Source organism: Rana temporaria, chromosome 3 (assembly GCF_905171775.1).
Source record: "Rana temporaria chromosome 3, aRanTem1.1, whole genome shotgun sequence".
NCBI classification, from domain to species: Eukaryota; Metazoa; Chordata; class Amphibia; order Anura; family Ranidae; genus Rana; species Rana temporaria.
This window is the reverse complement of record NC_053491.1, coordinates 72,132,631-72,276,809: the sequence shown is the minus strand read 5'-3', so window position 1 is coordinate 72,276,809 and position 144,179 is coordinate 72,132,631. Positions and strand designations below refer to the sequence as shown.

The 144,179-nt window shown below is 41.7% G+C and overlaps 1 protein-coding gene across 1 annotated transcript; it reads left to right on the top strand.

Annotated features, from left to right (window-relative positions):
* Positions 1-54,809: 54,809 nt before the first annotated feature.
* Positions 54,810-143,970, top strand: ZNF280D (zinc finger protein 280D). The gene is made up of 21 exons (XM_040341549.1): positions 54,810-55,017; positions 78,654-78,801; positions 81,236-81,298; positions 81,391-81,761; positions 81,884-82,001; positions 86,720-86,929; positions 87,173-87,373; positions 88,632-88,750; positions 90,416-90,645; positions 97,089-97,246; positions 101,442-101,542; positions 102,727-102,873; positions 102,993-103,127; positions 104,636-105,300; positions 113,227-113,367; positions 113,613-113,675; positions 116,692-116,810; positions 116,944-116,983; positions 131,909-131,954; positions 137,334-137,377; positions 142,047-143,970. The coding sequence occupies exons 2-21, from the start codon at positions 78,660-78,662 to the stop codon at positions 142,672-142,674; spliced, it is 3,741 nt and encodes a 1,246-aa protein (XP_040197483.1). The 5' UTR covers positions 54,810-55,017; positions 78,654-78,659; the 3' UTR covers positions 142,675-143,970.
* Positions 143,971-144,179: the final 209 nt, after the last annotated feature.

Below are 144,179 nucleotides of genomic sequence, written 5' to 3'. Positions count from 1 at the left end.
AGTTCTGCACATATTTGGCTACCCTGGCTGGAAGCAGGTGCCATCTAGTCAGTACCTTGTAGTTGGCTTCACTAGCTATTATGTTGGGGGAAGCTGTTTTAGTTGTTGACCATATTTGGTTCCATTCTGAAATCTCTAGTGTACGTTCCAAGTCCTCCTCCCACTTCCCAACATAAGATGGTTTATCTCTACAGGAATTAATCAACATATGCGAATATATAGTGAATATTGCACCTCTGGCATGGGGGTCTTTTTGACATATGTCTTCGAAACTGGACAGTTGTGTCAGTGAAGTTGTAGTGTTCAATAGAGGTGTAAAAAAGTTTTTAATTTGTAAATATCTAAACAACTCTGATTGCAGAAGACCATATTTTTCACATAGAGATGGGAAGGTGATAAATTACGAGGCATGCAAAAATTTGTACATATATAAGACACCCCTGGATGCCCATTGTTTAAAGGATCTAGGGAATATCCATGCAGGATAGAAAGCTGTGTTTTTATAAAATGACAGTAAAGGGTTGTGTAGGGACTGAAGTGAATTATTTGTCTTGAATCTATCCCAAAGGGAAATGAAATGTTTAGTTATAGGGTTTCTTATTTTTTTACGGTCTTTTGGTGACATCCATAATAAGTTAGATATTGGAAAAGGATCGCACTCAACGGCTTCTATAGACACCCATAACGAGGTTTCTTGGTATGCCTGGTATTTAGTAAGACTAGCTACGTGTGCTGCTCTAAAGTAATAGGCAAAATTAGGGCATCCTAAACGGCCATTAATTTTGGGGAGATAGAGTGTATGTGTTTGTGTTTGGCTTGGAGGATACTAATCCAAATTTTCATTAGTGTAATGACACCGTGTGCCTTTTCTAAAAATTGCATGAATTGGTGTCAGTCCTGCTCAATTGTTCATTGTTAAAGCGGTAGTAAACTGCCCCTGGGTAGTTAAACCAGCCTAGCAGTATTCCCGAATGTGGCTTGGGGTGGAATTTCAGTGCCATTATCGGTAACCCCGAGCCACACTCGGAATTGCATCGCTGGATCCTGGAAGAGGTTACTTACCTTGTCCCCAGGATCCTGCGATGTATTTTCACAGTGTACAGCGGCCGCATCTTCCGCCCGATGCACTGTGTTCCCTTGATTCCCTTCCCTGTGAGCATCGCGGCACAGGGGGGCGGAACCGGCGGCAAATTCAAATGTATAAAAGTACAAACACACTGATACAATGTAATCCTATTGGATTTCAATACAAAATAAAATACATTGACCTTATATTGCCCCCCAGTGCTTTCTCCAGTGCTCTTGTCTGTAGCTTTACTGTACTTTGTGTCTGTAAACTGCACAGCGACAATGGCATCAAAAAAGCACGCCTCCACCTTTAAAAGCGGTATATGACCTGCTGGAAGACAGCGACAGTAATGCAGAATTAATTGTAGAGTTCAGTGACATTGACTCGTGGGGAAGTTCGTCATCAGATGCAGAAAGCGATTTTAGCGACGATCCTGCGACTGTGCCCAGCGATGTGTGGACTTGGTGCTCGATTGATTGCGGTATGGAGCACATAGCGCCCCCAAGATTCCTATTTACAAGAGCACCTGGTATCAAAGTGGATGTTGAGGAAGACAACCCCTTGGCATACCTCCAACTCTTTTTGACCCATGAGGTCATTTAAAAAAATTGTTCTGGAAGACAAATCGATACCAGGAGCAACAAGCTGCTACCCATCAGAGGTTTTCCAGGAGCAGAAAGTGGGAACCAGTGACCAGAGAGGACATCTGGAAGTTTCTAATAATTCTTCAGGGAATGGTGGGGAAACCCCTGCAGGAGTGGTATTGGATCACCAAGTTACTAGCCACTGCTTTTTTTGGCACAGTCATGTCGGAATACAAATTTTCTCTCATAATGAAATATTTGCACTTTGCAAATAATGAAGACTTTGAGGCCTCGTACACACGACCGAGGAACTCGGCGGGCGAAACACATCGTTTTCCTCATCGAGGAACTCGACGAGCCAATTTTCTCCATTCCCGTCGAAGAAAAAGAGAACATGCTCTCTTTTTGGCTCGACGAGTTCCTCGACAGTTTCCTCGATGAAAAATGTACACACGACCGGTTTCCTCTGCAAAAAATCTCTCCCACCAAGTTTCTTGATGGATTCTGCAGAGGAAAACGGTCGTGTGTACGAGGCCTGAGAGTTCTCATCCAGCTCCAAAACTGAAAAAAAATTGGGAGGTTTATCAAATAATTCTGAGGAATTTCCAGAAGACCTATGTTCCAGACAGAGACATAAGTATCGACGAAAGTCTTATGGCCTACAAAGGAAGACTTGGCTGGATGCAGTAAATCGCGTCAAAGAGAGCACGATTTGGCATAAAATCATTCATGCTGTGTGAATCCGGCACTGGTTACATATGGAATTCAGTCCTGTACACCGGGAAAGGGACCAAATTCAGCGAACGATTTATGGAATGGCAACTGCTTCAGTTCTTTCTTGAGCCATTGCTGAACCAGGGCTACTGTGTCACCACAGACAATTTTTATACTTCTCCAGAACTCTATGAGTTCCTTCTACTAAACAAGACGGATGCATATGGGACCGTTAGGGCTAACCGGTGTGACATGCCGCCAACCTTTGGCAATAAAAAGCTCAAGGCAGGACAAGTATTTGCCTGGCAGAAAGGAGAAATGATGGCACTGAGATGGCGGGACAAAAAGGATGTGTGCCTAATGAGTACTATTCACAACACTCTACTGTAATGGTACACACCAAAGATGGAAAAGACGAAATGAAGCCCCAAGTAGTGTTGGATTACAACAACACCGTGGGAGGTGTAGACAAAGCTAACCAGGCAATGACCTTTTATCCAGCGATGAGGAAGCAACAAAAAATTATTACAAAAAAATCTTCAGGCATCTTCTTGAACAGTGCCTGTGGAATGCATTCATTCTCTTGACAAAAAAGAGTGACAGGCCTATGATTCATGCGGACTTTATGTGGAAGGTTGCTGAACTTATATTTCTGAAGCACCAAACGCCAACGGCTGTAAACAGATCTGGACGCCGTGCTGCTGGCGTTATGAACCCGGAACGCCTGACTGGTCGTCACTTTATGGACAACATTCTACCAATGGAAAATAAGTCAGCACCCACAAGGATGTGTGTGGTTTGCTGCTCCAAGCGTGACGACACTGGCAGGAAAATCCGAAAAGAAACCCGGTTCTATTGTCCTGATTGTGATATTGGACTTTGTGCTGTACCATGTTTTAAAATGTTCCATACTCGAGACGTTTACTGAAGCAATATGACTACTAACATTGCACCCTTGTTTGACCAAAAAAAAAATCAGTGTTTTTGATTATATTATTTACTAAAATGTATTGAATAAAAAGTATTATTATTATTTGTTATTATTTATTATATTATAATTTATGATTTTGTGTTTCAAACTTTATCATACCCCCAGTGTCAACTAGACTCTGGTTTGGACAGATTTAAGTGAGTTATTCCTAAGAATTACAGACCTACAATGTAAATTGCCAAATTTCCATGCAAAATAATGGTACCTAAAATCTGAAATAATCATACCGCCAGGGAGGTTAAGTCATAATGTGCTAGTATGCATCGCATGCTAGCACATTATGTCAGATTTACCTGAAAACTAAGCCCTCCAGTGCCACGCTGTCACAGGTACCGGTGCTTCCACCTTCACCCAGCCTTCCTTCCGGGTTTGTGGACTTTGGCTGCAGGAATGGCCGAGCTGCGATGATGTCGCCGCATAGAGTTGCCACATATGTCACCACTTAGAATCACTACCGTGGCACAGAGTTCTGAATGGACAGCACAGTGCATTCAAATGCACAGGTCAGTCACTGGCTGCTGCTAAAAAAAAATGTATCTCCTAAACAATGCATATTTAGGGGCTATTTACTGTTCCTATAGGTAAGTCTTATTATAGGCTTACCTATAGGTAAAAATCAACATTGTGACTTCACTACCACTTTAAACTACCGAATCCCACCTATTATCCTCTTCTTCGCAGCAAAGGGACTATGGGGGTTATTTACTAAAGAAAAATCCACTTTGCACTACAAGTGCAAAGTGCACTTGAAATTGAACTGGAAGTGCACTTGGAAGTACAGTCGCTGTAGATCTGAGGGGGACATGCAAGGGAAAAAAAACAGCATTTTAGCTTGCACATGATTGCATAATAAAATCAGCAGAGCTTCTCCTCATTTCAGATCTACCCCTCAGATTTACAGCGACTGCACTTCCAAGTGTACTTTCAGTGCAATTTCAAGTGCCCTTTTCACTTGTAGTTTGCACTTGTAGAGTAAAGTGGATTTACCCATCGCAAATAACCCCCAATGAATAGGCATTTTTTGCACTTAATGAACAAATGTAACAAAATGTGTCTTATGTGCTTCCAAAAGGGAGCAAAAAAGATAAATTAATTTCTAGGATTTAAACACATGTTAACATTAGCTGGAGAACGTACGAGCATGCTTTGTGACAATTTTATGGTGCAGACGTTACACTTGCTAAGCTTTCCAAAAACTTTGTGTTGATATGTTTCTATATTAGTGCAAAATATGACTGAAATAGAAAAATAAGTCCTTTGGAAGGTAAAATAGTTCACATATACAGTATACGGTGGATTTAGCTGTTTGCCTGTAGTTCAGTTTTATTTCAAAATTTTTACAGAATGTTTCACAAGACTTCAGCCGTAAAAAAGACAAAATGAGTGGAGTGCTTATTAAAATACTGCAGCACACATTCAAATATTTTAATGCTGATGATTTAGCTTTTTCTCTGAGGAATCATTTCTAAGACAATTAAATAAATTAAAATTTGAGGGATAGCATTTTTGCTCTCCAAATGTTCTCTGGATCTGATTATATGGCAACACAAACATTTAAATACATTGAAAATTTTGTATTTCAGAACATTATGCAGTGCTTCAGTATGCATTCCCACTGACTGCATTAAAGCACTTTGGATGGAGTGATTATTTGCCTACATTTCAAGCATTGCAGCACTTTATTGTATTGCACTACACTACTGTATATGTTGCTATTTTAGTAGCACATTAGCACTTTATATTTTTGCACCAGTGTATGTATCAGTATGGTGAGTGAGTAAAAAGTGAGTGAAAAACTTGTATAGCGCAACACATGCGAACTGAATCGCCTCAGGGCGCTTGGTATCCATTTCCTACTTTATTTTGCCTTCAGAATAGATGGGTTTTGAGTTTTTTCTGAAGGCCTGGTGATTCCCCTTTCCGTTCGGATGCTGGTTGGTAAAGCATTCCATAGTCTAGGTCCTTGGACTGCAAATCTTCGTTCTCCTTTGGACTTGTATTTGGCCTTGGGTATGTGTGTTGTGACAGAGCGAGCATGTGCCATTGTTTAATATGGTGATTTACACCAGAATTTGTAAGAAGCAAGCACACTAATGGCACAGGTGTGTGCTGGCTTAATATGGGAGCCAGAGTTATATCTCAGAGCCCCACCCTCACCGAGGAGGTCAGTGTGTGAACTGATCAGTGAGAGGCGTTGGTATGCACCATGCTGTCCAGGATAGGACAGATCAAGGCCTGACCTGAGTCCATGAGGGACAGAGCAGCTGGGAAGCTACAAGGAAACATGCAGGGCTGAGGTACAAATGGTACTACTGGTCAGGAGGACCAAGAGGTACTAATCAGAGTAGTAAAACTGCAAGAGAGTCAGGAGGCTGAATGTTATGTTTGGTTTGTATTGATGGTGAGAACCCCCCCACCCCCCATGGGAAGCTATAACTGTATTACATTTTGATGTTCTTTTAACCTCCCTGGCGGTATGATTATGTCTGGAATTTTGTACCAAAAGCGGTACATTTTTTGCATGGAAATTTGGTGATATGTATTGTAGGCCAGCAATTCTTAGTAATTAAATACTTAAACCTGACAAAACAAGACTATAGTAGACATCCCAGATGTGATCAATTTGAAACACAAAATCATGAATTATAATCTAATAAATAATATAATTTTATTCAATAATGTAATAAAAAAATTATGAAATTTGTCAAACAAAGAAAATTCAATAAACATCCAGAGTGTCATAAATTTTGAAGCATGGAACTGGACAGAGTCCAACGTCACAATCATGACAATGGAACCTTGTTTATTTTCGGACTTTCTTTCCATTGCCATCTCTCTTTGAAAATGAACACAAGGAAAACCTGGAGTCAGGTGACGGTCGGCGAGAGTGCCGGTGATCTCGCTGGCGATCACAGCAATAGAATATCATCGCTGGATCGCCAGGAGAAGGTAAGGGGACTCCACTGCAGTCTCTGCAAAGCTACCCCAAGCGTGACTCAGGTTTACCTCTCCTAGCAGAAAAAATCAACCATGAGTCACGCTCAGGAATACCGCCAAGGAGGTTAAATAAAAGTAGGCAGGAAAGCCCTGGAAACTATTTCAGGTATGGAGTAAATTCACTGTTTTGACACTACCACTGTGCTACAAAACCCCAACAATTGTTTGCCTAAAGGGTGTCTATCACAAAGCAGTGCTGGCAGCTTAGACAGGAGTTATATACAGTGATCAGAAAAGGTATGTGAAACCTTTTTAATTTACTGGTTTTCTGCAGTAATATGCCAAAAAATGTGATCTGATTCTCATATGTCACAATAATAGACAAACACAATGGGGGTTATTTATTAAAGGCAAATCTACTTTGCACTACAAGTGCAAACTACAAGTGCAAAGTGCACTTGAAATTGTACCAAAAGTGCACTTGGAAGTGCATTCGCTGTAAATCTGAGGGGGACATGCAAGGAAAATAAAAAACAGCATTTTAGCTTGCACATGATTGGATAATAAAATCAGCAGAGCTTCCCCTCATTTCAGATCTACCCCTCAGATTTACAGTGACTGCACTTCCAAGTGCACTTTCAGTGCAATTTGAAGTGAACTTGTAGTGCAAAGTGTATTTGCCTTTCGTAAATAACCCCCAATGTGCTTAAAATATTCTATGCATGAAGGTAAAAAACCTTCTGTGTGAAGCAGCCTCCCTAATACTTACCTGAGCCCCCTCTCGATCCAGCAATGTCCAGGAGAGCCTTGCCTCTGCAGGGACTCGCACTTCTGATTGGCTTTTAACAGGAGCGGAAGCCATTGAATGGACACACAGAGCAGCAGCTCAGCTTGGATGCCCCCATAGCAATCTGCTTGTTGTGGGGGCACCCAGCAGGAGGGATGGGCCAGGAGCGCCAGCGAAGGACCCAAGAAGAGGAGGATCTGGGCTGCTGGAAAAAGTCAGACGGAATTCTTTCATCGGATATTCCGACCATTTGTGTGCCCCATCTGACTTTTTTCTGTTGGAATTTAGAAAGAGAACATGGAAAAATTTCTATCAGAAATTACATTCGTCTGTAGGGAACTCCGACGGAGAAAAAAACACGCACACAAGCATGCACACATTGCTCAGAAGCATTGAACTTCATTTTTCTCGGCTCGTCATAGTGTTGTACGTCACTGCGTTCGGAATTTGGTGTGACAGTGTGTATGCAAGACAGCTTGAACGGAATTCCGTTGGAAAAATCCGTCTGAGTTTATCCTGACGGAAAGTCTAATTGGTAGATTTTTGTACAAACATTCCTATGGACATTCAATAATGCCCACAGGGAAACTTGATGAGTGTCGTCTAAGGCCCCATACACACGACCAAACATGTATGCTGAAACTGGTCCGCGGAACAGTTTCAGCATACATGTTCGGTCGTGTGTAGGCGCGAGCGGGCAGAATTCCAGCAAACATTTGCCCGCCGGGCCTTTTCCCAGCGGGCAAATATTCCTGGACTTGTTTTAAAACCGTCCGCTGGAATCCTGCCCGCTCGGACATGAATGGTCGTCAGTACAGACCTACCGTACATGTCCGAGCGCCCGCCGTCCCTCGCATGCGTCGAATGACTTCGACGCATGCGTGGAAGCATTTAAAAGGCAGGCCCGCCCACGTCGCCGCGTCATCACCGCGGCGACGGCGCGGACACGCCCCGCGTATTGTTTACGCGCGGACTTCTGTACGATGGTTAGTACAGCCATCGTACAGAAGTCCCCGGGCAGACATGTACGGTGAAAACGGTCCGACGGACCGGTTTCATCGTACATGTTTGCCCGTGTGTACCCGGCCTAAAAGTACTTCAAACTTTTTTTTTTTCTATACGTAATTTTTTTTATAAAAAAATGTTAATCATGAACAAGAAAACAATGTAGCAGAACAATCAATGCACAAGTATAGGAACATTCATTATCAACGGGATTTCAATACAATTTATAAGGGTTGTTATTGGTAGACTACATCATACTGTATATGTCAGTTTTTTTTTCCATAGTTACATTATAGGCACTGGTACTGATCAACTTATTTCATTGATAGAATCATGATCAATTTAAACAGATTAGTGGATGTTTTTATTTCCTCCAATGTATCCAGTACAGTATGCACTGTGTGAATCCCCACTTCATCTATAATTGTAATTACCTGCATTTGCAACATTACAAAAAATGTGTACATACAAAAAACGTGTACATATAAAAAATTCACCAGCAGAAATTAGCCACATACCTATTTATAGCAGCCAAACGAACAATAACAAGGGCCTGGAAAAAGCCGTTTCATTTTCGGACGTAAAGAATACATTGACGACCCTTATGATTCATGAAAAAATGTCCAGTGTCCTCCATGACTCCCATGCCAAATTTCTTAAGGTGTGGGCCCTGTGGTGATCCTATGCATTCCCCACTTTACATCCGACTAGTCTAGGACTCAAAATTTAATTTGACCCATCTCCAGCCTGGGGGACCCTCCTTTCTTCCTTTTCCTACTTCCTCTCTGTCTCTCTTTCTGACTTGTCCCGTTTCTGGGCCTCTTGTCCGCCGCTCTGTTCTACACCAACCCCCCCCCCCCCCCAACTGTTGGCGTGTTTTGTGTTTTTTATTTATTTATTTTCCTCCCCCTTTTTCTACCTTAGCCCCTGGGTCTCAAGGCTCGGGCACAACGCACTGACCCCCGGCCTCGGCTTGTGGGTCGGTGTCAGTTAATAATCTATACCCTCATAATATGTTTTATTATGTACTTTTACGTGAACTTCTATCTTATATTTCGTGTCCATATCCCCTGTGTGGGAATTTGTTATCTGGTTTCCCCCTTTTCATATATCAATAAAAAACATTGTACCGGAAAAAATCTATAAAAAATCTATATAAAAATAAGTAAATCGTTTTACACAAGATTATAGCCATCAAAACAAAGACTCATGACATGCCTTTTCATATTCCACTTTACTTTCAGAACTCTTTCCTCTAGATTTCATTTTATCATCTTCCATTATAGCTGTCAGACCTTAGTGTGATACTGGACCAGCATGACTTATGACAATATAAAAATGTTCCTTGGGAAATGTGGCTAAATGTCTAAAATGAAGAGCATGGGAAGAAAAGAGGGAAGACCCCCCACTTCACAATGAGTTAAACTGACATGCAGTCCATTACATTCTTACTGGGACAAATAGAAAGATTATGCCAATTCACACGAGTCCTGCCGTCTGAATCGCACATTCCCAGCTAGAAAATCAGCTAGTTAAAGCTAATTTAATTCCAGCCATAGGAAAAGAAAGTCAGCAATTGCTACCACACTGTTAAATTTAAACTAGAACCATAGATCCTGAATGACGCACCGAACATGAATAATTATTGTCATCTGCGTTAAATGTCCGGTGAGATGTAATTATGAGTAGGATAAATGTAGACAATCTACAGAATCAGCTGCAATTTCAGTCAGATTTTCTCACCTAGAACAATATTTGCTGTTTGCCATTATATATAGATACCCTCCCATACAAAAGCTGAATGTACAAGGTAGATGTAGATGTTTTCACACGTACATTTGCGCAAACCATGTATTAAATTATTACAATTTGAGCACAGCATGAGGCTGATATAGTCAATTTTGAGTATTTTTTAACTATAAATCCATTTAGCTGTTAAAATAAATCATAAAAACATCCCAAAAAAATAGTGCAGGTGGACATTTGTATCTAATCTGCTTTTTATCTGTAAGCCTTGGTAACAGTGAAGGTACAAAGAACCAAAAACATTGATTCCCAGCTGACGATTGCTGTCATTTGGCAATACTAAAAATACAACCTTCCTTGTCTCACTGAATCTGAAAAAATTTGGGAGACCTAAATTTCAAGATCAACTTTGACTAATTGGATGCAGTCAGCATATCGCTTCACCCTAGAGAAACAGAGATGTTATTTGAAAAGGTCAAACCTTCAGGTAGATAGTTAAAGTAAAGCTCTGGTTTTGTTAAGAAAAACAATCAAGCCCAGGGTTATAAATGTACAAATGTTTTTTTATTTTGTTGAGTATCTACACAACAGAGCGGTTGCCATTTCATAAATGTATATAGCATGAGACTGTATACATGAAAATAAACACAACCGTTATATATAAAATAATTGCTGAGGATTACCTAAGGTAAGTCAAAATTTGCTAAAATAAAAGAGAAGTGACCTTAACCCTAATAAAATTCAAGTACCCCAGTCTGTCATCACTAGGCAGTTTTAGGTAGATTCAGGTAGGGGCGCGCAACTATAAGGCAAGTACTGTATTCTCAAAGTACTTGCCTCCTTACTTAGGGCGGCGTAGCTTAAATGCGGCGGGCGTAAGGGCGCCTAATTCAAATGTGTTTGAGGGGGGCGTGTTTTATGTTAATGGGGCTTGACCTCACGTTTTTTCCTTTTTTTTTAACTGCGCATGCGCCGGGCGCCTACATTTCCCAGTGTGCATTGCGGCTAAGTACGCCGCACGGGCCTATTGATTTCGACATGGACGTAAACGACATAAATCACGATTTGCGGATGACTTACGCAAACAACGTAAACAATTCGAATCTCGCGGCAGGAATAATAGATGGAATAACTTTAGGCCTGAAAATGCCTTACGGAAACGGCGTAAATCTACTGCGGCGGCCGGGCGTACGTTTGTGAATTGGCGTATCAACTCATTTACATATTCTACGCCGACCGCAATGGAAGCGCCACCTAGCGGCCATCCAAAAAATTGCAACCTAAGATAGGACGGCGCAAGCCGTCTTATCTTAGATATGTTTAAGCGTATCTCTGTTTGAGCATACGCTTAAACATACGTCGGTGTAGATTCTGAGTTAGGTCGGCTTATCTACTGATAAGCCGGCCTAACTCTACCTGAATCTACCTATTTGTCTTAGTTTGTGAGAACAATAAAGGCCCGTACACACAATCGGATTTTCCGACGGGAAAAGTATGATGGCAGGATGTTGTCGGATAATCCGACCATTTGTATGCTCCATCGGACAATTGACAAAAGTACAAACACGCATGCTCAGAAGCAATGCTAACCATAAGACAACATTAGCAGAATTTGCTCAAAGGGTGGTGCTAAAGAGCTGAAAAAACACATAGTTTCTGTTTGCTGGACAACAATTCTTTGCCAATTGTATGCAATCCAAGTTCACGGCCAATGCCCTTTAGACAAAAGTCCTACGCTTTGTCCGATGGAAATTCGATTGTAAGTACCAGGCTTAAGATTGTATATCTTTGTTACCTAGTTGCAGTAGAAATGAATGTTAGCTATGGAGTCTAAGACCACAGTACCATACAGATGTCATATGCTGTAGTGAAAAATACACCCTTCTAATAATGTGACAGTATAATTAACATAATAACAGGGAAATAAAAAGGGAAGAAAAAAGAGGAGCAAAAGGAGAGATATAAATGTAGTAAAGAGGGATGCTCGATAGTGTAGTATTTAAAACATTTATTGGAATCCAGCAGCAATAATAAAGACAGGTACTCACAATGTGAAGTATCAAACAAGCATATCAAAAACGAGTCGCAAACTTGTCCAATATCACTTCCGTTGCCCTGCGTTCCCGCACGTGTTCGTTACAGTCACGTAATTTCATCAGGGGATCCTGTATTAAATACTACACTATCGAGCATCCCTCTTTACATCCCCCCATGCCCCGATGGGAGGCTATCTGATACAGACACACCAGGGACACTTAAAGGGGACTTTGATGCCAAAGTAAAGATACATACCAGCGGAGCCTGAGACGCCAGGAGATTGAAAGACACACTCATACGCTGTTACCTTACAGCGGTAAGGTAAGGGGACACCTATACCCTAAGTTGCACGGAGAACCAGCAACCACCTATCAGGAGCACTCCATACCAGAGATTGACTACTAGCACCAGCACCTTCACCCTGATCAGCATGCACACACAGCCATTCATCCAGTTTGCACCTTATGGACATTATCTGCACTGCGTTTTTTTATTTTATTCATTTTTATTTTCCTTTTTTTTGGAATATAAGTGTGAATTTAACTATTTATGGTATCATATGTCACATGATGATGCTATTTTAAGGATTTTATGAGTTTTATTCTCACATTTATTTTGTGGTACACTTTTCACAGTATTTGGACACTTTATTAGTCTATCGTTTATACTGTCACAGCTGATTATTTATATTTTATTGTTACTATTTTGACAATTCATTTATTTCCTTTCAAGTGTACCTGTCACGTAAGCACATTTGTACTTTATCACCTATTTATGCACAGCGCAGCACTACTTCTACATTTATACTTACCTGGGTTTTGATACTACCTTCAGTGCTTGCTGCAGTACCCCACCTTTTAGACTTGGCCAGCGCGGGAATATCTTTTTTTTACTTCAAAAGGAGGAGAGAGAAGCACCAAGCCAATCCTTTAAACAGCTTTGGAATTTATTCAGTACATAGGTATAAAACAACACTAAAAACTTACGTGAAAAATGTTGGAGCACTTGCAGAATGCTAGAGCGGGTGGGAGCTTCCATGTGCAGTGTCACAGGAGCACAGGAGGACCGTCAGGAGGTCTCTATTGAGGGATCCACAAGCCCTGTGTTAGCTACAGCTGGAGCCTTGGTAAGCCTTATGGAGATGTCTGCTGTGCATCTCTGGGTGGGAGTGATCCAGGGTTATCAAACTGGGGAGCCATCCACACACTGTCTGGCCAATCAGAACGCGTTTGGAAGGCACGGCCTCATCTTCTTCATCAAAAGAATGAGGGAAGTAAAGAACAAATAATGTTATTCTTTGTATCTCAGAATACAGTGCCTTAAAAAAATATTCATACCCCTTGAAATTTTCCACATTTTGTCATGTTACAACCAAAAACGTAGATGTATTTTATTGGGATTTTATGTGACAGATCAACGCAAAGTGGCACATAATTGTGAAGTCGAAGGAAAATAATAAATTTTTTTAATTTTTTTTTATAAATAAATATCCGAAGATTGTGGCATGCGTTTGTATTCTGCCCCCTTTACTCTGATCAGAGCTTTTTTTCTCAGAAAATAGGTGCAGGAACTCAACCACGACCCCGTTTAGATTTCACAAACAGTAGAAGGGTCTTAAAAGGGCATTAAATACCAGGATTGCATTACATACAGAGAGCAGAGTTCAGGGAGGTTACACACAGAGTGCAGAGCTGTCACTTGTAAACACAGAAACCAGACATCTGTCTTTACAAGTCATTGTGGTGAGCAGGCACCAAAGGGTCTGAGCCAAAGGTGGTGGAACTGGGTTCCCCCAAGTTCCCCCTGAAAAAAAGCCCTGACTCTGATACCCCTAACTAAAATCTAGTGGAACCAATTGCCTTCAGAAGTCACCTAATTAGTAAATACAGTCGACCTGTGTGTAATGTAATCTCAGTATACTGTAAATACAGCTGTTCTGTGAAGCCATCAGAGGTTTGTTAGAGAACTGTAGTGAACAAACAGCCTTATAAAGGCCAAGTAACACCCCAGACAGGTCAGGTATAAAGTTTAAAGAAGGGTTAGGTTGTAAAAAAAATATCACAAGCTTTAAACATCTCTTGGAGCACTGTTCAATCCATCATCTAAAAATGGAAAGAGTATGGCTCAACTGCAAACCTACCAAGACATGGCCATCCACCTAAACTGACAGGCTGGGCAAGGAGAACATTAATCAGAGAAGTAGCAAAGGGGGCCACAGTAACTCTGGAGGAGCTGCAGAGATCCACAGCTCAGGTGGGAGAATCTGTCCAACTATTAGAGACCAAAATTGAACTTTTTGACCTAAAAGCAAAACGCCATATGTGATGGAAAACTAACACTGCACATCACCCTGGAAACACCATCCCCACTGTGAAACATGGTGGTGGAAGCATCATGTTGTGGGGATGCTTTTCTTCAGCAGGACCAGGGAAGCTGGTCAGAGTTGATGGGAAGATGGATGGAAGAAAACATGTTAAGCCCTGTACACACAATCGGATATCTGATGGAATCTAATCCGATGGATTTTTTCGTCGGATATCCGATGAAGCTGACTTTCATCAGTCTTGCCTACACACCATCAGTCAGAAATCCGATCGTGCCAAAACGCAGTGACGTACAACAGTAAGACAAGCCTAAAAAAATTAAGTTCAATGCTTCCAAGCATGCGTCAACTTGATTCTGAGCATGTGTGGATTTTTGACCGATGGAGTTCCATACAGACGATCGGATTTTTCTATTGTTTTTTTTATCCATAGAAAAATTTAAAACATGTTCTATTTTTTTACATCGATGGAAATAAAACCGATGGGGCCCACACACGATAGATTTGTCCGATGAAAACAGTCCATCGGTTTGTTTTCAACGGACAAACTGATCATGTGTACGCAGCTTTAGAGTCTGCGAAAGACTTGAGACTAGGGTGAAGGTTCACCTTTCAGCGGGACAACAACCCTAATCATACAGCCAGAGCTACAATGGAATGGTTTATATCAAAGCATATTCATGTGTTAGAATGGCCCAGTCAAAGTCCAGACTTAAATCCAATGGAAAATCTGTGACAAGACCTGAAAATTGCTGTTCACAGACGCTCTCCATCCAATCTGACAGAGGTTGAGCTATTTTGCAAAGTAGAATGGGCAAAAATGTCACTCTCTAGATGTGCAAAGCTGTTAGAGACATCCCCAAAAAGACTTTGCAGTGAAAGGTGGTTCGACAATGTATTGATTTAGGGGGCTGAATACAAATGCATGCCACACTTTTCACATATTTATTTGTAAAAAAAATCACAATTATGTGTCACTTTGTGTTGGTCAATCACCTAAAATCCCAATAAAATACATCTACGTTTTTGGTTGTAACATGACAAAATGTGGAAAAGTTAAGGGGTATGAATACTTTTTTCAAGGCACTGTACATATATATATACATAAACTTATTTAATTTTCTCCTTTTCCTTAAGACATAGTCTCTTCACAGATACACAAAATGTGTCTGTCTACTGAGGAAGTGGGTGCTGTCCCGCAAAATGCATTGAGACTGCCTTAAAGTGTTACTAAACCCACAACAGTAAAAATCAGTCTGTATATGCAGAATAGCATGCTTGTTATACTCACTGTGGAACTTAAGGGGTTAATCCTCAGCATTGTGTAAAAAGGCTGTTTGATCCTGTCTTCTCTGACCCCCCACCCCGTTCACAGTCCCCACTCTGCTGATAGAACAGAGCCATACTCCGTTTGGTGTGTATTGCTAGAGAATTTTTTTTTTCTTGGAAGAGTGCATGTGATTAGCACAGAGCCAATCAGCACTGTCCAGACAGAGGGTCATGAGGTTTGGAACCTCATAGGACAATCAGGGGAAAATGAAAACTCCTCCTGCAAGCTTTAACCAAACACTGATAGAAGTCACAAGACTGCTCTGACTGCTGATGAAAAAAGGTATTTAGCAGTTTATATTTACTAAAATAATTGCATTTCCATGTTCTCTTTACTGTGGGAGACCAGATATAGTAAATGCAGGGTCCTGTGTTTAGTAATACTTTAAGCACTTGTTCCCTCTTTTTCTTGTATTATGAATATTATTATATTATTCGTTTAACTTCTTGGAAACTATTATGGAAAAAAATAGAGCATACATTCTATTTTCACGAATACTGAAAGTTTTATTTCATATTTTTTTCTCAAACATTTATGTCCACAAGTTTTATTTTTCCACTTTTTTTTTTATATATATGTCTTATTTTGCCATATGCTCTGATATTGTATTCTTATAATGTGTCTGTGTATTTCTTAAATTACAATAAAAATTATTGAAACCCCCAAAACATTATAGCAGTTGAAGTGTAGGGTGAAGCAATTAAACATTAAAATATATATAAATAAATAAAAAACAGTATAACTCAACAGAACCATCACCAATATGGAGCACATTTTCCTACCTAATGTATAAGGTGGCAAGTCTCACTGGTCTTACTGGTCGAAGAATGGCGTGATCTTGGCGTGATCTTGCAACCACGAAAAATGTGTCAAGAAGTATGATGCCACAAAGTTGGCCCTTAGACTTCTCAGATTGTAAATAGCGATTCCAAGTATCAAAAAAAAATGTTTTAGTATGTAGATCTTTTACTCTCATGGGATTTGTTGTATCTATGATTAGAAGTCTAATCAGAGTTGCTCTAAGTTCTTCTAGTTCTAGTGAGTATGGCAGTAGACAAGTTGATATAGAAGAACATTGTCACCACAGATGAGTAAGATTGTGTGGTTCTTTTTTTTTCTTTTTTCTTTTTTAATGCTAATCCTTCTTTTTTTCTTTTTCTCTCTTTCACTCCCTAATCTATTTTTGTTGAGGAGAACTCAAGATACATATATATATAAGCAAAGACTAAGCTTAATTAATCTCCTTCTTTTTTTTGTGGGGGGGGGGGGGCAAGCAACTGTAACAAAGTCAATTTAGTTAGACAGTCAAGGATACCTGAAGGGAATTGTTTTGCCTTTTCTCTCCTTTTGTGTGTATATATATATATATATATATATATATATATATATATATATATATATATAAGAGAAGGAAAAGGAAAGAGAATTTTTTTATTTTTTTTAGAACAGATGACCTAGGGTATATACCAGATATAGACTATAAAACTTATATGTTTGATTATCAATTACTATTAATTATTATTATTAAGTCAAATAGATTTATGAGGGTGGGGATATGGGTGGGGGGGGAGGGTAGGGGGTCCCCTTTTTTTTTTGGTGGTATATATTAGTCACTTAGCCACTTGGTGGTTACACATGGGGTACAACACTTTAATTATGCTCACAAGGGGATGTAAATATAAAAGGAATGGATTGGGAAATTAAATAGAGATATCACTATCACAGGCCTTTTTTTTTTTAATGTTTGAGTGATAGAGTTTTTGGAGGGGAAGGGTAGTGGTGGATTTCCCCTTTTTGGAGGAATCACCTCATAATATGGGTAGGGGGAAAGAGGGGGGGTGGGGAGGGTTATTATATGAGGAAATGTAAGTAGATAAAGGAGGGAGGGAGAAGGGGGACAGAGGTACTAAAACACTAATTAGGGAATGCCTTAAGCTTCCCTTTTTTTGTTTGGGAGGGGGGGGTGAACTCACTTGTACACTTTTTTTTTTTTTGGGAACACATCCCCACCCAGTTAGGAAAAGGAAAAAAGTAGACTTAATTAGACCCCTTTGGGGAAAAAAAGCTTTAAAGCCCTGAAATTAAAGCTGGAAATTGACAGGGCACATAGACTACCTAAACCGCATTACATAGCAGAGAAAATACCTAGAGATGTCATTGCTAGGATCCACTTTTTCAATGTCAAGGAACAACTGATGCAATTCGCTCGGCGCCACTCGCCACTCCCAGATCCGTATTCTGGAATAATCCTTTACTCGGATTTCTCACAAGCGACAATCTTAGCTCGCAAAAATCTAAACTCGATCACTAAAGTGCTGAGAAACCATGGCATAATTTACAAATGGGGCTTCCCCACAAAAATTCTGGTAGATTTTAAAGGCACCTCATACACTATTAACGGAATGGAACAGGGTCTGAAAATCCTCCGCTCATGGGGTCTACTCCCAAACCAAGAAAATACCAAAATGGACACTACTACACCTGGTCCCATTTCTCAGGACTGGAAAACAGCTTAAAAATCCTCTCATGGCGATTAAAAAAAAAAAATCCTCTCATGACAAGTTTTAATGTCCAGGCACAAACTGAGGCCTCACAAATCTCTTATGCCCATGTTTAAGGGCCTTTTGCAGCTCAGGGAATCCAGATTTTGAATAATTCCTGACTGGACTTCTCTCCAAGTTTTTACCCCCAATCGATTGGAAGTACATAGTCATGTGCACAGGAGTTGGAGCACAACTATTCTTTTTTCACAGTTTTACTAAGCTTTTGTTGATTTTTCTTCCCTGGTTCGTTCACCATTTTCTGTTTTTTTTCTGCTGCCTGTACACTATTTCTAAAGCAACACCACCATCTACTGGCAAAACAATATTACTACGCTACAATGATATACCATCTACCCACAAAAAAACTATCTCCTACAAGACTGAATCTACAACAAAGCATCCTCAACTGATAAGATATGCTACTTAAACTCATGTCTTTCCATGTCAAAGGCTTGAACAGCCCTCATAAAAGAAAAGCATTGTGGACAGGTGCAATTAAATTCGGAAGTGATGTTGTTTGCATCCAGGAATCCCATTTTGCTAAGGATAAAACACCTACCTTCAAACATCATAATTTTCCCCACATTTTCCTCTCCAGCAACGAAAGAAAGAAAAAAAAAAGGGGTGGCTATAGCTATCAAAGACACTGTCTCGTTCCAACAAATAGATCTCAAAACTGACACCCAAGGAAGATACATAATTCTGGTTGCCACCTTAGACAACGTGACATACACTATTGTCAATATTTATGCCCCCAATAAAAATCCCCACCAATTCATCCAAAAAGTGATTGGGAAGACAAGAAAAATTCAGAAAAGCCACCTCTTGATCTGTGGAGACTTAAACGCACCGATGGATCCTGATATGGACACCTCCAAGAAAGGAAAAGCTCCCAGAAAGGGTCTTTCCAACATTTTCTCAGCAGAAGACCTGTACGATCCCTGGAGATGCCTTCATACCACAGAAAAAGACTTTACTTTCTTCTCCAATGTTCATAAGACGTACTCCAGAATAGACTATTTCATCACAGATAAAAATCTCCTCACAAAAGTAGCGAATGCTAGTATTCACAACCTAACATGGTCTGATCACGCTCCAATCACTCTTGATATTAATTCGAACCAAAATTGCCCCAACAATTATCTTTGGAGAAACAATACATATATCCTCTCCCAGGAGAAACATAGATCTGTGATGAAAAAAGGTCTAAAAGAATTTTTTGATGTAAATGATAATATGTCCGTTAACAACACTACTCTATGGTGTGCCTACAAAGCATATGCGAGAGGTCTCTTAATTCAAATCACCGCTAGAGAGAAAAAAAATAGAAACAACACGATCAACTCAATACTAGTAGAAATTTCCAACCTTGAAAAGTTACACAAAAAAACAAAACAAAACATAATCTTAGAACGCCAACTCAATAACCTTAGATCTGATCTTAGATCCTTATTAATTGCTGACCATGACAAATATCTTAAAAAACTAAATTTAAAATACTACTCCCAAGGTAACAGAGCAGGTAAGTTAATGGCCTCCCAAATAAAATGGCCTCCCAAATAAAACTTCGCCAACAAAAAACGTATCCGCAGATAAATCCTCTCGTGTGTATGGGGCTCTAGGGATCCAACTCACATTTCCTCCAACAAAAATGTATGATGCCAATTTCCCCACACTTTTAGGCCAAGTATCCCGTGACTTATCACATATTCAAAAAACCAACTTATCCTGGGTTGGTAAAATAGCCGCTTTCAAGATGCAAACTTTACCTAAAATTTTATATCTCTTTAGATGCCTCCCCATACCAATTCCTGCTAAGTTCTTTAAACAACTAGACAGCAAACTTAGACAATTTATCTGGAACAAAAAAAAACCCAGAGTTGCTTTCTCGATCCTTACTACTAAAAAAAATCCCAGACATTAGAAATTATTATTTTGCTTCTATCTTAGATCAGATGAAACATTGGTTTAACCCAACAAATGACAAATTATGGGTAAACATTGAACGTCTAGCCACACACAATTTTGACCTCCCTTCTCTCGCAATAGCTAGCGCCATTATCCCCAAGATAACAATCCCCAACCTAATAAGCATTAAAACTACTTTATTCGCTTGGAAACACATTCTCTCAAAAACCAGACATGTAGAGAAAAAGGCTAAATTACATCTTCCCACAAAAGTCATTAATTATTGCAGAATCAGATTCTCTGTAAACGAGTGGATCAGTAATGGATATAATCTATACCAGAACCTACCCCCTAATGTTAAGAACATCATCGAGACTAAGATTGGTAAGTGTGCCCGACTGAAAGATTTCTCTCCCAGTAATTTGATCGAAATCCCTATGAACCTTTGGGAGTTCCTCTCTCCTCAGAAAAATGATAAAAAGAAAGGTATATCTTTCTTCTACGATGTGTTATCCTCCCAACTCTTTACCAAAAACACAAATATGCTGAAATGGGAAAAGGATCTGGACCAAATTTTTTCCCCGACTCAGTGGATTAAAGCATTTCAAACAATAAGTAAGTCATCCTCTTGCATTGAACACTGGGATAATGCCCAAAAAATAATTAATAGATGGTACTTAACACCATACAAGTTATCCAAAATTTATCCAACAGCATCCGACATCTGTTGGAAATGTAACGAGCAAACGGGAAACCTCCTGCACACGCTTTGGAGTTGCAAGACTCTAAAAAGTTTTTGGAACTCTATCTCATCCTTTATTGCCAATCTTACGGGCAACCTTACCAAGCTTACTCCTACTAACGCATTATTAGGTATAGATCTAGACAAATACCCCACTTTGTATAGGACTATTGTCTTACATATTTTGATAGCCTCAAGAATTACAGTGGCCTCTCTATGGAAATCCGCAGACGCCCCAAACCTACCAATGGTCATCACCAGATTAAACACCCAAGCTCAATTAGAACTATTATTAGCCTATAAGAATGATTCTATAATCCCCTATCGTAGAAAATGGAAAATGTGGTTAACCCACCCGAAAGCTTCCAAATATTAAAAAGATTCCTTACTTTAATAATCTTCCTATAGTCTGAAGAATAACAATATAAAATACTGAATCTTTGGTATAGATAATGACTAACGGCAGCCTTTATTTCAGTTTTCTCCATCCCTTCCCCCCTCCTTTATTTGTCTTTACTTTAGCTGTATAGGTGTACCTCTGATCATCTTGGTGACCTCCCAGTCCTACAGTTTGTACCCAATTGGGGTAGACTGGCCTAGGTCGCTGAGTACCGTATTCTTTTTCTGTTAAATGTTTGCCTGTACATGGTGATTTATACTACTCAAGTTGTATATTGAATGCAACTATCTCAAGTGTTGTAAATTGATAAACCCAATAAAAATTTATTGATAAAGCCCTGAATTAAGGGGATATTTTTCTGGTTGGGAGTCTGGAGTTGTATAGTTAAATTATAGACACCTAGGCTTAGTGTATGAAGTCTGAAAAGTAGAAAAAGACCAACTCATATATGGCGGCATGTAGTTGCCATCATCCCATAATTGTTAAAACATTTGAAAATGGGAGGGGGGCAGTGTGTCAGGTGGGGGAGCAGTTTGTCAGGTGGGGGAGCCGTGTGTCAGGTGGGGGAGCAGTGTGTCAGGTGGGGGAGCAGTTTGTCAGGTGGGGGAGCAGTTTGTTAGGTGGGGGAGCAGTGTGTCAGGTGGGGGAGCAGTGTGTCAGGTGGGGGAGCAGTTTGTCAGGTGGGGGAGCAGTGTGTCAGGTGGGGGAGCAGTGTGTTAGGTGGGGGAGCAGTGTGTCAGGTGGGGGAGCAGTTTGTCAGGTGGGGGAGCAGTTTGTCAGGTGGGGGAGCAGTTTGTCAGGTGGGGGAGCAGTTTGTCAGGTGGGGGAGCAGTGTGTCAGGTGGGGGAGCAGTTTGTCAGGTGGGGGAGCAGTTTGTCAGGTGGGGGAGCAGTGTGTCAGGTGGGGGAGCAGTGTGTCAGGTGGGGGAGCAGTGTGTCAGGTGGGGGAGCAGTTTGTCAGGTGGGGGAACAGTGTGACCAGTAACATATAATGCAAAGCTGCACTCAGCTCACCCCACATCACACACACAGCTCTCTGTGCACCAGCCTCACCTTCCCCCCAGCAGCTGCAGCACTGCCTCGCACAGCTCTCCCTCCACCTCTTCACGGCTCGGCCTCCTGTTCTGTCATCTTGGGTGTCCCTCCCAGGTCCTGCAGCACCACCAGCAGATTCCTCCCTGCCGCCTCCTGCTCCAGCCAATCACAGTGTGAGGAAAGGAAACCCGGAAGTAGCCGCAGAGCTGGGCGCTGAGAGAGGAGGAGGAGGGTGTCGCATACCTCATGCCACCACCAGCAGATTCCTCCCTGCCGCCTCCTGCTCCAGCCAATCACAGTGTGAGGAAAGGAAACCCGGAAGTAGCTGCAGAGCTGGGCGCTGAGAGAGGAGGAGGAGGAGGAGGGTGTCGCATACCTCATGCCACCACCAGCAGATTCCTCCCTGCCGCCACCTGCTCCAGCCGACCACAGTGTGATGAAAGGAAACTTCCGGGTAGCCGCGGACCTGGGCGCTGAGAGAGGAGGAGGAGGTTGTCGCATACCTCATACCGGCCAGGCTAGACTCTGATCGGCTCGGGCGGCTCTTGTCCTGCAAAGGGAACGGCGTTCCTGCTGTAAAAAAGTGCAGGGACGCCGTTCCCGCGCGTTCCTGCAGGACTCGAGCCCTGCCTAAACCGAAAGGTATTTGGGTCCACACCACATGGTAAGAGTATCCAACTTATTCAATTAAGGATTGTCTGCATATCCATGTCTCCTTATATTCCAATCAATTTGAAGATCTACTAAACATCCACCACATGGTCCAATAGACTTTTTATGTTACTGTGTGCATTCTTCCATTAGACTTCCAGGAACAGCAGTTATTTACTTGGGACTAACCTCAGCTTCTCCTGAGTGCTCCTTTACCCAACAACTTATGTCATTGTGAAAGCTTATCAGTAGTTGCTGTATTATTGTTTTTTTCACTTCTGGTTGTTCACACATTCAGTATAGTAGCCATCACCTGGCATCATGTTTACTTTCATTTATTTTTTTGATTCATGACCTTTGTCATTAAAACCCATTCACCAGGTTTTACACACTTCCCAAGTGCTGCACATATCCCATCTCCAATTTTGTCACATATTCTCTGTATGTTTTAGTGCTGGCAGCTTCCTTACCCTCCCCCAGCAGCGCGGTAATTTTTTCCTTTTTTCCATCAGGTGATGATTGATTTCATAAGATGATGTGAGCTTCTAGCTGCTGAGTGACACCCACTGCTGAACACCAGAACTGCAGCCTATAGATCGGGGAGCCACAGTGCCACCAGCAGGTGAACCCTTTCCTGATACACCCTGTGCCATGTAATTAGCTGTAGCCAATCACTAGTAATCATACCTCCTATGAATGTAACCCATTGACCCATGACAGTTATAAACATTGCTGCTACAGTGATAATGACTGTAACAGCAATCAAAATGTAAAAATAAAATAAAATCCCTAATCATTTCTATCGAAGCGTGGGGAAGATCTCATATAACTTTTTAATACCCGATATTGAAAGCTAGGTATTGTCTCCCATGAAGGAAGGTAGGTGATGAGGTCAGAGGAATAAGGCGCCAAAGAAGTTCAGAATTGTTTTGCACTTCCCTCAGTGCAATCAATGCATCTTATAAACACACGTTCTGTTTAATTTAGGTAGGGAGGGTTCGAAAAAGGAGTGTGTAAAAACAATGAACAGGGACCATGGCTCCACCATCTGAGACTCAAAGGTCATAGTTGTATAGAAAGAAGTAATGTTGGCCCAGTGCCTAGCTTGTCATGCTTGATAGGCTAGATTATAGAGATCGAGATTGAGCAAATTGGTTCACTGGAAGATTTTTTTGTAAGCTATTTTACATTTTTATGTTCTTTAAATCTTGAATCAATCCTCGCCAGCATTTTTATGAAACTGACTGCATGGTTGGAGTCTGTTTTTCGGTTTAAGACCCCATGCACGCTGGATGTTTTTACGCTGCTGTTAGGGGCCTCTGGTGGTTTTTTCCTGACTCTAAATGCCCTTGCATGCTACCTATGTGTCCATGCACACATAGATGTTTAGAGAATTTTAGTGGCAGAACAAATTTTTTTATTCTTCCAGTGCATCCAGGAGCAGCAGCGTTTTGGCAGAAAAAAAACACTTGGCGTGTAAACGCTGGGAGCATTTATTGCTTGAGCTATAACTCATTTCAATGGCCAGAATAAATTATTATTCTGGCCAATGAAATTAATGAACACCCAAACGCTTGATGCGCCAATCACATTACACAAGTTAACCAGGGTCAAGTGTTTTTTTTTTGCCTAAATGCTGCTGTTTTGAAATAAAAAAACTAATAGTTATAATAACTCTGTTTATCAAAGACTCTCGTTTTACATAGTTGTACAATTTTAAATTTTTGGCACTTTTAGAGCCCTTTCACACTGGAAACGCCTATAGGGGAGCGTTAAGAGCCCTTTCACACTGGTGCGTTTTTGCGGCGTTTTGCTGCGTTTTCGCGGTAAAAATAGCGCTATTAAAACGCTCATAAACGCTCCCCATACATCTCAATGGACCCTTTCACACTGAGGCGTTGCGCTGGAGGAGCGTTGAGAAAAGTCCTGCAAGCAGCATCTTTGGAGCAGCTTTTGAGCGCTGAAAAAAACGCTCCAAAAACGCCCCTCTCCATTGAAATAAATTGAAAACGCTGTAAAAACGCGGTAAAATAGCAGTGTTTTACCGCTATTTGAACGCTCTGCTATAGGCGTTTCCAGTGTAAAAGGGCTCTAAAAATAGCGGTAAAACACCGCTATTTTACCGCGTTTTTACAGCATTTTCAATTCATTTCAATGGAGAGGGGCGTAATTGGAGTGTTTTTTTCAGCGCTCAAAAGCTGCTCCAAAGATGCTGCTTGCAGGACTTTTCTCAACGCTCCTCCAGAACAACGCCTCAGTGTGAAAGGGTCCATTGAGATGCATGGGGAGCATTTTATGAGCGTTTTAATAGCGCTATTTTTACCGCGAAAACGCGGCAAAAACGCTGCAAAAATGCACCAGTGTGAAATGGCTCTTAGAAAAACATTGCTGGTTGCAGATTTGTAAGGCAATTGTTAATAACATTAAATTACAAAATTAATTGTGCTACAATAATACATAGGTATATCAATGTTTTTAAGCAGTGGGGAGTTATTCTCTAAACTGAATTAGAGTAACTAAACTGATCCCATAACCCAGAGTTGCCTGCACCTACCTTAAATTATATTTTAGCACACTCCAGGAGCCCCAAAACCCTTTCGCATTCTATCAAAATGTTAAAAAAAGAATTGGGTTAAATTCCTTTATTGAAAAAATACAGGCTATGTTCACATTGACCCGACACGAAAGTCGTACAGCTTCCGATCCGACTTTGCCCTGCGACTTCATGTCAGACTTCCATGCAACTTCAATGAATGGGATCCAACCTTGATCCGACCATACCAGGGCCTTTAAGTCTGGTATGAATCTTAAGGAGGGAACCCCATGCCAATTGTTTTTTAAATGGCATGGGGTACCACCCCCAAGACCACACCAGACCCTTCCGTCTGGTATAGGTTTGAGGGGAAACCTCACACCAAAAAACAAAACAAAAAAAAAAAATGTTTTAATCCATATCAGACCCTTATCCGAGCATGCAGGAAAGGGGGTGGACAAGTGAGTGCCCCCCCCCCTCCTGGACCATACCAAGCCACATGCCCTTAACATGGGGGGTGGGTGCTTTGCAACCCCCACCCCAAACCACCTTGTCCCCATGTTGATGGGGACAAGGGCCTCTTCCGGACAGGTGGTTATGACTAAGGCTGAAACGCGTCAACCTTTCCAATTTGCGTTTGTCTACTGTGGCTTGTCAATAAATATGTCAATTTTTTAGGAGCAACAACCGGAGTAAGGATCATCTTTTCTTCATCATCTTCCCGACAACCCTGGGCGGTGGTTGCGGGGGTCTGCATTCACCCCTAAAAAAAAGCATTGTAGTGTAAATAAAAACACTACAATGCCTTTTGACAAGTCTTTTATTAAAATTGAAGAATGTCCCTCATCGTGGCTTCTTCCTCCGGTGTTTTCCCTCTGGTAATGTGTTCTTCCTCTGGTCTTCTCCCTCCGGTGCTGTCTTATTTTCCGCTGCTGTCTTTTCTGCCGCTACTGTCTTCTCTGTCACTGCTGTCTTCTCCGCCGCTGCTGTCTTCTCCACCACCGACCTGGTCCTCCTCCAACACTGGCTCCCCACAGTTGTGCTATCTCTGGTGCCTGCCAGTTCTTATATAGCCATGGGGTGTGTCCACCCGGAGATGTCGCCATGACACTCCACCCCTTGTGACTTCATGTGACGTAACAAGGAGTAAAATCTTACTGTGATGTCACCAGATGGCCACACCCCATGACTATATAAGAACTTGCAGACATCGGAAATGACACAGACATTAGAGATGACACAGCGTCGGAGGAGGACCAGGTCGGGGGGGGGGGGGAAGGAAATATCAGCGGTGGAAAAGATAGCAGCGGCAAAAAAGACAGCAGCGAATAAGAAGACAGCACTGGAAGAGAAGACAGCACACATCTGACTGAATCAGAGGAGAAACTCACACAGCACAGCAGCAGATGTTTCCTTTCAGATTCTCTCTCTGTAATTGAAAAGTTATATAAAGCTGTAAGGAGCATAGCAGGAGGGGGGATTACTCTGATCTGTATGGCATTTAAAGAGAGGTAGTCTGAAAGGAAACAGCTTCTGCTGTATTCTCTCTTAAGAAAACCTGCAATGCACTGCAAAACCATTCATATACCCTCTAATCAATTTCTGTTGGTAAAATACAAAATTTAAAGTGCATTTAAAGGGTTTTAGGGTCAAGAGTCTCATCAGGAGTTTCTATTGCCTAGGCAGCTTCACAAAACTTTATTGAATCTCCAGCAGAAGAACACAACATCACTTGGAGTAAATCTTTTTTGCATATCTTCTGGGATTGTTTCCATAGCAATTTCTTCTGGCATGTTCCTGCGATTACTTTGGCAAACAAGTGATGGTGCTTTAAGGCTCATCTTCCTCCTCCTACAGTTCACTGACATGAATTTCTGGGGAAAAAATACTTTCTCTTAAATTATTCTGTAAATGCTAGTTATACAGAATGAGTTATGCTATCCCTTTAAATGATAGTAACAAACACGCGATAATATATTAAAACTTCAAACATAAAAAAGTGCATGAAAGCTCATTGCCCAAAATATCATTAATAGTCAATGTAATATGGTATGTCCTTAGTCCTAGAAATGTTGTCAAGGTGATGGTTTCTACAGCGTAAATTCTTAACTTGCACCACTTCATCGTTTAGTTACTGAGTGACCAGTTAATATTTACTTTACATTTCTTTTTAAACTAAAGTATAGGTTTACAGGGTATTACTAAAGGCAAAACTTTTCTTTTTAGCTTTGGATAGAGTGGAGAGGGATTATAACACATGTCAGTTTGTATTGCTGTCTGTGCCCCGTGAGGGAGATCCACCCTCTCTATTTGTCCTGTGTACCATTATCACTGTAAGAGAAAGTAAAAGAAAAACCCAGGGATTCCTTCACTTAGGACAGATTTCTTCTCATTTCCTGTTTTGGCTATGGGACAGGAAGTGAAGGGAAATCTCACAAATGGGACAACACTGATGGTAAAAATAAAAGTCACAGGGGCTTTAATTCCTGCCCCCCCCCCCCTTCCCCATACTTTATCCAAAATGTATTTTTTTTTTTTTTACAGTAGTAGCTCATATTAAAACTTCTGTTCAAGGTTTCAATCAGAGACGGACTAACCCTTCCCACAGATTAATATTTATTTATTTTTCGTTCAGCCAGCAGGGCTCCTCCACTGTTAGAAGACACTGGTTAATTAAGGTTTTCCAACATTCCATTTGACAAAATCCAACATTAGATTGACTTCTGTTGAGTGGGAAGGACAATAGATGGACTGAAATGCTGAACCGTCTAAATTTCTATCTGCCTATTAAAAGTGACAGCTACACTGTTCATCCAACCATCCTCCCTTCTCTCTTCAACCCCCACCCCACCCCCCCCCCCCCCACACCCACATACTTGTCTCCTAATCTCAAATAGTGGATAAAAGTCTATGTTTCAGCAAGCCACAGTAAAATAAAGCCAACAAACACTGACTGAAGGAAGGATCATTTATTTGATGTCTCTTAATGGAATGTATGAATGTCATAATTTCTGTTTCAGAACCCTTGGTACAGTGGGGATCGAAAGTTTGGGCACCCCAGGTAAAAATTTGTATTAATGTGCATAACGAAGCCAAGGAAAGATGGAAAAATCTCCAAAAGGCATCAAATTACAGATTAGACATTCTTATAATATGTCAAAAAAAGTTAGATTTTATTTCCATCATTTACACTTTCAAAATTACAGAAAACAAAAAAATGGCGTCTGCAAAAGTTTTGGCACCCTGCAGAGTTAATATCTTGTACTGCCCTCTTTGGCAAGTATCACGGCTTGTAAACGCTTTTTGTAGCCAGCCAAGAGTCTTTCAATTCTTGTTTTAGGTATCTTTGCCCATTCTTCCTTACAAAAGTCTTCCAGTTCTTTGAGATTTCTGGCCTGTCTGTCACGCACTGCTCTTTTAAGGTCTATCCATAGATTTTCAATTATGTTGAGATCAGGAGATTGTGAAGGCCATGGCAAAACCTTCAGTTTATGCCTCTGGATGTAATCCCCCGTGGATTTTGAGGTGTGTTTAAGATCATTATCCATTTGTAGAAGCCATCCTCTCTTTAACTTCAGATTTTTCACAGATGGCATCAAGTTATCATCCAAAATTTGCTGAAATTTTATTGAATGCATTTTCCTTTTACTCGTGAAATGTTCCCTGTGCCACTGGCTGCAATACAACCCCGAAGCATGATTGATCCACCCCCATGCTTAACAGTTGGACAGAGGTTCTTTTCATTAAATTCTGTGCCCTTTCTTCTCCAAACGTACCTTTGCTGATTCCGGCCAAAAAGTTCTATTTTAACCTCATCGGTCCACAGAACTTGTTTCCAAAATGCATCAGGCTTGTCTATATGTTCATTTGCAAAGTTCAAACGCTGATTTTTGTGGTGAGGACGTAGAAGAGGTTTTCTTCTGATGACTCTTCCATGAAGACCATATTTGTACAAGTATCTCTTTATAGTGGAATAGTGTACCACAACTCCAGTGTCTGCCAGATCTTTCTGGAGGGATTGTGCAGTCAAACGTGGGTTTTGAATTGCTTTTCTCACAATCCTGCGAGCTGTTCTGTCTGATATTTTTCTTGGTCTTCCAGATCTTGCTTTAACTTCCACTGTTCCTGATGACTGCCATTTATAAATTACATTCCTAGCAGAGGATATTGACATCTGAAAACGCTTTGCTATCTTCTTATAGCCTTCTCCAGCTTTGTGAACGTCAACTATTTTCAGTTTCAGTTTTCTAGACAACTGCTTAGAAGAACCCATGGTGCTGATTGTTGGGACAAGGTCAGATGAGTCTGGGCATTTAAAACCTTTGAGATTGACATCACCTGGTCTTCCCAGACGATGATTGAGAACAATCCATGACACTGGCAGGTTTCAGCATTGGAAAGGGGGCAGCGCATGCTATAAATTCGGCAGGGTGCCCAAACTTTTGCAGACACCATTTTTTTGTTTTCTGTAATTTTGAAAGTGTAAATGATGGAAATAAAATCTAACTTTTTTTGACATATTATAAGAATGTCTAATCTGTAATTTGATGCCTTTTGGAGATTATTCCATCTTTCCTTGGCTTCGTTATGCACATTAATACAAATTTTTACCTGGGGTGCCCAAACTTTCGATCCCCACTGTATGTGATTTCAACACTTTTTGCGAAGTGACTTTACACCAAACCCTCGATAAGTAGCAGTTAAAGCTAAACTCTTGAAAAAATTCAACAAAATTCCCTTCCGGTGGTGCTCCCCCAACACTTCAAAGGTTATATTTTTTTTGTATCAATAACAATTTTATTGGTCAAAGGTTCAAGTTTACAAAATATACAACCATTCGGTGCAGTTAGCAAGCACAGATAAAACAGGAAGAAGTACATTAACCATGGAGCAAGGAGTGTTCATTATCCTTGCTAAACATATATCGCTTCGCCAGCTTGCTTAATAAAGATACAGGTGTCATCGTGTTAAAGTGCAAGCTGGCCTTAGTCTTCAAGAATCATCATGCATTCTGTTGTCAACTTGAACAACATTTCTAACTTCTAAGTATTGTAGCAGCCGGAGACACTAGTGATCTCCCAAATAAGAAAGGAAGGGGAGAGAAGAAAAGAAAGAGATAGTAGAACAGAGAGAAAGTGTCATCAAAGTGGACCCCGTACCTTCCTTCTCACGTTGGGTACTCCCGGTGCAAAGGTTACATTTTAATTTCTGCCATGGGCAACAGGAAAATAACTTTTACTTTCACTTCTGCCAGCTCCTCCTTTTCATGCCAACTGGTGCCCCCAAAGCCTCTTCTCTATAGCTGGCCATATATTAATCTTTTTTTTTTTTGCTCAACCAGAGTTAAAGGATAAAAAAAATACAAAAGGCCAGATTCCGCCTTCCACACATTCAAGGTAGATGTATGAATCACTCCCACTGTGTTATAGTGTTCTGATGATGGGGAGGCTTCTCTGTCATCAGAACACAGGGATCAGTGCTGCCAGCTATAGCTGGCAGCACTGATCACTCAGGAAAAAAACGGACAGGCTGTTTGTACAGAAGTTGTACAACCTCCCTGTCCATACATGAATTTAAATTTGGCTGGTCCCTGCTGAACCAGATGAATTTTGGTCCATGTATGGCTGCCCCAAGGTGTTTTGGCTCTGGCATCAACTACGATGCAGGATCAGTAGTCCTGCACTGTAACTGAGGAACACCGGTGGCTCGTCCACATCCCAAGGTGTGGGAAAGAATGTTGAGTGCTAACAACTTGGGAGCAAGGGATTAGGTAAGTAAAATTCATTTTTCCTGCTACCAAAAACAAAACATAGCATATAATCTCTGCAGTGTGAGGAGGCTTCACTGCAAGGGTATTTTTTTTCCCCCAGACACCAGCTTTAACCTCTCTATTTTACACTCTCAACTTTTATTTTATTCTAGTTTTGGTGAGATGTTCTCTTGCTTCCTGCTCTTGGTTAGGGAGTGCTCCCTCACTTTCCCTGTCATGGGCACTGGGCAGGGATTATTCCTCAGGTAATGTTCCCTGAGGAATCTCCTCAACCAGACAAATGCAAAACATTCGATGGGTATTTCACTATTCCCTAATCTCTCTAAAACGCCAAAAAAGTTACTCCATTCAGCACTGGGGGCAGTTCAAAATGAAAACAAGCATATTCATCCTGGAGCTATGATGTCATCAGATTTGGGAGGATCTTCATCTTCACCCTTACAATGAGCTTGAACTGAGAAAGTGGAAAATTGAGCCATAAAATGTGTTTTTAAAAGAAACGTTTTTTTTTCCAGTAAAGCTGATGATGTCGATCTTTTTATACGTCTTATTCTGGGCACCTCGGCCAGTTGGACTACCGACTGGTTCTTTTTCACAAACTCCTTTTGCACACAACCTACAAGTTATGACTCCAGCAACTCACATCATACCCAGGATTTTGCATCACTCTCAGTGGCTGAATGGAGCTGCTGAGGAGCGGAAAAAAGTACATGGAAGGGCTAAGTTAAAGTGAACCTGTTGCTTTGCCCTAATGGACAAAGCATAGTTTAACTTTGGGCAACAATTTGCAGCATAGAGATATAGAGATTTTCAGAATGTCATGCTTTCTTCTTGATGTGTATGGTGCATGTGTTCCAAAATCTTCCTGGGAACTGGCCACCACCAGGCTAGACAGAGCACCCCAGCTGGTTTCTGATATGGAGTGGTACAAGGGTAACTTACACAGGTAAGGGAACATTGCCAGTTAAGAAGATGGAGGTAAGAAATAGAACTAGAAATTGCAAAGGTCCTCATAGGTAAAAGATACATTTCTCTGGAATAGATAGCAACCTACAACAATGTTATTGCACAGCTCAGTATATAGACTCAGTATGATTTTGTGCAGGGGCAACGTAACTCTCTAACTCTCTCTACATGCAAATGAATGTGAGCTACCTCACCCAGGCCTAGCCAATTAGGATGGCCAAAGACTCCAATCCCAGAAGAACTGGTGAAGATTCAAGCAACACGGATGGAGGTTAGAATTTAAGGGGATCTCTTTTCAGATAAGTGAGCCATAATGTACAAATATTATGTTATAAATATTAAATATTATGTTAATATATTCCTGGGGCCTAACATGTTTTTTTTTTTGTTTGGTGGTTTTAAATTTTAATGTGTTTTAATTACAGTGTATCTGCTTAGCATTCATTTTAAAGTAGAACTACGGTATGTCCTCTCATGCAAAAAATAAGATTTGCTTCAGCACTTAATTATAAGTGCATCAAAATAGCCACAAATGGCTGTTACATAGTTAGTGTGGTTGAAAAAAAGACCATCCAGTTCAACAAAGAAAAGGAAAGAAAAAAATTACAATCCTATATACACAGTTGATCCAGAGGAAGGTTAAAAAAAAACAAATAGCTAAGCATGATCTAATTTGCTCCGGGGGGGAAGTGGGGGTGGCGGATTCCTTCCTGATCCCCCAAGAGGCAATCGGATATTCTCTGGATCAACTTTTAGCAGTTGTATTATGTACATTTAGGGAATAATCCAGGCCTTTTTCAAATCATTTACGTTACACCGCCGCAAGTTTACAGCGTAAGTGCCTGATTCACAAAGCTTTTACCTGTAAACTTGCGGCGGTGTAACGCAAATCCGCTCGGCGCAAGCCCGCCTAATTCAAATGGGGCAGGCACCATTTAAATTAGGCGCGTTCCCGCGCCAAACGTTCTGCGCATGCTCCGTGTAAAAATTTTCCGACGTGCTTTGCGCGAAATTACGGCGCCCCGACGTTTTTTTTTGAACGGCGACGTGCGTTACGGCGTTTCGTATTCCCGGACGTCTTACGCAAAAAATTTTTTTCGAAATTCGAAGCGGGAACGATGGCCATACTTTAACATGGCTGATCTAAAGATAAGCCATGTTAAAGCAGGTGTAACTTTGCGACGGGAAAAACCGACGAGCGACGACGTACGAGATTGCGACGAACACGCGGAACTTCGTGGATCGCCGTAACTAGTCATTTGCATATTCTACACCGACCACAATGGAATCGCCACCTAGCGGCCGGCCTAGAATTGCATCCTAAGATCCGACGGTGTAAGTCAATTACACCTGTCGGATCTTAGGGCTTTCTATGCGTAACTGATTCTATGAAGCAGCCGCATAGTTAGGACGGGCGGATCACAGAGATACGACGGCGTACCAGGAGATACGCCATCGTATCTCTTCTGTGAATCTGGCCCTAAGTCCTTTCCTCCAGCCTTGTCCTCTGCAATGGCCTTAAAGTGAATACTTTAACACCAAGATCACTATATGGACCACTTATGTATTTATACTGCTTGTCATTGCATGCCATTATTAAGCTTATGATCTACCAGATCTGTTGCGAGTGCCAGTAAAGTTAATCTTATGCAGGTTCCTATGATGGTGTGACAACAATGCTGCACTGCTCATGGATTCAGAGCATAGTTGACACTCTCATATAGGCTGTGCCTGCTTGCACTTGAGTTGGATGAAAACAAGGGGTGTGGCTATCAGTTTTTTTACTGCTGACTCACAAGCCTATAGCTTATCAATTAGCATCTGATCACACTCAGTCCTACCCACTGCTTTCTGGATTGTCAGCACTGCCATTGTTGCTAAAATCCTCCCATTGTGAGCTGCAGTGTCAGGGAAGGAGAGTATGTGAGACACAAATGAAGCAGAATTTAGATCAGTCAGTGAGGGTTGTTTATTTTATGACGCTTGTGTTTTACATAATAACTGGATTTGGTACTTGTTTAGACTGTCTTACAGGTGCTTTTATGTTTAGTCTCGTCTTTATTAAATTTCTAAAATAACAAAAGACAGAAATTTAGAATGACAGTACAAGTTTTTGGCTGTAGCTCCACAATCACAATCATCTGTATATGTATTTCCATCTCAAGATTGTAACACATACTGTACTTTGTTGTATTCAAAGACTGTATTTATCTACTTGCCGACCTGCGCGAGAGCCTTTACAATAACGTCGGCTCTCTTAGCGGCCACTAGGAACGCGTGCGCGCCGCCGGAGGTGCGCACCCCCGCTCGTCCCTGACTCCCGTGCGGGTGCCCGGCAGCGATCGCACCACCCGTGATTGCTCATTACAGAGCGAGGACCGGGAGCTGTGTGTGTAAACACACAGCTCCTGGTCCTGTCAGGGGGAGAAATGCCTACAATGTATGAACAGCGATCAGTCATTTCCCCTAGTGAGGCCACCCCCCCCTACAGTTAGAACACACCCAGGGAACATACTTAACCCCTTCCCTGCCCCCTAGTGTTAACCCCTTCGCTGCCAGTGGCATTTTTATAGTAATTCAATGCATTTTTATAGCACTGATCGCTATAAAAATGCCAATGGTCCCAAAAATGTGTCAAAAGTGTCAGAAGTGTCTGCCATAATGTCGCAGTACCGAAGAAAAATCAATGATCGCCGCCATTACTATTAAAAAAAAAATATTAATAAAAATGCCATAAAACTACCCCCTATTTTGTAAACGCTATAACTTTTGCGCAAACCAATCAATAAACGTTTATTGCGATTTTTCACATATCAACTCAGATTTTGGATATAGTTTAACAGGCCTTGATACTTTATTCTAATGGTTGCCCTCCCATGGGCTGGTAGGCAATTTTTTTAGATCATTGACCCTTTTGCTTCCATGGACACCGAGTATACTATACTACATCCATTTTGGATCTGTTTTTAAATTGTTTGATTTATCAATCTGAATGTGCCTAATTCTACTGGTCCTGACGTAGCGCATGATCCGCGAAACGTGTTGACACTTCTAGAAGACCCTATGCACAGACTTGTTTTTAATGTACTATATTGATAGCAAGATATGCTTTTATATTGTGTAAAATAAAGACAACATAAGTTTAAATATATTGTATGTTATTAGTATTTGTTTATATGCAATTGTGCACATGGGGGTATACAGTATTTAAAGTCCCACCACCCATTCTCCCTCTTTTCTCAGAGTAGAGCAGTAATAGGCACCACAGAGCCAAGGGAAGTCTTTGACTCCTTCTTGGCTCATACATGTCCTATGCCACAGCTGAGGGGAGACCTTGGAAGACTTCCCTTATGGCCTGTACACACGATCCGAATATCGGACGAAAACGATCGTTCGAGGAAGAATGGTACGATTTTTTGGATCGTGTGTACACTACTTTCGAGAGCCGATCACGACAGTTCATCCGATATTAGATTAGACAAGCACGAAAATTTCCCTCGTACGATGCCAAATCATACGATTTTCGTTTAGTCAGTACAGTTGTCGTCCGAAAATACAATACAAATACATTACAACACTTCTTATTTTATTTTCTGTCGTACGAGAATTTTCCTGACTTTAGTAACCTATTCAATTTCTACTTGCGACTATAAAGCGAAAAAAGTCATACGATCTGTCGTACGATATTCGGATCGTGTGTACGGGGCATTACTCTGCTAGGCGCAACTGCATCCGAGGTCTGGTGAGTGAATTCTACAATGAGAGGGGGGGAATTTGTGCTGTGGGCAACCCTTGCCCTGTGCATTATGTACTACTGACTTCTGCACCTCTCTGATGCCATTCAGGTAGATCTCCACCTCTTCAGGGCTGCCTACACCTGGTTTAGATAGAACGGGATACTAATGCACAAGATCACAGTAAGATATTTTGTGAGGTTGTGGGCCCTGGAAACAGAGATAGCCAAGGCAGCTGCCTCTTGTGCCTCTACTAAGCTGCTTTTTAGGCTGATCACAATGAATAAAGAGTTAAATATACTTTTTTCATATTCAAACAAAATAAAAAATACTGAATTTTAGCGCAATGAAATAAAGGAAACAAAACCAAAACCACTGAGTTTCAAAACCCTCCAGTACTAAAAAGGTTAACATAATGCTTTGTTTAAAAAAAAGTCGGATTCTGCCAGCAATAGATAAAGACACCTGCAAAGACCTGACACATAATTGGAAAGTGGGAGGACTTTAAATGGAACATCCTGTGGTTCTAGCGTGCTGCGAGAAAGTATTTAAACAGATGTTAAGCTCCAAAATGCAATCTCTGATGATAGCTGTTTTTGAAACGTTATTATCCTTTATGGTCTATTTCATTTATGCTGAATAAATACGATTTTTGTAGCTCTGTAATTTATTTACCTCCTGTTACCTTCATTGCTGTATTTTAATTTGATTGACTAGTTTTACCAGGTGGACAGATATCACTACTGCCTATCTGTCAACTATGACATTAGCATTGGAAGCAACACTCATATTCCTCCAACACCCTCTATTAACATAGATGTTACCCAGACTTTCTAAATGCTTCTGTGTATAAAGCTCCCCTGCTAGGTCTCAAAATCCCATTCCTACTCTTTATTATAATAATTACTATAGGTTTGGGAAGCACTACCATCTCCAACAGAGTTCTATAGAGTAGCGCAGAGCATTTTAACATCGGGGAAAAAAAACAGAGACACACAGGGAAAGTCATGGAACTTTATATATACAGTTGTTAGTTTCATCCAAGAAATGTTACATTTCACAGACAAACTGAGATTAAATCCTCGTCCTTTTTCCTGTACAATATCAACTGTCAAAGGGGATCACATTCTGACTATTAGGCAGTGGTGGCTGGTGCTAGAGGATTTTGGGGGGGGGCGCGGGCACCTTATGGCGGAGCTCCCCTGGATTGTCTGACGCCGCTGCTTCTGTCTTTACCCGGTCTTCTTTCTAGGTTCTGAATAGGGGAAGCCAGAAGCCAATACCGATTCACTGGCATTGCAGGGTGGGAGAGCTTGGGGCGAGGACAATATAAAACTGGCCAATTCTGTCCTCGTGATGTGGTCATGTGCCTGTGAGGGGGTGATGGACCTGGTAGAAACCTATTGGTCCAAGCCCAGCACAGTGCACTGCCATAGAGATGGTGTGGTCTGGGGGGGGGGGGGGGGGGGCCCCTGTGCCTCTTGTGGACCAGCCGCCACTGCTATTAGGCTGCCTGTGGAAACAGAATGGGAATCACATAAGCCTGCACTATCAGCCCACCAAAGTTTTTTTTTCACTGATGTGTGTACTGCTGTACACTTTGCAGAAGCAGTGGTCCAAGCCCTGACCTTAAGGCCCCATTCACACCTAAGCGTAGCGTTTTTAAGCATAAAGTCGCACAATTTTACCGGAATTTTGTCATGTTTTTGCTGTGATTTTGTACAGGTCAAAGGGTCACTAATGTAAAAATCAGAAAAACGCCTGTAATTTGCCCAAAAAAAAGTTCCAAAACTTGTTTGAGATTCAGGCGTTTTGTAGCTTCTGGCGTCAGGCATTTTAGAGTGGAGATGTGAACCCTCTCCATAGAGAATTATTTTTTTCCCCTTCAGCGTTTCGTAGCTTCAGGCTTCAAGCTATTAAATGCTCAGGTGTGAATGGAGCCTAAAGGGTAACTCCACTTTCGTGGGGAAAAAAAAAAAGAAAATAAAGAAAAATCGACATAGCATATACAATTGCGACACTTATCATATTGTAATTGAATGTTATTAAAAATTACCTTTCATGTTCAGTCTGCAGCCGCTGTAATTTTCTGAAAATGCGATATGGCTACCTGTAATGTGTACAGAACACATAATTTCCTGCTTGTGTGATTGGCTCACTGATTTTCCCAGAAGTCTGCACTAAGATACAAGTCAGATTTCCGGCATCCCCTGGAATTTTTGTTTTAATTTTTAGTGGGATACTTCCAATAGGAACACGTCTAAAGGGAAGCAGACCCTGCCACTTTGCTCATTAGTGCCCTGCAGGTGCACAGCTGATTGACCATTAAGAAACAGTAATTTCTTTAGAATAACAAAAGGTAGGAATCTGCAACAAATTCTGTTAAAATCCTTGCAATGTAAAGTATCTCAAAAAGGGAGTACACCCCCTCACATTTTTGTAAATATTTTATTATATCTTTTCACTGAAGAAATTACACTTTACTACAATGTAAATTAGTGAGTGTACAGCTTGTATAACAGTGTAAATTTTCTGTCCCCTCAAAATAATGCAACACACAGCCATAATTGTCTAAACTGAAGACAACAAAAGTGAGTACACCCCTAAGTGAAAATGTAAAAATTATACACAGTAACAGGGCAAGAGTTTTTATTTCTGCAAAATATTCTCCAACACATTAACCTTAATATCAAAAGGTGCATTTTACTTTAAAATTATAGCAAGGCACTTATACATGCATACAGCCTGTGTGGCCCTAAATTAAAGAGTAGTGAGCGTTCACCCCCCCCCCCCTGTGAAAAACTAGGACACATGTCTGTTTAACACTGGGGGTGGGGGCTTGTAAGGAGTAAAAGGCACCTTGTCCTTATGTGGACAGGAAAAAAATACCTCATCCCTGCATCCTGTAGCCAGAAAGGAGAGATCTTACAGGAAGGGGGAATCTGGAAACCCCCTTCAGAATAGGAGGGGCACTGATATCTCCACACACCTAGGCAAATGAGTACAGGGTACATAGATACCCATTACTACTCATTTAATGTCCTTTAAGTCCTTTAATTGAGCCTAGGTTCACGCTGTATGCAGGTTCAGCTGAACTTGCACGATTTAAAACTGGCATTTAAGTCTGACTTCAGGGGCGATTTGAGAGACATCTGTATGGGTTCATGCACAGATGTCTACTGAAATCACCCTTAAAGCAGGAGTTCAACCAATTCCTTTTTTTTTTTTTTTCCCTTAGCTTCCTGCTCGTTCGGTCTAGGGGAATCGGCTATTTGTATTAAAATATGATCCGTACTTACCCGTTTTCGAGATGCATCTTCTCCATCGGCTTCCGGGTATGGGTCTTCGGGAGCGGGCGTTCCTTCTTGATTCACAGTCTTCCGAGAGGCTTCCGACGGTCGCATCCATCGCGTCACTCGTAGCCGAAAGAAGCCGAACGTCGGTGCGGCTCTATACTGCGCCTGCGCACCGACGCTCGGCTTCTTTCGGAAAATCGTGACGCGATGGATGGGACCGTCGGAAGCCTCTCGGAAGACTGTCAATCAAGAAGGAACGCCCATTCCCGCAGCCCATACCCGGAAGTGGCGGAAGAAGATGCATCTCGAAAACGGGTAAGTACGGATCATATTTTAATACAAATAGCCGATTCCCCTAGACAAAACGAGCATAAAGCGAAGGGGAAAATGTGTAAGGTATGGGTGAACCTCCGATTTAAGTCGCCAAAAGTAGTGCAGGAACTACTTTTGTGAATTTCGGATGGTGCCGTTGCTGTCAATAGGCTCTGATTTGGCATGCGATTTTACATATCAAATCGGCCCATGTGAATGAGGGCTCAAGGAGGAAAAAAAATTAAAAATACTATTATTTTTATTTATTATACAAGATGTACAGTATATAGAGCCAACAATTTGCGCAGCGCTTTACAATATAAAGGGAGACAATACAGCAACAATAGAAGAGGGTTAGGGTTAGGAGGGTAATGCTCCCTATTGTAATCCAGGAACAGTCTCAATGTCCAGCGATATAAGCCATATCATTCATGATGTTCTGCTGCATATCAGTCTGTGCCCAACACATTACTGCTAATAAATGACATTCCTGGCACTGCAGAAATATTATATATATATATATATATATATATATATATATATATATATATATATATATATATATATATATATATATGTATATACATAGAATAGGCACACATAACAAGAATGCTTTTGTAATAAAGTTGTATTCAGCATTTAGCCCAGGTTCACACTGGGCTGCGGGAATGAAGCTGTGCGAGCTCAGCTGAACTCACGCGATTTCACTCCCGCATTTCGGCCACGATTTCAGAGACATATGCGCAGGTTTCCTGCACAGATGTCAATGTAAATTCGCAGCCCGAAATCGCAAACAGTAGTACAGCAACTACTTTTGAAATCGGTGCAGTGCCGTAGATGTGGCGTTGCACCGATTAGGACGGTGCCATTGCCGGAAAATGCTGCCGATTTGACATGCAATTTGACATGTCATATCACATAATGCATAATACAACAAAGGTTTTGCTACACTGTTAATTTAAATCTACAGTATATCCAAAAACGTATACATGCATCAGGGGCGGACTGACAACTCATGGGGCCCCCGGGCTATAGAAGATTATGGGGCCCCTGGGCTTACAGATGGCCACTACGCCAGGAGGCAGTGCAGAGGCAGGGCAGCTAAAATCTCGGGATTTTCACATCAAAAGCATGTCGGTTTCAGACATTTCAGGGACAGATCTAAAAAAAAAACACAGATTTTTACATACTGTCCCTGGTTTTACTGAGCCTGGCAACCCTGATGGGGCCCCCTAGTGGCATGGGGCCCTCGGGCAGTGCCCGAGTGACTCAATGGTCAGTCCGCCCCTGACATGCATATACATAAGTAAGCAATACTCATATAGTCACACAGCAGCTTTACTAAGCACAACAAAAATGTAAATGTGTATTTTGGCTTTAAAATAGTGCTAATAATATTGGTGCTAATACTAATTAATGCAGAAATATAAACACAGCATGGGGCATTCAGAGGGATGTTGTGACACTGAGCATTTTTTGGTTTATGATTTCAATGTAGATAACGTTCTGCTAATTGGGTTCAATTGAGGCTAATTTGAACACAAATGCCTCAGATAGAGTTGCCAGCCACTTGGAACTCCAATCACATGACCTGTGAAAGTCATTTCACAGAGTGTGTTTTTGCTCTGCCAGTGAGAGAAAACTTTTTAAACAGTCAGTCACTGTGAAAACCCAATGCAAAAGCAAGCAAGAAGTCCACTTCAATTCAATAACTTTCCTTGTAGCAAATGCAGACAAAATCAACACTTATGCCGCGTGCCATCTTTCGTTAAAAACGACTGTGTGTAGGCTCTAGAGCATTTTTCTCATCGTGAAAAATGGGCATTAAAAATTTAGAACATGCTCTAATTTTTTGCATCGTTTTTCACGTTGTGAAAAACGGTTGTGTGTAGGCTTTACCGACGGGAAAAAAACGTGCATGCTCAGAAGCAAGTTATGAGACGGGAGCACTCGTTCTGCTAAAACTAGCATTTGTAATGGAGATAGCACATTTGTCACGCTGTAACAGACTGAAAAGCATGAAGACTGAAAAGCGCGAATCGTCTCTCACCAAACTTTTACTAACACGAAATCAGCAAAAGCAGCCCAAAGGGTGGCGCCATCCGAATGGAACTTCCCCTTTATAGTGCCGTCGTACGTGTTGTACGTCACCACGCTTTGCTCGAGCATTTTTTTTTCATGATAGTGTGTATGCAAGGCAGGCTTGACAAGAATCACGTCGAGAAAAACTTTGTTTTTTTCCATGACATTTAGGCTGGGTTCACACTGGTCTGACAAAGGCTCCGACATTGGGAGCTCATGTCGCATGACGTGTGAAAATCAATGTTTCCCTATGAGAGCCGTCTTAACTGGTCCGACACAAGTCGGTCCGACTTTGAAAATGCTCCCTGCACTACTTTGGTCCGACTTTGATCCAACTTCAGCCCATTGAATATCATTGAAGTCGGATCAAAGTAGGATCCTTGTCCTTACCATCCGACTTTTGACATCCGACATTGTGATTACAGCAGCAGTAAAAGGAATTTATCTCACACTGGGATTGTTTTGATTGGTCAAAGGACAAGTCAGACTATCACAAAGTTGGATCAAAGTAGTATCCTGTTCATGAAAGTCCGATGGATGTAGGGCCAATGTATGACTAATGTAGAACTGATGTCGCAGAGCAAAGTAGGATAAAAGTCAGATGACTGTCATGTGTCGTGTGTACGCGGCATTACATCTGTTATGAAAAGAAATTTACAAAAAAATGTCACTTCCTATCTTTTGTACTTTGCTTCTTATAATTTTCACAACCAAGTTACCGAGCGGCTGAGGAGGAGGCAAGGACCATAGCAGAACATCAGAGGTGTTTACATAAGGACATGGCATAATTCATTGGGGGATGCCCCAAATGGTATGGTACCCAGTGCAGCCAATACAGGTTGCACATAGCACAGGCTACAATCTAATGCCCCATACACACGATCGAAAATTCCGACAGCAAAAGTCTGATGTGAGCTTTTGAACGGAAATTCCGACTGTATGTATGCTCCATGTGACTTTTGCTGTCGGAATTTCCGCCAACAAAAGATTGCGAGCTGGTTCTCCAATTTTCAGACGGAAAAAATTCTTATCGGAAAATCCGATCGTCTGTAGCAATTCCGGCACACAAAATTCCGACACATGCTCGGAAACAATTTGACGTATGCTCGGAAGCATTGAACTTAATTTTCTCGGGTCATCGTAGTGTTGTACGTCACCGCGTTCTTGACAGACGAAAGTTCAGAGAACTTTTGTGTGACTGTGTGTATGCAAGCCAAGCTTGAGCGAAATTCCGTCAGAAAAACCATCCAAGGTTTTTCGGACGGAAAATCCGATCGTGTGTACGGGGCATTACAGTTTCTCCCCCAAGAATAAAGCCTCAATAACTTCAAGTGAGAAATAATTTCAAAGCTAAATAGGTGTCTGATGCACATGTCATCGGTGGAGGGCATCTGCAGCAATAACATTTTTACACTAAAACCATCTTCATCAATCCCTATTCAAAGGGGTCATTGTGTATTTTATTGACTGCTGTTGACCTGCTTTTTATAAGTACTGCCATGTGCTTTTGAAGGAAACCATTTCCATTGACAAGGATGGAAAAAATACAGGCCAATAGACAAAAATTTAGCAGCAGAACTTTTTCATAAACCACTTCAATATAGTGCATAAGTGTGACGAATCCCCATAAAAGCAATACATTGCACTCATTTTGATTGTATTTGAAAATTATTCAGAAAGACTGTAAATTGAAAGTGCTTTTCTCAACCTTTTTAACAAGGCTGTACCCTTGGAAATAACGTCCCTGCGCATGTTTGACACACAGACTATATGACAATTTTCAGTAATAATAATGAAATTGCATAAACATAATAAAGGCCAGGAAAAAAATGCAGACGGTGAAAGTTGCTGTGTTCCTTACATGATGGTGAATGAAGTGGTTGTTGGTGAAATGTTTTGCATTGGTGGTGAATGAAGTGGTTGTTGGTGAAATGTTTTACATTGGTGGTGAATGAAGTGGTTGTTGATGAAATGTTTATTTACATTGGTGGTCAGTAAAGAAGGGTCCCCATAGTTGGGGGGGACTTTACAAGAAGTTTCACCTTACATTGCTGGTCAGTGGCAGAATGGACTGATTACACTAGAACTTCAGTATACTCAATAGGAAGAATGCGCCTTACATTTTTTTTTTTTGGGGGGGGGGGTAGTATGGTGCTCAGTGGGGAGAATGCTCCTTACAATGGAGGTCAATTTATGGAGCATGTGCCTTAAACTGGAGGACAGTGTGGTGGTCAGTGGCAAGAATGTTGCTTACATTGGGGGTCAATGTCAAGAATGCTCCTTACATTGGGAATCAGTGGCAAGAATACTGCTAATGTTGAGGGTTGGTGGCAAAAATGGTCCTTAACCTGGTGGTCAGTGGCAAGAATGCTCCTTACATTGGTGGTCAGTGGAAAGAATTCTCTTTACATTGGTGGTCAGTGGAAATAATGCTCCTTACATTTATGGTCAGTGGCAAGAATGCTGTAATATTCTATAAATGAGGTGAATCATTATGAAAAACCAAAGAAAGGTTGCCATTATTGACAATAGCAAATGGTTTAGATCCTACCCTCAATCCCCCCCCCCCCACCAGCTCCCATTGCACTTACCCTACCTTCCTGGCTGACTTGCTCAGTGCAGCAGTCCAGGGATTTTTTGAAAGCCCCACTCTTCTTCCTTGTCTTTCCATAGGGCTTCTGGGACAGATCATAACAATTCCAATTGTTCATATTCCAGCATGTGACCAATTAGAATCCCTCTGATCTATCTCAAAGGTACAGTGAGAACTGGGAAGAGGAGGCTGCATTGATGGATACAGTGAGGCTGCAATGATGGGTACAATGAGGCTGCAATGATGGGTACAGTGAGGCTACATTGATGGGTATGGTGAGGCTGCAATGATTGGCACAGTGAGGCTGCATTGATGGGCAGCGAGGCTGCATTGATGGGCACAGTGATGCTGCATTGATCTCTTTTACCATGTCTGCAGTCTCTGACCATCTCCTGTATCTTTAGTATCATATCCTCAGTCTCTAACCATCTCCTGTACCATGCCCGCAGCCTCCAACATCTCCTGTACCATGCCCGCAGCCTCCAACATCTCCTGTACCATGCCCGCAGCCTCCAACATCTCCTGTACCATGCTCGCAGCCTCTGCGATCTTGACATATTCTGTACCATGCCCATAGCCTCTGACATCTCCTGCACCATGCCAGCAGCCTCTGACATTTTCTGTACCATGCCTATAGCCTGTGACATCTCCTGTATCCTGCCCACAGGCTCTGACATCTTGACATCTTCTGTACCATGCCCACAGATTGCTATGTTTGTTATCCAATTACTTAGCATAACCTTGTCTATTTTACCAAAATATTGAGTCATACATGACAATTGTGTGCCCTAAAATTGCAGTTTCTACTTTTTTTCTTGAAAATATGCACCTGATAAACTGTTGCTTAAATTTCTCATGGCATAAAAAATTGGAGCCACCACCATTGTATCCTCCCAGATCTCTGCTTTCAGTAAATATTCACTAATTAGGGGTTTCCAAGCAATCTTCAGGCCTAAAAATATATTATTTTTTTTTGCACGCATTAAAAAATGTTTTATAGTGAAACCACTCTGGCAGTGAATGGGGTTAAAAAAAACGTGGCACCTGTTCATAAGTCAAGCAGTCATTCTAAAAAAAAATGTATACACAAAAAAAAAAAATGTGGGGTCCAATTTCTAGCTCAAGCGGCCCATGATAACCCCAAAAAAAGTGATAAAATTGGGTAGAAGGTGTCAGTGTGGTGCTCAGTGGATAGGACGCTCCTTAGGCCCCGTACACACGAGGAGACATGTCCGATGAAAACGGTCCCTGCGGATAGAGAACGCAGTGACATAGAAGACACCGACATTCTCAAACACGGAAGTGCAATGCTTCCACGCATGCGTCGAATCAATTCGACGCATGCGCAGGATTTCGGGACGTTGGTTACACGTCATAACCAGCGGACATGTCCGATTAGGTGTACTAACCATCGGACATGTCCGACGGACATGTTTCCAGCGGACAAGTTTCTTAGCTTGCTAAGAAACTTTTGTCCGCTGGAAACCTGTCCGCTAGGCCGTACACACGGTCGGACATGTCCGCGGAAACTGGTCCGCGGACCAGTTTCAGCGGACATGTTCGACCGTGTGTACACGGCCTTACAGTGGTGGTCAGTGTGGTATACAGTGGGTAGAATGTTCCTTACATTGGTGGCCATTGGGTGGAATGCTCCTTACATTTGTGGTCAGTGGAACCTGCATTGACTTCTATACAGAGGTCATTTTGCAGGTCACCTCTGAAGTCGTCTTCAGGACGCCTTGAGGAGTCGCCCCCGAAGTTGTGCCGCCTAAGTGTGAACCGGCTCTAAGGCTTGCCATGTTTGGTATCCAGTTAATTGGCGCACCCTCATCTTATTAATTAATCAAAATATTGAATCGTGCATGGCGTTGGTGTGCTCTAAAATTAAAGTGTGTGCACTTTTTTTCCTGAAAACGTGCATCTGATAAACTGTTGCGCAAATTTCTCATGCCATAAAATAATTGGAACCACCATGATTGTATCCTCCCGGGTCTCTACTTACAGTAAAATATACACTGTTTGGAGTTTTAACCTATCTTCAGTTCTATAAATGTTTAACCACTTCCAGACCGCCCACCGTGGATAGGATTGCCCATCGTGGATATACTTTGCTATTTTGACATTAAATACCGTTTTATGGCAGCAAATAACTACCATACCATATTTGTATCCACGGCAGGTGATTCTCTTTCACATAAAAGTGGTCTCAGCGGCGGAATCGCCATGAGATCACTCTTATGGGTGGCAGGAGAGTTTACCGGAGCTGTTGAAAGCGGCGGAAACAATCTGATCCCGGGATGTATGGGCAGGAAGTTGAGTGAGAGCATGATGGCCTCGACTCTATGCCTTTGGGGGACCTTTTAAGTGTAAATGTGAGATCTGAGGTCTTTTTGACCCCAGATCTCACATTAAAGAGGCCCTGTCATGCTTTTTTTTCTACTACAAGGAATGGTTACGTTCCTTATAAAAGGAATAAAAGTGATCCAATTAATTTTTTTAAAGTGACAGTGTAAAAAAATTAAGTCGCACCCACATAAGTAAATGGTGTTCAAACCACACATGTAAGGTATTGCCACGATGTCTGCTAAAAAATATATATAATGTTTGGGGATTCTAAGTAATTTTTTAGCAAAAAAAAATAAAACTACTCTGATTTAGAAGGGGTTAAAAAAAAACACACATGGGGAAGACTCATGAACCGTCCATGAGTCAAACTGTTGTATACATTTCTCATGATATAAAAAAATGTAATTACAAGAAAAATTTACTTTTGGGTACATTTTTCGACTCAAGCCCCGCTGAACCCCCAAAAAAGTACTAAAACTGGTGGTCAGTGTGGTGCTCAGGGGTAGGTTGCTCTTTACATTGGTGGCCAGAGAGGGGGGGGGGGGGCTTATCCATCTTGTTGGTTCTCCCTTACCTTATGACTAGCACCATGGCTCCATACGGTCTAGCACCAGGTAATACAATTAGCTATATGAACATAGTTGTACCAATCTGTTCTCATTCAGCCCTGGTTCACACTGGGTACGATTTGGAACGATTTGAGATGTGATTTGACATGTCAAATCGCATCTCAAATCGGCGGCAATTGTCGGCAATGGCACTGTCCTAATCAGTGCGACGCCGCATCTGCGATTTCAAAAAGTAGTTCCTGTACTACTTTTTGCGATTTCGGGCCGCGATTTACATTAAATTGCGGCCGAAATCGCGGCAAAATCGTGGCCGCGAAATCGCGGTAAAATCGCGCATTTTACCGCGATTTTGAATTCGCAGCAGTGTGAACCTAGGCTCAAGCACAGAATATTTGGGATACATGCTAATTATACATGTTCACATTTTTTTTTTATAGAAGCCCTCCAAGACGTTTCTAGCTTCTACATGCAACTGTTTTTAGGGACCACCACTTTATGGATATTTGTCCTCCCCTGGTATGGTTATGTGGGGGCCCCAAGTGCACCATATGCTGCCACAGCTCCAGGAAAAGATGCCCTTAGGGGAGTTTCCAGCTTTCAATGTTGCACTTTCACATGGTGGTTGTGAGTATTCTCCAGATAAGGGTATATTCTCGATCTATACTCCTCTTTTTGTTTGTCTTTTCCCCTTCAAAGTCAGTGACCTAGAAACTCATATTTCATTTCAGATATATACATTGCTGCTCCTGAAGAGTTGATATAAATACTCCACGAAACGCATTGAGCCTCTGTACATGCAATGTCCAAACTGATTATGTATTCAATTTTATTCATATGAATATTTGTATATTATGGTTATTCATTTTTTTTTTATGCAATGGGAAGTTTCACAGGTGATGTAGTCTCAATCCCTCTCCACTGTCATGTATTATCATGTTCTTATATGTACAGTGGGTACGGAAAGAATTCAGACCCCCCTTACATTTTTCACTCTTTGTTATAATGCAGCCATTTGCTAAAATCATTTAAGTTCATTTTTTTCCTCATTAATGTACACACAGCACCCCACATTGACAGAAAAAACACAGAATTGTTGACATTTTTGCAGATTTATTAAAAAGGAAAAACTGAAATATCACATGGTCCTAAGTATTCAGACCCTTTGCTCAGTATTTAGTAGAAGCACCCTTTTGATCTAATACAGCCATGAGTGTTTTTGGGAAAGATGCAACACGTTTTTCACACCTGGATTTGTGTATCCTCTGCAATTCCTCCTTGCAGATCCTCTCCAGTTCTGTCAGGTTGGATGGTAAACGTTGGTGGACAGCCATTTTTAGGTCTCTCCAGAGATGCTCAATTGGCATTAAGTCAGGGCTCTGGCTAGGCCATTCAGGAACAGTCATGGAGTTGTTGTAGAGCCACTCATTTATTATTTTAGCTGTGTGCTTAGGGTCATTGTCTTGTTGGAAGGTAAACCTTCGGCCAAGTCTGAGGTCCTGAGCACTCTGGAGAAGGTTTTCGTCCAGGATATCCCTGTACTTGGCCGCATTCATCTTTCCCACGATTGCAACCAGTCGTCTTGTCCCTGCAGCTGAAAAACACCCCCACAGCATGATGCTGCCACCACTATGCTTCACTTTGGGACTGTATTGGACAGGTGATGAGCAGTGCCTGGTTTTCTCCACACATACCACTTAGAATTAAGGCCAAAAAATTCTATCTTGGTCTCATCAGACCAGAGAATCTTATTTCTCACCATCTTGGAGTCCTTCCGGTGTTTTTTAGCAAAACTCCATGTGGGCTTTCATGTGTCGTGCACTGAGGAGAGGCTTCCGTCGGGCCACTCTGCCATAAGGCCCCGACTGGTGGAGGGCTGCAGTGATGGTTGACTTTCTACAACTTTCTCCCATCTCCCGACTGCATCTTTGGAGCTCAGTCACAGTGATCTTTGGGTTCTTCTTTAGCTCCCTCACCATGCTCTTCTCCCCCAATAGCTCAATTTGGCCGGACGGCCAGTTCTAGGGAGGGTTCTGGTCGTCCCAAACGTCTTCCATTTAGGGATTATAGAGGCCACTGTGCTCTTAGGAACCTTAAGTGCAGCAGAATTTTTTTTTGTAACCTTGGCCAGATCTCTGCCTTGCCACAATTCTGTCTCTGAGCTCTTTAGGCAGTTCCTTTTCACCTCATAATTCTCATTTGCTCTGACATGCACTGTGAGCTGTAAGGTCTTATATAGACAGGTGTGTGGCTTTCCTAATCACGTCCAATCAGTATTATCAAATACAGCTGGACTCAAATGAAGGTGTAGAACCATCTCAAGGATGATCAGAAGAAATGGACAGCACCTGAGTTAAATATATGAGTGTCACAGCAAAGGGTCTGAATACTTGGGACCATGTGATATTTCAGTTTTTCTTTTTTAATAAATCTGCAAAAATGTCAACAATTCTGTGTTTTTCTGTCAATATGGGGTGATGTGTGTACATTAATAAGGAAAAAACGAACTTAAATGATTTTAGCAAATGGCTGCAATATAACAAAGAGTGAAATATTTAAGGGGTTATGAATACTTAACGTACCCACTGTATATAGATAAATTATACTGTGACATTATTTATTAATTTGTATGACTTTTTTTATCATGATATACATCAAATATTCTTGACCCCTCACTATTGACTGTGTGCTTCATTCAAAGTCCCACCTTGCCCCTTTTTTCAGGGGGGGGCGCTCCTTACATTGGTGGTCGGTGGGAAGGTATACAGTATTAGTTCACTTTTGTTTTTTGTGAAAAGGTGAACTTACAATTTAAGGCTTGCCATGTTTGGTATCTAGTACCTTGTCGCACTCTCATCTTAGTAATTTACCAAAATATTGAGTCATACATGGCGTTTGTGTGCTCCTGGATTAAGGTTTGTGTACTTTTTTTCATGAAAATCTGCGCTTCATAAACAATTGCGCAAATATTTTATTACAGAAATGATTGGAAACACCACCACTGTATCTTCCTGGGTCTCTACTTTCAGTAAATATACACTGTTTGGGGGTTTTAACCAATGAACCCCAAAAAAGTGACGGCGCTATATAAATACCTGTAATAAATTAATAAATAAATAAAAAAGGCCAAATTTCTCTTAAACGTACCAAAAAAAACCGAACAAAGTAAAACTGCTTCTGGATTTGAAGGGATTAAAAAAAACACGATGACCTTCCATGAGTCAAACTGTTACGTAAATTTCTCACGACATAAAAAAATTGGAACCACCACCATTGTATCCTCTCGGGTCTCTATTTTCAGTAAATAGACACTGTTTGGAGCGTTAACCAATCTTCAGGCCTAAAAAGATATTTAACCCCTTCCACACCGGGCCATTGTAAAATGACGCTGGCAGGAACCCCTCCTCGATCCGGGTGGACGTCATATGACGTCCAGTCCTTCTCGCCGCTACTGCGGGCTCCCGAATTGGAGGAGGAAGTAGTCCATCCAAAAAGACGATGGTCTGAACCCCAGGCAGCTACCAGCAGCGCCGGACACCCCAGTGGCCAATCAGCAAATGCTAACGGCGCTAGACCCCAGGAGGAAAGGCCCAGTACAAGCTCTGGAATTCCACGCTGAGGAAGTAGGGCCCAACCCCATCTTCCGGATGGCTTGGCCAACCTGTTGTGGCTGCCTTCTAGCACAGGGTCAGCCACAATCCCTCCTTTCACAGCACAGCCAGGTGTGCAGGCCAACACCGAAGGTTTCTCTGAAATCAATTTTTTTTATTTTTTTTCCCCTGATGATCCTTCAAAGCATCATAGACCAAACAAATCTTTTTGCACGTCAGTACATACAAAACAACCCCAACTCATCCTATGCCCGACCTTTTGAATGGAGACCCCTAACAATGGAGGATATAAGATTGTTTTTAGGCCTTACAAAAAAAAAAATGAACTTCATACATATTGTTCTAAAAAGCCCATCCACCATATGCCAATTTTTTCAGCTACGATTTCCAGGTCCCGCTATGAAATGATCATACGGTTCCTGCATTTCAGTGACAACTCGCAGTGCCCCCCCCCCCCCCGAAATCATACGGACTTTGATAGATTGCATAAAGTTCGCCCCCTAATAGATTTTTTTTAATAAGAAGTTTGCCGAACTTTACATCCCGGAACAGAACATCTCTGTGGACAAAACCCTGGTCCATTTCACAGGCCGGCTGAGAATCAAACAGTATATTCCCAGTAAGAGAGCGAGGTACGGCTTGAAGCTAAACAAGCTCTGCGAAAGCTCCTACGGCTATGTGAATGCCTTTCGTGTGAACAATGGCAAAGACTCCCAGCTCCAGCCCCCTGAGTGTCCATCGTATATGGGAATAAGCGGGAAAATTGTATGGGAGTTGGCATTCCCACTCTTCCAAAAGGGGTATCACATATACATGGACAATTACTACACCAGTCTGCCCCTTTTTCGCCACCTATTCCTGAATTCCTTTGGCCTGTGGAACTGTACGTAAAAACAGGAAAGGCTTCCCACAGAGTTTAGTCACCACAAGGCTACAAAGGAGGGAATCAGCAAGCGTGAGGAACGAAGAAGTTTTGGCCGTGAAGTGGAGGGATAAGAAAGACGTTTACATCATGTCGACTATCCACAATGACACCTCAGTGGAACTTCACAGGAGACACAGTACCGTTCAAAAGCCTTGCTGTATCAACGAATACAATAAGTTCATGGGGGGGAGGGGGTGGATTTAAACGATCAAATGATGCAGCCCTATCTTTCAATACAGAAGTCTATTTTCTGGTATAAAAAAGTTGCAATATATTTCTTCCATATGGCCCTTTATAATTCATATGTCACTTATCAAAAATCAACGGAAATGCCCATCCCCTTTATCAGATTTCGAAAATGTCGTAAAGCGTGGGCAATCTGCGCTTCCCCCACAGAGTTTAAAAGGTTATTATTATCAGTGTAAACAGTGCTAATTAGTACAAATAAATTAAGAAATATAGATCTATATATATCACCCAAGAATTGCATATAACCCACCACACAATGGTTATGTATTGATACAATGTATATTTCCCAGCATAACAGAAGGGAAAAAAGAAAATCAATCAAAAAAGTGACTGGTGCTGCAATAATACAAAATCGCTGGAATACACAGCTATAAATACATGTCAAAAATAGGTAAAAAATGCGCAACCAAAAAAAATGCGAACAAAGTGTCCTGATATGGAAATGTGAAAATAAATACAAATACATATAACGTTGTGAACCCAATTAAAGTGGTTGTAAACCCACTATTTTGACTTTTACCTACAGGTAAGCCTATAACAAGGCTTACCTGTAGGTAAGGAGAATATCTCCTAAACCTGCACGGTTTAGGAGATATTCCCCTCGCAATGCGGGCGGCGCATGCGCAGGGGGAATCCACGGCGAAAGGACCGGCATCCGCCGGACCCTGCCGATCACAGCGCTGGAGCGGCGATACCCGGAAGACACGCCGGAGCAAGATGACATCCTGCAAAATGTTCTCTCTTTGTTTGCTTATATTGCAAAAAATAAAAAAAAACTGCGGTGATTACCACCAAAAGAAAGCTCTGTGAGAACAAAGTGATAAAAAATGTGTTTGGATACAATGTAGCATGACTGAGTAATTGTCATTCAAAGTGTGAGAGCACTGAAAGCTGAAAATTGGTCTGGGCAAGAAGGGATAGATTAACCACTTAAGACCCGGAACTTTAGGCAGCTGAAGGACCCGGCCAGTTTTTGCAATTCGGCACTGCGTCGCTTTAACTGACAATTGTGCGGTCGTGCGACGTGGCTCCCAAACAAAATTGGTGTCCTTTTTTCCCCACAAATAGAGCTTTCTTTTGGTGGTATTTGATCACCTCTGCGGTTTTTATTTTTTTGCGCTATAAACAAAAATAGAGCGACAATTTTGAAAAAAATTCAATATTTTTTACTTTTTGCTATAATAAATATCCCCCAAAAATATATATAAAAAAAATGTTTCCTCAGTTTAGGCCGATACGTATTCTTCTACCTATTTTTGGTAAAAAAATAAATCACAATAAGCGTTTATCGGTTGGTTTGCGCAAAATGTATAGCATTTACAAAATAGGGGATAGGGGAATGCATTGTTTACTGTGAAAATGACAATTGCAGTTTGGGAGTTAACCACAAGGGGGCGCTGATGGGGCTATGTATGACCTCATCTGTGTTTCTAACTGTAGGGGGGGTGTGGCTGTAGGTGCGACGTCATCGATTGTGATTCCCTATATAAGGAAACACACGATCGATGACGGCACCACAGTGAAGAACGGGGAAGCTGTGTTTACACACAGCTCTCCCCGTTCTTCAGCTCCGGGGACTGATCGCGGGACTCCAGCGGCGAACGGGTCCGCGGGTCCCACGGCCGCAAATCTTCGGACCGGGTCGTGTGCACGCGCCCCCACGGCTGGGATTAAAGGTCAACGTACAGGTACGTTGATATGCCCAGCCGTGCCATTCTGCCGACGTATATCGGCGTGAAGGGGTCCTTAAGTGGTTAAAGTGGAGGTTCACCCTAAAACAATATTACATTACATCCAGCATACTTCCGACATGTACAGTATGCTGGTATTTTTTTTTTTAAATTCGCCATACATACCGTTTAATTGTTATTTACCCCCCCGGCTTCCGGGTTCTGATTCCCGCGGGACTGGGCGTTCCCTATCCAGAGGTTAGATGATTGACGTCTGGTGAAAAACTTCCCAAGGCGCATCACCAGTTTTCCGTAAATAGCCGACCTGCGAGTCGGCTCTATATGGAGCCTGCGCAGTTAGCTCTACAGGCGCAGGTGCCGTATAGAGCCGACTCCCAGGTCGGCTATTTATGGAAAACTGGCGACGCGCCTTGGGAAGTTTTTCACTAGACGTCAATCATCTAACCTCTGAATAGGAACGCCCAGTCCCGCGGGAATCAGAACCCGGAAGCCGGGGGGAAAAAAAAAACTATAAAACAGTATGTACGGCAAAAAATAAAAAATACCAGCATACTGTACATGTCGGATGTATGCTGGATGTAATATTATATAATTGTTTTAGGGTGAACCTCCACTTTAATGCCCTGTATTGAAGTGGTTAACGTCTTCATGCTCTGGCGGTGAAATGGTAAAAAACCCATGAGTCAAGCTGGCGTCCATTCTAAAAAATAAAAAAATACATAATATTAAAAAAATAAATTAATAAAAAAATATAACCCACAAAAAGTGATACCTGTAATAAAAAAATAAGAACCAATCTTCAGGCCTAAACATTTTTTTAAAGTATCCCAAAAAAGTAAAACTGCTTTTGGTTTTGAAGAGGTTAAAAAAACCACGGTGACCGCACATGAGTCAAACTGTTGCGTAAATTTCTAACGAGATAAACAAAATTGGAGCAACCGTTGTATCTTCTCGGTTCTCCATTTTCAGTAAATTTACACTGTTTTGGGTGATTAACCAATATTCAGGCCTAAAAATTTTTTTTTTTTTTTTAAACGTGTGCAACACAAATTAAAACCGGTGGTGAACGGGTTAAAAAAAGCCATGGCGCCCGTCCAATAGTCAAGTTGGCATTCATTTAAAAAAAATAGTAATATACAGAAAAATAATTTACTTTTAGGTCTATTTTCTTGCTCAGGCGGTTTGCGCCAAACCCCAAAAAAGTGCCAAAATGGTGAGTAAGAATTGTGTATGGAGTGTGTTGGGTGAGGAGCCTCCTCAGGGTCGGTGGTGAAGTCCCCTGTGGTGACACATGAGGTAATGGGGTGGGGGGAATGAAGTCTCCTCACCAATGGCGCTGTGCCGGGGCAGGACAGCACATGCTCCCCCGGCCTGCGCGCCTCCAGCACACACAGCCAGCCTCGTCCGCCCCACCATTACCCAGCATTCCCCGCACACAGTTCACGCGAGCTCCCCGATACATAGCACAGCCTCGGCTCTGCGTCGCCTTCTGTGTAAAGGGCGCCCGAGAGAATTCTCCGTGCAAGCCGCTCCTCACATACGGTAAGCGGGCTCTCCCGGTACGGGCTGTGCGGGGAGAGGGGAGGGTAGTTTCCCTTGCAGGCCTGGGGCTGGCAGAGTGGGGCGTGGGGTAAGGAGCACACAGGAGGCTTCGCCGACCATTGCTGTGTCGGCCGCCATCTTGGCAGAGCCTGGCGTGTTGTTGCTGCCTAAACAAACAGACGGCGGAGCGCTGGTGTCAGGGCGAGGGGGTGTGTGAGGAGCGGGGAGAGGCGATCATTAGGCGTCATAAGGACGAATTTCCTGTAATTACATTGACGTGTGACGGGCGGCTGTGTGCCCTCCGCTGAGCCCGACACATACAATGGGAGGACATGAGGAGGAGGCCAGCCTCTCCTCACTACTACATGATCACCTCTGCATTATATCCATCACACACATAGGCAGGAGTGGAGTACACAGCGACATGGTATGCCATTGTACAGCTTTGGGCTCCATGGAGGAGAACACCACCATACATCATCATCCTCATCACCACCATACATCACCCTCATCACCACCATACATCATCCTCATCACCACCATACATCATCCTCATCATCATACATCATCCTCATCACCATCCTCATCACCACCAGACATCATCCTCATCACCACCATACATCATCCTCATCACCACCATACATCATCATCCTCATCACCATACATCATCATCATCCTCATCACCACCATACATCATCATCCTCATCACCATACATCATCATCATCATCCTCATCACCACCATAAATCACCCTCCTCTGGCTCCTCACCACCATACATCATCATCCTCATCACCACCATACATCATCCTCATCACCACCATACATCATCATCCTCCCCAAAACCATCACCACCATATATCATCATCATCATCCTCTTCACCACCATATATCATCATCATCCTCTTCACCACCATATATCATCATCATCCTCTTCACCACCATATATCATCATCATCCTCTTCACCACCATATATCATCATCATCATCCTCTTCACCACCATATATCATCATCATCCTCTTCACCACCATATATCATCATCATCCTCTTCACCACCATATATCATCATCATCATCCTCTTCACCACCATATATCATCATCCTCTTCACCACCATAAATCGTCACCCTCCTCACCACCATATATCATCATCATCATCCTCTTCACCACCATAAATCGTCACCCTCCTCACCACCATAAATCCTCCTCCTCTGCCTCCTCACCACCATAAATCATCCTCATCACCACCATCCTCCCCAAAACCATCGCCACCATAAATCACCCTCCTCTGGTTCCTCACCACCATATATCATCATCATCCTCCTCCTCACCACCATATATTATCATCCTCTTCACTACCATAAATCGTCACCCTCCTCACCACCATAAATCATCATCCTCACCACCATAAATCATCATCCCCTTACCACCATATATCATCATCTTCCTCACCACCATAAATCATCATCCTCCTTACCACCATAAATCATCACCCTCCTCACCACCATAAATCCTCCTCCTCTGGCTCCTCACCACCATAAATCATCATCCACCACACCACCATAAATCATTATCCTCCTCGCCACCATCCCCCCTCACCACCATAAATCCTCCTCCTCTGGCTCCTCACCACCATATATTATCATCCACCATAAATCATTATCCTCCTCACATTATCCTCCCCCCTCACTACCATAAATCCTCCTCCTTCCCATTACCACCATAAATCATCATCCTCCCCACCACCATAAATCCTCTTCACCATCATCCCCCTTACCACCATTAATCATCATCCCCTCACCACCATAAATCCTCCTCCTTCCCATTACCACAATATATCATCATCCACCTCACCACCATAAATCATCATCATCCTCCTCACCACCATAAATCATCATCATCCTCCTCACCACCATAAATCATCATCATCATCATCCTCCTCACCACCATAAATCCTCCTCACCATCACCCCCCTTACCACAATATATCATCATCCACCCCACCGCCATAAATCTTCATAATCATCCTGCTCCCCACCATCATCCATCTTCATCCTCCCCCACTAAATAAATCATCCTCCTTCTCACCACCATAAATCTTCATCCTTCTCACAACCATAAATCATCATCACCATCCTCCTCGCCACCATAAATCTTCATCCTCCTCGCCACTAGGGATGAGCTCTGGTGTGTTTGCACAGTCCACTTGCAGAGCCCGCCAGGAAGTCATCACGGCGCTAATCACAGGCAGGGAGACATTGTCCTGATGCTCGGCTACAGAGTTTGGGAAATGTCTCACTGCCTGTGATTAGCGCAGCGCCGTGCCGACTGCCTGGCAGGCTCCGCACGTGGAGTGTGCGAACACACCGGAGCTCATCACTACTCACCATCATCCTCATCACCATAATCATCCTCTTCAACACCATAATCATCCTCGTCATCATCATCATCATCATCATCATCCTCCTCACCATCATCAGTCTCACCACCATAAATCATCATCCTCCTCACCATCTGATTTCATGAATCATGACTATACAAATGTACATCTCCTTCTCTCCACAACCCACAAAATATTATTAATCGGGATCTGTATAGCGCCAACATGTTGCACAGCACTGTACAAATAAAGGGACATATACAAGGGGACTGCACCAAGGAGATATGCACACACATAGACAATTCTGCAACAATCAATCTGCAGTGCAGCTTCGCACTGCCCCAAGAGGTCCAAATCCTAAAACACACCAAAAATGCATCCCTCCATTAAAATAAATGGAAACCACATCAAAAACAAAACGTACTTATGGGAAATGCTTGTCCAGTGGGGAAAAACACAACACAAACTAATCAAAAACACAACACACAGCAGCAAAAACACATATGCATTTGTAATATGTTTTTTTCAGCAAAGCAATGTGAAAGTTGCCTTAGGCTCGGTTCACATATATGTGGTGCAGGAAATAAAGCGAATACAGTGTGCTTCCCGCACCGCGCTGAAATTGCACAGCATTCATGTGAACTGCAGCGGGTGTCAATGTTAAGTTAACAACACTGCAAAACGCATTTTGAACTGTATCTGATTCACTTTAATCCCTTTAACAATGGAGGCGTTTTTCGGGCGCTGTAGCGCTAATAATAGCGCCTGAAAAATGCCTCATCTGCAATCCCAGCGTGAAAGTGAGTGCTTTCACACTGGAGTGGTGAGCTGTCAGGACATTAAAAAAAGCCTTGCAAGCAGCATCTTTGGGGTGCTTTAGGAGGGGTGTATACACCCCTCCTAAAGCGCCCCTGCCCATTGAAATCAGTGGGCAGCGGCGCTTTGCGGGCGATTTTTATCCTTTATTCGGCCGCTAGTGGGTGGTAAACGTGCCCCGATTGCGCCCGAAAAGTGACTCTAAAACGACGGTAAAGAGCCGATGCCCCCGCACTGTCACTGTGAAAGTGCCCCTAACGTGAACCAGACCGGCATTCAATGGAGCGGTTCACATATATGCGGGCCAGTTGCAGTGCGCATTTTAATGGAGTAGAGCCAAAGCTACTTTGTCTGTACTTCTCCTGTGGATCACAGGAGTGCAGTTTGTTCTGCACTCCTGTGGCCCATTTTCAGCAGAGTGGGCTGAAGTCACAGAGCCGGTCCAGGCTCGGGAAAGATCACAGCCATATGATCGGGATCTGCCCACCCGACTCAGCCTCTCAGCGAGCCGCTGGAAGCCTGCTCCGGCCCCTCCACAGCTCCATTGTGCGGGGGGGGGCGCTTCATAGCACAGCTAACCCTCAGATTTCATGTGAGTTTGCTGTAGACTTCTATGAAGTTTTGGTGTGGTATCAGAAAGCACACCAAAGATGCAGCATATAGCAGTGTGGTCACACATGAGATACACACAGTGCCAGGTTTCTGCAGCCTCTCAGTCATTCACCTGCTCATACCTCCCATACGGGCAGATAGTGAACTGCAAAAGTGCTCACCAGCACCCTCATAGTTCATTGAGAACTACAACCTGTTTGCCGTAGTGGATGATGGTACTTGTAGTTAATTCATTCACACAACTTTGAATGCATGGCACAGGCGTGTGAGCCGCCCACGGCCATGTTTTTTTTTAAAATTGTGACAGTGGGGGCAGGGAGAGGGGGGAGGGTCTCCTGCCCACTGCCACAAGGGGTTGCACCTGTAGATGTGTACCAAGCCTTATGCCTTATCTGATGGAATTTTTCATTGGAATTCCGCTAAAGCTGTCTTGCATACACACTGTCAGACCAAATTCCGATCGTCCAAAATGCGGTGACGTACAACCCTACGACGAGCCGAGAAAAATTAAAGCGGAGGTTCACCCTAAATTTTTTTTTCTAACATTACATTGTGCTCACTTCCAACATTGACAGTGTGATGATTTTTTTTTTTTTATTATTTGCTGTACATACTGTCGTATAGCTATTCCCCCCCCCGGCTTCTGGGTAGTGGCTCCCACGGGAGTGGGTGTTCCTATGCAGAGGCTAAGTGATTGACGTGATGACAAAAACTTCCCCCCGGCGCATAAGGCACGTCACGAGTTTCCGAAAGAACCTAAACTGCGAGTCGACTCTTAACGGCGCTATACGGCGCCTGCGCACCGTCGTACGGCTTCTTTCGGAAACTGGTGAAGCGCCTTATGCGCCGGGGGGAAAGTTTTTGTCATCACGTCAATCACTTAGCCTCTGCATAGGAACGCCCACTCCCGCAGGAGCCACTACCCGGAAGCCGGGGGGAAAATAGCTATACGACGGTATGTACAGCAAAAAAAATCAGCATACTGTCAATGTTGGAAGTGAGCACAATGTAATGTTAGAATTTTTTTTAGGGGGGAACCTCCGCTTTAAGTTTAATGCTTCCGAGCATGCGTATACTTGATTCTGAGCATGCGTGGGTTTTTCCTCCATCGGAGTTGCACACAGATTATATGAATTTCCTATTGTTTTTTTTTCCATTGGAAAAAAATAAAACATGTTCTATTTCTAAAGTCTGATGGGGCCCACACACGATCGGAACTTCCGATGAAAAAAGTCCATCGGAAATTCCGATCGTGTGTACGCGGCATAAGGCTTCATCTACATGTTCATATGTGTCATTTTTTGAACACAATACAGGTTCTTGCTGGCAGAGGTAGCAGTACTTTCATATACACTCATAAAATACTTGCATTTAGACACATGCAGTTCTTCCAATGGCTTTGTGTGTGGATGTGTAACATACATTTACACATGAAAGACTTTCAGGTATGCACGGCCCCGGGCACAGCTGTGTCTTGTTTTGTTTGTATTCCGCTGAACGGCGGCCCATCGATTCCTATAGTGCTCCGTATAGAGGCGTACAGAACTATGCGCTATATGCATCTAAACACAGCTGGCTGGTCGTTGTAGCAGAAGATCCTGCGTAATTAAGGCATCCAAAGGACTTGAGTTTAGACGTGTACATTTATTCTATTGACTATAAATGTGTATTCGTGTATAAAATCTGTAGATATACAAGGCCCCAGACGCAGTTGTGTCCTAGTTTTCTTTGTGTGTGTGTAAACGTGGCACACATTTTCATGTGTAGCTGTGCGTCCCCATTGATTCCTATAGTGCAGTGTTTATATGCGTACTAAACTATATGCTGTACACATCCACATGTAGGCGCCTCTGTGAATGACCCTTTAAAGTGATAAACCTTTTTTTTTTTTGTGTGTGAGCCTTGCAGATGTGATCAGTGGACGATGGGTGCAGCACACAGGCTTCTGCATTGTTTACATCCTAACCCCAGGTCTATACAAAGGTGCAGACTTTCTTTATGGGGCTAGAGGAGGAAATCAATGTACTACAAGCCTGGTGATGTCACCATAGTTCTCCGCTGAGATCTTTGATTCCCTCTGCCGAAGGCCTATGAGACTTCTCTTCTTTCCATTGGTAGGCCTCTATGAATGCATGATGTGGCGGTGCTGACTGAGCTATGCACAGCTGCGTCAAATCCAAACGCAGAAGGCAGCAGGGAGAAGAACCTCTTGTTTTAGCCAAGGGGTGCATGTGACGGTTGAGCCAAATCACGTATGATCGTCTCATGCAATTTCTTTTTTCTAAAACATGATAACAAAAGATAAAGGGGCAGTTTAACTGGCCATACATTTTCTTGTTAAATTTCCTTTAGATTTACTTTCAACTATGTAGAGCAAGGGCCTGCCTGATTGCATACATATGTATTTTTGGTAAATATAAAGGAAAATTGTATAATGCCTAATAAAAGGTAAAGTTTTGAATGTGAGGTAAATACTGCAAAGGTAAATCCTCCAAAAATGTAGATAAATCGTTAGTCTGCAATCGCACATTATCGATTTCAAATGGCTGCAAAATGCGGGGCGCTTTTACATCTAATGGCACACCAATTGTGCCAAGACTTGAATTTTGCCACGATTGTCACGTGGTAAATCGCGCTGCAATCGCAACGCACGATGCTTGTCGCTCAAAAAAGTGGGCAACAGCGGCAGCAAAATTGTGCCATGACTGTGGGGCCATTAGAAGTAATGGCATCGCAAACATGTCTTGTGTTTTGCAGCCATTTGAAATTGCGTAGCGGAATCATGGCGATTGCAGCGCGATCACGTGTGAATGCAGGCTCCAGTCAGTTCACTAAGAAGCAAACACATTCATCTCTTCAATCTGGGCAGTCAATGTTTTGGAAATATACAAAATAACAATGAGGGGGAACTCTGCACTGGCCTGTAAGATATAAGTATACAATGTATCAGTGTTGTAACGCTTTACTCTTAGCTCAGGAATTCAATTGTAACATTTTACTAGGAGATGGTTCTTTGTATGAGGTCCCGCTAATGCCTGGCAGAAGAAAAGCAGTGTCAAAACATGCCTAAAGCTGGGCACTAATTTTAATAAAAAAAAATTCAACCCAGCTGGCTGAATGAAAAAAAAGCTGACAGCTCTGGTCGGAATTGGTCGGATCTCCCCCACTGAGCTGTTGTGTTCTGACAGAGGGGACGCCCCCCACCAGAACACTCCATTCAGCGCTCATAGCCATTGGTTTTCTAGCAAGCTGGTCCAACAGAAGTCGGCCAAACGGACTGCTTCTGTCGGACTGAGTAACATACACGGTCCAATGTCGGATGGTTTTTTATAGAACTGGCCTATATCGCCTTACATTCGGCCCGTGTGTACCAGGCTTAAAGAGGAACTGCAGTCTGCTTACATAATTTGTAATAAAAACATCTTTGCCATTCTGAAGCTTCCCTACAACCACTTTGTATATTATTTTATATATAATGTGATTCTGTACCTGCCAAATATGCTGCAGAAATCTCCTTCCAATGAGTCTGGCTGCAACCATTTTAACCGTGGGCAGCTGAAGCTGCTACTTGTTCACTTCCTGGATTTACACACACACACACACACAGACAGAGGCACACCTCCAGCTCTGCAGCCCTGCAGCTCTCATTGGCCCTCTTATAACTCATCCCCCCTCCCTTCCTGGCAATCTCTGACAAGAGTGAGAGCTGTGCATGATGTCATAAGCCTAGGCTTATGACCAGACACGAAGCAGGAAGTGGGCTGTATAAGGTATTTACTATCCAAAGTTAAAACAACAAGGACAAAAAAATATTACTGAAGGTCCGCTTTAAGGCTGGCCATGCACGGTTAAAATTGTGGCCGGTTCAGCAGGAACTGGCCGAGATTCAAACTATTAATGGGCAGGCTGAATGTACCAAGTTGATCAGTCGATCAACTTGGGTAAAACCAGCCTGCTGAATTCACTTGTGATTATCGTTGGAGGCAGCTATAGTCGCTAGTAATAATCACTGACTTTCCTGGCAGGGACAAATTCCTCCGCCCCCCCTGCCCTGAACAGACAATTGCTTAACGGGGGATTCCCCTGTCAGCACTGTCTGTGTTGATGAGGGGAATCGTGCAAATTTAAAAGTTTAAAATCTCGACAAGTCGCAGCCTATTTTCGGCAATAGAGCTGTTCATATCGCCACAACATATGTCTCAGTGATTATGAAAAAGGTTTCTGCACTACTTTTTGATGATTTGATTGCAACCTGCATAGACTTCTGGTAACTGTTGAAATCGCCAATGCAAATCGCACTGATGTGCGGCTTTGAAATCACGCCGATTTCAAAACTGCACTGGTGTGACCCGCGACTAAGGCCTTGTTTTTGAGAATGTGTTTAGGCGGCTCGACAAGTGCTTAGAAGTTAATTTATTCTGGCCTCTGAAATGAATGAGTACCCAAGCACTTGACGCGTTTAGGCATGTCAGGAGTTTTTCATACCAAAACGCTGCTACTCCTGAACTCGCTGGCAGTGGGGTTTTTCTGCATTTAAACTACCAGTAAATGCATGTGCATGGACAAAGAGGCTAACATTGAGGGGCATTTAGAGCCAGAAAAAATAACACAAGACACCTCCAGAAGCAATTTTAAGGAGAAGTCCAGCCTCAGCTCGTTTGGCTGGGCTTCTTCTGTGGATCACAGGTGTGCAATTCGTTTTGCACTCCTGCGACCCATTTTAAGCAGAGAGCGGTCTGAAGTCTGCTCTCTGCTGACGTCACAGAAATCAGTCCAGGCACCGCGTAATCACTACAATCAAGTCTGGATCCGCCATGTGCCTCGACCGATGCCTGTCTCAGCCTCTCAGCGAGGCACTGAGAGTCTAAGACGGCCATTCCCCACCCCTCCGCAGCTCAGTGCTCCAGTGAGTGAGGAGGAGCAGAGTGGAGAGCTGCTGATTGACAGTCAGCAGCTCTCTGCTCGGGGAGCTGAAAGAACCTAGCCATCAGCGGTGTTCGATCGCTCGGTTGTCAGTGCATAGACGCCGGGGGACAGATGCAGCATCAGACCGATGCTGCATCCACCTAGGCAAGTATAAACGGCAAAAAACGAACAAAACATACTTCTCTTTTAAAATGCCGAGTGCACATGAGACCTGAGAATGTTTTCATACATTCACAATATTTCTGTGTGCCTTTATTCTTGGAACAATCCTGATGCAGTGTAGGTTCTCATGCACACAGAGCATCAGTTAGGCTCCATTCACACCTAAACGTTTTGGATTGCGGGCAAATCTGCTGCAATTCTGCCAGCGATTCCAGAATCGCAGTAAACCGTGGAACGTGTTTGCAATAACTTTTAATGGCACCCCAAACATGCGATTTACCGGCAATTGCGACAAAATTTGCAACCGCAAACATTCCTGGCTCTGTGCCATGATTTGGTACGTGAGCTTCGTTTGGAGCGGAGGGAGACCCATTTAAATGAATGGTGCCTCTCCAAAAACATTCAAGTAAAAAAAGCGAAACAAACGACCACCAGAACTCCTGGCAGGGTAGAGGCTGTTTAAAAATATGGTAGAAACGATGTATTTCACACTCATTTAGTCAGGTCTAACTTTTCAGTATTTATGTATTCTGTTAATTTTATTCTGGCTACTGGAATGCATTAGTACTCAAATGCTAGACACGTCATAAAACCCTACTCCTCCCTCTGTGTATGACCTAGAGCTGCACGATTCTGGCCAAAATGAGAATCACAATTTTTTTGCTTTGAATAAAGATCATGATTCTTTCACAATTCCCGCGGTGTAACATCATCTTTCATATTATACAAAAAAATGTTTTGTTTTTTAAAATTAAATACATTTTTTTTTTAAATTGCATTTGAAAGATCGCTGCGCAAATACAATGTGACATAAAATATTTCAACAACCACCATTTTATTCTCTATGGTCTCTGTTAAAAATATATACATAATGTTTGGGGGTTCTAAGTGATTTTCTAGCAAAAAATAATGATTTTAACTTGTCAAGCTGTTAAACTTCCCTCATTTACACACAAAGTTCATCCCTTTGATCTAAAGGACAAAACGTTGCAATGTTTATAGTTAGATCTGCTTCTGAGGAATGTTGTGATACTTGGCAGACTGTTTTTTTTTTTTTTTTTTTGTCAGCTTTAGCAGAGAATTCTCTGCATAGAAAGAATTGGGAAAATGCTTTGTCATGATCGCAAGGCGGAAAAATTGTGATAACGATAAATCATGCAGCTCTAGTATGACCCATTTAATAATAAACATTATTATATATAGCACCTTTTAAAGGTAGCTTCTAAAAGCGTTTGCCTGTTTGTATGACCCATATGTGCTGTATCTAGTGCACCATTACCAAGGTCATGATTTAACCCTCTCAATACCAGCATGTTTATTTGTTTCCAACAATTGTGCCAAAAAGATGAGATCACCTTTAGGCATCTGGATTCACAAAGCACTTGCGCCGACGTATCGCAAAATATGCCGCGTAAGTGCAAATATGCGCCGTCCTATCTCTGCGCCGGACCCACAGACTAATATACGCCTTAAAACAGGCTTCAACCCGCCGACGTAACTTGCCTACGCTGGCGTAGGGTTGGCGCATATTTACGCCGGACGCATGTGGCGCTCCCATTGATTTTCTATTCAAATATGCAAATGAGGGAGATACGGCGATTCACGAACGTAAGTGCACCCGACGCAGGCTACGCGCTGTGCGCGTGAGTTGTACGTCCGGCGTAAAGTTAAGCCCCATAAAGCAGGTGTAATACAGCAGCAGACATGCAAAGGTCTGCACCAGGGAACTCAAGCCGGCGTATTTTACGTTGTTTACATTGGACAGGAATATGGCTGGGCGTAGGTTACGTTAACGCCGTAGGCAGTGATCCGGCGTATTTTAGGCAGTTGTTCCGACGTGGTTATGAGCATGCGCAGAGGGATGCGTCCACTTTCCGATGCATGCGCAGTTGGTGATACGTATCTGTGTGGCGCTCGGCCCATCATTTGCATGGGGTCGCGCCTCATTTGCATGGCTCACGCCCACTTCCACCTACGCCGACTTACGCCTTCGAAACCCAGCGCAGTTTTGGGAGCAGTGGCTTTGTGAATTCCCTGCTTGCCTCTCTGCACTGCGTCGGCGTAGCGTATATTATTTACGCTACAGCGGCGTAATGTGCGCCCGCTCTCTGTGAATCCGGGCCCTAGTGTCTGTTTTTCTGAAAGGGGTCATTTTGGGAGTATTTGTACTGTTCTGGCATTTTTATTTTAACAGAAATTAGGGGAAAATATTTTGTATTTATTTATTATTATGTATTTATTTTGGTATTTTTTTCATATATATATATATATATATATATATATATATATATATATATATATATATATATATATATATATTGTAGTAACATTTGAAACATTTGTAGTAACATTTTGAAAACCCAGTGGTTATTAAATGCCACCAGAAGAGAGCTCTGTCTGAAAAAAATATATATACAAACTATATCTAAAACTATAAATACCTTTTTTGTTTATAAATGATCACATGACCGGTTTTCAGCTACATAAGAGAGGTTGGGGTGGATACTGCTGGGGGGACATGTCAGCAAGAGGCAAAGAAACAGCAGTACACTTATCCTCCAAGGATTATCTGTAAGAGGGGGGGCGCATGTCGGTACAAACCTGACCACTGAAAAGAAGGTAGGCTGAGCTCTCAGCACAGCCAGAAAGCTGACCATGTTGAGATGCATGCTTACTGTAGCCAGTTTGAAATAGGAAAACAGGGTGACTGGCAGGATCACCAGGTATTTCACTGAAAGGAAGAAACAGACATATATCAGGAATATGAAATGTTGGGGTAACATACGCTTTCATATGGGTTCAGTGGTGCATAACTGAGTAATTGTCAGTCAAAGTATAACCACTTGAAATGTAACTGTGCCCCCCCCCCCCCCTCTTGCCATAAATATCCCTCTTGCCATAAATATGGACCAGGGCTTTCATATCATAAATATCATAAGTATGTGCACTTGTGACTTAATCTCTCAAAACAATGGGGTTTATTTACTAAAGCTGGAGAGTGCAAAGTCTCACTTCTGGAGAGAAATCAATCAGCTTCTAACCTCAGCTTGTTAAGCTTCGGCAATAAAACATGGAAGCTGACTGGTTTCTATGCAGACGTGAGACTGATTTTTTTCACTCAAGCTTTAGTAAATAAACCCTGATGTGCTTAAATCTAGTGCTTAAATATATAAAAGAAAACACGAATAAATTATTAAAGCAATAAATAACTAACAATTAAAAAAAAAAACTAAAAGGGTTTAATTATTATTGTATGCAAAAAAATAAAGTGACCAGTGCTCAGAAATGAATACACAGGCTTCAATTTTTCCCCCTGCTGTAGCAAATTGGATCATGCTCTGCTGGGGTTTTTTGCCTTCCTCTGGATCAACTGTGGGTATGGAGTTGGGTGTATAGGATTTTACTGTGTTTTTTATTTTGTTTTTTTATTTTTTGTGGTTGAACTGGATGGACTTGTGTCTTTTTTCAACCTGACTAACTATGTAACTATGTACACTAGCCTACACTGGCAGCTCCTAAACTTGAGTTCAGGAGATTTGGGCTTTTTTTTGCCAAAGCTCCTAAACTCAACTCGACATAAATGTCTGTAATGTGTCATAGTACACATTGGGATTGATTTACTGAAACTGGAGAGTGAAAACTCTGGTGCAGCTGTGCATGGTAGCCAATAGTGATGAGCTCCGACGTGTCCGTACAGTCCACGTTGCAGAGCCCGCCAGGAAGCCGACACTGCGCTGTGCTAATCTCAGGCAGGGAGACATTTCCCGATCTCTGCAGCTACGCATTGGGACAATGTCTCCCTGCCTGTGATTAACGCAGCGCCGTGCAAACTTCCTGGCGGGCTCTGCACGTTGAGTGTGCGAACACACTGGAGCTCATCCCTAGTCGCCAATCGGCTTGTATCTTCAGCTTTTTTAATAAGACTTTGACAATAACACCTGGAAGCTAATTGGTTTCTATGCAGAGCTGCACCAGATTTTGCCCTCTCCAGTTTTAGTAAATCTGCCACGCAGGCTTTTAGCAGAGTTTAGGATCTGCCAAAGTTTGGTGAGCTTCGACCTCCCTCTCCTGAACGTGCAAACACCACATTCAGGACATGTTTGTGTTGACCGCTGGCAGTGGGTAACCGCGAAACCCAGATCGCTCGTGACAGAACGGGAATGGGAATGTGTGTGTGTGTGTGAGAACACACACATCCCGGTTCTCTCAGGAGAGAGGAGACTGATCGTGTGTTCATACCAAGTATGAACACCGATTGGTCTCCTCCCCCAGTCAGTCCTATCCCTCCTACAGTTGGAACACACTTAGGGAACGCAGTTAACCCCTTGATCGCCCCTAGTGTTAACCCCTTCCCTGCCAGTGACATATGCAGTAATCAGTTGCTATTTTTAGCTCCGATCACTGTATAAATGTCAGTGGTCCCAAAATAGTTTCAAAAGTGTCCGATCTGTCCACCGCAATGTCGCAGTCCTGATAAAAATCACAGATCGCCGCCATAAGGCCCCTTTCACATGTGCGGACCGTATGTCCGTATTTTCATCCATCCGTTTGCGGATGAAAACGGGACATACATTGGTCCCTATGTGATTGCGGGAGTCAGCGGATAAACATCCGCTGACACCCGTTATTACCGGCCTCTGCAAAGATCCGATTTTGCGGACGGAAGAAAATCCTATTTTTTTCTTCCGACTTTGGATCGGATGAACACGGACACACGGTCCGTGTCCATCCGATCCCCCCCCTAGGGGAGAGCGGAGAAAAGACAGGGCGGTCCCTGCACAGTGTGCGGGGACCGTCCTGTCAGCCGACGGCTCAGCTGGGATTTTACGGAGCGATCCCCGCTGAGCTTACGGACACACGGAGCGGATCATTACTGATCCGCCCCGTGTGAAAGGGCGCTTACTGATAAAAATGACATAAATATATCCCCTATTTTGTAGACGCTATAACTTTTTTTTACCAAAAAGATGTAGAAGAATATATATCGGCCTAAACTAATGAAGACCTCCCCCCCCCCCCTTTATTATGTTTAAGATATTTATTATAGCAAAAAGTACAAAATATTGTTTTTTTCAAAACTGTGTCGCTATTCTTTTGTTTATAGTACAAAAAATAAAAACTGCATAGATGATCAAATACCACCAAAAGAATGCTTTATTTGTGGGGGGAAAAAGGCCATAAATGTTGTTGGAGTATAGCCTGGCACGACCACGCAATTGTCAGTTAAAGCAGCGCAGTGCCGCATCCCAAAAATGGCCTGGTCAGGAAGGGGGCAAATCCTTCTGGGGCTGAAGTGGTTAATGAATAGCAATGTGTTGTTAAAGCGGAGCTTCCACTTTCATTTGCTCCCCCCCCCCCCCATCTATTCTTAAACATTCTTATCTATCTGCTCCCGAATTTCTGAAAGAACATTCTTTGCATATCTCGGTACTGTGATAAATGAACTCCCATTTACATGAGTGCCCAGCCATTTAGGATAGTCAAACATTTTGGCACTAGCAAGAGAGCTTGCCGATGTTGTGACAAATATTAACCACTTGCTTACTGGGCACTTAAACCCCCCTCCTGCCCAGACCAATTTTTAGCTTTCAGCGCTGATGCACTTTGAATGACAATTGTGTGGTCATACAACACTTTACCCAAAATTTCTATATTTTTTTCCCCACAAATAGGGCTTTCTTTTGGTGGTATTTGATCACCTCTGCTGTTTGTATTTATTTTTTATTATATTTTTTGTTAAAAAAATTAAAAAGACCAATTTTTTTATGTTTTGTTATAAAGTTTTGCAAACGGGTACTTTTTCTCCTTCATTGATGTACGCTAATGAGACTGCATTGATGGGAACCGATGGGCTACACTGGTTGGCACTGATAGGTGGCACTTGTGAACACTGTGGGCACTTGCAGGTGGCACTAGCAGGGGTTACTGGCAGCACAGAGGAGGCAGATGTGCCTTCTTCCTCTTAGATGGGTGGCACTGAAGGGCATTGATAGGTGGCACTGGTGGGCACTGAGAAGTGGCATTAATGGGTGGCAGTAATGGGCACTGATAAGCAGCATTGATAGGTGGCACTGGTGGGCATTGATAGGTGGCACTGGTGGGCACTCTGGGCACTTGCAGGTGGCACTAGCAGGGGGTACTGGCAGCACAGAGGAGGCAGATGTGCCTCTTTCCTCTTCAGGACCGATGTCCCTTTCACATAAGTCAGTGATTGGCTTTTGTTTGTATCACGTGACAGCTGATCACGTGGTAAGGGGCCGGGACCTGTGATCACCCAAGTCTCAGTGACTCAGATGATCACAGCGCGCGCGCCCGTCTGTTGACGTCCTCCCGTCATTTGGGGTCCGTGCTGTAGCCGTCATTCGGCTATAGCGCGGGCGCCAAGTGATTAAATGGAAGATATGACTAACTGGTGATGTATTCAACAAGATGTAATATGTTATGAATGCATTGCCCCTAGCCCCACCTCAACCTCCTGGATCCCGACTCTGCCAGCTAGAGGTGGTTCTTCTCAAACCCTCCACCCATGTACGCGCCCCAGGGGTGAGCACAATTCTGGGAGGACGTCATATGATGCCATCCCACAGTTATTCGACCTCGCTGTGGCCGTCATTTAGCTATGGCCCGGTCAGTAAGTGGTTAAAAATGAAAAAAATCACACATACATAAGTATTCACAGCCTTTGCTCAATACTTTGTTGAATCACCTTTGGCACCAATTGCAGCCTTAAGTCTTTATGAGTATGATGCTACAAGCTTGGCACACCTATTTTTGGGCAGTTTCTCCCATACTTCTTTGGAGGACCTCTCAAGCTCCATCAGGTTGGGTGGAGGGAGCATCGGTGCACAGCCATTTTTAGATCTTTCCAGAAATGTTCAATCAGGTTCAAGTCTGGGCTCTGGCTGGGCCACTCAAGGATGTTCACAGAGTTGTCCTGTAGCAACTCCTTAGTTATCTTAACTGTGTACCTAGGGACGTTGTCATGTCGGGGGATAAACCTTCGCCCCAGTCTGAGATCCAGAGCACTCTGGAGCAGGTTTTCATCAAAGATGTTCCTGGGGCTGAAAAACATTCCCACAGCATGATGCTGCCACCACCATGCTTCACTGCAGGGATGGTATTGGCCAGGTGATGAGCGGTGCCAGGTTTCCTCCAGACATGACGCTTGCCATTCAGGCCAAAGAGTTTTGTAGCTCCACAGATAAGCATTGTGGTCAGCTATAGCAGCAACTCTGTATCTGAAAGAGCAATTAAGTAGGTGCTACAAAGTTGCTAATGGGACTATTGGCCAACAGCTTCAGTATAACCACATCCCCGCTACTTATTTCCACCCGTTTGTAATACATCAATCACTATGCATCATAGTTTGTCACATCACGTTTCAGAAAGCAGACCAGAAACAAGCTCAGCAGCCTTCTCCTCTCCATGCAGCCAGTTCCCTACTTCTCTTTGGTGCTCCATCTGATGATCACATTCTGACATCATCGCATACAATGCAGGACCAACAGTCCTTGTGAGGTTCTTGAGGAGCTGTCCACAAGCTGGAGTATCGGAGGGAAGAGGTGAGCACTGGCTACCAGGGAAGTGAGGTATAAGCTAAGTAAAAACTGCATTTGTAGACAAAAGGGTGCAGTGTGGGGGATTCCCACTTCATAGGCAGTTTACATTTTTTTACTGGAGTCAGTTTAAGGGGAGATACATTAATCAGAACCAGTATACCCGGGTTCGGCTTGTGTATATCACTTAAAAATACACACTGTATAGTATTTTTTTAAATTGTAAATGTCATTCTTTGGTAAACTTCAATTCAAAGTATGACTCTTTTTTTTACGTTTTAGAATACTAATCAGTTTTGTAATAATATCTGTTAGTTAGATTTACCCTCCCTGTTTTTTTCTGGCTCCAATGGGGACACTAGATCTGGTGACAACCAAGCATTTCCTCACTTTGGCGGGATGTCAACCCACCTTCTTTTTTGCCCATGGCACAGGAAGTGGAGAGATCTCCCCAGTGTGACACAGATGGCAAAAAATACCTGACATGGGGTCATACCCTTTCTTACTCTATTCAAAATGGGGGGGGGGGGGGGAGTTTTGCTTTAAGTTCCACTTTAAAGTGTTATTTCACCATTATATAAGAAATGAAATTGTAAGGTAACACTATACACCCTCTCCTCTCCCGGTCCCTGCTGTACTTGCCTCCCAGTATGCTGAGCTGTTATATCCCATGTAGCAGGTCCAGCAGTCTGGGAATTTTAAACCCCTGCTCTTCCACTGCTCTGTGTAGTGCTTCTGGGATGAGCCATGATTGCTCAGTGCCATCCCAGTGAATTGCTCTGGTCCACCCAGAAAGTGCTGCACAGAGAAGAGGGAGAAGAACGGCGATTTCAATTCCCCAGTCTGCTGGACCTGCTACACAGGATCTAACAACTCGTCATCCCTGGAGGAGGTAAGTTCAGCAGGGAGAGTGTACGGTGGTAGTTCACCTTTTTGTTTTCTCTGCAAAGGTGAACTTACATTTACGTTGGCTCAAACATTATGCTTATGTCCTGTAGCCCACTCACACATAAACAGATATACCGTTACTTACATTCACCAGAGCCTGTTTTTATTATTCTAATGTTGGGACTGCTGTTCATTTTCAGGGTGAATTTCTAGATTCTGTGTGATGTAAAGATCAGTGCTCTATAGACCTTCGGAATTCCATAACACTTTTCCAGAGTATTGTTTCTTGCTAAGACATAGCTAAATGTGATTAGGGAGCTTAATTCCTCTAACGTTCCCAGCTAAACATGTCCCTACCTGTTTTAAATGTAGACTGACTTTTTTGTGTGGATTTTTGGTTCTGTTGCTGGCTTGCAAGAGAACTTTCACTTGCTTTTCAGTTTAATAAATAACGTAAAGGCCCCTTTAACATGTGCGGACCGTATGTCTGCTTTTTGCGGATGAAAAAGAGACATACATTGGTCCCTATGTGATTGCGGGTGTCAGCGGATGAACATCCGCTGACACCCGTAATCACCCGCCTCCGCAAAGATCCGATTTTGCGGACGGAAGAAAACCCTATTTTTTCTTCCGTCATCGGTCCGTGTTCATCCGATCCCCCCCATTGGGGAGAGCGGAGAAAAGACAGGGCGGTCCCTGCACAGTGTGCAGGGACCGCCCTGTCAGCCGCCGGCTCAGCAGGGATATACGGAGCGATCCCCGCTGAGCTTACGGACACACGGAGGCGGATCATTACTGATCTGCCCCGTGTGAAAGGGCCCAAACAGAGAACCTAATATTAGTGTTAAAATACAACTAAAGGCTCTTGCATAAACGCCTAAAATTCAATTCCTAAGGGTAGCACAAGTGTCATAAAGTAAACAAGAAAGTTCCTTTACCATCCCTGATGGAGACAAATATCCTTTATTTGTGTCTCAGATGTTCTCCCTCGTGGACACTGCAGATCACAGTGGGTTTAGCAACAGAGGAAGTAGGAAAGCAGTGGACTAGGCGGTCCCTCCCTCTCGAAAATCTTCTGGGACACTTCTGGGTCCCAGAAGATCGCCTGTCCACTGGACAAGCGCAGCACGACTCACCCATGCGCAGTGCACACCCGGCCATGGAGCTCGCAAGCTGTCACGGCCGGGTGCTTACAGTTCCAATGAAGGCGCAGAGGAGCGGGAGAGGAATAACGCTCCGTGTGGCCGCATCGCTGGACCGTGAGACGGGTGAGTGTGTGCTTATTAAAATTCAGGAACTACACTTTTTTTAGCTGCTGACTTTTAATAAACAAAAAAAGCCTGGAACTCCTCAGTGAAGGTTTGAAAATGAAATATAGCATGTTATTGCTATTGGAAATAGGAAAATTTCCTGTACACACACAACCACACCAATGCATGTAGAGCTTTACAATGCAAACAAAAAGTAATCAAAAAGGCATCAAGCCTATTCAGAGTTTACAGAAGAACAATAGAGGCTCATTAAGCAGAAGGACTCAAGCAGATTTTCTTTCATTGTTTTACGGTAAAAGATGATTGGTGGGTAAAGGTGTCTGTAGTTCTTTTATTACACACATTTCAAAATGATTTGGCTTTACCACGTTAACAGGTGGCTTCATAAAGTAAATAGTATTCATAGGCCTATTCATAGCTTTTGTCTGCCCTTTCTTAGAACAATCAGGTGCATCTTACACGCAACTTGCCTTCCAGCACTTTCTCAACAGCTTTGCTGCACTAGTGCAATTCTTCATCTATCTGTTTGAAATAATGGAGCTGGCATTCACAGAGCAAGCCAGTGAGTGAAGATAAGGACATTGGCCTCCGAGAGGAAACATTCCTAGGACTTTTCTGATTACCAGAATGGCAGTTGCACCTACTTGCAGTGTGTGTGTGTGTGTGTGTGTGTGTGTGTGTGTGTGTGTGTTAATAACCTGCTCCATTCATCTGTAGAAATGAATGCAGCCTGTACATGCAGGGGACCCATTTAGCCACTCAGGAAGTGCAACATTTTAAATTTGACATTCTGCTTGTATACAGTACTGTAGCCTACTTTCTATGGCAATTCTTTTACTGACCTACCAATTGCTGCTAATATTCTGAGACTGATGGTGCACGGTATAAACGTAACATGTGTATGACTTTCTACAAAAAGTCTCAGATGTGTTGCACAGGTGTTCTAATTTAATCATACTTTGCTAATTATATTTTTGGAATATGGATTATTTAGCTAAATGTGGTATAACATTGTTTTGATAAATATTAGAAAACCAAAACAACTAAGTTCAGAAATTAAGTTATGTGTAATAAAATGGAATGACACAGGGAATAGGTATTGAACACATGAAGAAAGGGAGGCACAAAAAGGCATGGAAAGCCTAGACACCAGCTGAAATCTATCAGTAATTATAAAGCAATCCTGCCCCTTGTCAGTGCAAATTAATATCAGCTGGGTCAGTCTCAACTGATAGCCTTTAAAAAGGTCTCTCATTACCAAAGTGTTACACAAGAAACATCTCATGATGGGTAAAAGCAAAGGGCTCTAAAAGGGCGCAGAACATACTAATGGCATTGGTTACAGAAGAATTTCGGAATGTTCCAGTTGGGGCCATAATCCAGATGTGAATAGAACATCATTTTACCATAAACCGGGCACGACCCAAGATTTCTGACAGAGGAGTGAAAAGAAATATCAGAAGAGTTGCCCAAGAGCCAAGGACCACTTGAAAACAATAAGTAATGCACTCAACCGCCATGGCCTGTGTGCACGCTCACCATGCAAGACTCCATTGCTGAAGAAAAAGCATGTTGAAGCTTGCTTAACCACTTAAGACCCGGACCAAAATGCAGGTAAAGGACCCGGCCGGTTTTTGCAATTTCGGCACTGCATCGATTTAACTGAAAATTGCACGGTCGTGCGACGTGGCTCCTAAACAAAATTGGCGTCCTTTTTTTCCCACAAATAGAGCTTTCTTTTGGTGGTATTTGATCACCTCTGCGGTTTTTATTTTTTGCGCTATAAACAAAAATAGAGCGACAATTTTGAAAAAAAATTATATTTTTTCCTTTTTGCTATAATATCCCCCCAAAAATATATAAAAAATTTTTTTTTTCCCTCAGTTTAGGCCGATACGTATTCTTCTATCTATTTTTGGTAAAAAAAATCGCAATAAGCGTTTATCGATTGGTTTGCGCAAAATTTATAGTGTTTACAAAATAGGGGATAGTTTTATTGCATTCTCATTAATAACATTTTTTTTTTACTACTAAAAACGCGGCGATCAGCGTTTTTTTTTTTTTTTTGTCGTGACCGTGACATTATGGCAGACACATCGGACAATTTTGACACATTTTTCGGACAATTGTCATTTTCACAGCAAAAAAAGCCATACAAATGCATGGTTTACTGTGAAAATGACAATTGCAGTTTGGGAGTTAACCACTAGGGGGCGCTGAAGGGGTTAAGTGTGACCTCATATGTGTTTCTAACTGTAGGGGGGCGGGGCTGGACGTGTGACATCATTGATCGTGTTTCCCTATATTAGGGAACACACAATCAATGACAGCGCCACAGTTTACACACAGCTCTCCTCGTTCTTCAGCTCCGGGGACCGATCGCGGGACTCCAGCGCGATCGGGTCACGCGCTCGCGACCCACGGCTGGGCACTTAAAGAGGACATACGGGTACGTGCTTGTGCCCAGCCGTGCCATTCTGCCGACATATATGTGCAGGAGGCGGTCCTTAAGTGGTTAAAGTTTGCTGCACTACATTTAGACAAGCCTGTGAAATACTGGGAGGATATAGTCTGGTAAGGTGAGACCAAAATTTAACTCTTTGTGTGCCATGATGCACACCATGTTTGGAGGTCAAATGGCACTGCACATCACCCCCTCAAACACCCCCATACCAACAGTGAAGTTTGGAGGTGGGAACATCATGGTGTGGGGCTGTTTTTCAGCATATTGTACTGGAAAACTTCATGTCATTGAAGGAAGGAAGGATGAATGGAAAAATGTACCAAGACATTCTTTCTAAAAATCTGCTGCCATCTACCAGGATGATGAAGATGAAACGAGGGAGGACATTTCAGCAAGACTATGATCCCAAACACAAAGCCAAGGAAACTCTCAACTGGTTTCAAAGAAAGAAAATAAAGCTGCTGGAGTGGCCAATCACCTGACTTACATCCAGTAGAAAATCTATGGAAAGAACTAAAGATCAGAGTTCATAGAAGAGACCCATGGAACCTTCAAGACTTGAAAACTGTTTGTGTGAAAGAATAAGTAAAAAATCACACCTGAGCAATGCATGTGAATAGTTGCTCCATACAGGAGGCGTCTTGAAGCTGTCATTACCAACAAAGGATTTTATACCAAGTATAAAATAAAATTCAGTTAGCGTGTTTAATACTTTTCCCTGTGTCATTCCATTTTATTACACATAACTTCAATTCTGAATGTATTTGTTTTGGTTTCTTTGTATGTATGGGTTGTTTTATAGGTAAATATATTTACCTATAAAAATGGTGAAGTTTTCAATACTTCTTTTACCCGCTGTATATCTCTTTTATTTGTTTTTGTTTATTTTTTTCCTTTATTCAGGATTTTTTTTTTACTTATGGCAATACTGCCATCATACACCCCTTCCTTTCCAGGAAATTTTTCGGTTTTCAGTGCTGTGATATTTTTGGCTGACAACTACTCGGTCATGAAATAGTGTACCCAAATTCATTTATATACTTTTTTGAGACAGATAGCTTTCTTAAGACCCCTTTCACACTGGAGCGGTTTGCAGGGGCTATTGCGCTAAAAATAGCGCCTGCATACCGACCCTAAACAGCTGCCCAAGGGCTTTCACACTGGAACAATGCGCTAGCAGGACAGAAAAAAGTCCTGCTAGCTGCATCTTTGGAGCAGTGAAGGAGCGGTGTACCGCTTCTTCACCGCCCCCGCCCATTGAAATCAATGGGACAGCGCGGCTATACCGCCGGCAATGCGTCTCTGCAGAGGTGCATTGTGGGCAGTTTTAACTCTCTCTCAGCCGCTAGCGGGGTGTAAAACCGCCCCGCTAATGGCCGAATAGCGCCGCAAAATTAGTGGTAAAGAGCCGCTAAAAATAGCGACGCTTTACCGCCACCGCACCTCCCGCCCCAGTGTAAAAGGGGCCTAAGTCTTAAAGTTTTTTTTACCATAATTAGTGGTGCACCGAAATGAACATTTTGGTGCTGAAATTCAGGATGCACTTGTCCGAAACTGAAAATGACAGTTTTTAAAAAAATATATTTTTTTATGTAAAATTGTATTATATTCGACTTTTTAATGAATTTCTTGAATTTAAATGAATATGAATTTATTGTAGGCCATTATTTTTGGTCAGTTAAAAACGCACCTCCCCGTTGAATGCATTGAAAACGCAGCAAGAACACATCTATAACACACCTGTGTTAAGTTTTTTTATGTGTTTTTTGAGTTACGTGACCTATTAAAAACACACCAAAAGCACAGTAAAATTGTGGTAAAATAGCGTTAGTTTTTGGCGCTGTTATCGGCAAAATGCTGATAACCCTATTTTACGTAAAAAAAATTTTGGCGGCTGAAATTTTGGTGCATCTCTAACCAAGTAATGCATTCTCTGCATTAGGGTAAAAAACAAAACAAAAAAAACCACAGGATCTGTACTGCAGGCCCCCCCCCCCCCATTATACTCTGTTTAAAATTACTGCACAGAGCAGGTAAGTATAACATGTTTTTTTTATTTTGATTAAATACCCAAACATTGGTTTCTCTTTCTTTATGCTACAAAACATTAAATACAAATACTCTCAAAATTACCTTTTTTTTTAAATCTAGACACCTCCAGGTGATCTAATTTTTGTATGATGGTATTGAGGTTCTTAAAGTGGATGTGAACGCGATTCATGAAATTTGAGCTGGGCACATATATCTGCAGTGTTTTGTTGTCTCTCTTCAAAGCACTATGTCCCATAGCTGTGTCCTGCTCCGTTCCTCTGTTATCAGCCTGATATATTTTGGCAAGCTCTCTAAGATTGGAGATTTGTCCCATCATGCCTCCGCCTTTGGAAGTCATGCTTGTAGCTATCAGTGGCTTGCAGTGCATCATGAGATTTGTAGTTCCGCAACAAGTAGAGGGACACAGGTTGAGCACCCATGACCCTTTAAGAACAAACACTGCAAGAGTTTGAAAATAAAACCAGTGATTACTTACCACTGCTTAGAAATTTGATATTTCATTTTATTTTTTTAGGATGAAATGGCTGAACTTTTGATGGAATGTGAGGAGGAAGAACTTGAACCATGGCAACAACAAGATAAAGATAATGATGACGATGAAGATGATGATGATGAACTTATCTTTGTTAGTGAAATTAGTGGTTCAAAAACCACCAACACAAGTAAGTTTTATTTTACATTACAGTATATTAAAAAATAAGTCTTTGGGCACACACCTTTACGTAGATAGTAGTTAAAAAAAATTTGGGGGTACTTTTCTCTAACCCTTTTACTACCAACACTGCAACTATTATGTGAGAGATGTTGAAGGTTGTAAAAAAGCTCACAGCTGCAATGGCAGCACTTGAGCTTGTTTTCAGTTTGACAGTTGGCTTGTCTCTTTCTTTTAGGCTCTGTTCACACTTAAGTGTTTTGTAGCTCAAAGCTCAAAAACGCCCAACAGCAAAATACTATTGTTTTCAATACTTTTGCTCACATCTGAACATCCTGTCCTGTAGCAAAATGTCTGTTGCTCAAAAAAGCAGGGTGGATTTGATTTAAATGAAGTTGATTTAAATCATGATTTAAAAGGCTTGATTTAAATCCTAATTTTTAAAGAACAACTGTCATCTCTGTCCCGCAACAGCTCATCCTCTGACCCGCTGTTGACTCACCGACCAGTCTTACTTACTTTAATGGGACGGCTGGTGATTCTGGCAATGACACAACAAGGTGAGGGATGTGGCAGCAGCAGGTGAGTGGTTGTCCGCTAACAGGCGCTGCCATGATGGATCTGAAATGACAGGTGCTCTTTAAATGTAATGACTCATTCCTGCTGGTAGTTAGAATCTTTAATATTTGAAAACAAAATGAAGGTTTCCTATTTAGAATAATAAGCTGTCGGGTTAGTTAAACGGCAATATCAGAACAGATATTAGATTATTGGGGTAATCACACATAGTTGAAAAACTACTCGTATTCTTTTATTTAATTAAAACAATAACATTATATTACATATTCGTGTATTTGCTTAAACGTCAATGTTTAGTAACTGAAGCGCATAAACAAAATATCTTCGGAAAAACAAACAAAAGAACTTAAACTGAATATATCAGCTGGGTCCTCCCAAAAAAAACCACATCAAACACGGTCCTTTTCATCACAGCACGTCTTCTCATGATGTTTCTTTTTGGGCCACCAGAACTTCAATAAAATATTCCCAAACTGGGTCTCTCTTTTACGGCATGCTGGCATTTTGTTTCTCAAGGGAGGAATAAAGCACTTCAAGCTATGTGCAGAAAGATCACAAGGTTTATAAGCTGCTTAGAAGGTTTCACTTTCATTTTTACTGCTTGTCCTTCCTCCTCACACTTAGAGCTTAGTACAGATGCATTTCTCTTTAACCGCTTCCCGACCGCCGCATGTAGATATACGTCTGCAGAATGGCACGTACAGGCACATTGGCGTACCTGTACATCCCTGCCTTTCCACGGGTCGGGGGTCCGATCGATCCGGGACGACGGCGCGGCTATTCGTTTATAGCCGCTCCGTCGCGATCGCTCCCCGGAGCTGAAGAACGTCTGTTAAAGCGACACAGTGCCGAATTGTAAAAACCCCTTGGGTCATGTAGCAGCATATTGGTCCGGTCCTTAAGTGGTTAAACAATCATACCGTTTGTAGTGTACATACAGTCAGGTCCATAAATATTGGGACATGGACACAATTCTAAAATTTTTGGCTCTATACACCACCACAATGGATTTGAAATGAAACAAACAAGATGTGCTTTAACTGCAGACTTTCAGCTTTAATTTGAACGGTGTAGGAATTACAACAGTTTGTATATGTGCCTCCCACTTTTTAAGGGACCAAAAGTAATGGGACAGATTAACAATCATAAATCAAACTTTCACTTTTTAAATACTTGATTGCAAATCCTTTGCAGTCAATTACAGCCTGAAGTCTGGAACGCATAGACCTCACCAGACACTGGGTTTAATCCCTGGTGATGCTCTGCCAGGCCTCTACTGCAACTGTCTTCAGTTCCTGCTTGTTCTTGGGGCATTTTCCCTTCAGTTTTGTCTTCCTCTGGGAAATATGGTTTTCCTGACGTTTTCCCATTGCTTTATATAATGACGATTGCCGCCATTTTTTTAAGCCGCCATTTTTAGAGATACATTGCGTCCATTTTCCTGTAGTTTGAATGCTTACGACCACACCCCATGCATTTTCACATCCCACCTTAAGTATATCATGTGGGGAGCCCTGTGGGTAGTTAGGTGACTCCCCCCATAGTAAACCCAAAATAAATTATTTGATAGCTGTGTTGTTTACAAATTTACTTTAGAATTTGGAGTAAGGCAGTTTTTGTACTAATGTAAAGTCCATTTTGCTTTAGTAAAGGAGTCATTTTTTTCTGTTGGCAACTACATCTACAAAGACTGCTGCAAAATCATTAGAAGTTACATTCAAGGGTTGTGTTGAATGTTAGGTTCTCTACAGATTTATTTAGTAAATTGCTAGTTAAATTACTGCAGGAGCCAATGTTAATTTTATGTGCACTAGCAATGTTCCCTTCAACACGTTAATTTACTGCGTTTGTAATCAATCAAACAGGCAATTCTTCAGGGGCTCAGCCTACTTCAGTTGGAAGGGCTGAGAATGGAACACCTGCAAGAGGTAATTGTCTTTAATATAAATTTAGGTTTATGTTCTAATTTGTAGACTTTATTATGGATTTAACATTATTATTATTATTATTTTTTTTGCAGGCACCAACACTACATTTCAATCGCCAAATAAAAACTACAAACCCACTACTGCAGCACACAGTGTTACTAATGTCAATCAACCCTTTGCATCTATGTATCAACCTGTTAGTAGACAAGCGGTTAGTTCTGCTATTGTTCAACCACTACCAAGACCTGTTGGCATACAAGAACCAGTAAGAAGACCTATTGGTGGAGGAATTCCATTTCAGCAGCCACCAAGACCAAATCCGGTTATGCAGCCTATTTGCAGGCCTGTGCCATTCACACCAAACAGTCCACCAGTATGTCGAAACATCACATTTCCCACTGTGTCACAACAGCCCATTCGTCCTGTTGCAACCATCCCGGCACAGCCTGTAATGTTAAACCAGGTACCGTATATGTCTTATGCCTTCAAGCTGTATTGTGCAATGGTCAATTAACATATGAAGATATAATATATATGCAGTTAAATTATTTTGAAAGCTTATTGATCATATCTTTTGTATTTTAGGGTTATATTATGACCTCTCCCCAGGTTTCTGCTAATAACGCCCATAACGTATTGTATGCTTTGCGGCCGAGTACAACATTAACTCAATATCAAGGTGTGCAGACACTTACCGCAACAGGTATGTGTATACTACATCTGTATGTGTGTGTTCAGTTTTTAGGACTTTGCTTGTTCAGAGGTGAATGATATATGGAGAAAGATGTGAAAACCCTCTGTTGCATTCAGTTCCTGAGCCTAGTTTAATTGGGCGAAGTGATAGTTAAAAAGTATGATAGTCCTCTCTGTGGTTTACAGGGAGTTTTCATTGGTTATTATAATTGAGGATCAGTTCTTTTAAGGTCTGGTCACCTATGGTAGCAGTAAGATCGTCTACATACAAGCTCTAAATGTGGTCTCGACCCTGTCTCTCTCTACAGTGGGGAGATTAACCAAAATGAACAGAGAGATGCAAACCACCAGCCTTGTGAACTGATTGCTTCATTCACTGTGTGCCTTGTACTGCTTGGAAAGATGATGATGAGTCTTTGTGACCAATGATCAATTGTTCTGTTTTTTTTTTTTTAAGTGACTGATATCTCCTTCACATACACTAGTGATCTGCCTCTGCAGGCTTTTTCCTTCAATTTCCCTTCTAAATGTTTTTTCTCTTCCGTTCATGGACGGACACAGCAGCAATTGACCTTAGGGTATTATCCTCCCTTTTAGGAGATTGACTAGGCAGAAAAAACAGCATGTTAAGTGTTAAACACTCCACACAGTACAGTGCCTCCCAGGGGACAGTTCCCCCCGGGTACATCCCCCACACTCTGCTTTGCAGCCCCAGTTTTTTTCTGCCTAGCAAGGAGATGACATGGCTCCTCTGGGCCCATGTGCTCTGAGGCTTTTTTTTTTTTTGCAATTTTCTTGCTTTTGTTAGTTTTTTTCCTGCATTTTTGGATCCTGAGATCTACAATCAACTGCCGACTGGGTGACCGGCTGGATCCTTGTAGTCCCCCCAAGTTCGGCCATCGAGCGTGTGCCGGCCTTTAGCTATGCACTGTGCCGTCCACGACATTGCCCCGTTGCTCCAGGGGTGGCTGGTGAGCTATACGCTCCAGGACACACATATGACCGGGCTCTATGTCTGTGTCACAGTGTGCCGGGCCGACAGCCATGTCGTAACTGCGCGGACGTTGGTTCTGTCCGGGATGCCTCCAGCCGGTGGTCACAGGACGGGTAAGTAGCAGTCCCCTTGCTTTGGCATGGTGGTGCGGCTGGTGCATTCCTGGGGAGGACGATCGGGGGTCCACACTGCGGCAGGTAAACGTTCCCAGGGCGCTAAGGCGCCCGCTGAAGCGCAGAAGCGCCCCTAGTTCCGCAAGCCTGCGGAAAAACCTGCTTCCGCATGAAGGTCTGCCCCCGACCGTCTCTCGGGTGGGGCACCGGCTTCGCGGCCCGGTGGAGGTCTCCTCGTTTCCGACCAGTGGGTTTGCGAAGTAGTTTCTTCGGGGTACAAGATAGAGTTTCTCTTGTCTGCCAAACAGATTTTTTCCTTCCAACCTCCAGCTTCCTCCGGGTTGTCGGGAGGCCCTGTTTGGGGCTGTTCAGGATCTGCTGGTCAGGGGGGTGATCGTGCTGGTTCCTTTACTTTAACGGTTTCAGGGGTTTTACTCCAATCTGTTTGTAGTCCGTCCAATCCTGGATCTCAAGGCTCTCAACTGTTTTGTCAAAATGCAAAAGTTCAGGATAGAATCGGTACGCTCTGTAGTGGCGACACTCCATCAAGGGGATTTCCTGGCGTCCTTGGATATCAAGGACGCGTACTTGCATATCCCCATATGCGCAAAGCACCAGAGATTTCTCCGCTTTGCGGTCGGGGATGACCACTTTCAAGTTGTGGTCCTCCCTTTTGGCCTGGCTTCGGCGCCAAGGGTTTTCACCAAGGTGCTCGCTCTGATTCTGGCCCTGCTGAGGCAGCGCGGGATCGCTATTGTAGGATACCTGGACGACCTTCTTCTGAGAGCTTCTTTAAGCTCAGAGTTAGAGGTGGATGTGTCTATCACCTGCCAGACCCTCCGGGAATTCGGTTGGCTGCTAAATGCTCAGAAGTCGGTGTTGGTACCGTCTCAGCGCCTGGAATACCTGTGGTTGGTCCTGAATTCCTCGGAGGCGAGAGTTTTTCTTCCCATGGAGAAACTACAGACACTGCAAACTGCGGTGAGGCGGTTGGCGACCCAGAAGTGGTCGTCGCTTCGCTTTTGCATGCGAGTTCTGGGTCTGATGGTGGCCTTCGAGGCTGTTCCATATGCTCAATTTCACACTCAAGTGTTACAGAGAGAAATTCTGTTGCGTTGGGACAAGCTCCCTTCGTCTCTGGATTACCAAGTCCGGGTGAGTCGCCTGGTCAGGTCCTCCATAGTGTGGTGGCTGACATCTCCGGTACTTCGGGCCGGGAAGTCATTCCTGCCGTACCACTGGACGGTGGTCACAACGGATGCCAGTCTCTCTGGCTGGGGGGGAGTCGGGGCTGTTCAGTCAGCCCAGGGGCCCTGGAATCAGGAAGAGTCCTGCCTGCCAATCAATGTTCTTGAACTCTGGGCGATCAGGCTGTGCCCCTCCAAGTGGTCTCTGAGACTGCAGGGTCGCCCGGTCAGGATTCAGTCGGACAACGCCACGGCTGTGGCGTATGTCAATCATCAAGGGGGCACACGGAGCTCGGCTGCAGCGGCGGAAGTCACTCACATCCTCCGGTGGGCCGAAAAGAACGTTCCGGCTCTTTCGGCAGTTTACATTCCGGGTGTACAGAACTGGCAGGCGGACTACCTAAGTCGCCAAACCAAGGAGAATGGTCGCTACACCCGGATGTGTTTCAGAGTCTGTGTCTGAAATGGGGCACTCCAGACGTGGATCTTCTGGCGTCCCGACTCAATCGGAAGGTGTCACAGTTCATGGCCAGGTCAGAGTGGAAGCCGAGGGGATACCAACAATCCAAATTGCTCCGGATTGGCCTCGCCGTCCCTGGTACGTGGATCTGGTGGCAGATGTTCCGTGGCGCCTGCCACTGCGAGAGGATCTTCTGTCGCAGGGTCCTAGCTAACTAGCTGGATTACTTTTATAAGTGGTCTCATTCACACCGGGCCGCAAGCCAACCCCGCATATCCAATCCCTCCGCGCTGCCTGCTGCCGCTTTCTCAATCCGATCGACCAGCCGGCAGTAGCAACCCCCTTGTGCTCGCTCGCAAAGGTCCCACATGCATCCAAACAGCGATTGTCCCACACATAAGGTATTAATGTGAACATCAAATCATAGGTAGTAATTTGAGCACCAGACTTTTTCTGTAAATCTAAAGTGGAAACCTGTGAAGGCTTTAAAAGCGTCATGTATGGATAGCAAAATGTAAGTCATTTTTTCACCATTGCCCAGGCATGCGCAATTTTAAAATGTGATATGTTCAGTATCTATATACTCAACGGAACATCGTCTTTTAAATTTTACCAGACAAAGGGGTTAAATATTGTGTTTTTGTGCATTAAAATAAAAAAAGTGCATTTAAAAAAACTTCTGCGCAAATACCGTATGACATAAATTGCAACACCCACCAATTTATTCTCTGGGGCCTCTGCTTTAAAAAAAGTATATAATGTTTGTGGATTTAAAAAAAATTGTTTAGCAAAAAATACTGATTATGACATGTAAACATAAAGTTCCAGGGGAAAAAATTACCCTGTTTCTTTAAAGCAGGCATCTCCAAACTTTCTGAACAAAGGCCCAGTTTACTGTCCTTCAGACTGTAAGAAGCCAGACTGTGGCCAATGGGAGTAGAAAATGCCTTGGTGTAAATGGAAGTAAAGAATTCCCCGTCATGTGTTATAGTTGGAGTAATATTGCCCCATTTTTGATATCAGGGGAAGGAATAATGCCCCATCATTGGAGGAAATAAAGCCCCATTGTTGGTGTCAGTGGGAGCTATAGTTGGTGCACGTAGAAGGAATGATGTTCCATCATTGGTGTCAGCGGGAAGAATAGTGCCCTATTGTTGGTATAAGTGACAGAAATTATGCCCCATTGTTGATGTTGAAGGACAAGTTCCTTGTACCAGCAGAAAGAATAGTGTCCCAAGGGCCCGATAAAGGCATGCAAAGGGCCACTGCTTGAAAAAAGTGGTGGTGTGAAAAAAGGTATTGAGCATTATCATTTCCAAAAACCATGCACACTGTATTTTTTGTCTTTATAAATCAGAGGGGATTCCAGTAAGTTCATAATGTGACTTTACAACCACTTTAAATGTAATATTTACATGTGTGTAATAAAAGTGAAGCTGAATTTTTTTTTTTTTTTTTTTTATCTTTGGATAGAGTAGACCACGGTTAAAACACCTACTAGATATTTTACTGTCTATGTCTTGGAACTAAACCTTCCTATTTTTTTTAGCCAAGGAAGTGGTCGTATTGGCCTGCTGACAATTCAGTTGAGAGCACAGGCGACAGTGACAGTGACAGTTCTCATTCACGGCATGCCTTAAATTAAACCAGTAAATTTAATAGCTTTTTTTCAGCTTTGACAGAATATTTTTTTTAAACTGGGATTTTGGACTTTAATTATTGAAGAGTGTCAGTTGATGAAAAACAGGAGCAGTTAACAATTGGTCTGATAAAATGCCTCCTTTTGTTGGACAAAATGTATTTCTTCCTTTTTTCTTTTAAGCTTAGTTAAAAGATTATCTTGACTGAATAGGTCCAGTTGGATGGCTGTGGCTCAAGAATAGTATATACACAGAGCATTCCAAACTTACCATATTGATATATGTATTTCCCTTTTTGTTGATGGTAAAAACTAGTGTGTTGTGTTTGTTACAGGAAATTCTACTCCGTTAATTCGACCACTACAACCCTTACACCAAATCCGCCCAGTTTCTACACCAGCAAGGACAACACCCACTTTCATTTATAGGTCTCCTCCTCCTACCCCATCGATGCCGCAAAACAACCTAATACCAGTACTTCAACAGCCTTTACTGCAGAACTCCCAGAAAACCCAACAAACTATCCTTACACAAAGCTCCTCAGGTATAAGAATGCCTTCCACATCTCCAAAAGGATGTACAGTAAATTGAAGAATTTTCACACTTCCCCATAACTACTGGAGGAATTTGTATTAGCAGTGGCGACACACATAAAATAAGACACAGGAAAATAAATATGTGGGACAATTGGCTGTAAATATGGGATAGTGTCATGCATGTGGCAAGGTGGTCCTTCCTGAAAGTACTGTACAAGACATAAACCTTTTTTTTTTTTTTCTCTTTAAAGCAAACATAGGTCGAAATGAAAATTCACCAGTTGGGAAACGACCATCAGATACTATTGATCTCACAGATGATCCACCGAAAAAGCAAAAAACGAACGAAAATATAGCAGATAGAAGGCCTGTTGGAGCTTCTCCCACAGTACCTATGTCTATGCCTGGGAGACAACAGCAAACTACTCCATTGCAGGATACACCCACAAAAGGTAAATACCCATCTGATTATGTCTTGTGTGTGTGTGTGTGTGTATATATATATATGTGTGTGTGTGTGTGTGTTTAAAAGTGCCTTGAAAAAGTATTCATACCCACTTGAAATTTTCCAACTTTTTGTCATGTTACAATGAAATTAAAAGTTTGGTGTGCATTTGTGTTCAGCCCCCTTTACTCTGATAACTAAAATCTAGTGAAACCAATTGTCTTCAGGAGTCACTTAATTAGTAAATAGAGTGCGTAATTTAATCTCAGTATAAATACATCTGTTCTGTGAAGCCCCCGGAGGTTTGTTAGAGAACCTTAGTGAACAAACCGCATCACAAAGGCCAAGGAACACACCAGACAGGTGAGGGAGAAAGTTGTGGAGAAGGTTAAAGCAGGGTTGGGTTATTAAAAAAATATCCCAAGCTTTAAACCTCTCACGTAGCACTGTTCAATCCATCATCTGAAAATGGAAAGAGTATGGCTCAACTGCAAACCTACCAAGACATGGTCGTCCACCTAAACTGACAGGACAGCAAAGGAAAGCATTAATCAGAGAAGACCTATAAGACCCCAAACCCCTCCACTGCACTTAAAAGTCTTCAAGATCTGCGTTTTTGAATACTTTCTATTTTTTAAAACTGGCGCCTTTAGGATGCCAGTAATCCGGAAGTGATGTCATGACATCGCTTTCGGGTTACTAGACCCGAGACCCAAATAAACCCCATCTGCTTTGTTCAGATCGTTGTTCTGGCCTCCTCGTGGGATGGGAGACCTGGGCGGGAGGGACGTCTCTCACTCCTTGTAATAACAGCCGAGCAACTGCTTTAAAAAACAGCAGCTGCAGGCATCACCCTGGTTCAACCCTTTGAAGCAATATCGGTAACAAAAATGTCACTCTCTCTAAATGTATAAAGCTGGTATAGACATCCCCCAAAAAGACTTGCAGCTGTAGTTGCAGTAAAAGGTGGTTCTTCAAAGTATTGAGGGGCTGAATGCAAATGTACCCCATACTTTTCACATATTTATTTATTTGTAAACATTTTGAAAACCATTTATCATTTTACTTCCCATTTCACTATTATAGGCCACTTTGTGTTGGTCTATCACATAAAATACATTTATGCTTTTGGTTATAACATGACAAAATGTGGAACATTTCAATGGATTTAAATATTTTTTTCAAAGCACTGTATATAATAAATTTGAGAGCATCCGCTAGAACTCTGGATTAATGGGTTCCTTTTTTTTTTTTTTTTTAAAAAGCTAATGCAGGCCCCGGTTCAGGAACAACTCCAACAAAAAATGGAATGCCTTTTCCTCGAGCTTGTCCGAAATGCAATATACATTTCAACCTTTTGGAACCCATGAAGAACCATATGAGGGTAATAAGGACTAATCATTTGTCTGTTTACTGTTGTAAATGTGCAGTTTACAAGAATGTAGCCCATCACAAATATAGTAACAGAAGTGAGAAGGTTGGAAAATATTCAGAGATTAGTGAAGTTGGTGTTAAAGTGATATTAAACCCTCAGTATTTTAAGCATATGCAGCAGATGATTTAATCACTTACTATTCTCCTAAACAGGGAATGAAAACAACTACTGGTAGATCCCAAGTAAAAGCAGCACACAGTACACATAAACACTTAATAGGCACATATTTAACCCCTTGAACACCTTTAGATGTTAACCCCTTCCTGCCCAGAGTCATTGGTACAGTGACGGGCATATTATTAGCACTGATCACTGTAATAATAGCACTGGTGATGTCAGTGGCACTTAGATCCCCCAAGCGTCAGTTAGTGTCAGATTGTCCACCACACTATCACAGTCCTCAGATAAGTCGCTGATCGCCGCCATTACTAGAATAAATAAATAAATATTCCGGTGTATATCCCATAGTTTGCAGTTGCTATGACTTTCACGCAAACCTATAAATATACACTTATTGTAAGATTTGTAGCAGAATGCATTTTAGACAAAATTTATTGTGAGATTTTTTATTTTTTTTAAAGGATATGTTTTATAGCTTCTTTTTTTTCCCAAAATTGTCGGTCTTTTTTTTTTTGTTTGATAAAAAGTAAAAACCACAGAGGTCATCAAATACCACCAAAAGAAAGCTCTATTTGTGTGATAAAATTTCTATAAACTTTGTTTGAGTACAGCATTGCATGACCAAGCAATTGTCAGTTGAAGTGGCGCAGTGCCGAATAGCAAGAAAATGGGCTGGTCGTGTAGGGGGTATAACCTTCTGGAGCTGAAGTGGTTAAAGTAAGGTTCCGAGCATACATTTTTTTTTTTTTTCAAGCTAAAATTAATCAAATTAGATCGTCCCTAAAACATATTAATAGCTCCCCAATCGTTCCAGAAATAATTGCAAACACTTGCCTTATATCCTCCAGCTCATGTTGTGGCCGTATCCAGCATAAGTGTGGGCATGTGAAGCCCAGTTCCTTTTTCTTCCTGGTTTTCAGGGAGAGGTGCATGCTGGGCGATTTTTAGGCACAGTAATGCCCAGAGTCTCTTGGGAAATGAGTGTCATCATTTCTTAGGAGTTAATGGGGTCTTAGAACATGAAGTTGAACAACCTAGGACCAGGAACTAGGCAGATTACGAAAACTGCCTAGTTACAGCCAGATAGACGTGAGTAAAAAAAATGTTTTTAATTTTAACATTAACATTAACATTTTAACAATTTTAACATTAAAGGCAAGCTGTTAATAGAAAGTTCATTTTTAGGGTGGAACTCCACTTTAAGAAGCAGTAAAAATACAAATTCAGATGAAAGCATAGCCAGTTGTGTGGACGTGTTGGAAACAAAAATAAATAGCCTGTGGCATGCTTGTTGTATAATAACCTGTATTGTTTAGGGAACTTCTATAGCTCCTTCCACATTTTATAATGTGTAACTAAGGCTTAGTATCTCACCTGATGTTAATGACTGTACTTTGCATATCAAGTAGAGCAATAAGACTTGGCATGAAGCAAAAAGTCTAATTCTTATTCATGTAATTTTATGACAACAATTCTCTTCTTTCTTGATTACAGTATTGTTGTCCAGAAAGGATGCAACTTTTTTTCCCCGGTATAGGAAATGTAGAGTTTTCAAGACCACAAAATATAACAGAGGAGAATGACAAAGGAAAACTAATCATGCTGGTCAGTGAATTTTATTATGGAAAGCATTCTGGGGACCCTCTGCTGGTACAACAAGACCAGAAGACAAACACAACTTTCAAATGTTTCAGCTGTCAAAAAGTTCTCAAAAACAATATAAGGTATGTAAACACATTTAGAAAAATGTTGTTGCCGTATAATAGTGTTCTTTTTAACAACAGTGGAGAAATGTTATATTTTTGTGTTTCTTGAAACTAAAAGAGGTTTTTCATATTGCCTGTAGATTCAGGATATATGCCCAGTTTCTTCCTGACTCTTTGACCTTTCACTGTAGAATTTTGCTTGATGCTATATTCACACATTAAATGAGTCAGCCTGTGGCCTGAGTTCTTACTTGGAGAATGTCCTCGCTAATCATCCTGTTACCTATTGCCAAAAGCTATAAATCATTATGGTGGGTGAGGGATATTTGTATCTTTAGAAATGAAAACACCAGGGCTTGACAAATTTGCTTTGAATCTAGGAGCCAGCTAAAAAAGTTAGGAGCCAGTTTTTTTAAAATAACAAATCTTTCGGGTGGAACCCGTAACATATTCCTAAAGGTAAACGTGTCTTTTAATTCTTTCACAGCTCAGCTGTTTTTGCATTTTTTGCACACGTTTAAAAAAGATTACCTAAAACCCCCAAACATTATATATTTTCTGAAAGCAGACACCCTAGAGAATAAAAAATGGTAGTTCCAATTTTTTATTTTGCACGATATTACTGCAAAGGTCTAGGAAACAACATTTCAGTAAAAGAAAAAAAAAAACACATTAAAAGTTAATTTTAGGGGGCACAATATCGCAATAAATTACCCAATTTTTTTGGTAAAATATAAAAGCTGAGGTTGCACCAAGTAGATACCCAACCCTTTATTTTCCGTAGGCAACTTATTAAAAGCCCTCAAGAGTCATCAGTTTAGAGTTACAAAGGAAGTTTGGTGCTAGAATTATTGTTCTCATTCAGGTATGCACGTTGATATGTAACATGTGTATCGCAATGTACATTGTCAGACGTAGGCTCCCCGTCGCGTGCATATATGTGTGGGAGGGGGGTTAAAATGTTTTACCTTGTGTGCTTGAGTATAACGTACATTTTTTTTTTACAGATAAAAAATATATATATATATATTTGTTTGCTATCACATAAAGTCCCCTATGTGATGATTGTATTTTTTATGGTGACAGGTTCTCTTTAGTCCAGGTTCACATTGGGCCGATTTGGCTGCGATTTGACATGTGAAATCGCATGCTAAATCAGCGCTATTTCCGGCAATGGCACAGATTCCCAAAAATAGTTTCTGTGCTACTTTTGGCGACTTTGGGGGGCGATTTGAATATACAGCTGTGCATAAACTCACACAGATGTCTGTCAAATTGCCCCCCCCCCCCCCCGAAGTCAGACTGCATTTTTGTTTTGAGATCTGCTGATTCAGCTGAACTCGCACGATTTCAAACCCGCATCAGTGTGAACCTAGGCTTAATAAAACACGCAGGGTCTAAAAGACTCTACATGTCTCCTCTGTGCTCCACTGAATGTAATGCAGTGCACATCGCAGTGTGTTACATTCTTTCACGGCCATGATGGCTGGGGGAAACTGTCAATGGGGACCCAGAAGTGATGTCATGCTCTCCTCCCCCCTATCCCCTTCACCCGGCGGCACTCGCTATGTACATAGCTTGGGCGCCCGCGGGGTGTGGGTAGCATTTTGGCGGCTACCCAGGCACCAGGACGAAACTTGTTGTCGCCATGGCGACCTGGTGCCTGATGTTTTTCGAGCCCTGGAAAGTACCATCTGATATTTTGTGGTATGGGGTTCATGTTTATACATTTTTTTTTTGTATTTACCGTACTTTATTACAGTAAAGCGGTTTTCCTGGAAAGAAAACTTATATAAGCCACACTCTGACTATCCTGTTCTTGGTTAGTGCTGTGTGTCATAAACTTCTGTATCATATTATATAAATTCTCTTCAAGCAGCGCAACACCAGGATCAAGTCACTTACTCTGCTCTAAGCTATTAAATTAATTATATTGTATCCCAGTATTCAGCGGCATTGTCTTATGGGGATACACATGAATAATTGTATTTTTGCCTGTGGTAAGGGCTGCTATTAGATGTTGCTTTGATTGAATAACTTCTAGTTTCCAAATCAGCAAAAAGGAAATGTGGATCTTCTTTATTAGGCACAATAGTTTGTTTAAGGACCTCTGCCTGGCAGCGAAGGTCATGGCACTTCCACAAAAGAACCTGAAGGAGAAGCTGAAATAGCAAAATGTGCAGCTGAAAAATGGCTCAAGTCTACAAAGGGCATCGTTTGCAAGTTGAAATGAACAGACTTGCCTTATTTCAAATCATTAAGGAAAACAAAGTCTGTTGTAATTGCAGGCTTTAAAATCACGATTACATACACTTACAACCACACAGGTTGAAGCTCGGGCAATTTATCTTGTAAACAGCAGGAAACTAATGTATGTAGTCAAGAACTGTTATTCTTGAAAATGTGTTGAGTTGCAGCCTTGCTCTTGCTGAAATCATATTTAATAAGTGGCAACCGATACATTTCAATGACAGAATCTGTATTTATAAATAGTTTTTTTTCTAGTTTGCCTGTTAAGGCAGATTTGTGAATTGCTTTCTTTTTGACAGATCAACATTTAACCTTTTTGCTGCCAGAGTAGTTTTTGCGTTTTTTGCATATATATTATGGGGTAGATCCACAAAAGGATTACGCCGGCGTATCTACTGATTTTAAATTTTAAATTTCCCACGTCGTATTTTTGTTTTGTATCCACAAAACAAGATACAACGGCATCTGGGATCGATCCGACAGGCGTACGTCTTAGTATGCCGTCGGATCTAAGCTGCAATTGCCGTCGAAATCCGCGGCGAGTATGAAAATTAGCTAGTTACGGCGATCCACGAACGTATGCCGGTCCGGCGCATTTTTTTACGTCGTTTTCGTTCGGCCTTTTCCGGCATATAGTTAAAGCTGCTATATGGTGGCGTATACTCAATGTTAAGTATGGCCGTCGTTCACGCGTAAAATTTTTTAATTTTTTACGTCGTTTGCGTAAGTCGTTCGCGAATAGGAATTTGCGTAGAATGACGTCACCGTCGTAAGCATTGGCTTGTTCCGGTTAAATTTCGAGCATGCGCACTGGGATACCCCCAGGGACGGCGCATGCGCAGTTAAAAAAAAACGTTGTATACGTCGGGTCACAATGTATTTACATAAAACACGCCCCCATTACATCCATTTGAATTCCGCGCCCTTACGCCGCAAGAGATACACTACGCCACCGTAACTTACGGCGCAAATTCGTTGAGGATTCTAAACAAAAAAAGTAAGTTACAGCGGCGTAGTGTATCTTAGATACGCTACGCCCAGCCCAATAATGCGCCGTTGTACGTGGATCTACCCTATATATATATATATATATATATATATATATATATTATAGTTTGTAGGTCCTATAACTTTCATGTAACCCAATCAATATACACTTATTGGGATTTTTATCAAAAATATGTAGCAGAATACATATTGGCTAAAAAAAAATGTTTTTATTGGATATGTAAAGTAAAAAAAATATATATTTAACTTTTTTTATTTTGTTTATATGGCAAAAAAAAAAAAGCCCAGTGGAGATCAAATCCCACCAAAATAAAGCTTTTGTTTAGGTACAGTGTTGCATGACCGCATAATCACCAGTTAAATTAGCGCAGTGCCGAATAGCAAAAAATTGCCTGGTAATGAAGGGGGTAAAATCTTCCGGCGCTTCAACATAGAACAGGAAGTGTGTTATTTAATTTGTAATTCATTTCTTCTTATAGTTCATAAAATAACAAAATGCATCCCACAGTTTTTCATTGTAAGACAAACGCCTGAATCTGTCAGGCATACTATGCTTGCAGTGTACTTAAAGGGGTTGTAAAGGAACAATTTTTTTTCCTAAATGGCTTCCTTTACCTTAGTGCAGTCCGCCTTCACTTACCTCATCCTTCGATTTTGCTTTTAAGGCTTAATTTCCATGGACGTTTTTACAGCGTCTTTTTTTAGCCATTTTTACAGCTTAAAAACGCCTGTCCATTTTTTATTTTATTTTTATTTTATTTTTTTTTAGCTGGAGTTCAAAAATGCAGCGGTAGCGTTTTTGCGTGTTTTTTTTTGTGTTTTTGAGCATTTTTTAACGTCTGGCGTTTTTACAGCTCTAAGGCTGGAGCTTCAGAACGCACTGGTCCTGTTTTTTTTTTTTTTTTTTTGCAGCTTAAAAACGTCTCAGCCATCTACAGCTCAAAAACGTCATGGTGGGCATGAGGCCATAGACTAAACATGGAGAGCCGTTTTTAAGCTGCAAAAAAAGCTCAGAAAAGTGGCTGTAAAAACGTCCAAAAACGTTCATGGAAATGAAGCCTAAATGTCCTTATTTTTATTCTGAGAAATCCTCACTTCCTGTTCTTCTGTCTGTAACTCCACACAGTAATGCAAGGCTTTCTCCCTGGTGTGGAGTGTTGTGCTCGCTCCCTCCCTTGGACTACTGGAGAGTCAGAATAGCAATTGTTAGAGGAGGACAAAAAATGGACTTTGTAGGCACCAATTATAAAAATATGAATACGTGTTTTGATACAATTCCCATAGGGGTTATTGGACCAACATTACAGTAAATACATATAAAAACATTAAAACAAGAGGATTAACACAGAAACGACTGTATTGAACAGCAAAAAGTCAAAATTATCCAATAATGATCCAGAAGAGGCATCAAAAAATCTCAGAAGAGATGATATTATGGTTAATGAGAAACTTACTGCTGTGTTAGCGGGTACCCACGATAAATTCCTCCGGGTGTGGCAACCCTGGGTGGCTTACAACCACCCTTCACGATTTGACCCAACGCTACTTTCTCTTTGATGAGCCTCTGTTCCCCCCACCCCGTGGACCCTTTTCTTCTATTTCATTTTCTCCTTATTTTTCTTTTTTTCTCTCTTTCTTTTCAATGCTATTTGTTCGTGCTACTCTTCTAGCTGGTTCTCTTTCTTCTCATCTTTCCTTTCTTCGTTCTTTGTGGCTTGGGCCCACAGGCTTGGTCCTGTTGGTCTTGGACACATGATGCATTGTTTATTTTACATTTTGGATAATGCTATCCTCTGCTATGTGCCTTTTTGAATTTATTTTTCCTTTTTGTAATGTAGTGTATTGAATAGCCATTTCGCTTTTAAGTTCTACATTTACTCCGGTGTGTTAACCGGTATGTTACCTAAACCAGCATTAGGTCGATTTAGCAGGCTACTTGAGATTGGGACATTCTTTTGCTGGTCTTCTGGGTTCGCCTTTGGATTCCTAGGAGCTGGATCAATCTCGGGTCTACGGACTAACTTTTCTGACGCCTCCAGCTCTTTATATGATAGCTCATGGTGTGTCCACCACTGCTTTTTCTTTTGTATTATTTTTTCTGTTGATGTGTTTTCAATAAAACTCTTTGTACAAGAAAAAATCTCAGAAGAGATATGATGACTATCATACATAGTAGATCACAACCAAGCTCGACATGTTTCGCGGAGACCGCTTCTTCGGGAGCTAATAATATTTCTAAGAAAAGAACAGACTATTATTGGTTTATGCTTGTACATTGGTATATACCTATTCATCATATATTTTTAACAGAACATATATAACATGTGCAATAAAGCACCGTATCACGGAGCATGCGAGTAGGGCCATAGTCATCATATCTCTTCTGAGATTTTTTGATGCCTCTTCTGGATCATTATTGGATAATTTTGACTTTTTGCTGTTCAATACAGTAGTTTCTGTGTTAATCCTCTTGTTTTAATGTTTTTATATGTATTTACTGTAATGTTGGTCCAATAACCCCTATGGGAATTGTATCAATAAACGTATTCATATTTTTATAATTGGTGCCTACAAAGTCCATTTTTGTCCTCCTCTAACAATTGCTATTCCAACGTATTTAGGACGTGGCACTGCACTACCACAGACACCCGCAGTCCATCCTGTGTGTGGTGTACACTTTTCTGAATTTTAATACAGGAGAGTCAGGACGCTCTCTACGTTGCAGATAGAGAAAGGAGCGTGTGTTAGTGGGCGTCCTGACTCTCCCGTAGTCCAAGGGAGGGGGCGAACACGCCACTCCACACCAGGGAGAAAGCCTTGCATTACTGTGTGTAGTTACAGACAGAAGAACAGGAAGTGAGGATTTCTCAGAAGAAATGAGGACATTTATAAGCAAAATGGAAGGATGAGGTAAGTGAAGGAGGACTGCACTAAGGTAAAGGAAGCTATTTAGGGAAAACATGTTTTTCCTTTACAACCCCTTTAAGTAGCAGTGTTCATGCGGGGGATTATTTTTCATATTGTGCTCTTGTAAGCTAATAACACCAAAATATTTCAAGATGGAGTAAAACTATAAGTTACTCATTAAAAATAAAGCACTAGCTATTTTAAATTAGGCTTATAATGCAGATTTTTTTTTCCCCTTGCTTAGTTATTTTATTTGCCGTTTCAATATTTTTGCTTGTTGTTATTTTCTTGTTTAGGTTCATGAACCACATGAAGCATCACTTGGAACTTGAGAAGCAAAGTACAGAAAGTTGGGAAAACCACACAACCTGCCACCACTGTTATCGCCAGTTTCCAACTCCCTTTCAGCTGCAGTGCCACATTGAAAGTTCACACACGCTCTATGAATCCACAAGTAAGATCAGAGGGCTCTACTCTGTGTTATAGATCTGTGTGATTCATATATTGGTGAAAGTATCGTTGGTAAAGCTGGCAAGAGTAAATTTAATTTCATGCTCAGCAGAAGTTGTAATGCACCTAATGTTCCACTTAACACAAATCTGCAAATTGTTGTCAGCTTGTTCCTTTATTTTGAAAGAGCCATAGTGTGTAAAAAACCCTGTAAAAAAATCTAAATGTCAATGGAATAGCTTTTTTTTTTTTTTGGGTGGTTTAAGCCCTGGTTCAGCAATTTGGCAGAAGAGTTGAAGCTATTATGACATGGCAAATCGCATGGCAAATCGGTGGCTATTGCCGCAATGGCACCTAGCTTGATCGTGCGGCGCTGCGCCAATTCCTAAAAGTAGTTTCTGTACTACGTTTGGCGACTTTGGGGTGCGATTTTAATAGACATCTGCGCAGAAACCCGTTGTCAGTGTGAACCTAGGCTAAAGCTAGAAAAGTGTCAGTTCAGTCAAATGCTTTTATTACATAGTTTTTAAAAGAAACATTAATGCCTATGCATTTTTACCCAAATCTGGAAAAGCAGCAGAATCATGTTAAATTGTATTTTACCTATAAGGCTGGATTAACACCTATGCATTTTTAGTGCTTTTTGCATTTTACAGATTTGCTCTACAGAACATGTTGCATAGGAAACCATGTTAAATGGGCAGTAGTGCAAATATGCAAAAAGCACTAAAAATGCATAGGTGTGAATCAAGCCTAAAGTATAAAAAACTAAGCCAGGTTGGATCAAAAACCTAATTAATTGTAATTGTTTATGTTTTCCCAACCCCAGCAGAAAACTCTTGGTCCTGGAAGGCATGTGCAGCTAAAGACCTCTGAGCTGTGTGAGAGCGGTGGTTTTTGCAAAATGGTCTAACTTGCCCCCCCTGCTGACTGCAGAGCTGTAGGGATGACAATTGCACACTCATGCAAGGAGTAGGAGTTTTCTTTTTGGTCTGGGGAAAAGTAAAAAAATATAAACTGTAAGACAATTTAGTACCTTTTTTTTTTAACATTAAAGAATTTTTATTGAAATTTCCATACAAATAACTTAGTACTTTTAGTTTTAAATACATCCACAATGCAAAAGTGTGCATTTTTTTATTTTTATTTTTTTGCATTTAAAGTGGAGGTTCACCCACAAATGTTAATTTTTAACCTTAGATTCATGCTCATTTTGTCTAGGGGAATCGGCTAGTTTTTTTTTAAATCGAAGCTGTACTTACCGTTTTAGAGAACGATCTTCTCCGCCGCTTCCGGGTATGGGCTGCGGGACTGGGCGTTCCTATTTTGATTAACAGTCTTCCGACGGTCACATCCATCGCGTCACGATTTTCTGAAAGTAGCCGAACGTCGGTGCGCAGGCGCCGTATAGAGCCACACCAACGTTCGGCTTCTTTCGGCTATTCGTGACGCGATGGATGCGACCGTCGGAAGACTGTCAATCAAAATAGGAACGCCCAGTCCCGAAGACCATACCCAGAAAGCGGCGGAGAAGATCGCTTTCTAAAACGGTAAGTACAGCTTCGATTTTAAAAAAAATAGCCGATTCCCCTAGACACAATGAGCATCAATCTAAGGTTAAATTTTTTTTTAGGGTGAACTCCCGCTTTAAGCCTGCAAAGCATATTGTGATAAGTGAATAGTGAGTGCATTGCTCTGGTTCCTGACTACTATTCCTCCAGCTTCGGTCCATACAGAGCTACAGAATTTTATCTATAGAGCTAGAGGAAGTATTGATGGACTACAAGTGCGGTGACTTTATGGCACTAATGTTCCATTGAGAACTACGAGTCCCTCTACCAGATGGGACTTGTAGTTTTTTTTTGTGGCTGTGTGACCAGAGCTATGCAAAGCTGTACCAAATTCAAATTTGACAGGAGCTAGTGGGGAAAGAAGAACCTTCAGATTCTGTAAGTTTTGGAGGGGTTTGGGGGTGGAGATTATGCATGCTGACCTTCCTTCATGTTATACCCTATATATGGATGTAGCCTGAAACCTGGTCAGAGAGGTGGAGTTAGTTTTTAACCACTTAAGACCCGGACCAAAATGCAGGTAAAAGACCAGGCCCCTTTTTGCGTTTCGGCACTGCGTCGCTTTAACTGACAATTGCGCGGTTGTGCGACGTGGCTCCCAAACAAAATTGGCATCCTTTTTTTCCCACAAATAGAGCTTTCTTTTGGTCATCTCTGCCGTTTTTATTTTTTGCGCTATAAACAAAAATAGAGCGACAATTTTGAAAAAAATTCAATATTTTTTACTTTTTGCTATAATAAATATCCCCCATAAAACATAGATAAAAAATATTTTTTTCCTCAGTTTAGGCCGATACATATTCTTCTACCTATTTTTGGTGCGCAAAATTTATAGCCTTTACAAAATAGGGGATAGTTTTATTGCATTTTTATTTTTTTACTACTAATGGCGGCGATCAGCGATTTTTTTCATGACAGCGACATTATGGCGGACACTTCGGACAATTTTAACACATTTTTGGGACCATTGTCATTTTCACAGCAAAAAATGCATTTAAAATGCATTGTATATTGTGAAAATGACAGTTGCCGTTTGGGAGTTAACCACAAGGGGGCGCTGAAGGGGTTATGTGTTCCCTGAAGTGTGTTTACAACTGTAGGGGGGTGTGGCTGTAGGTCTGACGTCATTGATTGTGCGTCCCTATATCAGGGAACACACAATCGATGACAGCGCCACAGTGAAGAACGGGGAAGCCGTGTTTACACGCGGCTCTCCCCGTTTTTCAGCTCCGGGGACCGTTCGCGGGACTGTAGCAGTGATCGGGTCCGCGAGTCCCGCAGCCGAGGTCACGGAGCTTTGGACTGGGCTGGGCTTTATACAATCACGTACAGGTATGTGATTGTGCCCAGCGGTGCCATTCTGCCGACGTATATCGTTGTTAGGCGGTCCTTAAGTGGTTAAAGCTGACCTCTGTATAAGTTTACTTACATCCCCCTTTACCCTCCTCTGTTTCATTGCTGGCAGGTGTGAAGAACACCAAGTCTATCATCAGCTCACCATGTACATAAAAACCTGACTGTACAATGTTTGTACAACCAAATTTAGAATTACCAAAACCATGTATTTGCATAGGCATAGCGCAATTCAATTTAAAGTATACAGTAACTAAAGCCAAAAGTTTTTTTTTTTGTTTTGGATAGAGTGGAGATGGATTAGAACACCTGTCAGTTTTTATTGCTGTTTTTTATCTCCCCTTTAAGGAGATTTACCTGCTGTATTTGTCTTGTTTACCATTATCGTTTAGCCCAGGTTCACACTGATTTGGGTTAGAAATCGGGCGAGTTCAGCTGAACTCGCCCGTTTTTAAATCAGCAATGCAGTCCAACTTTGGGGCGATTTGACAGACATCTGTGCGGGTTCATGCACTCATGTCTGTTCAAATCGCATCCGAAGTCGCCAAAAGTGGTACAGGAACTACATTTGGGGATCTGCTTCGGCACTGCACCGATTCAGACCGTGCTATTGCTGGGACTAGTCGCCTAATTTGGCATGCGATTTGACATATCAATGCCAAATCGGCCCAATGTGAACGTGGGCTTAAAATTAAAGTAAAAGTAATATTGGGGAAATCTTCCAATGGAGACACTAATTATGAAAAGTAAACCACCATGGATTACTCTTAAAGCAAGCAAAGCTTGTGTAAACTAGCCTTTGGTTAGGTGTGCTTGTTTGGTATTTTGGCAAACTGACCCTTAGTTACATGTGCTTGCTGGTAATTCAATACAGATAAGTAAGATCAACCATAACAGACATTTACTGAATTTATATTCTACACAAGCAAGATTCTTAAGGCTGGGTTCACACTGCAGCACTCTCCGGCTCACAGCAGGAGTCCGGTGCGACCCCATTCACTGTTTTAGGTCTGATTTAAGGCTGCATTTTTGGCTGAATTCAGACCTGAAATGGACCAAAAGACGCACAGGACTCATGTGCAATTCGCACCGGGGCCGCTGCGGAGATATAGAGCCGGTCACAATCTCCTGATATGCAAATTGGATGCAGGGGAAAGCCGCATCCAATTTGCAACAGTGTGATCCGAGCCTTACTTCAACACTGCTACATTTTATGTTTGTTCCTGAAACAGCATCTCAAATTATTATTTTTTTTTACATCTTTATCTTCTTCAGCCATGTGCAAGATATGTGAATTATCCTTTGAATCTGAGCAGGTCCTGTTGCAGCATATGAAGGATAATCATAAGCCTGGAGAAATGCCATATGTTTGCCAGGTGAGAATAATAAGACCTTATGGGTGGGTGTGTTTGTATATGTATGATTTCGCCTCATGGAGTAAGGATGATCATGAGAAAAGTAAGGGATCAGACCAGAACTAAACGGTTATGAGCTTGTGAATGGTCTCAAGGCAGTTGGGAGCTCAGTCACCAAACAAAAAAACTAGTAACACAGTATTTCGCCATCAATTGAAATCCCGCAGCACATGGAAGGTTCCCCGCCTCAAGAAGGCACATGTACAGGCAAGTGTAAATTTGACGATGAACAGCTAAATGATTCAGAGAAGGATTGGGAGAAAGGGCTTTGGTCAGATGAGACCAAATTCGAGCTCTTTGGCATTAACTTGACTTTAACTTAAATCTTTATGTTTGGAGGAAGAAAAATGCTTACTATGACTCTAAGAACACCATCCCTACAGTCGAGCACAGAGGTGTAATGATGCTTTGGGGCTGTTTCTCTGCTAAAGGTACAGGCATACTTTGAAACATTGGGGGGGCCATTTATTGTAAAATCTTGGATACAAACCTTCTTCCCTTCAGCCAGTGCACTGAAGATGGGTCGTGGATGGGTCTTCCAGCATGACTGTGACCAAAACAATACCACCAAAGCAACAAATAAGTGGCTCAAGAAGAAGCATATTAGGGTCATGGAGAGGCCTAGTCAGTTTCCAGACTTTAATCCCATAGAAAATTCATAGAGGGAGCTGAAGCTTCGAGTTCCTAAGCGACAGCCAATAAACATCAAGAATTTTGAGATCTGTAAAGAACAGTGGACCAAAATCCCTCCTGAGATTGTACAAACCTGGTATCAAACTACAAGAAACGTCTTACCTCTGTGCTTGCCAACAAGGGTTTCTCCACGAGTAGTCCTGTTTTGCTTGGGGATCATATAGTTTTTTACTCGCCGAACTACAACTCAATTTATGACATTTGTATCATGTATTTTTTTCTGGATTTTTGGTTAATATTCTGTTTATATCATTTAAAATGCACCTATGATATACATTTTACACCCTTCATTTCTTTGTAAGTGGGCAAACTTACAAAATCTGCAGGGGATCAAATAAATATTTTCCCCACTGTATGTGTGATGTGTTTATAAGCAAATTTGTGAAGATTTTCTAGGTGTATAATAATTACCTTTTTAACTCCCAATTTTCATTTTCCTTCTTTCACCATAGGTGTGCAATTATAGGACTTCAGTTTTTACAGATCTCGATAATCATTTTCGAAATGTCCACGAAAACACTAAAAGTTTGCTGTGTCCATTTTGTCTGAAAGTTATTAAATCTGGAACTCCATTCATGCAGCATTACATGAAGCACCAGGTTAGTCTCCTTTTTTAAATGATTATGTCTTGGCTGAATTAGAAGTTATTTGTAGATCGTGTAAACTATGGAACCAGGAGTGATGTCATCCTTATTCCTAATATGTTTTCCTATTTTAGAATAAAGGCGTGTATAGATGTACAAAGTGCAGGCTGCAGTTTTTGTCTTGCAAAGAAAAAATGGATCACAAAGCTCAGCATCACAGAACATTCAGAAAGCCAAGACAACTAGAAGGTCTTCCTCCGGGAACAAAGGTATTGGATTTCACTTTTTGAAGACTGGTAACGGATGACTTTTATGGATATTTCTATGTTATAATTTATGTGCCTTGTTGCTGATAATATCCAAAATATAAAAACATAAGTCAAGTTTATAAACCCCAATACTGGAGGGAGCTGTGCTGCAGTATCTTAGTAGTGTTTTTCCAAATTAGCACAACATATAAATTACATTCATCCCCTATAGATACATTGAAACTTGAAAAGTTGCACTTTTCATGAGCATTTTCCCCAGAGCTTAGTGAATGTGTTGGAATTTCACTTTACAAAGAATACCCAGTTATGTGCAAGAAATGTAAAAAAAGCAGCATTTTTGCTTAAACATGAATGAGAGATGAAAGCAGAGCTTCACATCATTCGGTAAGCTCAGGGAAGATTCACATAAGTAAAATAAACTGTTTATTTACTGTAAATCTACCCCAATGGTTACATCTCATAACAATAGAAGATTAAAAGAGAAGTAAAGTTTTTTTTTATTTATTTATTTTTAGGAATCATTCTTACCTCGGTGGATACAGCATCGGTCCGATGCTGCATCTGTCCCCCAACGCCTGCACTGAGAACCGAGCGAACGAACACAGCAGATCGCACGGTTTGTAGAGCTCCGTGAGCAGAGAGATGTAGACTGTCAGTAACAGCTCTCTGCTCTTCTCCCCCCTCACTCATTGGAGCACTGGGCTGTGGAGGGGGCAGTAACTCGCTGAGAGGCTTAGCTGGATGTCAGTCCAGGCACCTGACGGATCTGGACTTTATTGTCGCTATGATGCGGTGCCTGGACTGACCTCTGGACTTCAGCCCGCTCTCTGCTGAAAACGGGTCACAGGAGTGCAAAACGAACTGCACTCCTGTGATCCATAGGAGAAGTACAGCCAAACAAGCTTTAAAGGAGTTGTAAAGGAAAAAAAAATTTGCCTAAAATTAATGTCTGCAAGGTAGACAGACAGAATAGTGTAATGATTCTGTTAAAAAACGAGTAACTACCTATTAATTTTCTTCATCTATATCATCTCCGGCATTCTAGTTTCTGTTCTCTCATTCACTTCCTGGTTTGCATCGCTCGTTCATGTAAGAACTACATTTCCCAGTATGAATTGCGGCACGCCCAGTAATTCACACCTCCTTGAAGTCTCTAACACGTAGAGAGTGTCCTGCCGCACAGATGTAGTTCCCAGGAGGGGGTTAGCATGTTACTGACCACCGTAGTAAAGCCTCCCTTCACGGTGGTCAGTAAAATCAGACAAGCAGGAAGTGAACAGAACAGAGAAGAAATAGAGCAACTTCTGAGCAAAAACGAACAATGAGGAAGTGAAAAGAGGAATGTCTGCAGGTAAAGGATGCTTATTATGGAAAAAAAAATCCTTTACAGCCCCTTTAACTGGACTTTTCCTTTGAGGATAATATGAGCTCCCAAACCTTTAGTGTAATAGTAGGTCACATCACATGCTATCATTTTTATTTCTAAGTTTTTTTTTTTGCGTGTTCAGGTCACAATCCGAGCAACTTCTGGAGGCAATACAGACTCTGATTCCTCTCCTACCACTTCCACTCCAAGAAATCCACCATCCACTCCGAGAAATCCTCCTTCCTCTCCCAGAAATCCTCCTTCCTCTCCCAGAAATCCCCCTTCCTCTCCTAGAAATCCTCCCTCCTCTCCTAGAAATCCTCCCTCCTCTCCTAGAAATCCTCCCTCCTCTCCTAGAAATCCTCCTTCCTCTCCTAGAAATCCTCCTTCCTCTCCTAGAAATCCTCCTTCCTCTCCTAGAAATCCTCCTTCTTCTCCTAGAAATCCTCCATCTTCTAGAAGTCCTCCCTCCATTCCCAGAAATCCTCCTTCCACTCCTATAAATCCTCCTTCCACTCCTATAAATCCTCCTTCCACTCCTATTATACCTCCCTCTACTCCGATTAATCCTCCCTCTACTCCGATTAATCCTCCCTCCACTCCACCCAGGCCACCCACCCAGTTCCTGCCTTTAACAGCACCTAAGCCAATTCCTAAACTCAAGACTAAAGGTCCTAAGAACAATCAGGTTTCTCTACTGAAAGTAAAAACGCTGTCATCTAAACCCAAATCACCTCCAAAGAAGTCTGCGACTCCAAAAACTACAAAAAGAATCAAGACGACCAATACAGCATTGCGAAATTTAAGGTAAGCATTCTTTGATTAGTTATTAGCACAGATCTTTAGAATAGCAGTGTGCTGTTTTGGAACAAGTTCTAATACATTTTCTACTTCAGGCAAAGTTAGGAGAACCGAGCCAAGAACTTGTAATGAAAATTGTGGGAATAATAATACAGGGTGGGGATGTTTTTTTTTTTCTTCTGGAGGTTATTTTATATCACTTCAAGCAGTGTGTTTTTCCAGTGAAGTAATGGATTTCAAGATAGCAGGGCCAGAAAAGAAACCTGAATCCAGAAATAGGTGTAAAAGGTAACCCCTTCCCTCCTAAGGGTAACACAAATGTTAATACCTAAGCACTATTTTGCAACTTTGACTTATGTTGGTAAAACCGTACATATCATCACAGCCACTTTGTTCATCCAGATGTATTATACCTTGTTTATTTTCAGGACAGATTGGGCTTTCATTTGGTGGTAAATGGTAATGGATAAAAAAATATATATTTTTTAAATGCAGCTGTATATTTTTTGCTACTACCACAGTCTACTACCAAAGAACAACCCAAGATAAATTCTCCTGCTCTCAATCACAGCGATATCACATATGTGTATGTTAGCTGTTATTTGTACCCATAGTAAAACCCAGAAACAATAGAGCACAGTTTGCTTTTTTTTTTATTTATTTTTTTTATCTTATCTAAAACATACTGATGCCAATTTACAAAAAGTTTTGATTCTTTTTTTTTTTTTTTTAATCCTGCCCAAAATATACTGACCATGACTTTTGACTATGACTTTTGACCCTGACCTTGACTTTTAATGCTTAGTTGACCCAAACACTAACCCTGACACTGACCTAGATCAAGCCTTGATCTAGCTGTTTCCTCTTTCTTTTTATTTTCTTTTATACACACATTTGTTTTTCTTTCTCCCTGCAAGGAGTACAATGTACAAGGCTTCACAGTGACTGATGACTGTGATAGCCAATCAGAGGCTATCACAGTGATTAAGTGACCCAGAATCTTTATGGGGAGGGAGCTGTGTGCCATGCTCCTAGCACAAAGACAGGTACGCATATATGTGGCCCTATGGGAAAAAGCTCAGTCCAGTGAGGCCACATATATATGTACTATTGGCAGGCCGGGGTTAATAAGAAAGATGGCAGAAAAGAGGTGAGAAAAAGAGTACCGTGCACGTCCTTACATTGTCCCTCATGTTCCACTGCTGTCTACTGACAGCAGGCCTTTGTTAGGAATTAGCAAGTAACTTTGTTGGCATTCTATACTGCTAAAGTAGACGTAATATTACATTTTACATAAATCAATAGAACAGATCAGCATGACTTAAAATAAGCCTGGGCCAGTCGCTCCCCCACCCCTACCCCTACGCAGCCCAACACTCAAGTGAGCACTCGAGGAGCCGAGCTGAGAGCCAGTGACTGACAGTCACCACTCTGTGTTCAGAGCAGACCCGAGAACTGAGCAATCAGGGTTCTTTAATCGCTTAGTTCTTGGTGTAGAGCTGGTGGGGGACAGCTGCAGCATCGGATTGATACTGCAGCTATCTAGGTGAGTATGTATGTTTGTTTTTTGTAAACTTGCAGTTCTCTCTTATAAATTTTTAACTTTTATGAAAAAAAAACATAATACTGTTTTTTCAATGCATTAAATTCAATTGTTTTCATTAAATTGACCTCCATGACATTGTTAACCTAATTATGTCTGCTTTAGCTCTGCAAGTTGCAGCCCTCTGTGATTTTTTTTCTGATATTTGTTTGGTTGGCAACGCACTAAAGTTTGGCATTTTGTATTCAGTTTTTTTGTGACTATAGACTCAACTCACAAAGCTAACACACCAGCAAAAGTGTAGATTTAGACGTGTGCTCCCTTTCCTCTAAAGCCCAATTCGCAGTCAGATCGTGCTTCAGATGCTACTAACAGGTGGTGAGGAAGTGATGCAACATCTAATTTGACCCCATTTTTGCAGATCGCTGTATGTTTGGTAAACTTCTGCCGATTTGCTATATGTCGGGCGTGAAGCACCGTGATTGCGGCATGTGAATACTCCAGTCCACTGTCTATTTCAGCTTGGGGGGTGTTGCGAATTGAGGCTTATGTTTTTCTGTAAAAGAGTCACACAAGGAATAGAGCCTATATGTGTTTTTTGGAGACTAGAGCAAAATCTATTGACTGGGGGCAAAGCCACCAAATGTACTCAACTGTTTCTTTACTTGGCCATCTTAGTATAAGTTTGTGAAAAAAAATTGTAGTTGGTATGCTAACAGAGCATATGGACATGTTCAGCCAGATGTTCTTCCATTCTCAAGTACTAGGGAGGTTATTTGCACATATTTTTGTGACAGAAACTGGGAACTTATAAACGTGTTTAATTTTGTCCTTTTTTTCTGCTTATCACTTTTTTGTTTATTTTCACTTTTTTTATATACTGCAAAACATTTGGCATCCCAAAGATTAAAACAGAGGGATCTTTAAGGCAATGGTTCTCAACTCCTGTCCTCAGGATTCACTAACAGGCCAGATTTTTCGTATTACCTTGGGGAGATGCAGACTAGAATACGGCAGTCACTGAACAGCAATTGATATCACCTGTGATGTATTTCAGTTATCTTGCAAACCTGGCCTGTTAGTGGGTCTTGAGGGCAGGAGTTGAGAACCACTGCTCTAAGGGCTCATTTACACTTGCTGTGATTTTACCACACATTAAAGCACCTACAACATGCATTTTTTTGTGTTTTTGATGCTTCTGTAATGCTTTATTTAGGCTTTAATGAAGCTTGGTAAATGCCCTGTGTATGTTGATTTTCTATTTGTTTAAAGGGGCTCAGTAGTACCCACAACTCAATACAACTCATTAGTACCCCTGTGTATCAGATCCCCAGATCATTAGTACTCCCACTCAGCAGATCCCCAGCTCATCAGTACCCTTGTTCAGCACATCCCTGGCTCAGTAGTACCCCCAGTTCTTTAACCACTTCAGCCCCGGAAGAATTGGCTGGCCAATGACCAGGCCATTTTTTGCGATTTCATTACTGCGTCACTTTAACTGACAACTGCACAGTTTGCAACGCTGTACCCAAACAAAATTTAAGTCCTTTTCCCCCCCCACAAATAGAGCTTTCTTTTGGTGGTATTTGATCACCTCTGCGGTTTGTTTGTTTTTTGTTTTGTTTTTGCACTTTAACCCTTTCATGCCTATGCCTATGTATGACATTTGGTGTTTACAAGTTAAAATCCATATTTTTGGCTAGAAAATTACTTAGAACCCCCAAACATTATATATATATTTTTAGCAGAGAATCTAGAGAATAAAATGGCGATTGTTGCAATATTTTATGTCATACGGTATTTGTGCGGCGGTGTTTTAAACACAACTTTTTGGGAAAAATTTACTTTCATGAATTTTAAAAAAATGAAAAAGTAAAATTAGCCCAATTTTTTTGCATAATGTGAAAGATGATGTTATGCCGAGTAAATAGATACCAAGCATGACACGCTTTATAATTGCACGCACTCGTGGAATGGCGACAAACTACGGTAACTAAAAATCTCCATAGGCGACGCTTTAAACTTTTTTTACGGTTACCAGGTTAGAGTTACAGAGTAGGCCTAGTGCTATAATTATTGCTCTCGCTCTTACGATCGCGGCGATACCTCACATGTGTTATTTGAACACCGTTTTCATATGCGGGCGCGACTTCCGTATGCGCTTTCTTTGCTGCGCAAGCTCGCGGGGAGGGGGGCGCTTTAAAAATTTTTTTTTTTTGTTTTCTTATTTATTTATTTATTTTTTCTAATATTACATTTTTTTTTTTTTTACATTTTGATCACTTTTATTGCTGTCACAAGGAATGTAAACATCCCTTGTGACAGCAATAGGTCGTGACAGGTACTCTTTATGGAGGGATCGGGGTCTAAAAGACCTCCGAGCCCTCCTTTGCACTTCAAAGTATTCAGATCGCCGAAAACGGCGATTCTGAATACTGTGTACTTTTTTAAATCCGGCGCCATTGGCAGCCGAGAAACCCGGAAGTGACGTCATGACGCCGCTTCCGTGGTTTCAATGCGCACACTGAATCAAAGCCGTTTACGGCTTTGTTTCAGAGCGCGCCGAGACGCTGGAGGCGCCGGATCGTGGATCGGGTCTCCCGGTGGGACGGGAGGCCCGGTCAGAGCGGCGAGAGGCGGCGGGAGGGGGGGGATGTCCCCTCCCGCTCCTCCGGCATAACAACCGAGCGGCTTTTAGCCGCATCGGTTGTTATGTTTGGAAAGCCGATCGCCCGCTCTAAACAACGGTACCGGGATGATGCCTGCAGCTGCAGGCATCATCCCGGTACAACCCCTGAAAGCCGAGGACGCATATATGCGTACGCTCGGCGTGAAAGGGTTAAACAAAAGAAGAGCGAAAATTTTGAAACAAAAACACAATATTTTGTACATTTTGCTCTAATAAATATCCCATTTTTAATTTTTTTCCTCAGTTTAGGCCAATATGTATTCTTCTACATATTTTTGGTAAAACAAATTGCTATAAGCGTATATTGATTGGTTTGCGCAAAAGTTATAGCGTCTCCAAAATAGGGGGTAGTTTTATGGCATTTTTTTTTTTTTTTTTTTTACTAGTAATGGCGGCGATCTGCAATTTTTATCGGGACTGTGGCATTATGTCGGACACTTTTGACACAATTTTTGGGACCATTGGCATTTATACAGCGATCAGTGCTATAAAAATGCATTGATTGCTGTAAAAATGTCACTGGCAGGGAAGGGGTTAATACTAGGGGCGATCAAGGGGTTAAATGTGTTTCATAATGTGTGTTCTAACTGAAGGGGGGTGGGACTGACTAGGGGAAGAGACTAATCGGTGTTCATACATAGTATGAGCACACGATCAGTCTCTTTGGCCCTGAGAGAACCATGATGTGTGTGTTTACACACACATCCCCGTTCTCGCTCTGCAACTAGCAATCGTGGGTGCCCGGCGGTCATCGCGACCGCCGGGCACTCGCATCAAGTCCGGGGACATGCATCAGGCACACATGCGCCACCGGAGGCGCCTTAAAGAGCCTACGTACAGCTGCGACGGCTCACGCAGGGGGACCAGCCTGCTGCAGTATAACTGCGACGGCTGGTCCAGAAGCAGTTATTGCCTTTCTCAGTAGTAACCCCCAACTCAGATGATCCCCCCCCCCCCACTCTGTAATAACACCCAGCTCTGCTGATTTCCTACTCAGTAGTAATCCCCAGGCTCTGCTGATCCTCATCTATCTTCTGTCCCTGCTAACTTTCCTCTATATTGCTCCCATGCTGCACCCCATGTGTGACATCTGCTAGTTTGCCTTGCCTTAATTCCCTAGCTCTGCTGATTCTCCGCTACTCGGTCATTCCTCTCCCCAGTCCCTGCTCACCTCCTGCTATATTGCTCCCATGCTTCTCGCCACGTGACATCTGCTAGTTTGTCCTGCTCTGGTCCCCCAGCTCTGCTGATTCTCCGCCACTCAGTCCTATCTATTTGGTTCTGCTTACCTTCTGCTATAGCGTTCCCTTGTTGTGCACCACATGTGCCATCTGCTAGTTGCTCCGCTCCAGTCCGGACCCAGCTTACCTTACTGCTGCTCCATGCTGCACACCAGATGTGACGTCTGCACCAGACACTCCCAGAATATATACACATGAACCAGAAGTGACTGCTGATAATGTCTTTCTGGTTGCTTGTTGGTTTCCCAGTGTATCCTGGGATATCTCATACCTCCAAAACAAAACAAAGCTAACTCTAAACAAATGCCCCTCAAATGCTGCAGGTGCTGTTAGCGAGCGTTGATAGACTTCTCTGGCTTTGGATAGACTTGGAGGCTTTGGAGACGCTTTGAAGCACAAACAGGACGGTAAGGTAACAATTTTATTTAGTGAGAGGTGCTTTGGCTCTCAGAGTGCTTTAAAAATTCTTGTTTTGTCTTGTCACATTTTCAAGCAAGTGTAAACGAGCCCTAATACTGTTGTTAAAAGATATGGTCAGCATTGAAATATGGTTTTAGTTTAGGGTGAATGATTACATTCTGGTTTACTAGTTTCATTGAGTAGCACGGTCTATATTACACTGCAAAAACATAATTTACCTTAAAAAATAATAATAATAAAAAGGTTGTTTTGGAGGTGCCAGTCTTTACAGAAGCATTTGAAATGATCTGTAACGAACATTTAAAGTGCAGATCCAGCTTTATAAATTATGATAATGTTGTGATGGAGGCATCATTGAAGCCATTCTCTGGCGTGTCTGTTGCCTTACTAGTGTATTGGCTAATAAAGTTAAACTTGTTAATTTAAGGATTGTCTTGGATTTAGTGCATAAATAGAAATAAAACAGGTACTCTGCTTCATTGTAGAGTCTCTCAATATGTTGTCAGGCTGTGCGATAGGTGACTTTCTTAGTAGAGATGTGGGCGGTTTGAAGGAACTAAAAAAGGATTTTTACAGGGAATTAAAGTGATACTAAATACACACTGTTTACATTGTCCCTTCTATTTCTGTATGTGGATGATGGCACTGTAATTTTTTTAATAAAAGAAACCTACCTTTTTCCTAATCGATCTACAGCTGTCACATGACTCAGATATTTCCCAGCCTGTCTGCAGGGAAACTTACACAGGAGGAGCTTCTAGTCCTCTGCTGCTGGTAACATGTTCAACATAAAAAAAAATCAGCCTTTGGGATACAGAGTAAAAATAAATTAATATCAATAAACTGTTTTTAATTGTCATACAAATATTTATTTGGGTTGATTTCTGACAGTCACAGGTTGTGTCACGCCCCTCCAGCCTGTGTATTAGACTATGAGGGAGGTGAAGCCTCCATCAATCTACATGTAATATCCCACCTCCATTGTGTTTAGCTGGTTAGTGGGCATTAAGGAGAGTGGGCTGTCATTTACCACTGTGTATACGCCCTCATGTGACTTCACATGGGCTGCTCTGATGTGATAGGAAATGCTCAGCATAGAAACTCCGTGAAAACTGAGCATGTGCAGAGTTGCCACAACAGCTGCAAAATCCCTAGCTAGTGGCTTGAAGTTCACATTATGGCAGCGTCAGCAGTCTCTACCAAGCAGGATCTCGGGTGGTGGTTTGCAGCAAAACTGAGATAAGAAGGAAGGCCAGATTTGCATTCAAGTTTCAGGTTATCTATTGTATCGAAAGAAGCATCTGTAAACATTTGTATATTTTTTCAAATATTTTTGAATATTTTGTAACTTGCATCACACTAATAACTAAAGAAGGGTATACACACACCACTCACTGGTTGAAAAAAAGATCCCTGCATCTACACAAGCAATGTTGATGCGGGGAGCTCTCCAGCTGTATCTTTGTATTCTGTCAGTGGGGGTTCCTCTCCCCTGTCAGAATACACTGATCAGCTCTGCTGCACCCACTGATCGAATGCTTGTTTTCCAGCATGACAGTTCAACAGATGCCATTTATTATGCCTAGTAGACACGAGCCGAATGTCGGGCGACATCAACCGGTTCAATAAAACCTGGGTGACAATCGGCCCATGTGTATGGCAGCCATTCCGACAGAAGTCGGGCGTTTGGCTGGGTTCTGTCGGACGAGCATGCTGGAAAACCAGCAGTCGACCAGCTCGCGATCAGTGCTCTTAGCCAATAGAGTGTTCTGGCAGGGGGCCGCCCCCCTGTGAGAACACAATGGAACAGCAAGGGAGATCACTGTACTAACATTGGATTGTTAGTACAGTGGCTCCAACCAAAGTGGTCAGTTTTTTTCCCCGTCCAACCCAGACTAGTAGTGTGTACATGGCTTTAGAGTAAACGACTATATTGTACTATATTTGGATTGCTATAGTTTATGCAACTTTAAGATGTATTGCTTGTAATATGAAGCCTGAGCAATATGGATTATGCTGATTGTGTTTCTTGTATTCAGGTACATTCCTGGGTTACATAAATGCATCGAATGTCATCGTCAAGTGGTGGATTTTGAGGGTCATTACCACACTTATGTCCACTGCAGCAAATGCAAGTTCAGTACCAGCTGCAATAAAGCTTACACTAGCCACATGCAGAGGTGAGTAGAGAATACATGATTCATTTTGAAAGTACAAAAACATTTGTAACTTTGGTAAACATTTTATTTTTCATTTTGAAAAAATGCGTCTGTGTTCTCTATTTGTACATTACTCGCTGCTTGCATATGGGTTGATGATTATCCATGATGTCTCTCTATCTAGTGTTTGATTAATCAGGAGTTATGATCATGGAACCAGTTTCATACCTATTTCCTTTGCTGACATCTTCATTGTATTTTTGCAGATTCCATGGCAGGAATTCCAGCAAAAAATCCAAAGCTTTGAAAAAACATCCTAAGGATAAAAGGTAAGATTTGAAGCATTATAGTTTTTTTTACAATACACATTGGGGGTTATTTACGAAAGGCAAATCCACTTTGCACTTCCAGTGCACTTGACATTGCATTGGAAGTGTACTTGGAAGTAGTGCAGTCGCTGTAAATCTGAAAGGTAGATCTGAAATGAGGGGAAGATCTGCTGATTTTATCATCCAATCATGAGCAAGCTAAAATGCTGTTTTTTATTTTCCTTGCATGTCCCCCCTCGGATCTACAGCGACTGCACTTCCAAGTGCACTTGCAATGCACTTGTAGTGCAAAGTGTATTTTCCTTTAGTAAGTAACCCCCATTGTATCCCTGTTGCTCACTTTCTGAGTAATCAGTGTTGTGGAAATTCTAAAGTAGATTCTTAAATTTTGAAGCATGCGTGTAAGTGCCTGCACAAAAACTTTACTCACATTTAACTATTTTGCTGCCATTGACGTATGTATAGCAGCCAAGAGTTTCCTTACATTTCCTCTGCAGGCTGCCAGTTTTCCTAAATTCAAGCAGCTTTGCAGCTATAATAGTGCTGCGCACCTCAAATACCAAAAATGTATGATATATAAACAGAAATATCATTCATGAAATATATATCAGTACTCTCATATGTGCTTCAGCATACAGAAAAATATATGCATACAGAATCGAAGCATAAATATAAAGCCCGCAAATACCTCATTCTCCCCATTCTTTCTGGCCGCTCTCCTCCTCCTGTAGTTTTAGGGCTACCTAATGTGCAGGGGGATCTGTGTAATGTAAAGGGGTCTGTGCAATGTGCAGGGGGGCTTTGGTCTGTGTAATGGTTTTTTTCCTAAAAATTTCCCTCTTAAAATTGGGATGCGTGTTATACGCCTGTGCGTGTTATAAATGCCGGTAAATACAGTATTTGCAGGTGCAGCTCATAAAATTTGAATATTATCAAAATGTTAATTTATTTCAGTAATTCAATTCAAAAAGTGAAATTCATATATTTTATATAGATGTGTTACACACAGAGTGATATATTTCAAGCATTTTTCTTTTCATTTTGATGATTATGGCTTACAGCTAATGAAAACCCCAAACTCAGTATCTCTAGAATATTACATATAACCAATAAAAAAATGCAGAAATGTTGATGTAACGGCTACCCAGGTAGTGAGAGGGTCTCAGCCGTTGGAGAAGTCATTTTCCCTGGCAAGCTGCGATATGCAGGTACCGCCGGTATATCCCATCGAACGCCCTTCCAAGAAACGAGACGGGCTACGTTTGCCGAGTCAAGCAGACTGACTTTTAATGCCACATTTTACCTCCTTATATCTGGTTACAAACTGTACAGAAACAAATGACACTCCCCCCCCCACCCAGGGGGGCTTCAATACACATACTTTGAAATAATGACATTCCCTTGAGCCAATCAGTCGCTAGACGTTTTGGCTCCTAAACTTAGCTTGATCAGACAATAGAATTCAATTAACCTTTAAAACAATTATCACTCATACATAATCCCCATCAGCATACACCTCACAGGAGGCTGTTACCTACACAAAAGAGAGTTCATTAGCTATGCAAAGGGAACATTGGCATTCAGCAGTGAAAGAGACCCTTGTCCAATTAACCCTTTGAGCTCAGAATACAATGTGGTACATCCAATTGTGACAAGCCATGCAGTTCCTTGTAGTCCTCCCTGCATGAAGATTATAAATGTCCAGGCAGAATACATAGGTCTGTTACAGTTGATTTAGTGAAAAGTATGTCCATGTACAGTATAGTATGCACTCAATACTTGGTCGGGGCTCCTTTTGCATGAATTACTGCACCAATGCGGCGTGGCATGAAGGCGATCAGCCTGTGGCACTGCTGTGGTGTTATGGAAGCCCAGGTTGCTTTGATAGCCACATTCGGCTCGTCTGCATTGTTGTGTCTGTTGTCTCTCTTCTTTCTCTTGACGACAATACCCCACAAATTCTCTATGGGGTTTAGGTCAGGCGAGTTTGCTGGCCAATCAAGCAGAATGATACCATGATCATTAAACCAGGTATTGGTAATTTTGGCAGTGTGGGCAGAAGCCAAGTTATGCTGGAAAATGAAATCAGCATCTCTATAAAACTGGTCAGCAGAGGGAGGCATGAAGTGCTCTAGAATTTCCCGGTAGAGGGCTTCGCTGACTTTAGACTTGGTAAAAGGTAATGGACGAACACCAGCAGATGACATGGCTACCAAATCCTCACTGACTGTGGAAACTTCACACTGGACCTCATGCAACTTGGATTCTGTGCCACTCTTTCTCCAGACTCTGGGACCTTGATTTCCAAATGAAATACAACATTTTCTACATTCCGTGATGATTTGGGGAGCCATGTCATCTGCTGGTGTTGGTCCACTGTGTTTTATCAAGTATATAGATCTACAGGTGCATCTCATAAAATTAGAATATCATCAAAAAGTTCATTTATATATAGGCTTCCCAAAGCTTCGAATATATATATATATATATATATATATATATATATATATATATATATATATATATATATATATATATATATATATATATATATATATATATATATATATATATATATATTGAGATATATATTTGGAATAAAGCAGTAGAGAAATACCCTACACAAATCTACAGCAATCTTTTAACCTCTTGCATCTATCCCAGCTGTATGAGTTTAACAGTTCTGTAAGATTTCAACAGCAGAATTGTACATTCTCTCGCTCTACCTCAATAGAAGTTCCCCCTCACACCACACCCCCCGGCCCACAAGTATAAAGTACAGAGCAGCATCTCACAATACAAACTGCAGTGTGTGTGTGTAGGTGTATGTTGTGGCAGTGTGCTAAGGCAGATGTAACATAAAAAAAAAACTCCTGCACCTGTTTTGGTTTCCTAAATTTCTTACATGAATGTGTTAAAATAACATGTAATTCACCGTTTTAAAGTTGTGTGAAGTTTTCTTTTACAGGGTGCAGTATATACAATCTAACAGACAACTTTTTTTTTCCCTCACAAGGCGTATAACCGTAGTATGCCTGAACTGTGATTTCATGACCGATCTTTCTGGATTAGATGATATGACCAAACATTTAAGTGAAAGTCACACTCATTCGTGCCAAGTGGTTACAGAGAATGGTAAGAATCGATTTGCTTTGAAAGCTTTAGTCTGTATTCCTTTCTCATCCATCATTATTAGTTGAATCGTTGTTATTGTTAACAGTGACATTTTTTTAAAGTGAATTCATTTTTTTTTTTCTTTTGATCTCAGTTTCCATATTTTCCTCAACTCATGAAGGAGACATGTCTAAGTAAGTTAGCTTTTTGCTTACTGCCCTTAAGCTACTATAAACTTAGTGTTTGGCTTCTAAGCTTTGGATAAATAGTCGCCTGTAGCTTAGTGCGTACTTTGCTTTATTAGAGCCTACTTAAATTTTGTCTTTGTTGTGCATAATCAAGACTATTTATAAGCAATGATTCACTATGCACTAGCCACCTAAAAAGATTCTATAAAACATGTAAGTAAACATATATAAAATACTTAGATTTTGCTCTAATTGGAAATGGTACTTTTATAAGGAAATCCTAACTCTATAAATGATCAGTTTCCGTACTGGGCTATCCTTGTACAGCACATGCAGGTAAACAACTTCTAGAAAGCAGTAATGCAGCAACCACATTCCTAGAGAGATTTGTATATTAACCCGACCAAGTAACTGCATTATAAATTGACATAAAAGATGATTAGCCAGATATCTGATCCTGGTTTTGAACACCCACATTTTTACAAAAAGTTGCACCATCTTAAAGCGGAACTGATAAAAAAAAGGAACATACATTCCACATGAATAATTATGCTACCAGCATTAGTGTGTGCTGTAAATTCCCTCCAGCATTGCTCCTGTTTCTTCTCGCTAGAGGCTGCCATTTTCCCGAAGCCCAGAGCCCCTGAACAGCAGTAAATCATAAAGCAGAACTAACATATTTAACGGTTTCAAAAAACGGTTACATTCCTGGAATGCTGGGGTTGCTAATTGTCACATTTGCTTGTGTCCTCAACAAAACCGCCAAACCATCAAATGGCTGGTGTCATAGCTGATCACATGTGCAGCACCATGGCAGTGGCAGATCAGATAGAAGGAGCTTCATTGGCTGTAAAGGATAGGAGGATTTTATTTCAGTTTAAAGGCTGTCAGAAGATCGGCCTCTACAAACTTGGCAGTACCTAAAAATGCAGAGCAGAGTGACATAGTATATTACAGGATTTTACACTTATGTTTGGCACTCATGTTTAATGTTTTACAAAGGGGCCAGCATGATGTCATCTAGCAGGACTTAATTTTCTGACTAAAGTTCTATTTTAATGCATTTAGAATAAATAACCATTTTAGTGAATCTAATATAAATCTCTGAACGGCATACATGTATAAACATATATACTGTCTGTACATTACAGTAGAGGATCTCATTTAGAAAACCACCTTAACATTAAATGTTCTATGTGATCAGTGTACCAGTGTTCAGTATGAACTCCTCCTCATACTCACTTGATCTTCATCTAGCAACAAACATTTAAAGTAAACGTCTTTCAAAAGGCTATTGAACATCTGAGTCCAAAGCTGAAGACTCACCCTGCTCTGTGGCCTTAGTTGTCCTGTAGTCTCGGCAGTGTGCCGAAAATTAATGAGTCACTAGAGACTGATCAGCTGACAGCCTAAAGATTTACTGCTGCTGAGGGGGTGGAGGAAAGAACAGGAATGACAGACTATGACGACGGAACACAGATTAAAGTGTTTGTTAAACCCCCCCTATCCAAAAAAATCCTGTTCCTTTAAAGCATTTTATACAGCACAAGACTTGTGCTGTGTCATTTGGCCCCCTGTAACACCTGGCTGATCCTGCCTGGCTATACGCTCCCCCCTGTACGCTGACTCCGATATATATTAGGGCTCCTGCGCCCTGACATCAGGGTTATCCGTACATGCCTCCGTCATCCGCAGCCTGCTATCTGTCTCCTCTGTGCTCTATTCCCCTCCCCCTCCCTGCCTGTCAGCTTGTGACAGTGCCTGCCCCCTCAACTCCTGCTGCCCAAATAACTTTCACATCTTCATACCATCACCTCTGTGTTCTAATCCTGTGTGCCCCTGTGTGAGTGATTTATAAAAAATAAAGTCTGCTCTACCTCATTCTCCACTCAGCGATCACATGACCGGCTGGCTCGCTCCTTCTCCTCTTACGAGTGATGTCAGCAGGCTTGCATCTGTCAGACGTGGAGAGATGAAAGCCAGCCAATCATGTGATCGCTGAGTAGAGCTCTAAAATGAGGTATAGCAGAATTTTTAAAAAATCACTCATGCAGTGGCACACATGATTAGAACACAGAGGGGATGGTATGAAGATGTGAAAGTTGCTTAACAACCTTTTTAAGGAGAGAGAAAAAAAATCAGGAGACAAGACAAACTCTACTGCCAGAGTTAAACTTACAAGGATAGTGTCTTATCTCCCTGATTCTCTCTCCTTTCTCCTTTGGCAGAGGCAGCACTTGTCAGCTACTGCTGCCTTCCTCCCTAGATGAGCCCAGGCATACAATCAAAGCTGGAAATGCACACATTTTAATTACAGAAAGTGACATCTAGTTTTTAAGACTAAGGAGAGATGGAGAGATTTAAAAAAGGAAGTAACTGCTCTGGGCTTCAACAAAATGGCGGCCTCCCAGCAAAGAAACAAAAGCAATGTTGGAGGCAATTTGCAGCGCACACTCTTTTTGGTAGGATAAGTATTATTGTGGAATGTATGTTCTTTTGTTAAAGAACATTAATTGTTGTTAAACTGTTCTGGATATACCGTATATACTCGAGTATAAGCCAAATTTTTCAGCCCTTTTTTTCAGCTTATACTCGAGTCAGTGTACCTGAAGGGCCGCGAGCATCCATTGTTTAAAAGTTGCGGCTTCCCCCTGGTCCCTTCCGTGATAGGCGTTTCCCAGCAGACACTGTGTTCAGTGTTCTGCCTATCACGGATGTCCTCTCATCCTTGGACTCGGTTTCCCAGCAGACACTGTGTTCAGTGTTCCGCCAACCACAGACGTCTTTTCATCCTCGGACAAGAGAACGTCAGTGATAGGCGGAACACTGAACACAGTGTCTGCTGGGAAACCGAGGATGAGAAGTCGTCCATGATAGGCTGCTGGGAAACGCCTATCACGGAACAGGACCAGGAGGAGACCGCTACTTTTAAACATGAATGGGCGCCCACAGCCTGTAAAAATTTCAGGTACACTGACTCGGGCACAGTGAGGTGGCAATGGGCACAGTGAGGCTGCAAAGGGCACAGTGAGGCGTGCAAATGGGCATAGTTGACCCTCTTTTCCGCTTACAGTGGCTGCTGCATTCTCGCCCTAGGCTTATACTCAAGTCAATACATTTTCTCAGTTTTTTAGGGTAAAATTGGGTACCTCGGCTTATACTCGGGTCGGCTTATACTCGAGTATATACGGGTAGTTTTGCTTTATTAACATATTATTAAATGTCTGCTTTTTGTACATAATATACAGTAAGAAAGTAAGGTAAATCTTCAAAACACATTTTTAAAAGTTGCAAAATAAAAGAAATCCAGATTTTGACACCCTATGTGTGTTGTGGACATTGGCTAGTCATCACACATAGCATAATTTGAGTCGCCAACAGATTCTCCCTTGCACATGGATTACTAATTTTCGACCCTTGCTCTGAGTGAAATAGTGCAAGTAAACCAATGGTTGTTATTAAGTACTGGAGGTGCTTCTTAGGAACTACAATGCAACTCTTACAGCTGGATTCCACACTTGTATTTAGTAGTGTTTGTTTTAGATGTTTTTTGAAGTCACAAATGGCTGGATTAAGAATCTATTACAGCAAACTGTAGGGTGGTAAGTATATATTGTGAGCATCTGGTAAAGATGTTAGAACTAGGAGCTCAATCCACAACAATTCTGTTGATGTTGAATGCCTTCGTCCTATTTTACTTGCCAAGAATAGTTTTGATCTCACAAACCTTAAGTGTCTAAGCATTTCCTATGGAGTTTTTTTTTTATTTATTGTCCTTACTGAAGTCTATGAACTTGATTACAGCTGCATTCTTTTTGTTTAGGGTTTTGCAAACCTGTCTTCAGCTGACACAAAATCGCCATATCTTCGAGTGATTGGTATAGTCAGTGGCTGAACAGCTTGGTCGGTAGACACTTTGTAACAAGTGACTGAAAGCTTCTAAAACTTTAGAGCAAAATTGTGGCCTGAAACGAAAAAATTGCGAGAAGAAAGTTATTTGAATTTTTAATTACAAAATAATAATAAAAATAATCTTCAGTAATGTCTTCTAAGTTCTTACCTTCCTTCTCGCAATCTTAATTAGACTATACACTAAGCTGCACATGCGGGATCTGCCAGGACTCAGGATGAATCCTGGGATCAGCCAGGCATCCAAGCATCTGCCATGTCCTAGGATGAATTACTTCTCATGTACATTTCCAGGACTGTAGCTGGTGGGTTATAATGCCACCTGCACGAGGGTATGACACTGGCAAATAAACAAATTTGTAGGCCAACCCAGGATAACCCCTCCTACTACCAGAACGCCTCAGTGTTTTCCATTGTCCTAGGAGGTCGGGCATCGTTTTCTTTAGCTCTGCTGGGAAAAGTCTAACTTATTTTTACTAGCACTATTTTTGCTCTTTACATTTTTTTTTACAATGAAGACATTGCTGCTTGAGCTAGTCTTTATTATAACAGCTATCCAGTCTATCCTCAACTTGGCTTTGGAGTTGAGTAACTTGACCCCACTTCAATGGAAATAGTCGGGCTAGCCTGGAAATGATCTTCAGACACTGGACTCTGTATGAGGCACTTTTAAGATCCTGTCCGGTAACAAGCTATCTGCATTTTAGGTCCAAAGCCATTGGAATTGCCTCCTTGCTTGCCCTGTCTGTATAGACTCACTCAGTGAGTAGACCGATTTAGAGTTAGCACTGGGAGCTACTTAGTGGTTTTGATTGCTTGGCACCTTTAAAACCTCTGCTTCCCACTGGTGCCTACCATGGAAGGGGTTAACGCTGAGGAACTGAGCACAGATATCGTCTGCTGGGTGGAATGTTGCATACTCTGTGCTCTTTCCACATTGAGGAAGCACATTGTGGCTGCTGCTCCTGCGTTGCATGGAACCACGTGGAATTCTCATGTTTGGGTTGTTCTTGCTGCCCTCTTTACAGTGACTGTCTCCTCTGGCCATGCAGTCTTTACCTGCTACCAGTGGTTGTTTTTTGAGAGCACCTGATATTATGCCTTGTACACTTGGCTATGTTGCTTCATTGCCACAATTGTAACATGTCTGATTCTAGACACAGGGACAATCCCACTGTCCCTGGTTCCCCAGCTCACACTCTAACAACTTCAGTGCTGCTTGCAGCATGCCTATCGATGAGTTTTATGCCTGCCATCGGCTTCTAAAGTCTATACCATCTTTGGAGTCTTCTCCAGCTCTGTCAGCAATAGCAGCCTCCTCTACTCTGTCTTAGAAGGTTGTTATTTCAGTCATACAGGACTTTCTAGACCAAATCACACAAGTGTTGGCTGACTAAACACAGAGGCCTCCCACACCTTCCTCCACATTAGATCACAGTCCCCCACAGTCTACATCAGATCTTCCTGCTGTTTCTCTGTCTTCAGCTTCTGAAACTCTGAGGAGTTGCAGTTTTCTGCCATCACTCCCAAACTGAAAGAGACTGCTTCTGCTCTTATTGCCATAGTGTGGACCACATTGAAGCTAAAGGATCAGTCTGTTGCTTCCGCCATTGTTATCCTTACTCTGGGGTCTACCTTTTATGGAGACTGGAAACACCCTGACATGATGATCCCCCCCCCCCCCCCCCCCCCAAGACCTTATAAGCCCTGTCCCTGTTTACAGAGGACTTTGTTTAAAAAAATAAAATGGTCCTTCCCAACTGTGTTTGGGCTACAGTTCTGACAAGCTGTTGGAGGTTTCATGTCTCATTTCCCACAAGTCTCCTATCTGTCCACATGTGGTTAAAGTGTTGGATGGAGGCTGCATCCAAGATGTGCTTCCTCTGCATGGCCTTCGAGGGTCTATTCTAGCCTAAAACTTAGTCTGGGAAGGCTCACTCCTTGCTTGAGATTAAGAAAAGTCCCTTTCACCACTTCATCTGTAAAGTCTAAGCCAAGATGCTCTAAAATGGGGGGGGGGGGTGTTGACCTTTGCGGACAAGTTGTTGTAAAACCCTCCCCTTCCTTTCATTCATCATTTTCAACCTTCCTGTGTCCCTGCACAAGTTAACAGACATCCAAGCAGTCCTATCAGGTCTTCTGTCCCTGTTTCACACCAAACTGTTTATAGCCCCCAAATCCAAAGGTGGTATCCATCCCATCTTCAAGCTCAGAAGCTCTTTATGGAATCCACCAGGTTTTTATTGCCTCTTTCCACCAGGGAGACTTCTTAATATCTGTGGATATCGAAGTCTGACATTCAACCTCTCTTCAGGTTTTTACTAGTACTAGTCTTGCTGCATTTTTAGGGCATTTCCATTGTGTGGTACCTAAATGCTCAGCACTTGCATCATAGGTGTGATCAAGCAGACTTCTTTAGTCAGCATTTTCTGGACCCAAAGGAGTGGTCCCTACGCTCTGAGGTGTCCAGGAACCGCGTCACAGATGGTGGACACCAGATTTGAATCTTCTGACTTCCAGGCTTAACCAGAAACTAGATAAGTTTGTCTGTGAGGTCCTGTCTTAATTTCCCCTTGGGACCTTGTAAACTCCCTGAGAGATAGGACTGGTGTGAATATACAATACTGTATATGTAAAGCACTGTGTAAATTCTAGATGCTACATAAATACTTGTTATAAATAATAAAAAAAAGAGATTGCAATTTTCATTTGGGAAATGTGAACTCTTTTTGTAAAAAAAAAACAATTTATTAAGAACAAAGATGGTAAAGTAATTGGTCAAACTAATTTTTAAAAAGTTTGTAGGTGCTGCAGTTTCTACTTCTATAAGAGCATGTGGTTCAACTGTATCTGTTTCACTTAAGGGCATGAATTGTTTTTTTTTAAATATTATAACTGAGAGATATAAGTTTATTACATTGCATATCTTTAGCAAACTTCTTTGCATGATATGCATGGCTGCATTTACTGGCTTAAGTTTTAAAGAGATCGATGTTATCAGCATCAGCTGTAAAATACTGGTTACTTTTTTTCCGTGCATTAGAACTGCTAGATTAGACCTGCTCTCCACTGAGAAGTCACTCACAATGGGTATTATTTAATAAGATGATGCTGTGCATTGTAAATCATAGAAACACATACGATTTTCACTGTTATTTTTTAAGGCAACCTTCTGGTTGTTTTACAGAGCATTTGCATCAATTTATTGAACAAAGCCATTTCACTTACATTTATAGAGAACACAGTGCGGCTATTTGCAAATAAACACATTCATTGCATGTGGATAACTTGCCTCAACAAATCAGAAGGTAGTGCCCTAACAGAATAAACAGGGTGTGCTGTATTTACCAAATCACACGTTCATTGCTAGCACTTGTTTACTGATAAAAAGAAACTACAGATTACTTTTTGTTTTTGTATTGTACATTATACAAAACATCCTTAGGCCTCATGCACGAGGGCAGAAAAAAACATTGCTTATGAAAGTGTGGTTTTTTTTTTTCATTTTTTTTTGTTTTTTTTTAATGCCTCTGAATGTAGCTAATATTTCAGCCAATGTGATTATTCACATAGCCTATAAGCACACGCAATTACTCACCGAAACAAGCATTTATTGCACCTCCTGGCAGAAAGATCCCATGTAGAATCTGTCTTTTACTAAACAACTTTTACTGCATTGATTCCCAGAGCACTATGGTCTATCTGAAGAGAACATGGCAGTAAAACAGGCATTTTACAACAAAAGTGCCAAGAAGCTACAGGAAGAATGTAAAAAGCAGGTTAAAGCTGCATCTGCTGGTAGAATTTTTTTTACTTGGTTACCATGCAAAGTTTTACCGGACTATAAAAAATAATTTTACACTAAATCAGAAATGCATAAAAGTGCTCCCCCTTAAGTCAGAAAGGAGTCACTTTTACACAGCTGACTAGCTTGACCTTGTATTGCAATATATGCAAACTAAGAATCCCTGTTTATGTAAATGTTTGTTAGAAAGATGTAAGGGTGTATAGGGTTAATTAAGGACACTCATTCCTGCAAAACGGTGCTTGTAATTCTTTAAAGCGGAGTTCCACCCATAAAATTTACTTTGCCGTATTCATCAGCAATAAGCAAAAATATTTGGATTTTTATTCATTTTTTTACTTTTTCCTGGCTGTTGCTAAGGGGTGCCTTGTAATCTGCCTCTTCCTCTCCCTGGCACCTGATGTCTTTTCTGTCAGCGCCTGTGCTCGCTAGTGCTCCTGGGAAATGATGACACACAGTGGGCAGTGCCAAGGGCTTCATTGCCATCACAACGGGGCGTTCACTTCCGGCGATGCCGCCGGTTGTGATGGCAATGCAAGAAGTTTACGGTGATTCGATACGGTCATACTGCGCATGCGCGACAATGGGAGGTGCATGCTGGTCACTCAGTTGTACCGTAGCTCGGAACATTATTCTTGGGGGCTTCACATGCCCACAAGCAATAAGGGAACGACCAGGAAAGCAATGGTATAAGTTATTTTTTTTATATTAAACAGGACATCAAATGTTTAAAAAAAAAAATATATATAACATGTCAGTGGAACTCCGCTTTAAGGATACCCTAGTCCAGTGTTTAACAACCATTTTTATGTTTGGGGTCTCATATGCATTTTCTCTCACCTATTATTGTCCACAGTTAATTTGTTATCCATAAAGGCATATATTACAAGATTGTCTCCACCTCGATGCCAGTATACACAAGAGATGTATGACTTAACAGATGAGGTTCCTGCACACCTCTTAAGCACAAATTTGAAGAGAGTTGTAGTCTAACAGTCCTTCATAATACTTTATTTGGTAAAAGATGAGCGACCTGGGACAGCCAAAAAAACACAGCAGAATGCTAACGCATTTCAGCCAAAGTCTTAGTCAACTAATTTTGGCTGTTGAGCTTCAACGCTCTGCTGTGTTTATTTGGATAACGCAGATCACTTATCTTTTACCAAATAAAGTATTGTGAAGGACTGTCATCAGACCCCAGCTCTCTGTTCCAGTTTATAGAAGATTAGCATTGTATCAACTGTATTGTGGGCTGTTTTTTAAAGTTGCAGAACCAGAATTATGTATGTCTTCGGGGGAAGTATAGCCAAGATTATGCTGGCTGGGGATCACAGGAGTGCAGTCCATTCTGCACCCCTCTGAGTTGTTTTCAGTCTAAAGCCTGCTTTCAGCTGGTCCAGACTCTGGATTGATCCCAACTTTACAGTCATTATCCACCCAGATGCCTGGACCGGCAGCTGCCTCAGCCTCTCAGCAAGCCACTGGGAATCTGAGACAGCCACTTCTGCTTCCTCCACAGCTTGGCGATCCAGTCAGCAGAGAGCTGTTGACTGACGGTCACTTGCTCTCTGCTCACTAAAGGCTGAGAACCTAGCTATCAGTGGTCCTTGATTGTTCAGTTCTGAGTCTTTAAAGCAGTAGGGGACAGATGCATATATAAACACATACACCTTTTTTAACCACTTCCCGACCGGTCAATATACAATTGACGTCCGGAAAGTGGTTGTGAAATCCTGACTGGACGTCTATTGACGTCCTGCAGGATTTCATGCTGGCGATCGGTGATGCGGGGTGTCAGTCTGACACCCTGCATCTCCGACCTCGGTGAAGAGCCTCAAGCGGAGGCTCTTTACCACGTGATCAGTCACGGCTGATCACGATGTAAACAGGAAGAGGCGTTGATGGCTCTTCCTCACTCGCGTCTGACAGATGCGAGTAGAGGAGAGCCGATCGGCAGCTCTCCTGACAGGGGGGGTTCGCGCTGATTGTTTATCAGCGCAGCCCCCTCCCCTCGGATGCCCACACTGGACCACCAGGGAAGGGGGCAGTAAAAAAAAAAATGAGAAAGATACCAATCGGTGCCCACAAATGTGCACTGACTGGCAACATGGGCACTGGGATAAACAAGTGATGCCCAGCAATGCCCTTAGTGCCACCCCTCGGTGTCCAGTGCCACCCCTCAGTACCCATCCGTGCCCATCTGTGCCACCCATAAGTACCCATCAGTGCCACCCATGAGTGCCCATCAGTGCCGCCTATGAGTGCCCATCAGTGCCGCCTCACCGGTGCCCATCAGTGCCGCCATATCAGTGCCCGTAATCGAAGAAGAAAACTTACTTATTCACAAAAAAAACACTTTGTTTTTCAACATTTTCGGCATTTTTTTAGTTGTTGCGCAAAAAAAAATCGCAGAGTTGATCAAATACCACCAAAAGAAAGCTCTATTTGTGGGAACAAAATGATAAAAAATTGTTTGGGTACAGTGTAGCATGACCGCGCAATTGTCATTCAAAGTGCGACAGCGCTGAAAGCTGAAAATTTGCTTGGGCAGGAAGGTGCGCAAGTGCCTGGTATGGAAGTGTTTAAACATTGCCCTTTTAGAGCCGCTTATAAAGGGTGTATGCAATACAGCTCACACAAATATAAGATATATTTGAAAATCCATTAAGCTTTATTTTTGTAATGGTCACAAAAGTGATGTGGATATTAATAACTGTACCAGGTGATGTTAATTTCTGCAGTAACCTAGGCCTATGGCATTTTCAGATAACCTTCTCTCTGAATAACACATATAGTTTAATTATTCACACATCTGATGGCAGCAGGGAGATGATACATTACCTCGCACTGACTTATCACATCTGGCCCTTTCCTTTTTCGACAGTATTTACTGAAAGTAATATATGTAATATGTCCAAGTGATTTTTTGTGATCTGTGCAGGACTAGTTATCATCATGATGTGGCAGAGGGTTGAGAAAACTCAATTTTGTTATTCAACTGGACTTTTTGCTCTAAACTTAAAAAAGACCTTCAGAGATTCTGTGATGGTTTTTCATTAATAAATTAAAAAGTGCCCTGGATGTTTTGTGGGTCCAGAAAAAAATGGGTACAAATCCATACACTGCTTTCAAAAGTCTAAAGATGTAAAAGCACTCATTATTGCATACCGTGCCTTGAAAAAGTATTCATACCCCTTGCAATTTTCCACATTTTGTCATGTTGCAATCAAAAATGTAAATGTATTTTATGTGATAGATTATTATGTGGCACATAATTGTGAAGTGGAAGGAAAATGATAGATGGTTTTCAAAACTTGACCTGAGACCGGGGCAGCGGTTCACCTTCCAGCAGGACAATGACCCTAAACATACTCCCAGAGCTACAATGGAATGGTTTAGATCAAAGCATATTCCATGTTCCATTCCAGTCAAAGTCCAGACCTAAATCCAATTGAGAATCTATGGCAAGACTGGAAAATTGCTGTTCACAGACACTTTGCATCCAATCTGACAGAGCTTTAGCTATTTTGCAGAGAAGAATGGGCAAAAATGTCACTCTCTAGATGTGCAAAGCTGGTAAAGAAAAACCCAAAAAGACTTGCAGCTGTAATTGCAGCGAAAGTTGGTTCTACAAATTATTGACTCGGGGGCCGAATACAAATGCACGCCACACTTTTCATATATTTATTTATAAAAAAAAAATTGAAACCATTTATCATTTTTCTTTCCACTTTACAATTGTGTGCAACTTTGTGTTGGTCTATCACATAAAATCCCAATAAAATACATTTACGTTTTTGGTAACATGACAAGATGTGGAGAGGTGTGAATACTTTTTCTTGGCACTGTACAGTATGTTTTCTGGCAGTGCTTGTATTAAAGGGGTTGCAAAGGAAAAAAATAAATTCCCCTATATAGCTTCCTTTACCTTAGTGCAGTTCTCCTTCAATTACCTCATCCTTCAATTTTGCTTTTAAATGTCCTTATTTCTTCTGAGAAATGCTCACTTCCTGTTCTTTTGTCTGTAACTCAACACCGTAATGCGAGGCTTTCTTCCTGGTGTGGAGAAAGCCTCTTGAGGGGGCGAGCAGGCAAGTCAAGACACTCTCTACTTTGCAGATAGAGAAGGGAACTGTGTGTTAGTGGGCGTCCTGACACTCCTGCTCGCCCCCTCAAGAGGCTTTCTCCACACCAGGAAGAAAGCCTCGCATTACGGTGTTGAGTTACAGACAGAAGAACAGGAAGTGAGCATTTCTCAGAAGAAATAAGGACATTTAAAAGCAAAATTGAAGGATGAGGTAATTGAAGGAGGACTGCAAAAGGAAGCTATTTAGGGAAAAAAATGTTTGCCTTTACAACCCCTTTAATTTATAGATTCCCCAAGTCTAGTGTTTAACAACCATATACATTTTGGGGGACACACTTGCAATTTCTGTTATCACTGAATGGTCCTAGTTAATGTTTACTGACAAAGGATTGGCATAGTTCTAACTTTATTATTGATTAAGCTCATGTTCATTTGGGACGTTCAGAATTCTAGAATAATATTACCAGCTATGCCATGGTGGCTAGTAAGTTGGACAAGATAGTACTGTGCAGGCTGATATTTCATTCTCAGGTCTGAGAGAATAAAAAGTTTTGTGATGAAATCTCTATTTATATCATGGCCTTAAAAAGGAAGTAAACCCTGACGGGGTATACTTCCTCTATCTTTCCCTGCAAAGGTAAAGCATAATGGGCTACTATGCACCTGCAGTAGAAGCCTGCGATGTCACCGTCTTCCACGCTGGCAGCAAGCATCCGTCTTCACCCCTCTTCTTCCGGAGCCGTGAACTCCGGCTCTCTGACTGGCTGGAGCCGCGTGACGTCACTCCCGCGCTTGCGCACGGGAGCCGCTTTTTACGGCTTGAAACGGCACAGCGTGCCCTTTCAAGAGCGCGAATGCGCCATTGAAGTCGTCGCTCGGGGAAATTGAAAAATATCTCCGAGACAGTGTAGGTCTCTGAGATATTGCAAGGACCTACAGGTAAGCCTTAATCTAGGCTTACCTGTAGGTGTAACTTGTCCCCGACGGTTTACAACCGCTTTAAAGCATATTTAATGCCAAAACAAAAATGAATTCTGTTGCAGCTTACCAGTCCTTGGCTGCATTTGTTTTCTTTTTCCCCCACCTTTTCCTTTTATGTTCATTTTGTGATCTGGCAAGTGCATCTGTTCTTTTTTAATTTCCATACACAGACCAAGCTGTATAGCAAAATTGTCAGATAGAGGGTTGAGAGAACCCATTTTTTAACAAAAGGAAAAAAATGTGTTTCTGTAACTGCTTAAAAATGTGTTGTTAAGTATTAAGTTGTTAAATTAAGTTTAGCCTTAATTTGTTAGTCACTTATGTAAAGTCCATCTAAATCTACTAGTCTAACACTACCCTCTCCACCGGTTGGCAGCACTGTTGTCCAACAATGGCCATGTTGCTTCTCCATGGATGTGGCCTTTAGCTTGCCTTTATTCAGTCCTTGGGGAACTATTCCTTCCAATGATACGAGACAGTGTTCCTTCCACTGGCACCAAGGATGGGGCACTATTGCTCCCACTGACACCAAATATGGGCGCACTATTGCTCCCACTGACACCAAATATGGGCACACTATTGCTCCCACTGACACCAAATATGGGGCACTATTCCTCCCACTGACACCAAATATGGGCGCACTATTGCTCCCACTGACACCAAATATGGGCGCACTATTGCTCCCACTGACACCAAATATGGGGCACTATTCCTCCCACTGACACCAAATATGGGGGCACTATTGCTCCCACTGACACCAAATTTGGGCACACTATTGCTCCCACTGACACCAAATATGGGCGCACTATTGCTCCCACTAACACCAAATATGGGCGCACTATTGCTCCCACTGACACCAAATATGGGCGCACTATTGCTCCCACTGACACCAAATATGGGCGCACTATTGCTCCCACTGACACCAAATATGGGCACACTATTGCTCCCACTGACACCAAATATGGGCACACTATTGCTCCCACTGACACCAAATATGGGCACACTATTGCTCCCACTGACACCAATGATGGGCCACTATTCTTCCTGCTGACTGACCACCAAGCATTGCATTGTTTATTCCCACTAAGTGTCAGTCAGCAATATGTAGCAGAGGGATAAGTAAACATGCTATAAGTACCGTATTTTGTTATTAGACTGGGCTTATTGCTTTAAACAATAGAAAAACAATTACAATTTGAGATTATATGGTTTAATACTCACCAATGATCCAGCTGCCTAGTTGTACTGTAAACTGAAGAGACCCATACAGCCACCTCTGTGTTAATGCTACATAGGAGGCATTTATGTTGGCTCCACAGAGCCGTCTATAAATCGGCATTACATTGGAGGCATGTCTGTTAGATCCACAGAATTGTATATAAATCAGCATTGCATGGAAGCATGTTTGTTAGACCCACTTAGCCATCTATATATTAGCATTACATAGGAAGAATGTTTATTAGGGGTCAGCTTACTAACCACTGGAAGATGTGTTTTCCATACAAGATGCCTAAACCTACAAGCCCATTTATCGACGGCAGAGAACAAAATTGTGTACCGCATTTTCTACGGTTATGAATGAGCAAAAGGCTCCTGACCAGTACTTTCCATCCACTTGGTCATTTGATTTGGTTGTAGTGCCTTCAGGTTATTTGCTACAGTCGTGTATGTCCCCTAGATCCCTGAAATTTCTCCGGACCTGTTACATTCTGTTAATTCTAATATGGTTATTAACAAAGCTGTTAAATTCTGCCTTCCGCTTGATTTTAGACATAATGCTTGACATGCTTCTTTTTTTCAGTTTATGTTGTTTTAGAGTCAAAACATGAGAATGTTTTGTGCTGTATGTTATAACCCACCATATTTTATTTAAAGGACATGCACCGTCTTATTTTCCTTTGTGTACAGCATTGTTTACTACTTATCCATTTGAATATATTTATTGGATTTGCTTTGCATGTTTGTATTTTTTTTAGTGTGAAGTTTGCAGTCATGATTTTTCTGCAGAAGTGTTTGACTGTAGATCAAAATTATGTGGCATGGGCTTGATTTCCTAACCACTAATTGCTAACAAAAAATGTTCAGCACCCTTTTTATTAGGATATATTACTTTTCATTAACTATCACTGACTTGGTTTTTCCTCTGTAGATCAAGACTTCATCTTCCAGTAGAGCAAGTTAAAATTGGTAATCAGGTATGATTTTGTTTTCTTTTCTTTGCACAATATTTGAACAGCGGTTAATTAAATGCAAATTTTCAGAAAAAAAAAAAAACATAATGAATTTTAGTGAACACAAACATTATAAAAGATAATGTTATGATGAGTAAATAGATACCAAACATGTCCTGCTTTAAAATTGTGCACACTTGTAGAATGGTGACAAACTACGGTACATTAAATTATCTGTGGGCAGTGCTTTAAATGCCTTTACAGGTTAACAGTTTGGAGTTACACAGGGGGTGTGGTGCTAGAATTGTTGCTCTCACTCTAACGTTCACAGCGTTCACCACTGTTGCCAACCTCCTGCAACATTTTTTTACTGACAAAACATGGACAATTTACTGATGGAACAAATTTTTTACTGACAACCTGAAAAATAACAGAACTCCCATTGAAACCTAAGTTGGCCAGTATTTAAACAGTATAAACACAATGTGGAAAAACTGACAATACACATAACAAGTAATTTGTCTGGTTTATACTTAAAAAGTCAACACAGCATGCCAAATTATCAGCCCCTTGTATTTATAGACAGTTGTAAAAAATCTATGAATTTTATAAGCTGTCCATAAATTTACTGATGGTTGGCAACCTTGGAGATACCTCACATGTGTGGTGCAATTGCATTTACATATGTATGCAGGACCGACAAGAGCATTTACATTTGTTCAGGCGGATGGGGACGTTTTGATTTTTATTAATATTATAAATAAATCAGGCGCTAGGTGATTAGTACACCTTTTAGGAATACATTCTAAATGGACATATTCTTGCAGGAAAAATATGTGCATTTACTATTTTTTCTACAGGAACATGCAAAGCATTTCACCTACAATCAGTGTATAGGGGGTGCAATATCAGGCTTCTGTGCACTCTCCCCTCAGCTTTCTGCCCGTCGCTCTGTAAGGGCTTTCAATTTAAAAACTGGAGGAAGCGTGAATGGACTGCAAGCGCCCTGATCAGCATGCTTGTAGAGCAGGGTTTGACAAATTTGCCTTTGGCCCTTGTGTACAAGGCTTGATGGTGTGATGGGCAGCAGCTCACAGTACAGCAAGGTGGGGATGATAGGATATCCAGTAACTCATGCCACCCTAGGCCCCTTGCACACGGGCGCCTCTGCTAAGCGGAATCCGCATGCTCAGCGAAGATTTCTCTGCTATTCCCTGCTGAGCAGGTGGATGACAGATCCTCAGTATACAGCTGGTTGTGTTATAATTGTATACAGCTGGTTGTGTTATAATTGTATACAGAGCTCAGTATACAGCTGGTTGTGTTATAATTGTATACAGAGCTCAGTATACAGCTGGCTATGTCTGGACATGGCAGAACTCCTGCACAGTTCCTTACCATCCATTGAAAACAAAGCTAGCTTTACTAACATGCGACAATCACACCTCCCTCATCAGTCAGACGTAAAGGCATGGTCTGCGCCAGCAAGGCAACTAATACGTCACCTGACAGCTGGTATACACAAGAAACTCGGTTCCTACCTGTGCACGCTTAACCTCGCTGTTCCCGGGTAACGTTTATCTGGTTCCGCTGTACAGTGTGGTGGATAATATCGGGGAGGGCTGTGAGCTGCAGGTAACAAGTCTCCCATTCCCGTTACAGCTCGCTGTGGGCACAGATGTCACCGTAGCATCAAGTTTCGGCGGGAAATAGCTAGGGGCGTGTCTTGCTTGTCGCAGCCCCGGCCACCACAAGAGGGCGCCAGTGCACCTTGCTCCAGCAGGCCGCAAAGTCGCGGCATCAATTGCCGGCCAGTGTGGCCGACGAGATCTCGTAATTGTGGGGGGGTCGCACGGAGACACAAGATTCATTTAGCTGTGCTGCCCCAGGCGCCAGGTTGCTAATTCTAGGCAACGGCGACCTGGCGCCCGGAATTTGTCAAACCCTGTTGTAGATTATTGAGAATTACAAGTCTGTCTGTAAGGGGAAGAGGTGGGCAGGAGCTGGAGCGGGTATAAGGTGAACTTATCCTTTAAATGCAAATTTCTTACATCTTAAAGGAACCTGTAAGCATAGAATTACGGGCTGCTATTTGCATGCTCCATATCAAATATATCACATGCTGCACCAGGCAAGATCAGGCCTCATACTCCACAATTGCATCTTAGGCACTGGCTTGGCTCCTCTTCACCAAAGTAATCGGTTTTACCTGTAACGGGAAAAATACTGCATGTTGAGATGCAAAATAATATTTTTATGTTTTATTATTTATTTACATTGCACTAGGCACAGTGCTTTCTCATTCTGTTTTGAGAAATTGCTGAGCCTAGGGCAAAATGTGTCAGAATAGAACTTGTCCCTGCTGCCCATTTAAAAAAAAGAAATTTTGCACCTTTTGTGTGTTGTATTCCTGTTGCTGGCACAGTGGATTGCATGCTCCAATGCTGTCATCCTAATGGTTGCTTCACTACCTAGTGATCAGACATGCAGGACAGGAGATCATATATTTACAGACTGGACTGGTTGGGTGTGTGTTCCAGGTCAGTGAAGAACGGAGCGTGATGACGACCCTTAACCTTGCACCTTTTTGAAAATGAGACAAAAATGACAGCTCTTGTATTTCTGTCCTCATTGTGTTTTCTTTAAACCCTAGTATCTTGTTTTACAAAACAAAAACAAAAAAGTTTTAAATATATGAATTGCTGTTTTTCCGGACATATGATAAGAAAACATGGCTATCTGCAACCGCTAGCTTGTGATTGTAATTCTGCGCATGAAAATGTCTTAACAGGTGCTCTGTTTAAAGTGATGTTTCTTTCTGAACCCCTGTTTCACTGCTATTTGCTTATAAGAAATCCATGCAAAGCATTGTCATTGCATGTAGGTTATTGTGAATTTTAATAGATGTAGTTGTGTACAATACCATACTTCATTATTAAAACCTTGGGTAAAGAAAATTTAGAGCCGTCTCCCATGGCAAGCAATTTAGCTAATTGGCATCAGAAGATTTGCAACCCATCTGCAGACAAAGGCCCAGATTCACAGAGAGCAAGGCGCACATTACGCCGCCGAGTAACCAATGTACACTACGCCAACGCAGCGCAGAGAGGCAAGCATAAAATTCAGCAAGCCAGTGCTCCCAACGCTGCGCCAGCGTGGCGTGGGTTTCGAAGGCGTATGCTGGCGTAGGTGGAAGTGGGCGTGACCCATGCAAATGAGGCATGACCCCATGCAAATGATGGGCCGAGCGCCAGACAGATACGTATCACAAACTGCGCATGCGCCGTGACGTGGACGCATCCCCCTGCGCCTGCTCACAACCACGTCGGAAAACAACTGCCTAAACTACGCCGGATCACTGTGTACGGCGTGAACGTAACCTACGCCCAGCCAGACACACGTCAAACGTAAAATACGTCAGTGGGGTGTAGTTTGGTTTTAGGCGCATATCTGTTTGTGGGTCTGGCGCACAGATACGACGGCACACATTTGCACTTACGTCGGCGTATCTTGTTATACGTCGGCGTAAGTGCTTTGTGAATCTGGGCCAGAATTGTTAGAAGGTTTATATTCAGTTGAGATTCCCACTTATATCGTGAGAGGAATCCTCCCTATTGGGAACACAGATGACCGCAGAGACTACTAGAAGAACAAAGTGGACTTTAACTGGATCCTGCTTACAATATGAATGCAATCTATACACTGGGGGGAGAACCTCTGGGGGAATCTAGGATGGAAAAAGACCTAGGGGTCCTAGTAGATGGTAGGCTTCGCAATGGCATGCAATACCAAGCTGTTGCTAACAAAGCAAACAGAATATTGGTATGCATTAAAATTCCAGAGATAAAACAATAATTTTCCCACTCTACAAGACTCTGGCCCGGACGCACCTGGAGTATGCTGTCCAGTTCTGGGCACCAGTCCTTAGAAATTATGTACTGACACGTTTCAGCCCCTTCTACATAGGCCTTTGTAGGAGGCTGAAACCCGTAACTTTTTAGGAATTGATTGCTTTTTATGGTTTAATGGATTAAATAAAGATATCAATTTATAATGCCAAGGCATCCTGGTGCTGAATTTTTACTCTCACTGTTAAACTATGTGGCCTCTTGAATGACAATGGGGGGGGGGGGGTATTAAACAGTGATAATGCAGATAACCCTCCTCCGTGTTCATAACAACTATTCCTGTGTGGCTGCTAATTATGATAATGATTCAATTGATTCACTGCAGGCTAAACTTTAGCTATATGTTTAATTATGAATTTATATGGGATGATTACATGGAAGATTTATTTTATTTTGCGTATAGGCTTTAATTCTTCTGACTCCAGTTGTAATAGTGAGTTATCCCTTTCTGAGTCCTATAGGCCTGGCCTGGAAAAAAGCTGAGACAATAACGGCAATCTTCATCAGATGGCTGAACTCACCAAATACTTTATTATTGCATAAAAAAGGTTTAAGCAAACTATTATATGATTTGGTAGATGTTCATGTTTCAAGATGGAAAGGGATATTTCTTTCCTAACCTCAATATGTGTCTTGCAGGAAGAATAGCAGGGACTTAGAATAAGGAATGGGGCAATGGCATCATAGAAAGGGGAGGATTTGCAGAAAATAACTACAAATAAAGATCACAGGGCAGCAGCATAACAATGAACCGATAAATGGAAAAGCAGTGTAAATGAGAATTGCATTGCCTATATACAGTAACTGCTGATGGTAGCACATTAACAATCTACTAAACTAACTTTTAGAGGATCTTCTGGTCACTAGTGGCCTAAACCAAAAGAATAAGATAAAAATATTATACAAAACTGTTACACATAAACAGTATGTCTGCCCAGATGTCATTAACTTTAGAATGTCATGAGTTAACTACATAATTGAAAGCAGGGTTACCATGTGCCAATATTTAATGTTTTTTTTATTTGGTTTAAAAGTTAAAAATGATGATTTACTGTTCAATTAGGTAAAATGGGTTTGGTACTGATACTGCAAGTACTGTAGATAAATACATCAATAACTGCAGCGTTCTGCATTATTTTCTGCCTGGAATGTTGATGTTCGATGGGTCTGACCATTTGTGCATGCTATGAATGCCAACTGCATTGATTAATGGACTGTGAGAAACTATTATACTGGCAATGTCAGTGATGAAAAGAAATGTCTTTTGAATCTTTTAACTAGAAAGTGCACCAAAATGATAAACTCATATACTTCAAAATTCAGTGGGAATATTCCTATATTCGGTACATTAATCACATTTTAAAGGTCTTTGATTTTAGTGTCTGGCCTCCTCCTAAAAGTAGTTCTAATGTATGCGGAAATGCATTGCTTTCTTCACAGGTCTGCAATGAAATGATCAAATTAGCATTTTTAACCAAGGTTTTCATATTTTCAGGAAGAAAACACGGACTCCGACAATTATGCAGTAACAGTTGAAAGGTAATTTGTTATGACATCTTTAAGTTCAAAATCCAAATGTCTGCTCAGTTATTTATGGTAGATCTAAACCATAACTGGATGACATTTAGTTTGTTGAAGCTCTGGGTATCTTTTTCACCAGATGTTCTTAAGTAATATTTGATCAGCGGGTTTTATTTTAATTAAAGCTGCAGATTTAAATAAATGGAAAACAACTTTTGAAATTACATTGTTATGTGAAAATCATTCTAGTGGTTGTGTTTAGGTCTACTTTAATTTACTCTGCGTATGAATCTGTTTATTTACTATTGCAGTTAAATGTTTAACGGATTAGTTCACCTTTACTGAAAAAAAAACTGCCTGTGCAGATAAGGTGTGGCTGTAGATAACAAACTGTGCTTGGACCAAAGTTGGATAATACCGTTGCTAAAAGGTGTAGGCCATTTACATACTTCCTAAAGTCTGGCCAAAAATCTCCCAGAGATGGCATCCCCCCTGTACTGCCTTGTTACTAGGATATTGCTAAGGCACTCCTGGTCATATCTGTTCACCCACACCATCACAGGAGCGAGCCTATTTTCTAATTCAAATCATCTCACCTGCTCTTTCTCTCCCCTGACACATTAGCGACGCTCTAAACTCGGCATTGAGAGCTCACTCCTGTGATGTTGGGGGTGAGCAGTAACAACTGGGAGTGTCTTAAGCCCCATACACACCATCAGATTATCTGCAGATTTTTGTCTTCAGATTTACCAAAACCATGTAGTACAAGGGCCTGCCTGATTGCATACAAATTGGAACTCTTAAGGTTTGACCTCATATTATATGGTTTTGGTAAATCTGAAGACAAAAATCTGCAGATAATCTGATGGTGTGTATGGGGCTTTAGCAACATCCTAGCAACAAGGCAGTATGGAGTGATGCCATCTCTGGATGTTTTTCAGTCAAGCTTCAGGAGGTACGTAAATTGCCTACACCAGCCTTTCTCGACCTTTTCACCCCAGAAGAAAATCATTTTTCAGGTCTCAAGGAACCCTTACTTAAGTAAATTCATTGTAAAATGAATTGGGGGGGGGGGGTCTATGAGAAAAATTTCACTTACATTGGTAGTCAGTAGGAAGAACTCAACCCTTACAGTGGACTGCAGACTGAAGAGCAGAAACGCTATGGATGGGCAGGCCAGTAAGTTCTTGCAAACCAGTCTAAGATAACCACCCACTGATATTGCTATATCTCTAGTAAGTGGCAACTCCTTTTTAATACCCAGAGCAAACTTACTCATCCAACTAAGTGTGCATGTTTTATTTTGTTGAGAAATCACTTTGAAAAACACCCCCTAGTATTTCTAGCTTTGGTCATTCTAAGGGCATACAGTGCCTTTAAGTATTCACACCCCTTGACATTTCCCACATTTTGTCATATTACAACCAAATGCATAAATGTATTTTATTGGGATTTTATGTGATAGCCCAACACAAACTGGCACATAATTTCTTTACAAATAAATATCTGAAAACTGTGGCATGCATTTGTATTCAGCCCCCTTTACTCTGACACCTCTAATACCTAGTGGAAATAATTTCCTTCAGAAGTCACCTAATAGGTAAATGGAGTCCACCTGTGTGTAATTTAATCTCATTATAAATACAGCTGTTCTGTGAAAACCTCAGAGGTTTGTTAGAGAACCTTAGTGAACAAACAGCAGTATGAATGCCAATTAACAAACCAGACAGGTAAAGGATAAAGTTGTGGAGAAGTTTAAAGTAGGGTTGGGTTATAAAAAAAATATCCCAAGCTTTGAAAATCTCACATAGCACTGTTCAATCCATCATCCGAAAATGGGAAAGAGTATGGAACAACTGCAAACCTACCAAGACATGGCCGTTCACCTAAACTGACAGCAAGGAGAGCATTTATCAGAGAAGCAGCCAAGAGGCCCATGGTAACTCTGGAGGAACTGCAAAGATCCACAGCTCAGGTGGGAGAATCTGTCCACAGGACAACGATTAGTCGTGCACTCCACAAATCTGTGCTTTATGGAAGAGTGGCAAGAAGAAAGCCATTGTTGAAAGAAAGCTATAAGTTTTGCAAGTTTGCGACAAACCATATGGGGGACAGCAAACATGTAGAAGGGAGATGCTCTGGTCAGATGAGACCAAAATGTTACTTTTTGAACTAAAAGCAAAACGCTATGTGTGGCGGAAAACTAACACTGCACATCACCCTGAACACACCATCCCCACCGTGAAACATGGTGGTGGCAGCATGATGTTGTGGGGATGCTTTTTTTCAGCAGGGACAGTGAAGCTGGTCAGAGTTGATGGGAAGATGGATGGAGCCAAATTTAGGGCAATCTTAGAAGAAAAAATGTTAGAGTCTGCAAAAGACTTGAGACTGGTTCAGAGTTTCACCTTCCAGAAGGACAGCGATCCTAAACATACAGCCAGAGCTACAATGGAATGGTTTAGATCAAAGCATATTCATGTTTTGGAATGGCCTAGTCAAAGTCCAGCCCTAAATCCAATTAGGAATCTGTGGCAAAGACTTGAAAATTGCTTGTTAACAGACGCTCCTCATCCAATCTGACAGAGATTGAGCTATTTTGCCGAGAAGAATGGGCAAAAATGCCACTCTCGATGTGCAAAGCTGGTAGAGACATCCCCAAAAAGACTTGTAGCAGTAATGGCAGCGAAAGGTGGTTCTACAAAGTATTCACTCAGGGGGGCTGAATACAAATGCATGCCACAATTTTCACATATGTAATTGTAAAAAAGAATTGAAAACCATTAATAATTTTCCTTCCAATTCATTATGTGCCACTTTGTGTTGGTCTATCACATAAAATCCCAATAAAATGCATTACCATACGTTTTTGGTTGTAACATGACAACATGTGGAACATTTCAAGGGGTATGTTTCATGTAGCATTTTCTTCCTGGAATCCATCTGCCCTTAGCTCAGGCATGCAGGCAGGAGGTGTACTTATCTGAGGAAGATCCTCTTGAAGACTCATGGGATGTATGACATAATTTTTCACCTTAATGCATAGAATGCAGTGTTTTTCTGCTTAGAATCTTAACCACTTGAGACCAACGCTGTAGACGAAAGATGTCCACAGCGCGGCTCTCAACTGCCGGGTGGACGTCCTTTTATTTGCATTCCCCGTGCGTGCCGCTGGGGGTGCGCAGCGGGGAAAAACTGTGCCCGGCGCATCACTGAGATGCCGATGCGCGTGCCTGGCGGCCGCGATGTCCGCCAGGTGCCCGTGACAGAGCAGAGACGTGGAGCTCTGTGTGTAAACACAGAGATCCACGTCCTGTCAGGGAGAGAGGAGACTGATGCTGTGTCCCTTGTACATAGGAACACAGCATCGGTCACCTCCCCCAGTCAGTCCCCTCCCCCCACAGTAAGAATCCCTCCCAGTGAATACATTTAAACCCTTCCTCGCCCCCTAGTGTTAACCCCTTCCCTGCCAGTCACATTTATACAGTAATCAGTGCATTACTATAGCACTGTTCGCTGGGTAAATGTGAATGATTCCAAAATAGTGTCCGCCGCAATATCGCAGGCCTGACAAAAATCGCAGATCGCCGCCATTACTAGTAAAAAAAACATAAATCTATCCCCTATTTTGTAGGCGCTATAACTTTTGCGCAAACCAATCAATAAACGCTTATTGCGATTTTTTTTTTAAACAAAAAATATGTAGAAGAATACGTATCGGCCTAAACTAAGGAAAAAAATAGTTTTTTTTAAAAAAAAAAATTGGAAAATTATTATAACAAAATTTTCAGTCTTTTTTGTTTATAACGCAAAAAATAAAAACCGCAGAGGTGATCAAATACCACCAAAATAAATCTCTATTCGTGGGAAAAAAAGATAAAAAAATATAATTTGAGTACAGTGTTGTATGACCGCGGAATTGTCATTCAAAATGTGTCAGCGCTGAAAGCTGAAAATTGGTCTGGGCATGGGGTTTAAGTGCCCAGTAATGAAGTTGTTAAAGGGGTTGTAAAGGTTGTTTTTATTGTCTAAATAGGTTCCTTTAAGCTTGGGCTTTGTTGGCTCACTTACCTTTTCTTTCGACTTCCCTTATAAATGTTTTTTTTCTTTGTCTGAATTTCTCACTTCCTGTTCCTCCTCTGTAAGCTATTCTGGCTGACTAACCCCCAGCCAGATGATGGGGCAAGCTTACTGAGGAGAAACAGGAAGTGAGAAATTCAGACAAAGAAAAAAAACATTTAGAAGGGAAAACAAAGGAAAAGGTAAGTGAACCAACAATGCGCTAGCTTAAAGAAACCTATTTAGAATATAAAAAACAACCTTTATAACCCCTTTAATGTGTGTTCTCTGAATGTTGTGTCTCAGGGACAGGAAGAGTGGGGAAATGTTCCCTAATGGGAAGGGGTTCTAGCCTATACCTGCTGCAGGAAAAATAATTTGGTCTTCAGATATGCTTTAATTTTGTATATGGCACTTTTTTTACAGAAATATTTCATTCTACATTTGTATATGGTGTTAATAGCTTGTCACTTGATATAACAAGATTTTCTGACCCGTTTTTGTCAGTTCTATGAAAACAAATGCTGCTTGTGAATAGAGAATGATTAAATTGCTGCTATTACCTGTATCTTGAGTAGATGTGTCTTTGCCATAGTTTCTGATTTATGTTGTTGTTGTTGTTTTTTAGCGTAGAGAACAAGCTCACGACTGAGGCAACCGAAAGTGAAAGTGATGCATGTGGAAATTGTAGGACCTCCCAAGGCCAAAGAAGCACATTGTTAGTTAGCAGTGAAATGACTAATGTTGAGCATGTAGATGTGACCACTGAGAGTTCAGAAAGCGGTTCTCCAGATCCAGAAGAAGCAGCTCAGCTGATGGATACAGACAGTAATGACAACATTGTCCTCACTGAAGAGAAGGGGCCTTGTAAAGACCCTATACCAGAGATTGATGAGCCTTCTGATAATGAAGCAGCCATTACAGATGTTTATGAAGTAATGTCTTCTCCTATGGAAGCTGAAGATCAACAAGATTTAAACCCTGATGATCATAGCATTGGTTTTGAACAGTTTTTAAGAAAGGATGCAGCAGACTCTGTAAGTTCTGATGTCAGTGAACCTAGTAGTCTACATTTGGATCCCTTAACACCTTCTGAGGTGTTGGAACATGAGACCACTGAGATATTGCAAAAGGGGGCCGGTAATGTCTGTATACAGACTGGATCAAGTGATGAGAAAGCGGAAGAAGGTAGAGACAGTTGTACAGATATATCCAATGCTCTTCAAACTGAAAAAAAAACTGAAGATGCTTTGTAAAAGCTTGGGACATTCCAGGATTATCCACTACTGTTTGAATGCATGGTCAAAGACCCATGGACTTTATCTCCAATCACTGCTGAATATTCACTGTGTTTAGGAGGCAAGGCTTGGAAAACTTGATGACCTTTTTCCCTTACTGCTCTTAATCATCAGTATTAGGAGTGAACATAACAGGGCAGCTAGGGAGGAAGGGGACCGTATGGTAATACATTTCACTCTGACTTGATTATCCTTGGACATATAGATTTTGTATGTTTCAGTATCCTACCACAACTACCGGTATACAGGATAAAACATTAATACTTTTTTAATGTTAAAAATTTCTATGGAAAGTATTGGGCTGTAACAGCTGTGATACTTTGAATGTCAGTCAATTTGTTTAAGACTATACATTTAGTTTTAAAATATTTTACTTTGAAAAGTAACAAATTTACACATCTCTGAACGGGTGTAATCCTGTCATCCAGCTGACCTTATTTTAAACTTTCAATGAAAGTGGAAAATACTTTGTTGACATGAATGTGTATATAATCTTAATTATATTTAGGAAATATTTCACATTGGCGTTTTCTTTTTTTTTTTTTTTCTTATTGGACCAATTAAAATCCAGAGAACATATGTCAAATGTGTTTTGACAATGGCAAATAGCATATCTATTGCAGTCCATGCTGCAGCATTGGGCTTGGAAGCATAGTGGACCCAGTATAGGTTGAGAAAATGTGCTGCAAAGGTCTGATTATTATTTTTATTTTTTTTTGTACAAAAAGGAATAGTATTAACAATTGGATGAATACAATAATGTATACATAGACAAGCAACTTGTGCCACATTACTATACTACCCTGCAGTATTAGTTATAGGTTCAGAATGGCAGATGTTTCAGTAATCATGCCTTTAAGATGGAGCTTTGAATGCTTGGTCTCTGTCTTCTATAGCTGTGCCTATGGCAGGTGATATTAATGTGCCTATAGTGATGCCAGTAGTAAGGAAAACAGATAATGCAGTCTCCTTAGAAGAATCATTAAGAATAGAAGCTTCAGTTTGAAGGGGCCGTCTTGTACAGTCATTAATATTGCTACAAACTCAATTTGGTGATTTAAAAGCTACTCCTAAATGGATGGCTGCCTTAAAAGGATGTAGGTAATAAGACATGCCAAAGGCAGAATGATAACAAAATAATGTTTCTTATTCGTACATTACAGGACACAGGATCCTAGTCATGGAGCATTGGGTAAGGGCCCTTTCACACCGGTGTGTTTTTGCCGTGTTTTCGCGGTAAAAATAGCGCTATTAAAACGCTCCCCATGCCCCTCTCCATTGAAATGAAGTAAAAACGCGGTGTTTTACCATGATTTTAACGCTCTGTTTTTACAGCGTTTTTTAATTCATTTCAATGGAGGGGGCATGGGGAGCGTTTTAATAGCGCTATTTTTACAGCGAAAATGCAGCAAAAACGCACCAGTGTGAAAGGGCCCTTATACAGCTACCCTCAGGTGGTTGGA

What these genes read in the sequence shown, in the direction of transcription:
- ZNF280D (XM_040341549.1), top strand. Translation starts at nt 78,660, where the DNA reads ATGGCTGAACTTTTGATGGAATGTGAGGAGGAAGAACTTGAACCATGG. An exon ending in AGCATTACATGAAGCACCAG is followed by an intron (nt 102,874 to 102,992) that starts GTTAGTCTCCTT and finishes TTCCTATTTTAG; the next exon opens with AATAAAGGCGTGTATAGATG. An exon ending in CCAAGTGGTTACAGAGAATG is followed by an intron (nt 116,811 to 116,943) that starts GTAAGAATCGAT and finishes TTTTGATCTCAG; the next exon opens with TTTCCATATTTTCCTCAACT.